This window comes from Crotalus tigris, unplaced genomic scaffold, assembly GCF_016545835.1.
Source record: "Crotalus tigris isolate CLP2741 ecotype Arizona unplaced genomic scaffold, ASM1654583v1 scf7180000024506.1728113, whole genome shotgun sequence".
Classification (NCBI taxonomy): Eukaryota; Metazoa; Chordata; class Lepidosauria; order Squamata; family Viperidae; genus Crotalus; species Crotalus tigris.
This window is the reverse complement of record NW_024100677.1, coordinates 871,950-1,016,128: the sequence shown is the minus strand read 5'-3', so window position 1 is coordinate 1,016,128 and position 144,179 is coordinate 871,950. Positions and strand designations below refer to the sequence as shown.

General features: G+C 38.2%; 2 protein-coding genes, 1 non-coding gene and 1 pseudogene across 4 annotated transcripts; 3 read left to right on the top strand and 1 right to left on the bottom strand.

Annotated features, from left to right (window-relative positions):
* Positions 1–22,502: 22,502 nt before the first annotated feature.
* LOC120303750 lies at positions 22,503–22,619 on the top strand. The gene has a single exon (XR_005555528.1). It is a non-coding gene; the product is annotated as a U5 spliceosomal RNA (small nuclear RNA).
* Positions 22,620–34,920: 12,301 nt separating this feature from the next.
* Positions 34,921–50,880, top strand: LOC120303735 (annotated as a pseudogene).
* A 4,137-nt stretch (positions 50,881–55,017) lies between these two features.
* On the bottom strand, positions 55,018–93,174 carry GALC (galactosylceramidase). Of its 2 annotated transcripts, none has more exons than XM_039333436.1 (17): positions 92,720–93,174; positions 90,605–90,673; positions 89,288–89,351; positions 88,230–88,343; positions 83,745–83,884; positions 81,527–81,565; positions 73,747–73,877; positions 70,554–70,709; positions 69,667–69,791; positions 68,695–68,822; positions 67,257–67,346; positions 63,820–63,909; positions 62,722–62,866; positions 61,946–62,126; positions 59,977–60,137; positions 59,347–59,423; positions 55,018–58,381 (listed from the first exon to the last, which is right to left on the bottom strand). In XM_039333436.1, exons 1-17 carry the CDS (start codon positions 92,849–92,851, stop codon positions 58,238–58,240), a joined length of 1,986 nt encoding a protein of 661 aa, XP_039189370.1. In that variant the 5' UTR covers positions 92,852–93,174; the 3' UTR covers positions 55,018–58,237. The 2 variants fall into 2 exon arrangements, with proteins under 2 accessions (XP_039189370.1, XP_039189371.1); XM_039333437.1 differs by lacking the exon at positions 73,747–73,877 and adding an exon at positions 76,964–77,091 and having other exon boundaries at positions 92,720–93,171.
* Positions 93,175–108,108: 14,934 nt separating this feature from the next.
* On the top strand, positions 108,109–116,976 carry GPR65 (G protein-coupled receptor 65). Its single transcript, XM_039333473.1, has 2 exons — positions 108,109–108,283; positions 114,048–116,976. Exon 2 carries the CDS (start codon positions 114,185–114,187, stop codon positions 115,229–115,231), a length of 1,047 nt encoding a protein of 348 aa, XP_039189407.1. The 5' UTR covers positions 108,109–108,283; positions 114,048–114,184; the 3' UTR covers positions 115,232–116,976.
* Positions 116,977–144,179: the final 27,203 nt, after the last annotated feature.

Below are 144,179 nucleotides of genomic sequence, written 5' to 3'. Positions count from 1 at the left end.
AACATCTTTTTTACATTGTGGTGACCAAAACTGGTTGCAGTATATAAATAGGTCTTTGGTTGTTCGGGTTTTCTCCCGCGTAAAATTGGAAATGTCTTGGCGACGTTTCGACGAAATCCCATTCGTCATCTTCAGGCTGGTGTTTTCAGCTTCGTGCTTTGAGCAGCAATGTGTGGTCTTAGCTGTTTCTTCCTTTTAACTGCCAGTGGGGGTATGAACTGATTGGGTGGGAGCTTGGCTGTGTTCTGATTGGTGGAGGTGTGTTCTGAATGGTTAGGGGCTTGGCTGTGCTCTGATTGGCTGGGGGAGTGTTCTGTTTGGTTGTGCTCAGGTTAGTCTGAGTTGCAGAGGGGTTTAAGGTTTTGGGCTGCCTTGCTATTTTTTGGCTTCGCGTTCGTGATCGTGCCTCCTCTTCATGGGGGGTGTCAGTTTGCTTCATGTATGGATTGGAGGGGTTTAAAGTGGCTAATGATGCAGCTGTGGTCTGGCTTTTCTGAGGTTTTCGCGGGTGTTTGTATGTAGGTCTTTGGTTGTTCGGGTTTTCTCCCGCATAAAATTGGAAGTGTCTTGGCGACGTTTCGACGAAGTCCCATTCGTCATCTTCAGGCTGGTGCTTTCAGCCTTGTGCTCCTTCCAATTTTACGCGGGAGAAAACCCGAACAACCAAAGCAGCAATGTGTGGTCTTAGCTGTTTCTTCTTTTTAACTGCCAGTGGGGGTATGAACTGATTGGGTGAGAGCTTGGCTGTGTTCTGATTGGGTGGAGGTGTGTTCTGATTGGTTAGGGGCTTGGCTGTGCTCTGATTGGCTGGGGGGTTGGCTGTGCTCTGATTGGCTGGGGGGTTGGCTGTGCTCTGATTGGCTGGGGGAGTGTTCTGTTTGGTTGTGCTCAGGTTAGTCTGAGTTGCAGAGGGGTTTAAGATTTTGGGCTGCCTTGCTATTTTTTGGCTTCGCGTTCGTGGTCGTGCCTCCTCTTCATGGAGGGTGTCAGTTTGCTTCATGTTTGGATTGGAGGGGTTTAAAGTGGCTAATGATGCAGCTGTGGTCTGGCTTCTGGTTTGTGGTCGTGCCTCATCATCGGTGTGGCTTTGGGTTTGCTTTTTGCGTGGATGTGTGGTGGTGACATCCTGTGTGGTTTTTGTGAGTGTGGGTCTGGTATCATTTTTTGTGTTAGGGAGTCGTTTGTCAATAAGGGCGGGTTTCCAAATGGCTGGTAGGCGGGAGGTATCATCTCGCTTGTTCATGCTGTGTGGGCGTTTTTCTATCTCGATGGCTTCTCTGATTATTCTGTTATTAAAATGTTCACTTTTGGCAATGGTTCTGGTATTTTTAAAGTCAATTTCATGTCCTGTGGCTTTAAGGTGTGGACATGAAATTGACTTTAAAAATACCAGAACCATTGCCAAAAGTGAACATTTTAATAACAGAACAATCAGAGAAGCCATCGAGATAGAAAAACGCCCACACAGCATGAACAAGCGAGATGATACCTCCCGCCTACCAGCCATTTGGAAACCCGCCCTTATTGACAAACGACTCCCTAACACAAAAAATGATACCAGACCCACACTCACAAAAACCACACAGGATGTCACCACCACACATCCACGCAAAAAACAAACCCAAAGCCACACCGATGATGAGGCACGACCACAAACCAGAAGCCAGACCACAGCTGCATCATTAGCCACTTTAAACCCCTCCAATCCATACATGAAGCAAACTGACACCCTCCATGAAGAGGAGGCACGACCACGAACGCGAAGCCAAAAAATAGCAAGGCAGCCCAAAATCTTAAACCCCTCTGCAACTCAGACTAACCTGAGCACAACCAAACAGAACACTCCCCCAGCCAATCAGAGCACAGCCAAGCCCAACCATTCAGAACACACCTCCACCCAATCAGAACACAGCCAAGCTCCCACCCAATCAGTTCATACCCCCACTGGCAGTTAAAAGGAAGAAACAGCTAAGACCACACATTGCTGCTCGAAGCACGAAGCTGAAAACACCAGCCTGAAGATGACGAATGGGACTTCGTCGAAACATCGCCAAGACACTTCCAATTTTACGCGGGAGAAAACCCGAACAACCAAAGACCTACATACAAACACCCGCAAAAACCTCAGAAAACATAGATAGATAGATAGATAGATAGATAGATAGATAGATAGATAGATAGATAGATAGATAGATAGATAGATATAGATATATATATAGATATATATTTGGTACTCATATAGATAGGCTCAACCACACCCACACTACTTCAATTGCTTTGTCACCATGGAAGCAGGACCAGATATTCTGGGGACTAAGCTTTTCTATTGCAACATTTAAAAAACAAATACTTTACTGAACTACTGAAGCATTCTTACATTTTCCACAAATACATAGTGTGATTAAAAGAAGACACCTACGGAGTGGCAACAACATAAAAAGCAGCATAAATCAGCCATTGTTTACTAAGACAAAATGTTTGCACAAAAGAATGATTGAAAGCAGCAATCAAGAGAGTTTTGACATATTTAAAATTAAAAATAGCAGCATTTACAATATGGACATAAAAGGGTGTGAGGAAGTGTGAAAATTCACTGAAGCAAACATTCAGTATAAAAACTGTCTTAAAAGCCAGGTACTGAATTATTTGATGCAGTCAACAGACTGTAAAAGAAGATCCAAAAATTGATTGCTCTTTTTCAGTAACCTTTATAGTTCCAGATGGCATTTGGCTGGTCGTAGAAGATTAGAGAAGCTTCCTTTCATATTAAGAACTTGGATTTAGTTCAGCAAATGTGGTTCTCAAATTATCCCTCATATCTTTTACAAAAAATGGCCAATTGTAGAATTGGGCATTTCTCCATGTCTTCATTGCAGATAATGTTGTTTGAAAGATAAATTCAGACATTATAATTCATTCAGTTCCCTTTGTCTCTCCCTGACCATGTGCAGATGGCAGGGATTTTTTTCCCAGGTGATTTACAAATGTATATTGCTCATGTTTTCCAATAGCATGTTTGTGCCTTTTGCTACTTTCCAAGCTATTTAAAATAGTTTTTTTTTAATCTGGCTAATTTAATAATCCAGATATCTTTTAAAGTGAAACTAGTTTAGAGTTTAAAAATATGCTTCCCCAGCTTCCTATGAAGAAGGGAGATTTCTGTTCCTAAAAATACTGTCTCCTTCATACCAGAGCAATTCATAACTTCATCTCTTACCTCACATATTCATAATATAATGTAATCTACCACCGACTGGATTAAAATGATATCTCCACTCTAGCTCTTGACAATGCTGAATTCTCTTCAAACAAGGAATAAGCAAAAGTAGATTGAGTACTGAGTAATTATTCTATTGAAGTTAGTAGGAAATAAAATTGTGCTTAACCTTGGATACTTCTGCAAATATTTTACAAGGACAAAAAGAGGCAAAAAGTAACAGAGGAAGAAAGTAATATAATAAGAAAACGTTGGTAGATATTTCTCTGTCTTTTATAGAAAGACATGCTTCCCTGAGGAGGGGGTTGGACTAGATGACATCCAAGGTTCCTTCCAACTTTTATTATGGATCATCGCACAGTCAGCCAGATGTTCAGACTGGATTTGGCATTTTGTCTACCTATCGAGTTCTTATCCAGGACCTGGGATAGGCAGATGTGGATGTTTGATGTTATTACAGATATCGTCGCAGGATGGAACCAGTTCCTAGTCAATTGCAAAAGGCCGCCTTTTGCAATTGACTCATAGCGAATTTGTCAATGCCAATGGTGTTCAAGTGGTGCTCCAGTTGTTTTGGGATTGCACCCAAGGAGCCTATTACTATTGGTACTACCCTTGCTTGCTTTTGCCACAGTCTTTCTATTTCTATTTGTAGGTCTTTGTATTTTGTTATCTTCTCCAGTTCTTTCTCTTCTATTCTGCTGTCTCCAGGCACTGCCACGTCCACTATCCAGACTTTTTTGTCTTTCTTATCGACAATTGTTAAGTCTGGGGTGTTATGTTGCAGGTGCTTGTCTGTTTGAATTCTGAAGTCCCAGAGCAGTTTAATTTTATCATTTTCTATGACTTTCTCTATTTTATGATCCCACCAGTTTTTGCTTACAGGCAAATGATATTTTTTGCAGATCTTCCAATGCACCATTGTTGCTACTTTGTCATGCCGCTGCTTGTAATCAATCTGTGCAATCTTCTTGCAACAGCTTACCAAGTGGTCCACTGTTTCTTCAGCTTCTTTGCATAGGCGGCACTTACTGTCTGTTGCTGTCTTCTCAATTTTGACTTTGTATGCATTTGTCCTTAAGGCTTGGTCTTGTGCAGCCAGAATTAGTCCCTCGGTCTCTTTCTTCAATTTTCCTGCTCTTAGCCATTGCCAGGTCTTGTTATTATCTGCTTTCCCAGCTATTTTTTTAATGTATTGGCCATGTAGTGCTTTGTCTTCCCATGCCTCTATTCTGTTCTTCATTTGGTCTTTCTTGTAGGCCAGTTTGGTCTCTCCAGTAGTCAGTAAGCCTTCCTGATATACTAATTTCAGTGCATCTTCATCATTGTTCTTCAGATATTCTTCCAAAGCCATTTTTTCTTCTTCAACCATCTGATGTACTTGTAGCATTCCACGCCCACCTATTTGCCTTGGTAGATAAAGTCTGTCAATGTCACTGCGTGAATGAAGGGCATGATTCATTGTCATTATTTTTCTGGTCTTCCTATCCATTGCTTTTAGTTCTGCTTGAGTCCAGTCCACTATTCCAGCTGTGTACCTAATGACTGGAATTGCCCAGGTGTTGATTGCCTTTATGGTATTTCCTCCATTGAGTTTGGACTTTAAGATCTTCTTCACTCTCTTGATGTATTCACCTCTAATCTTTTTCTTGACTTCAGTGTGCTTGATGTTGTCAGCTTGAAGGATACCCAATATTTGTAGTACTCTTCCTCATCCAGACTCTTAATGTTATTTTCGTGGGGCATCTTGATTCCTTCAGTTTTCACTACTTTTCCTTGTTTGATAGTAAGTGTGGCACATTTGTCCAAGCCAAACTCCATAACAATATCTTGGCTATATATACGGACAGTGTTGAGCAGCGATTCTATTTCAGATGATGTTTTTCCATACAGCTTCAGATCATCCATGTAAAGGAGGTGGGATAGTCTGGCAGATGTTTTTGATGTTTGATAGCCATGTCCTGAGTTATTCAGTATTGTTGACAGAGGAAACAGTGCAATAACAAATAGTAATGGTGACAATGAATCTCCTTGAAATATTCCTCTCTTGATATTAACCTCTCCCAGCTCTCACCATTGATCTGCAACTGTGTCTTCCATTGTGCCATCGATCTTTGCACAAATTTTCTGATGTTTCTACTGACTCCTGTTATTTCTAGGCACTTGATTATCCAATCATGTGGCAGAGAGTCAAATGCCTTTTTGTAGTCAATCCATGCCACATTCAGGTTGGTCTTCCTTCTCTTGCAGTTTTCCAAGATCATTTTGTCTATTAGGAGTTGATCTTTTGTTCCTCTGCTATTGGGGCGGTTTCCTTTCTGCTCAGGTGGAAAGAGATTGTTTTCAACTAGATGCTGTTGTATTGCATCAGCTACCACACCATGATAGTTTATTATTATTATTATTATTATTATTATTATTATTATTATTATTATTATTATATTGGAGGTGGTGACCCTTATCAAACTCATGAGGAGGGAAGGAAGGAAGGAAGGAAGGAAGGAAGGAAGGAAGGAGGGAAGGAAGGAAGGAAGGAAGGAAGGAAGGAAGGAAGGAAGGAAGGAAGGAAGGAAGGAAGGAAGGAAGGAGATGTGATGTCTATCTCTCTGTAGCTGTGATTTATATGATTAAATTTATAGTATAGTGCTGAACAGTGACACAGAATAGAAGTATGTTGCACAGATCTGAAAGCATGACTGTCTTCAGCAGTCACTAAGCACAATCTGGTTTTTTTTAATTGATTTCTCAATATCCTGCCTAAATTTGCATAGCTGCCAACAACTTTGGGCATGTTCATCATTTTGTTTTCTATGAAAAATGGACATATTGAAATGACTGTTTAATTGCTACAAATCTATCTGGAATATTTCTGCAAAAATCTCCTTAAAGCTGCAATCCTATATCCATTTACATGGAACTAAACTGCAATAAAGCCAATGGGACATACATTTTAAAATATTGCATTATAAGTAAATCAGGGGAAGATGTTATTCCAAGGAGACATTTCTATTTTCTAGGTCAATACTTCAACTCAATTCATCAGTCTCCAAACAAAAGTCCATAATAAGAACCTTCAAGGCAATTTTTACAAATTAATCAATCTAAATGTAATTGATTTCACAAAAACATGGGAATTTTATCCTGAGAAAGAATGGAGCAGCTAGCTTGAGAAATGACAGTGATGACTCATACATCCATTGTTGAGATTATTATTCTATTCATTATTCCAGATCAAAATGATAATTTGGAATTGTATCCACATACATAGTCTCAAAAGTTACTATAACTAGGGATGCTGGAGGCAGGTCAACAGCATCAACATGAGAGGCTGAGCTGAATAATTGCTCTTTTTCCCTTTTTAACAATCCATTGTAAACATAACCCTCACCATTCAGATGGTATCGATGTTCTCTATAATTATGTTCTCAAAAATTGCTTATTTTCCATATAATGCATCATCTAGGATTATTTACATCATCAACAACAACACAATCATCATCATTTTATGTGAAATTATGGACAGTTTCATTGAAGATATTGATAGATCAAACCAATATACCTCCTATCCCTTTCCAACTCCTCGTATTGTTTCTAATACACATCAGTGTGAATGATCATTATCCAATATGGATAATAAGTTCCTTGCATAAACTAGACTTTGTGTCATATGGCAATGGGGATATATATAAATGGGGATATATAAAAGGGGTGGAAATATGAAACAAGAGGAAATGGCCCTATTACATATCAAAGCATGTTGTAGAGTTAAAGCAAGAATTAGAAAAGTAGAAAGAACAAAACAGAGTAAGTGTGGAGTGCACTTAAAACAGAGAAAAAGGCAAGACTATCAGAAATAGTAGCAAGAGGACTAAAAAGAAAATTAACTTAAACTTCTAACCCAAGAGACAAGACTCAAGGAAGACTGAGTGAACATAGGATCAACAGTCTTGAGTTGTCTTCCTAAAATAAATACAAAGATACTATCTACACCAAGCAAGTTTGCGAACTTCTTGTCTATCTATAAATACCACAAGTTCATATCGCTACACGCATGTCTCTATGCAATATATATGCAATATGTCTCTATGCAAGCTCTTTATTCTTCAAAAAAAAAAATAAGAGTCTTAATGCATTGCTGGCTGAAGAACCAACCATGTGGGTTGTAAGAAAAAAGGGCAAGAATTATCTTGAGGGCAGCCAGACTCCATTGTTTTATATTTATACTCAAGGATCATTTCAGTTAAAGAGAAATATATGTTTAGAAAGATTTAGCGGTTTTTAGTTTGTACTAATGTAAACAGAAACAAAGTTTTAAAACATTAAAATCTTGGGAGGGGGATTATCTTGGAATTAAATAAACATGGCATGTAATCTAACAACCATATAAATAATAATAGTAATACCAACATGTCATTAAAAAAACAAAAAGCAGAAGGATATATTTTACCAGAAGGATATTTTAAATTTTCTACTTGGCACTAAGAGAACTTTAATATTTTTCTAATCTATGACATATGGACCTCTGACATTGCATATTATTTGCATGCCCAATAAAACACTTCATTAATCAAACATGCTGATGCTGCTTGAGCTACTGGCTCCAAGTTCTCGCTATATAGTCATTTACTTTAAATATTTTCTCTTTTAAAACCCTTGTCACTTTATCAGGAGCCACTTACTCTAATCAAGTTGTCACAAGGCTAGGGGAAATCAGAGCCTTAAAATGGAACAAAAGCTCATGCTTTCTTGCTGTTTCTTGATTTGTTGCAAATGAGTCTGCCTTTGAAGATTCTCCAGAGTATGCAGTTGCCCACATTTGGCAGATGAGAGCCATAATACCAGTGCCATATAACACCAGTTCCCAACCACTGTTCACAATGATGCATATTACATGGTGATATAATTTGAAGGCATGAAGATGGTCCATTTATTGTTTCTGTTTATTTTTATTTTAAATGCATTTCTTTATAGAACATTCTTCAAGTTTCATTTAAACAATATGATACAGAGACATAAAGGAAGAAAGACAGACAGACAGACAGACAGACAGACAGACAGAGCGTCTTTATAGTAAGGCAGAAGATTTGAGGCAAATTATAAATCTTAATGATACCAATCTTTTTTTCCAACTTTTAGTGAGCACTAATTTAGAATGCTAACAAATATGTAAAAGCAGTGAAAATATTATAAATTAAATTGGAATCATTATTTATTTCATGAAATAATAACTTTCACCTGTAAAGGAAACTGGCACCTTAATTATTGGAGTGCTGAGAACACCACTGGATTATTAACTTTTGAAGATTTAAAACACTGATTATCACTTTATCATGTTTTCGTAAAAATAATTATTTAGACTTGGAGTTTCCAAGACCCCAAACAGGATAAAGAACAAGAAAAGAAATGAAAAATGAAATTTACTATTCTAGGTCTATAACTAAAAAGCAAACAAATATGACAAAGGATCCAGTTCCAAGATAAATTAGACTGGTCTACAAATTTTGGGAAATTATCAACCTCCAAGATAAAATGTATTAATTCTTACATATTTTGATGAGATGAATTAGAAAACAGATGATAAAGGTGCTTGTTGGCTAAAGTTTTCAAGATATTTCAGAATAAAGATGTATATACAGGCGAGTATATTTGCCTACAAGAGAGGGAGGTATCTAATGATCATGATGCCTCGTAACTTCTTAACAAAGTATGGTAGAACAATGAAAATGATACCACGTGGAAGTGTATGAATTTAACTTCACCTTGAGACTAAAGATTATTACCTAGCTGTAATTTATTGTTTTTTATTGCAAGGTACATTTGTCTTGGTCAGATCTATACATCATACAGTTATATCTGGTGGCTTGTGAAAGTGTCATTGCCTAACATTTCCAAGGAACAATTGCATGATATTTTCCCTCAGAAGCTAAGATGCCACAAAACTGTGTAAACAATGCAGATAACTTCTGCTACATTTGTGGTGAGGTTACATTTGCATCTCAAAAGTACAGTATGATGGCAGTGGTAAAAAAAAGGCATACCACCTATATTTTGAATGCAAAATAGGGGATCAGGACAAGAATTGAGCCAAGAAGAAAATATCCATGCCTTTCGCATCCCAATGCTCTTTTTGCATGGTTCCGCTGATTGCAAAAGAATTTCAGGAAAGAAGAAGTGGACCATGGAATATCCAAACATTCCATCCGCACCGCATCCTGTTCCCCATAGTGAGGAGTTACCAATTCCAGATCCACCAGAATCCTACTCTCTAGATTCAGATGGTGAGAAAGACGATGAACAGGATGCAGCTGATCCAGAGCAGTTGATGTCAGCGGATTCAAACTTTAGCCTACCATATGCTCCTCCTGAACCACATCTAATTTCACAGAGTGAACTAAATGACCTGATCAGGGATTTGGAATTGCCTAAAAGTAAGGCAGAGCTACTGGGCTTCAGATTACAACACTAGAACCTTGACATTTAATCTGATGTTAGAGCTTGTCAGTTTTTCATGCAAAAAGCATGAAAACGTTACATGAAAAACCAATAAATGAATGGAAAGTTATGTTACTGGTATCATTAAAAAGATAAAGTTATAATGATGGTTGTGGCAGCATTCTCATTGCTATATCACATTTTGCAGAAAAGGTATGGAGCATAATCGCACATCCCCCTCATAATTTTGAATTATTTTGATGCAATTTTGATCTGAAGCTGTATCTTGGAAACTGGACCCAATTAATACTCCAGACTTAATTTTCCTTTATTAGTGACCCAATTCTGGTACAATTAAGCTACTTTCATTTCTATTGCTTTCTCCTTGTAAACCAGTGTTATCAATTGTGCACAGCATTACAGTGCACAATAGAAGTAGATTTGATTCAGTGAGCAGAAATCATCTCCTAAACCTGAGGTAGGCAAATTTTATTGGCAAAGCATCACTATGATTCATTCCTGTAATAATCTGGAGGGCCACAGGATATCTTCTCAAGATATTATCAGAATGGGCAAAGCTGAGGTTTTGTCCATTCCTCGCTTTTCTGGAAAAATTAAGGGTAGTAATTGGAAGAAGAAACATCTTAGGAGGTTAAAACTTCAAATGCCCCAAAAATCTTACCTCTGAAATGTAGATAGCAAAATGGCCAAATTTGGGGTTGCAAGATTTCTTGATTGCAAGATTGACTAGGGAAATCTGGCTATCCTAGGAGTGGAAAATGAGAGTGATCTGCCTCCAACAGGCCTCTTATTTCATTCCCATTCTAGTAAAACAAAAAAGGCAAAATCTCACCACTAAAAATAGCTTTGCCACTGAATTTTAGCAGATCTTGGGATGTTGCGGGAGCCATTTACAATGTGGGTTGTCCACCCATTGGAAGATGTCTATGGAGATTCTCAGTCCTCCAGATCATGGTTGTCCCAAAGGTAGTTTTTCAAAAGGCAACTGGATGTCTTGGTTTTCCCTGAAGACATTTCATTTCTCATTCCAGAAGCTTCTTCTGTTCTTTAGTTAGAATTGAAAAAGATTCTTGGATGAGAAGCAAAATGTCTTCAAGGAAAAACAAGAGAATCTAGTTGCCTATTGATAAACCACCTTTGGGACACCCATTGTAAGAGATAACATTTTTGCTTTTCCACTTTGTTGGTTGAATCTTGCACCTAAAAATCCTGGACTGAGAAGAAGAAGAAACATTATATTTGTAAAGTCAGATATGCATGCCATGCATATAATCACTTAATTTTGCTGAATTTTATCCATCTGAAAACTCCATTGGAAAGGACTGCATTCAGAGATGATATGGCAAGATATGAGTGTTGTCTTTATGATGGTTCAATTCACAAAAGCAAGTTACCATGTGATATTGCAGTGATGATAAACTGGACATGGATAAATGAAGTTGAATCCGGACATCAACATCAATCATATCAGTAGTGCTGAAATTCCCATGAAAAATCTGTGTTTGTTTTTAACTGTAGAACTAACAAAAACTCTAATGTTGCATTAATAAAAGATGTTTGTTATTATTTATCTTAGTGGAACCTGAGATTTCTTTAAGAAGAAAACAAAAGTCTTACATTTCATTTTATGGGCAATTTCCAAAACCACTACACTGTAGTCAATTTTTCTGGGATATCATCTGGGTGCCTGCCCAGCTAATGAATTACAGGTCAGACCTTTTTTAAGAGAAGAGAAGACTGCAAAAACAGAAAACAATCCATTCCAGCCACATAACTGAACATATTGCAGAAGAGAATTGGTGCACTTATGGGGCCAGGTCACCAAAGCACGTTACAGTTTACTCTATTGCAGTTTTCTACACTTTTGGCCGCAGAAGTGATATAGGAGAGGAATAATACATGATGGATGGTTAGTAATTTAAAATATGGACCTAATATAATAATGGCAGGAGGAAAGGAATTGGGAAAAGATCCTTATATGGCACAGAGCAGGGGGATGCACTTTCTGACAGTACAATGGGCAAGCATGAATACCATTTTATAAAGCATCACCTATTTGTTACAGACACATGACTATAAGCAAAAGCTTTCTTATTACTCTTCTCACAGTTGTCTCTTTAACTTTCAGACTACTTTAATTCCAACACCGAGGTTGAGAATGTTTCGTTCATCTCATTTTATTTCTAAAAAGCCTCCAGCAATTAAACCAATGGAAACCAATTCAATTTGTATGTTAAAGAAGAACGAAACAATCATTCCATCATACAGGTTTTCATTTTCATTTTTTTTAATCAAAGCATTTCCTTTGGAAACGCTTCTCACAATCCCCTGCACAAAGCAATAATCAGCTGTTAAAAAGAGTTAAATCGAAGAATGAAAAATTATAACACACATTCCACCTGCAAAAGTGAACATCAATCTTTTTGGAGATAATTAGTATAGTGCTGGCCTATGGGGGAACCAGCAAATAGGAAGACAAGATTTAATGCTCTGTCTACATAGCCATGTGGACAAAAATTCTCATTCTTCACAATGCCCTCTTGTGAGTCCCAAAGTATACTTTAAATGGAAAAGCATATGTTCACAGGCATAAATCTGGATTAATAAGACTGCCAAAATTGATGGAAATCTCAATAAAACATTTAAAATTACCATTTTAAAATTCAGCCAAAAGTCCCAGCCAGATTCTGAAGTGAACAAAACCGTCATGGTTAATTGATAAATCGTCCATAAGACTCTGTGGTCTAAACAGATGGCAACACATTAATGAAGTGTAATTCAGGTAAACAAGTGAGACAATGCGCTTAAATGCTCTCTAAAAAGGCAAAACAAATCTTGCTCAAATATAGATGGTTTCCTGGTGAGCAGACATGCTAAGCCATTATCTGCCACACTATTAGTCCTTGAGTAGTGTAATTCAGCCACACATAAAAAAGTAGGTAACGTGGACACCAGCATGACAGCAAATTCCTCCAGTGTCATCTAGTAGGTTGCTTACCAAACATTAGTGAAATTCTCACCCTTTCAAGAAAACAATTAATACACCTGAGGTATTGAAAATCGAAGTCCCAACCTTCCAAATCATTTTTATTTAATATAATACCTTTGGGCTCCTCATAGGTCTCAACTCATGTTTAAAAAATGAACAAACAAAAAATATTTGGGGGATGGATATATCTCAGTGCTTTACTTGCAAGTGAAACAATCTCTCCAAAAGAAGGGTAAAAGACTTGGGGCTTCTCGGGAGGAGGGGTTCCAGCAGACAGGGAGGGAGGAGGCAACAGAGGAATTGTTGGGGAAGCATGAGAAGGTATGTGCATATGCACAATAGCTTATTAGAAGCTGATGAGAAGGCATAATGCAAGTCAGAAGGTTCATGATCAAATACCACACAATAGGTGAAAAGTACAGAGGAGTGAGCCAGAAACTTAGTAGGAACACATGAGGATAAAACAAAGCAGGATTCAAGAGCAGAACTACACAAAGCACAAATCCAGATGTCTATCTTTCTTCCAGCAATTGAAGGCAATCCCTGCACAATCTCTCTCCCCACCAGTGTGCACACTTGAAGCTTCCCTGCCCCATGGTTACCATTAATGAGGCACAGAAGTTGATGACAGAGTCAGCGCTTTGTGGTTTTCTAGCAAAGTACTTAGCATGCAAGGGTGCTATAGTCTCATGCCATTGGTGTTTGCCCTGCTTCTTGGTAGTCATGATAGCTAAAGAAGGATCAATGCAGGCTGAAGAGCGACCTGAGAAAGTATTAGTGTTGGATTCAGTAGCTGGTGAATCACTAGGCACAGCAACCAGTGGGACTTGACCAACCCAGGACTCTAGATCACAAACCGTGTCAATACCAGTCAATACCGTTTCTAAAGGGACTGAGCTCAATTCCAGCATCAAAGTCATGATCTGGTGCTAATTGTGGAAACTGCTTATATGTAAGACCCAACTAAGCTAAAGAAGAAAAAAGCCTGTCAGTTTCCTGTCAGTTTTCATAGCCTTGAACTTGTATGCACCATTTTCGAGGAAATCATCAGACAACACTTTGAACCTTGTTGATAAAGAACCAGAGGAATTATGGAATGAATTTAAAGTAGTTGTTAGGGATGAGGGTGAAAAGTGATTGGCCAAAAATGAAGAAAGTGAAAAAAGCAAACTGAATGTCAGAACAAACTATGGAAATTGCCAAGAAGGAAAAACCAAAGCCAAGAAAGATAAAAATCTCAGAAAGGTATTTAACAAAAATGTTTCAGAGAGCTGCTTGAAGAGACAAGAAGCCATAATACAACATGTATAAAGATATTGAGGATGGGGATAGACATGATAAAACAGAAGAAAGTCTTTCAAAAAATCTGTAAGCTTAGAAAAAGTTTCCAATCTTGAATTGGTATGCTAAAGGATGACAATGGATAGCAACCAATTCAAAGGTAATCAGGTAAGATGGAAGGAATATTACTGTGCGATAGAGATGTCAACATTTAAAAGACCTCAGAGGACATTCCATACTTACAAGACCCTCTAGTCCTAGAAGATGAAGTTAGATTAGCAGTGCAATTATTGCCAAGTCAGACATCTACAGGAACTGATGGCATAATGACTGAACTACGATAAGCAACAGTAAACTACCGATAAGAATCAGTAAAGGTTCTTACCAAGCTATACCAGCAAATGTGGAGAAGGACACAGTGACCAACAGATTAGAAAAATCAATGTACACTCGAATACCAAAAAATGAACACTTAATAGATTGTGCAAATTATCATACAATATCCTTAACTTCACATGCTAGACTGACTCTAGGTTGGCAAAGAGGTGCAACAAGGCTGAATTCTGTCCCCTTATTGATTTAGCCTATATACTGAATAGATATATAAATTAGGGGAAGCTTATTTGAAAGATGAATGCTGTTTCAAAATTGGAGGAAGAAACATCAATAACTTATACTATGTTGAAGACACTACCCTGATAGCTAAAAATGAAAAGGATCTCTACTAATCAGAATCAAGAAACACAATGAAGAGATGGGAATAAAAATAAAAATAAGAAATTAAAGAGACCGAACTGATGACAACAGTGAAGGAACTATGTTTAAAATCGACTATGAAGATATTGAAGTGGTGGATCATCAACAGTAATGGAACAAGCACCCAAGAAATACACTACTGACTAGCACTTGGTAAATGTTGGAATATTCATGAGCAGGAAGAGTCATGTGGTAACTCAGTCAGCCAATGTGAAGAAAGTGCTACTGAGTCTGTGCAAAAAGGTATTGAGTTAGGAGCTGGATTTTCCAGTCCAGGTTTGTCTCTGTATCGCTCTGTAAGAAGTCTTCAATTGAGCTATGTTGCTGTAAAGAAGCATGTATGGTATTGTAAATATTTTTATATGAATATAAAGAAGTTATTTTGAATCAGCTAAATGAAGTCAACTCTGAGAGCTTCTGATTTATTTTTTCACCAATAGAGAAATTAAAATTCTCTAACAGGTAAAGCAGCCATGAAGATGGTTCATCTGGGACCAAAAAGAAAGGTCTTTTCTGTTGTGGCTCCTCCTTGTGGAGGTATCATCTCCATGGAGATAAAATTGGCCCCCATCTTTGCTGATTTAAAAGTGTTGAATATGGAAAAATATGGAATATGGAAACATATAGTATAATTTTAAAAAGGGAGGAGGGATAAGTTTGTTTGTAACAGTTGTAAAGAACATTAGAAGTCTGCACTGTTTCTCACACTTGGCAAGGTGCAAGAAGCACTATGAATTGACTGTCTGAAGATGATTGGTACTGCACCTTAGATTACTGCAGATCAAAGAACAACACAGTAAAGTTTAAAATGCTCCATAATATTCACTAACCATGTGGTGGTTAGAATGCAGTACTGCCAGTTAACTGCATTCCATTGCCAGGAGTTCAGTCCTGACTGGCTCAAAGTTGACTCAGCCTTCCGTCCTTCCAAGATCAGTAAAATGAGAACCCAGATTGTTGGGGGCAATAAGCTGACTCCTCAAACCGCTTAGAGAGGGTTGTAAAGCACTGTGGAGAGATATTTAAGTCTAAGTGCTATTGCTAGGACAACAGAATGTCATTCTCCTCTTGAAGATGCAAAAACCCATTACTCTTTTGAAGGCCTCTGGAACTGAAGTGGGGAGGGTTTTGATAGTAACCAGAATAACTTTCTTTCTGTCCCCAAGCAGATAGTTGGAGAGGTGTATCTATCACAAAAACAATTATAGGGATCAGCCACAGTTGGATATACCAAGAAAAACAAGTTTATCAGAACAAGTTTTTGTAAGATGGTTCACAGGGATTCTCAGGGGCTGCCACAAAGAAGAGGGAGTCAAGGGCCTGAAGGCAGGACAAGAAGCAACGGATGGAAACTAATCAAGGAGAGAAGCAACCTAGAACTAAGAACAAATTTCCTGACAGTTAGAACAATTATTCAGTGAAACAACCTGTCTCCAGAAGCTGTGAATGCTCCAACACTGGAAGTTTTTAAGAAGAGATTGGACAACCATTTGTCTGAAATGGTATAGGGTTTCCTGCCTGAGCAGGGGGTTGGGCTAGATGACCTCCAAGGTCACTTCCAACATTGTTGTTGTTGTTGTTGTTGTTGGAGCTAAAAAAAAGCCATAGAGGGATACAAAGTAGGCTTTGATTACAAATATTGCCAACCGTCCATTAAGAATGGCTTTTGAAATTTCTGCTAAAAACAAGTGCAGAATTTTCCTAAAAATCAATCAGAAAGGCTTACTTACACATTTTTTGAAAACTAGAACTAAGGTTCACTATCAAAGCTAAAGACAGAAAATTGAAAACTGTTCTTTTGATTTATTCTGATTTTCTCTCATTGAACAATATTTTGTTTGATGGAGACCACAGAAAGATTCCACTTTCTAAAATTCAGTAGGCATTCAAAACTATTATTATTTATTCTCAAAGCATTTTTTTTCAGGTGGATTTCACATTTCCATTTTACTGGCAGCACTGTACATAAAACAGCTGCCAGATAAGAGAAGCTTTTTTAAAAAAAATGTTTGTATGGTGAAAAATGATTTAAAAAGTAAGGAAGCATTAAAATGTAAAGTTACACAGGTAAAAATAATTAACGGCCACCTGTGTGCAAGCTGTCTATCCATCATGCATCAGTCTTAGAAAACTAATAGTGGATTTAATTAATATTCTTATGCAGAGATCTAGCTAACCAAAGCTCATCCAAAATTGACTCAGAATCATTGCTACATATGAGTAACTTATTAAATGATATAAGCTAGCTTTTCCAGCTCATTGCCATCCATATGTAAATGGAAATTGAAACCCAATAATTGGAACATTGGAGAGCATCACATAATGCAATTGTTACCATTTTGAGATATCTTCATCTCAAGACATGGGCATCCATGGGAAGGTTAAATGGTAAAATGTGCATCACATTGCAATGTAAACTCTGCCTATTTTGTACTTGTGCCATAATGTCACATGGAAAGGGAAGAGCTTACCTTTGATGTTATGATATGTATTTCATCATTTTGACAAAATCTCTGCTTGCTACAGGAGTCCCTTTACCAGCATTAAGAAATAGTCTTCTACAATTATATAAAATTATTGAAGCAAATAAAGCTAGACTTGGAAAGATGGAAAAATCTCCAGCTGTCAATATTAGGAAGAATTGCTACAGTAAAAATGAATATGTTGCCAAAGATTTTATTTCTATTTCAAACGATTCCAATAAAACTTGAAACAAAATTTTCTTAAAAGATTTAAATTCGTTGGTTTTGAACTTTATTTGGCAGGGGGAAAAAGCTAGAATTAAAATGAAAACATTACAAGATGCTAAGGAAAATGGAGGTTTTGGGTTGCCGGAATGGACGTTGTATTATCAAGCACTGTGTTAACATGGGTGAAAGAGTGGATAACACTCAGAAATAAAAGGTTATTGTATTTAGAAGGACATGATTTACAATTGGGGTGGCATGCTTTCTTATGGTACAGGAAAAACAGAGTCCATAAGTACTTTCAAAATCATTTTATAAGAAATGCCTTGTTAACATTATGGGAAAAAATTAAAGCTAAAATATATTCAAAAATTCCAGGGTAGTTATCAGCGATGGAGGCATTTATACATCCGAACCTGGTAGACTTTGAAAAATATGGACATATAAAGATATTTTAGATATTGATGGGAAATTAAAATCTAAACAAGAATTGGAAAATCAGGGAATTAACCTGTCCTGGTTAATTTACAGATACAAAGTAGATATGAAAAAGATGTAAAAATGTATGGATTTTACAAGGATCAAACTGTGTTTGATAAGATTTTGTTAACTTCAGATGAGAAATTAATTAAGAAAATGTATAACTTTTTGTTAATTTTAGATATGGAAAGTGAACAAGTGAAAGAAACAATGATAAGCTAGGCAAAAATTTTGGTTATAATATAGAATTAGAAAAATGGCAAATGTTATGGGAGAGAAAATATAAATTAACAATGTCAACTTCATACAAAGAAAATCTGTATAAAATATTTTATAGATGGCACCTTCCACCAGCAAGATTAGCAAAAATGTTTAAAAATATGTCAGATAGATGTTGGAAATGTAAACATAACATAGGCACGTATTACCACATTTGGTGGACATGTGGTAAGGCAAAGGCCTATTGGAAAAATATACATATGTGGTTAGAAAAAATATTGGGCGAACAAAACAACAGATTTTAAACCTGAATTTTTTTTACTAGGCATTATGCCTGAAAAGACTAATAAGCAGAAACTATATTTAATTTTACACATCACTACAGCAGCGAGAATAATTTTTGCACAATACTGGAAGAATGAAGGACTGCCATCAGAGGAAGAAATATTGGAATGTGCAGAGATGGACAGATTAACTATGAGGTTGAAAGATAAAGAATATACAGACTACTATCAAATTTGGAATTTATTTTATTCTTGGTTAGAGAAGAGAATGAAGGATTAGGAATTGAACATGTATTAGCATAGCAAACTCCAAACAACTTGTTGATTGGAAAAATTAACATATGTTGATGAAAAAAAATTAATAAAAAATTTTATATAAAAAAAGAAATAGTTTTCTTAACCTTCTCTAGTGCCATTATGGCTGATGCCCATAATTATGATGTAAAAATAAGTGCAAATCTGTCCAAATTGAATACATTCATCGGGTTAAACTTAAGTGACAATATATTACAAATCCATGAACTTATTTAAAGTGTGATCGACACGCATTCCTGCTTAGTTCCTTATGTGTATGTGCATAAATATGTATGGCATATGTGTGTTTATACGTGCATGCCTTCAAAATACATTAAGAACTTATGGTTCAATTATCTAGTGATGGGTTTCAAATGCAGTCAACAGAAGTCTCAAGTAAACATGAATCGCCAGAGTGAACTACTGACTTGAAGGCCCCAATTATAATATTCTTTCTGCAACTCATTTTCATCAGTAAAATTGTCCTTTCATTCCTTGATTTAACCTCTAAGCCTGGAAGATCTTTACTGCTATAAATAATAGAGGAATATCTCACTTCCAACACAGAAGAAGTGAGAGAGCTGCTGCAAGAGGATTTGCTTGATAGCTTTCTAAAGAATAGTTTTTTATAAACTGGCTGCCTATACATCTACTTTACAAAAGATTATCAACTGAATAAATATTCCCAGGCCATTTTGTCAGGAAATGTTCTATGGTGGTTGCATCTGACATTGTAGGAAGAAGCAGCCATTCCTGGAAAAAAAAGATAACAAAAGATATACAGTACATGCTTTGCAGTAAAACAAATACTGATCTCAAGCTGAGAGTTTGGCTGGTACTGTACCAGGGCAAATTTCAATACCTGACAACCTTGGACACTTACCAAGATCATCTTGATGGGGTCACTGTTGTGAACTGAGCAACCTTTCACATTATTTTGCTGGCTTCACACTCCAAACAGTACAATTAGTCCTGGCTAGTCAGCTTATTAATTTCCCTCCATGCTCCTGATCTAGTATACTCTTAGCACTTTGCAGGAAATAAAAAAAACTAACTAGACACAGCTACCCCTATCTATTGAAACCAAAGAGAACGCAGTGAAAGTGTTATTGAAGTTTATTGAAGGTTATTGAAGTTTAATGTTATAGGAACCTACTATAAAGCAACACCTGAAAGGGAAGAAGTAATAAAATATGGAACTCTAGTCATTTGCTTTATCTAGAACATATGGTTCAATCTGCCTCCAATTATATTAAACAACAAAAGAGGCAATGTTTTAATAGGCTAAAATAGTTTGAATACTTAATATTTAATGTTTGAACATTGGTTCCCATGAACAAAAAGAAGCACATACAATGGCCAAAATAACATTAATAGAAACACAAAACATCTGTTGATTTATTTCTAAAATTCATCATCTTGTCCTAAGTGCAGACTACTTGCAACAGAGAAAGATGCTTAATTTGCATAAGGAGATGGCTCACTAAGAATTATTTTTGTCAACTCAGAATCTGAATTTAATGCTTAATTGTTTCATTTCTGTTGTTCTGGGTTTGGTTTGGTTTTTTAATGGAAAAAGGAAAAGGCACAGCTGTTTATGTCCTATGATATATATTTTTGGAAAACAAAAGAAATAAAGTGTGGTGTTTTTTTTAACCCCATAAATTTCTAATAGAATCTACATGCCATTCCCTAAACAAACTGTTCTGGAGTTTGCAAGAAATATTAACATTAATTTAAATTGCAAATCTGACCTTATTAAAAATGAATTTTCAGAAAGCTATAAACAAGCAGTGTGTGAACTAGTAACAGGGTGAAAACAACAGAATGCATTCTTAACCAGCACTATAATTAAAGTGGGAGAGTATTATTTTCACAAGACTGAAAGTCTCAAAATGGATGAGTAAGATGAGAAAAGCCTAAAGAACTGTCCTGGGGATGGAATATGATGAGATTATAAGACCACTTTAAGAATTGTTCAGGAAAATTATATCCTTGAATTCAATGTAAATCCTGAAGAACAGCTTGAGAATATTACTATACCATTTCTAATGTAACATTCTGAATGTTTTTCCACCCCTACAGCTACTACTTTGCTTCTTAATGTTCAGACACAACCATTAAAATTTACTGTGCTTCCCATGAGAATAAAAGACTGAATGTATATCTGTAATGGACACGGTAAGCCAAGACATTTAAGAATAAAAACCAGGTTAGTTTCTTGGTTTGTGGAAAATCTATACCTGAATCTGCATATCAGGTTGTTTCTTCTTTGCTATACAGCAGCATTTCTCAAACTTGGCAACTTTAAGATATATGGACTTCAACTCCCAGAATTTCCCAGAGTGCTGGCTGGGAATTCTGGGAGTTGACGTTTACACATCTTAAAATTGCCAACTTTGAAATATGCTGCTATTGAGGAACACCATACAGAAAATTCATTTGGTTAAATGACATGCATGACCTCAAGAACACTCTGATTCAAGCTTTGTAGATATCCTGATGCAAATTTCAACACAGCACAAACATTATCACTTGGAAAATTGATAGCAAGAAGGCCAGCATGTAAATTTAATATTTAAAAATAAAAACAAAAAATTAATCACACAGAAAACTGTAAAAACAGAGTCTGTAGTTCAACATCGCTGACAAGAAATAGGGTAAAAAATAAGTAAATATTTAAGTAAGCAAATGTACTAAGTTTAGTCACATAGAAAACTATAAAAACAGAGTCTGTAGTTCAATATCACTGACAAGAAATAGGTAAAAAATATGTAAATATTTAAGTAAGCAAATGTATTAAGTTTTGCGGATTTCTTCATCCATGAGACAGGATTGATGTAGATTAAAATAATTAAATAGCTACTTGGCAGATAAACACACAACCTGGTCTTCTCTATGTTAGGAATAGCTAAATATATTGAATTTTGGTTGGTGCAACAACAACATCCAATTTTTTAAAAAAAATTGCAAATCTTTAGAAACAATTGAAGGGGGAAAACTTAGAGTATAAGAAACAAACAAAATGAGCTTGAGCTCTGTCATGAGAAGGCAATGGTAGTTAAGATTTGATGAGAAGACTCCCACAATTGGTATGCAACTGGAGAAAAAAAAATAGGAATGGAGGGGAAAGGAAAGTTGCAGTGAATGCTAAAAAGTATCTATACTTGCTCAGAAATACAAATGATAAATTTAGTATGGAGAGCATCTAGATTAAAATAAGAGGATAGACTTATGGTTTGGCACGATAGTGCCCGGTTGTGGGATTGAGGATCTCCACATCCCATGCTAATTTCGCCCTGCCAGGGGACCCTAAATGGGTCTAAGTCACCCCGGAGAGGCGGCGAAGAAAAGAAGGGTGCCCTGGAGATTCTGGCAGTCATTCCATTCAATTCGGGGAAAGCCTCCTAGCCCGACAGGAGAAAGGCTGGCCATACTTCACTGACCAGCCCAAGCTACTTGGAGCCAAAGTCCAAAGGCACTAACCAGCACAACAGTGAACAGTGTGCCTGAAACTGGGTGAGGAATTTGATCTTCTCTCTCCTATTTTATACCTAATTTCCTCGAAAAGATCCCCAAGAAGCAAAAAACCTCCCAAAGTGAGAAGGGAGGGGACTATACCCCCCCCCTTCCATAGATGGAAGCAACAAATTAAACTCAGATGGGAAAAATGCAAAATACCACAGTTTGGATAAATTTGAAAACTAAGAAAATTGCTAAAACTTTATACCTGAAAAAGTATTGTTTTTAAAAAATATATAAATATAAATGAAACATAAGATGATTAGAAATGTAGACAAGAGATTATTATTGGAAGAAGAAAGGATCAAGAAATATATTACATACTCTGGTTTCTCTTCAGATCGTATAAATCTTTCGCCTTTTACTAAAGATTTCCATGGAGAGGTCCCTTCCAATATTATTATTATTATTACTATTACTATTATTATATTGATTAATTGGAGAAATTAATTGTTATTTATTGTTTTGAGTATATGAACCCAGACAACACACTAAGCATTAAAGATTGTTATTGTAAAAAATTAACAAAATATATTTATAAATAAAAAATAAATAAATAAAATAAAATAAAATAAAATAAGAGGATGGATTAAGGAACAGATGTGGATGCACTTTCCAAAACCAAATTGAAAACTTTCAAAGAGGCATGAAGTAGTAACAATGGAAAAATGAACTATTCAAGTCTTCTGGTGTTTTTATAAACCAGGTCACCTGCTTAATTAAAATCATAATGCATAATTGAATTTATTTATTTATTAAATTTATCTGCTGTCCATCTCATAGTGAAACGACTCTGGGCAGCTTACAGCATAAAACATTAAAATCATAACATATAAATATATCTAAAACAATAAATATAGAAGTCCTAATTTAGATAAAATCATAATTAAAAGGTGAGGGAGGGGACAGGATAAATTTATCTATTTAAAATATTCCTTCACTGCCTTTTAGGGTTAAAAATATTTCCAATGCAACTCAGGTAAAATAAATATCTTTTTTAAGATATCATACAAACTAATGAAACTCACTGAAAAGCATAAGTCTTCTCTAAGATGCTGAAATCCCAGTTCCAACAGAACGCATTGACCGAAAAGTTCATATGGGAGAAATTTCGAGTGGTTAAATCAAAATGAACTCTGGTATTTAGTTGAATGCATTTGGGTTTCTACTTCAGACATGCTTCCAGAAAAATATAGAAAGACTGCAATGGAAGAAGCAAGAGCAAAACAGCTAAATAGAGCTGTACACAAGTAGCCTTCATGCTAATAATTTGGAAGAAACTTTCAAGCCAGACTGAAGCAAGACACAAAAGCAAAAATCTGACTCACTCTCACCTTAGAGATAGGCAGGAAATGCTCCAGTGCAAAAGAGGGAGTATATTTTCCAATGAATCAGAACAAGTTCTGATAAACCTTTTAGAAGCCTGTCAGATGAATGTTCAAAAGAATAATGACACAGCAAATGTGCTTTTTTACAACCTTAGTTAATGAGCAATCTTCAGCACCTTACATCTCTAAAGTAATTGAAAGGCTGAGCATTACCTGACCTGTTTCCTTCTTCCATTATGGGCATTCCATCTCCTGAGCTCACTTTCAGCATTTTAGTTTATTTGCACATTCCTGCTTTCCCAAAGATCTTTTCCCCATCTGCTGGAGTGGTGGAGTTCTACAATTCAGCATTTTGGAGAAAAGGCTGACATTACAGTTACCTAAAATCTTTCAGACCCTCTCCTAAGAGATCAATAGGAATGCTGACCTTCTGATAATCTGGCTCTAAAAAGAATAATGAATCTACTCTTGGAAATCCAGTCTTATATAACTTTCAGGCAGTTTTTCTGACAGGAAAGGATGCAAGCGGGAAAAAAAGATATGCAGTAATCCAAACACTTCCATGAGTGATTTCAGATGGGAGGAGGATCAAAAGCCAAAAGGATCTCCTGCCATGTCACCTGTCTGTAGAGAGGAAACAGAGAAATAATGAGGCAGAAATGTCAGACATATGAAGCAGGTTAATATGAACAATACAAAAAACACATGGGCATCTAAGGGGGGAATGTTCTTGCCTACTTTATGTAATTGTACAAAGGACACAAATTATGCAACTTATATCATTTCATTGATAACAATACATGTGGCATCATCATCATCTTCATCATCACCAGTCCATCATTACCATCATCACCAGAATTTGGAAAAGTATTCCAAATTCACTTGGTCATTTCTACTAAACTTTGTAATCTTCTACCATAAATTATTATAATAACATATAACACAACTTAACATAATACGAAACACATAGCATAAAAGATATAACATAAAACACAACGCAACATAATATATAATATATCACACCCTAACAGTTTTTTATTCTAAGATGAAAAAAAAATAGAAGACATTCATTGCATCCATAGCAGTACCTTTGCTAGTGGACAACAGAATTGTGAAGGAAAGGTGCTCAATTCTATAAATCAGTGTTTCCCAAACTTGACAATTTTAAGGCATGAGGACTTCAACTCCCAGAATTCCACAGCCAGCAACGCTGGCTGTGGAATTCTGGGAGTTGAAGTCCACATGCCTTAAAATTGTCAAGTTTGGGAAACACTGCTATAAATGAATCCTGGCCTTCAGAGAGTGAAGTGAATAAGTGAATTTTCTTCTTCTGAAAACTAAAATAAAAAAGTCAAGAAATATCACCCATACTCCATGAAAAACCATAAAAAACTATAAAAGAAAGTATTTCTGCTGAGATATTTCTGCTTCTGAGAGCCTTCCTTACTGTCTGTATATATAGGACAGGTCTTCAAAGCTCTTTGAAAAGTACAGATAATAAAACACGGAAACTTCTCAATTTTCTTCAGAGCAGATTATTGGAGTATTTATTTAAATATGTGCATTTGAAACCAAATCCTACTAAATTCATCATGATTAAGTGCACACTGAATTGCAATCAGAGGTAGTATTTATGACCAAATAATTTACTCAAACTTTCTAATTGCCTTTCCTAATTTTGTAGAAGTATTTGTATTACTACACTCCAAATATTCTGCCTGCTAGCCAGAATTTCCTTCCTGGCACAGAATTTTCAGAATTTTCATTCCTGAGGCTCTATAGATTTGAAATAATAAAAGCAAAATTGCCCATTCTGATCCAGTTTGGTACTGCCTAATGCATGTCTGATTCTAGATTCCATTCAGAGCTGAATTAGATCTGTTTTTATAGCCTTAGGAAAATAACACTTTTTCCAGACCTAAATATTTCTCTTTTATTCCTCAACTACCGATAAGCTAAAATAGCTGGGAGCATAATCTGTTTATTCAGATGATAGCATTTGGAGATAAATGTCCACTGGTTCTCAATTAAAAAAGCTTTTAGATTAAATTAAAATTAGGGTTCTCCCAGGCCTTACTGAAGTTACAATTTAAGACAATCACCTAGAAATAAATTCCACTGATTACTTAATTTTAAGTAAATATACAATATATGTATTTCATTGAACTGCTCACTAATCAAGTTACAATATACCAAACTGCAAAAAAAAAAAACCCAACCCTACATTAATATAATTGCTCTAAAGAAAAAATATATCCCTTTCATATATTTCAGGAAGCATCATTTTAAGTGATGGCATAAAATAGAATGCCTCTTCCAGAAGGATGTATTTTCTAAAAAAAAAAAAAAGAAAATGTGGAAAAATAATCTCCTTTTTTCCACTACTGAAAACCAATGCCGTATCATCAATCAATAGGAAGATATTCATATCACTGAATCAAGGATCCAGATCAGTTTTATAATTATGTATAAACATTCTTAGTTTTTAACTATAAAATAAGTATATCATCAGCAAACTTTCCCATGGCATGAAAAGAATCAATTATGTAATTAGAACTGAAGTACATTTATATTACCGTATATTCCAGCATATAAGACAACTGGGCATATAAGACGACCCCCACTTTTGAGAAGATTTTCAGGGTTTAGAAAGTCTCCTTATATGCCGGAAAATATGGTACAATATTGAATTTCTGTTTATAGATGAGCACAATAGGAGCTCCATTCCTTTGCTGCTAGAAAGCGAGTGTTGCCCACCACTGCTTCCCTAATGCTTCCTGAACTCAGCTGGTATTTTTTTCTCCATATATTTTATTGATTTTTTAAAACATAAATCACTTAATAGTTGGTAAACAGTGTGTTTGCTGGGTTTATATTTGTAAAGAAAAATCATTAACAATTGGTTTCTATAATCTATAATCCACATAGTACATTTAGTTGATTTCCCCTTTTCCCAAAAATGTCTTCTTTGCAAACCTTGAAATAATATAGTTCTTATTATTTTGATAAATATATATTTAATCTTTAAATATTCCATTTAATGTGCCTAGTCATCTAATCCTTTAGGTCTTATTCAAAACATTTTTTTTCTTTTTTATATATTATAATTTCCCTAAATTCAGACACATTTAATTATCTAAAACATTTCCTTCATCTAGGCCATTTCAGCAGTATTATATTACTTATATCAATAAATAAAATAAGAGGGGGGGAAGTATACAGTATTATTTAAGGAATCCATCTCTCTTAGAATGACATATGTATTCAGAATCTTTTCTGTTTCTTTAACCATATTCAAACAAATGTTTCTTTTTTAAATATTCTCTCTGGTAGATCCCATCATCTATTTTCTTAATTTTCACTTTTATCTTTTTCCTTTGACCAGTATCTTTCTTAATCAATTGATTTGCTGAATCAAAAAGTTTTTCCATATATTCATGACTGCTGCTATAGGTATAAGAAGTAAATCAAATGTTTCTTTTTTTTGTAGATGTAATGTCCTTAATTTATATACTATTTACTATATAAATTCTTTTCCTGAAAAAGAATAAAGTGATAGGCGATGTAGAAAAATGGGATTTTTGAATGATTTGTCCTGTTGGCTGTGGAATTCTGGGAGTTGAAGTCCACATGCCTTAAAATTGTCAAGGCTGAGAAACACTGTGTTAGTGCTTATTTCTGTAAAAAAAAAATAGGGCTGGCCACTAGGGGGCAGATTGGTTTTAAATTCAGAGAACAGCTACCCAGTGTATAAGACGACCCCGGACTTTTGAGAAGATTTTCAGGGTTTAGAAAGTCGTCTTATACGCCGGAAAATACGGTAGGTACGATAGGAAAAGGTTAGGGAAGTTATAAATAATAACAGTATACTTGGTAAATATTGGATTTGTTCTGTCTTGTGGAAACAAGTCTATTATTGTAAGATTAAATCTTATATATGTAACTATCAGTGATGATATGATAATTAGACGTTTTTGTTGTCACTGGGATTTGCAAAAAAATATATTGAAATAAATAAGCAGGTATATCACATTGGAGCAGATATATCAAAGCTGTTAATTCAGCTATTACAATTATCTACAGAAATCATATTGCATTTTAAACTTTCCTCTTCTCATTGGCTTCCATTCTTGTGAATGTTTTATATCTTCACCAACCTTTTGGATATGGTGTAATGACCTATGAATAATTTGCCATTTTAATAAGCTTGAATATGGCTTCTTCCTTGAATAGATATTTATAAACCCAATTGCAACAGGGAAAAAGAGAGGATATTATCAAATCAAATGACTTTAAAACTCTCCTTACTGCAAACCTATAAAAAGTAGACTTAAACCAAAATTCATTTCAGCAAACTTTTCCATAATATTTGTGCTAAATTAATTTGCTGTGAAATATTAAATCTAGTTCTTTGTTTCAAAGTTATTAATATAGGGAAGGCTTTTCAAAGAAGGAAAAAGACAACTCATTGAACTGTTGCAATTAAATCATTTCTATCACAATACTTGATATATTGCTTTTAATAAAGTATTTTCAGAGACTTTCAAAATACCCTGGAGATGTTTTATTTTATTAATTTGTTCAGGTGCAAAATACAGCACTAAAACATTCCTTCCATTTGCCATTAACCAATGGGGAAAATATATTAATATAAGTTTTGTGGGATGAATAGAGGGATGGAGAGATGAATAGGTGAGTAGGAAAGCCTGGGGCTGAACAGAGAAAGATTGCATCACATAGATAGCTCCTTTTAAATGTGGGGAGGGAGCTACAGAAAACCCGCTATGTTTACCTCTTCTGTTTGTTGTTTAGCACATGGATTCTTCTGACAAATTACGGATAAGGCTTTTTTCCTATTATTCCAGACCCATAAGAACATTTAGTAGAACAAAGGAAAGGCTGCACTAGTAAAACTTTTCTCAGGGATTCTATACATAACTCCCAGCTCCTCTACCATTTATACTGCTATCCACTGGTCTTTGAAGCAGAGTCCTCATTGCCAATTCAGAAGCATCTCAAGCCAGATCTCTTCAAAACTTTGCATCCAGTCATTGGCTGAAGGGGCAACATTAAAGGTGTTGCTTCTTTGAGGAATACACTTTGGGACTCACCCTTACTTTGAAGAAGGGCAGAATTCTTCCTTAAGGTGCTAAGTTTAAAGAAGTTTAAAGACTTCTTTAACACCACCTGGACCAAAAAACATAAGAATACATCAGACAAAGAATCATCCACAACATGAACATAAGAGATAAAATGAAAAACTCAGCCAAAAGGAGAAGAGAGCACTAAACACACTGAAACCAGATGAAAGGATTGTCATCCTACCGGCAGACAAATGCAGACTGATGGTAGTAATGGACAAAGCTGACTACATCCACAAAGCTGAAAACCATCTCAATGGCACCAACACCTACCAAATAATCCACAATGTTCCTACAAAACAGCTAGAGAACAAAAGATACCCTAAGAAAAATGAAAAAAGAAAAACAGCTAACAGCACTAGAGAGAAAGCACATGCAACCACAAGATTCCTCCACACCCAGGTTCTATGGACTCCCCAAAATACACAAGAATGGGATTCCCTTATGCTCAATTATGTCTTTATCAGGAACACCTACATACAAACTAGCAAAAATCCTGCAGAGAAAACTAGGAAACCTGATCAATGACTCAACCCACTCAATAAACTTCCCACCACACACAAAAGGATCTGTGTCCAAATCCTCTTCAGAAGGACCAAGACACAGTGCAGCACCACAACACTAAGAAAAGCAGAAAAGAAACAGCTACTTGATGTCTTTCTCCGTAATGGCTATCCCAAAAAACTTCATATTCCGACACATATTCCCTATCTCAAGCCTCCTACTGATGACTCATACCTGACTCTTCACAAGCCACCCACCTGAAGCCCTTATAAACAGAACACCAACATTCCCTAAAATCCACCAAGATGTTACCTAGCCTGGTAACAAAATGTTCGGAAACCAATCCACAAGCTCAGAGAACAAACCTTCACCCTCATCCTATACCTGAGTACAGTTACGCACCACTACTGCAAAGAAGACTTCTTAAGAAACTTCTCCTCAATCTTTCAATGCACAATTATAACCTAATCTGTAACCTATTTTGAGTATGGTAAATGAGTGTTCAAATTCAGGCAAAACACAGATTATCTTGACCATTTTAAACTGCTCCCGGGCATAAGGGTTGAAACTATACTGGTGATCTTTGGGAATCAACAAAGAGAGTAAAACTAGGTTGTTCTTGATATTTAAAGTTTTGATTTCACTAATCATGGTATGCTGCTGAGTAGTATGAGAGATCTGACATGAAATTAAAATATGGCAATTTTGGTCTGACTAAACTAGTAGGATTTTCAATAAAAGAAAATATATATAGCCCAGGATTAAACTGCGGAGTCCTTGGTGCTCTCTGAGCTTAGTAAGATTTTCATAAAATATATAATGTGACATTATTTCCCTCCCTCCCACACACAAACATACACACACACCATTTTAACAGTTTTAGGAAGCTATTACAAGTTGTAAGAAGCAACAGAATATTATGGAATAATTTCTACAAGAACCAATTCTTGAAATTATCATTCTAAGGTAATGCAAAGCAGTCTATACTATCTCCAAATCCATGCAGAAGTGTATTAAATGCTGCTGAGATATCCAGGTTCACATTTCATCCTTTCATCCTGATATGTAGGTTACCAAGGCAACCAAGACAAATTCCACCCCAACTCCAATCAGATTGAATTAATTCAGGTAATTCATTTCATCCCAAAGCACCTAGATGTGTTACAGTGTACAACATAATTACAAATGATAAATCAGAGCTGGCTGAAAATTTCCCCATTCTTGCTGTTGAAAAAAAATATTTTTTAAAAAAATATTGATATTATGATTTTACTTCAAGAACTGTCATATCTATATATAAAAAAGCAGAACACAGATAAAAAATCAAAGCTTGCCTATGAAAATCACAAAGAGCGTAAACAAGTCCCACAATGTAAATAAGATAATTTTATTTAAACTTGATTACTTTGCTGGATATTTATAAAATGTTTTAGTTATCATAAAAACAGTAAAACACTACAGGTAGTCCTCGACTTACAACAGTTTGTTTAGTGACCATTTAAAGTTACAATGACACTGAAAAAAGTGACCTAGTACCAGTTTTCACACTTACAACCATTGCAGCCTCCCAATGGTCATGTGATCAAAATTCAGACGCTTGGCAACTGACTCATATTTATGACAGTTGTAGTGTACAAGGATCATTGATCACCTTTTGCAACCTTCTAACAAGCAAAGTCAATAAGGAAGCTAGATTCATTTAACAACCATGTTACCAACTTAACAACCGCAGTGATTCACCTAACAATTGTGGCAAGAAAGGATGTAAAATGGGCAAAAATTCACTGAAATGTCTCACTTAGCAATATACATTTTAGGTTCAATTGTGGTCGTAAGTCGAGGACTACCTGGGAAGGGTAGGAGAGGGGAGGGAAAGGAAGGACAGAGGAGAGGAGGAGAGGAGAGGAGAAACAGAATTAGATTGGGAGCACTTATCCAGGCTGGCAATTAACAAAAAAAAAGTAAACAGGGTGTGTTAAAATTGTATACTACATTATTTTATTCTTGTTCAAAACCATATTTTAATTTTTGCTGGGATATCACCACTGTAAGGAATATGTCATGTCATTCCATTACTGAGGAGCTGAATCGACTTCATGAATTTCCTCAAGCATCCAGAATGATCCAGAGAATCTCCATGTTTATAGTGTCAAATGCCTTTGTCAGGTCAAAAAGACGAAGTGTTTTGTATAATGCACTTCTGAACTTGCCTCACAGAAAGTATCGAATCCACTGTATTTTGTTATAACCAAAAGCCACACTGTGCCTCCAGGATCTCCCTTTCCAGTGATGATGTTGATGACCCACACCCAGCTTTTAACTAAACAGGACTAATAATATATATGGTTATCAAGTGAAGTAATGATGGACAAATATGAATATGGGTGTCCATGTGTTCTATAAAAGACAACAGATTGGAATATTTTTGGCTTCTAAGAAATCAGACTTTTAGATAGTGAAGAAGAAAATTGAGAACAAGATGACCTTCAGGCCATTTCTTTGAAGGCTTCAGAGGCTTATTAAGATGTCAATTCTCAAGCATTTCTTGGGCAGTGACTGCAGTGAAGCAGTGGCCTTGGCAAATGATCTTTAGGGAGAAATTCATTAACAAGAGAGAAAAAGTGAAATCTAACTTTGTTTTTAATGAATAAGTTGGCAATTTATGTGATAGATGAAGCTCAAATAGTATAAGACAATTCTCTTGTACAAATGAAAAACCTTTTTTGTAAATACATACTTACTCAAAGACAGTATTTCAAAGCACTTTAACAATGATAACTGCTGTTGAATTGTCTTCATCATGAGGACAGCTTTGCCATACATTAACCCAAGCCAGGCAGTCCATAATCAATTAATTCCATATTCCCCACTTCGTTTCCCCCGAGAATTCTCAAAATACATCATTATACGTGTTTTAAAGCAAAAAAAGGAAGGGGCAATATACATGCAAGATGTTTCCAACTTACCTCCCCAACCCCTGGGGGAAAAAATGCAAAAACTGGGGAACAAAAATCAGCCAAACTTCCTAATAATATGACCACATCACTGCCAGAACTTCTGTGGCCATCAGATGCTAAAGGAATAATAAAATAGAAAGTGTAACTATCACATAAAAGTTTTTCCCACTCTTACTTTAGCCTAATTTTAACTTCTCCTTTTCTTAATTTTTTTTATTTCTGGTGGATAAAGTAGTTTTATTTATTTCTAATACAGTTTTTAGAATATTTTAATACAGTTTTTAGAATATTTATATTCACATGTTTATAAAATCAAGAAATACCATATTTAGACGATTTCATCTTTAATATCTATATAACCAATACCAGATGAATTCTTTTAAAAAATCTTGGAGATAAAAGCTTGATTTTAAAGGAAGATGATATCTTCATCCTTTAATAATTAGTAACACAATTGATTCTTCACAATAGGAGAAAAAAGTAGATTTACTTGAAGTTCACAGGGAATGAAAGGACAGACTACTTTTATACATCTTTTATAACAGCCTTAGGATTATTTTTTAAAGTCAGTCCTAAATAAATTAAGGAAAGGACACAGTAATTGTTTCTGATATTTCTTTCAGAGATCTAGTAGGGATAAGTCAGTGGTGGGCTTCAAATATGTGAACAACCAGTTCTCTGTGGGGATGCCACTTCCGGAAGTCCATTCTGGGCCTCTCCAACAAAAAATTCGCTACCAGTTCTGCCAAAGTGGTGCAAAATGGCTGAATCCCACCAGTGGGATAAGTACGTAATTAATGAATTCACATTTGAAATAGAAGGTTGGGCATAACCATAGCTTTATAATATCTTTTTGCTGGAATAATATTCACCAACTAGAAAAATAAAATATTTATTTATTTATTCTGGATTAGTTTGAACAAAATAAAAATAAATCTTTTTAAAGCATTTTCTCAAACATTTGATGCTCTCTAAAATGGCAACATAATGTTACCTCTTCTCCTTCCTTTCAGCCCATCTTCCTCCATTTCTTTTAAAATATAATACTGCTTTTGTTCTTCTGTCTCTAAGTAGAACATGCAACATTTCAAAATACAACTGGAACAATTAAAATATCCTTGAAATTTCTTCAGTTGCTGCATAATCTAGAAAGCTTTACAAACGAAAACTTGCTCCTGCATTTTATTCAGTTCAAAGAATGTTAAAATAATGTCTATTCCTAGACTAATACTCTGAGCTGTCTAAGCCTTCCCTACTGAACAGTACAAAAGCATTACAAGGAATTTGTTGTTCACTTTCCCCAAAGGACCACAAAGATTAAGACAGCCAACAGGAAATCTATTATACAATGAGAATCCAGGATCTAACCAATAAAGCCTACTTAGATCCCATCTTTTGGCTAGCAAGCAAAAAGTTCATATCATTAACAAGGAAACACATTCTCAAATTAATTCCTTTTCATCTTTTTTATCCACACTTGATCTTATGGAAAAGGATGCTTGCTCTTTGCCTATTATGTTATTAATCCAAGGCCATTTCTTTTCTCTTTTTTTTTGTTTCCAGGTTCACAGCAATACAGCTCTTGGATTCTTCTCCACATAGGAAGTAGCTAGCTAGGTGCTAGGCTTTCTCCAGTATGACTGGATGGAGAATCCACAAATGGGTTGTCTTAATCTTCTTGCTCCAATAAGATTAAGTCTGAAGTGTAGATACGCCTCTGCTGTGCCATCGGACCCCAGTTTTAGACTTAGTCTTTTGCTCTATAGACGCGTTTCTTCAGCTCCAGGAGAAGAAAGATTAAGACAGGTTGTACACCCTATGATTCCCTTCCTTTCCTTCTGGACATTAGATCTTTCATCATACTAGATTTGAATTGCTTGGACTTTCCTTATCAGGAAGATCCTACCTTAATTCCCCGCAGGCAGCTGCCTGCCCCAGCCGAACTACCTGGCTTCGCACAAGCCATCATGCATTTGAACCCTCCCCTGGAGACATTTGTTGCCTTCTCTGACTGGCATGCAGCCTTAAAGGCTTCAATTCCACACCGATCATGTCAGGCTCATTGTGAGTCGGTGCTGCCTCTCCTGACGACACCTGATCAGAGGAGCGATTCGGGGCATTCTGTGGCACCACCAGCCAGCTGATTGGTGCAGGAACTTAAAGCCGAGCGGCGAACTGCCGACAGGTCAGAAACAACCTCCGTGCTTGCTACAGGAGCCCAGGAGCTTCCTTCTGGAACGAGGGCTCAATTGCAGGTGCACGGCCACATAGGCCTCAGCTAGACTGTCTTACTCTCACAGACGCCTCTCGATGGTTATTTTTGGTGTGATTTTAGTTGCAGCCGCTGGGGAGCACACTTCCAGTCACATTGGGCTCAGGGTCGGTGGTCGCAGGAGGAATTGAAAAACAACATAAACTGGTTGGAACTCAGGGCCATACATCTGGCTCTATGACATTTCAGCAACATAGTAGCAGGGCAGCATGTTCTGGTGCTTACGGACAACATTGCTGCCAAGGCCCACGTCATCAGACAGGGGGGGGGGACAAGGTCCAGGCCTCTCATGCAAGAGGCCCAGTTATTGGGGTCTTGGACGGAATTGAATCTTGCTTCTATCAGGGCGGAGCACATATCCGGTGTGACCAATCAACAGGTGGACTCATTAAGCAGAGCCACCGTGGACCATGCCGAATGGCGATTGGACCCGAGATTATTCAGGGAGATCGTGGACAAGTTTGGTTTCCCAACCTTAGACCTTTTTGCTTCCCCAACCAACTCCAGGTTCCCTTCTCTGACAGCAGAAGGGACAGATGCCTTCCACAGCCCCTGGCCAGGAAATTGCTTTACGCCTTTCCTCCCTTGCCATTCCTAGCTGCTACGATCCGCAAGACGATCTGCTACGAACGGGCGGAGGTCCTCCTGATTGCTCTGCATTGGCCGAGACATCCGGGGTTCGCTGACCTGATGGAGCTCTCTGTCTCCCTTCCATGGAGGATCCCAGCAGGTCGTATTTCCCTCACTCAGGGGGAACTCCAGCACCCGGACCCGCAGTGGCTCCAGCTAACCGTTTGGCACTTGAGAGGCGGGCCTTGAGCAGAGACTCATATTCATCGAGGGTGATAGCCAAGATTCAACAATCCAGGTGCCCCTTGACGAATAGGATATATGATGCCACATGGAGAAGTTTCTGCACTTGGTGCTCAGGTCATAAGGTGGAACTCTTGGGTATCTCTGTTCCGATAGTGTTGGAATTTCTGATGGATGGGTTGGACAAGGAAATATCCCCAAACACCACCCGTAGACAGCTTGCAGCTCTGACTACAGTTCTCATGTGTGACAATGCCGCCCCCTTGACACACCATCCTACGGTTCGGTCCTTTTTAAAGGGAGCGACCAACGCCAAGCCACCGACAGTGCATCGTTACCCTTCTGGGACCTGCACCAGGTCTTACAGGTCCTCGTTTCACCACCCTTCGAACCTATTGCCACATGTTCGCTTAAACTATTATCTATGGAGGTGGCATTCCTTGTGGTGGTCAGGTCGGCCAGGCAAATTTTGGAACTGACCGCTCTTTCCATCAGAGAGGACCTGTGCATTTTCCATGCAGACAGAGTAACCCTCAGACTAGAACCCTTCCTTTATTCCCAAGGTAAATTCCTTGTACCATAGATCCCAGGAGGTGGTTTTACCAGATTTCTGTCCTACTCTGTCCAATAACCTTGAGAAGCAGTGGAACACACTTGATATTCACAGGGCCCTGCAATGTTACATCAAACGGACTTTGGCCTTCCGTAGGTCTGAGGTATTGTTTGTATCCTTTCAACCATCATCCATGGGCCAGAAGGTCTCTTCCTCGACAATAGGGAGATGGATTAGGGCCTGCATTCCCCTAACATACCAAATTCAATCACTGATGGCTCCTAGGCATATCACAGCCCATTCCACCCGGGGCACCGCTACTTCGGCGGCTTGGGCAAGCCAGGCATCTCTAGGGGAGATTTGCAGGGCAGCTACATGGTCCTCGCCCTCGTCTTTTGTCTGTCACTATAAGATTGACAAATATGCCTCCTCAGATGCCTCCTTTGGTCGCAGTGTTGTCATCTAGCGAGACCCAGGCCCAAACTAGTTCTCCCCCTTAGGGAGAGAACTAATTTGTGGATTCTCCATCCAATCATGCTGGAGAAGGGGCGTTGTCTTACCTGAATGCCTTTTCTCAGCATGATGATGGAGAATCCACTCCCTCCCATCTAGGGTCGTTTGGCCTTGGTTCCAGTGTTAGGAAAGCACAAGCGTCGGACTAACATCTGTGTATCGCCTTAGTCTCAAACTGGGGTGGATGGCACAGCAGAGGCATATCTACACTTCAGACTTAGTCTTATTGGAGCAAGAAGATTAAGACAACCCATTTGTGGATTCTCCATCAGCATGCTAAGAAAAGGCATTCAGATAAGACAACGTCCCTTTCCTGTTTTTATAATGGATTTCCTGACAGTGTTCCTTTCTTTACCTTTGGAAATTCTCAGTCATCCAGGTCATGGGTGTCCCAAGGGTGTTTTTCCAAAAGGCAATTGAACTTTCTTGGCTTTTTTTTCCTTTGAAAATGTTTCGCTTCTCATCCAAGAAGCTGAAATGATCAAACTTCTTGGATAAGAATCAAAATGTTTCCAAGGGAAAAAAACACAAGAAAGCCAAATTGCCTTTTGGAAAAACACCTTTGGTATTCCTTTCTTTCTAAACCTGCTCGGTAGTTATTTTTTCTTCTCTCAGGAATGCTCACAAGCCTGCAGAACAATTCACCTTCCAACAGTCAGAGGGTAATACTGATAGATTGCTAGAAAAATTTATACCAAAGATTTCTAGAATTAAGCAATGGCAATAAACACATTTGTTTGGTTTCCCTAAACTGAGTTCTTGCAATAGTTGTAGTAAGTTAGTTTTGTATTTGTATGTAGTTCATCCATGTAGGTGGATTGCAAGAAGTAACTGATCCCAGTTCTATTTTGCTGGATCCAGTTGGCTGTTCTAATACAGAAATAAAGTCTACCCACAAGCAGTATACAAAAGCTGCCCAGAGTCAATCTTTATGAGATGAGCAACCATATAAGTGTGATAAGTAAATAAATGGTTCATTACTCCAATTACTACTTCATCCCACATATGATTATCTTGATTGACTGAGCATATTGGAAGGGATTTTAGAAATCATCTTGTTCAACCTGCTCTCAATAGAAATGTGACCAAGAGCAAAGAGGTTTAGAACCAAGTTTTAAGCAGCCTGGAATAAAATACTTATCAAAAATTATTTGAGCCATTGGGTATCATTAACTTACTGAAAGATTGGGAGAACAGACAATAATTGTTTTCAAGTATCTGAAAGTCTGTCATATAGAAGATTGGGCAGAGTAACTCCAGAACACAGGACAACAAACAGTGGATTTAAACTATGAAGAGCAAGATTTTGAATGGACCTCAGAAAAAAAAAAAGATAACTGCTATTCAACAATAAACAATATAACTTTGGAAGGTGATCAATTCTCTTTTTCTGGAATTGCTTCAACAGATGTCTGGGGAGGGAGTGTTATAGTGGATTTGCATTTGGCCAGAAAATTGGACTATCTACGAACTTAATTTGGAAATAAATCTCCATTTGGTTATCAATGACAGACACTCACAGATACAGAACTTTTATTATACATATTAGAAAACTACAACATTATATTCCTTTTTGACATTATCGTCATTCAAATTGAGGCACTTGTCATAACGTCTTACAAGGTTTGAAATTCCTTAATAGTAGTCACTTGGTGCCAAATCTGGACTATGGGTGGGTGATCAAAAACATCCCAATGGAACTGCTTCAAAAGTTCTTGGGTGTGTCTAGCAGTGTGTGGGTGAGCATTATCGTGAACTAACCCCACACCGAAAGTCAGCACACCCCGACTCTTGTTATGGATGGCTCGTCTGAGTTTTCCTAACTTTTCACAGTAAACTTCTGAATTGATGGTCGAACCATGCTCCATGAACTTTTGGCATCTTCACATTTGGCGGGATTTTCTATAGCACCACTTCCAGTGTGGTGTTGGTTCACCATAATGCTTGCCCACACACTGCTAGATGCACCTGAAAACTTTTGAAGCAGTTCCTTTGGGAGGTTTTTGATCACACACCCCCTAAACCAGATTTGGTGCCGAGCGACTACTACTAAGGAATTTCAAACCCTGTAAGACGTTATGACAAATGCCTCAATTTGAATGGTGATTATGTCGAAAAGTAATGTAATGTTGTATTTTTCTAATGTGCATAATAAAAGTTCTGTATCTGTGAGTGTCTGTCATTGATAACCAAATGGAGGTTTATTTCCAAATTGTCCTCATAATTTCTAAAGTGCCTTCCAACACTTATATCATGTCTTCAAAAAGGAGCTGTTAAAAGAAATTGTGCAGAGAAACATCGTTTCAGATATTTTGCCACCTGAAGCATCAGAATTAGAATGGAGTCAACTAGCTGTTACAAACTATAGTCTTAATCAAAGACAGATAGCTTTTTATATGGTATACAACTTAATACAATATGTGAGGCTAACCTGCTGTGAATTAATTAATAAACCATAATGAAACAATAGCTTACTGTAATGTGCAAAACCAGCCATTTTATTATTGTCTCAAATACATATTTATTTCAGTTGATTTCTACATCAATTTGAAGGTTCAATCAAAAAAATCTGCACAAAATTTCTTTGAAAATTTTATTCATATTTTTCTTAATTAATATTCTTTTTACGTCCATTCCTGACATGGCATATTTTCCCCCAAATTTTTCCTACTGTAAATGCACTGTTTAATATATTTTCCTCCAAAAGAGTCGTTTTTGTGCTCAATTTATGATTTTAGAATTATGGAATGGACAAAGGCATTCTGATTAAGTTTTAACTTTGGAAGGGACAAGATACTACATGCACAATTCAGGCCAACTCCATTCCTAAGTACAAAACAGAACAGGTAAAATTCCAAGTTCCATCAGCATATTGCCTGATCAATAGGATCTTTGCTTTGCCTAGAATTAACACTCTCTTGCTCATTCATTACCCACTGTATTTTATTTTATTTTTAATAGAATCTTGCAAAATGGAGTTTCCAAGTAATGATCAAAACTATTAAATATTGGGATATGAGCAAGCAACAGTTGGTTCACAAATGTTCTTCACCCCATTTGCCAAACTGTGTTCTGGTTTTTCAAGGAATTATTGACAGGAGCAACTACCTGAATGATAAGTAATGGGCAAGCAGAGAGAAATTCCTTTTCAAGCCATACTCATACACAGAGAGGAGAAAGTTAGGCTAGAAAGCCCAATAGATTCTTGATCATTTATTGCCCACTCAGTTACTTTCTTTCAGTCTAGCATTTCAAAATTGTGTTTATCTCAAGACTACAGAGAATGACATCTTAAAGTAGCCGTACATTAAATTGTTTTCCTGAGAGGGAGAGAATTTTTTTAAACATGCTATTTGGACATTTAACCTAAGTAATGCTGCCATCTAGTGACAACTTGTTTTAAAATGTATATTTAAAACCATATCTATATCTAATCATATATACAATTGTCTGTCCACCTATCTATCCACATTCCATGTCAACTTTCTGTTTTAAATATTGGAAAGCAATCTTTATGATATTTTTCATTCATATTAACTACTGGATAATTTCGATGTTAGAAGGAGATGATCTTTTTTCTTTTTTAACCACCTTTTTCTAGATAGAGGCATAAAGTTCTGTCTCACTACATTTTTGAAATATGTCAGTCTTTCTTAATACACTGGAATGATATTGCTCCTTAACTTTTTACAGCTGAAATTTAGAAGCTATTCAGAAGGAAAGAAAACAGCACATTGTAACATGTAGCAATAATCATTCTATTACATAGATGGAGAATTCACTACCCACAGGACCTTGAAAGTAGATTTAAAATATAGTTATTTACAACAATGTACCAGAGACAACATTTTTCTTGTTGTTTTACACTAATCCAAATATATAATGTAATTCTTTCATTATTATGCAAGAGATATTTGAACATTCCTGAAGTCAAAGGTAATTCAGGGAATATTTTTATTCTCTAAATGAAAAAATATATATCCAGATCATTATTCATCAACAAACAGAAACAGATGAATGCATTAGATATGACTAGCATTTGTATGTACCTAGCTCTTTAAAATTATCTGAAAAATAAGCCCTTTTCTTCACTGATATTTCTCAGTTATGATAACTGAAAGAAATAGCAAAGTCCCAGAACATTCCATTTTGACTGGATGAAAAATAGTATGGTTATAAATAATGTAAAACTACTTAGCTCTCTTACATAAAAAGAACACGTGAGAAAAATGAAATTTAAGGGGAGGGCTCACATTCATAATCTTCTATAGAATGTAGTAATTAATTAATCGGTTATTTAATGAAAATCAATCAGTCCATAACAGTTATATATACAAATAAGTTCTATTATTGTGAACTGTTCAATTATATTGTAAGAATTGCATTACAAAGAAAGATCTTAGCAGTTGTACTGAGGTTCTTGCAATATTTCTGACTTTTTTCATTAAGAATTTATTTCACCTTAACAGAGAGGTGAGCAAGTTACAGCTAAGTTCTTACATGTGTCTCATATCCTAATTTTAAAAGCCTAACCTCATTTTCTAATCATTTTTGTTATTTTATATTAAAGACATTGGATATATTACTATTATTATATATTATATATATTATATATAATACATTAAGGGCAAGAGAAATCTTTAAAAGTTTGGTGAGTTTATCTTCATTCTTGAACAAAAGAAAAATGAATGATAAGCTTAAGAATTAAAAATTAAAAACCAATGCAAAAGGCTAAATAAGAATTTAATTTAGCAAATATATAAATGGACTTGGGAGGGGGGGAGGGGAGAAAAATTTCCTCTCTATTTGATAATCCACAATTTATTTTTAATCGGAATAAGACTGTTTCACCTCTACATCCTGTAAGTCTTTCAAAGTATTTTCTCTAATAAATTTCCTTTTTCTTTTGTAAATAATATATTCGTATAAGTAAACATTATTACTGCTATTGCAGCTACAAGTCTCTATCTTCATTCTTCAGAAGTGTCTTGAAATGACTCAGATTTCACAGCAATATCTATCATTCTTTATAATCCAACGTTTACCCTCCAATTCTAAAACTCCTCTAGTATCTAATTTTTGAAACCATAAAGGCTCAAATCTCTGTTATTAGTTTGATATACTAAACAAAATGACATTCTCATGAAGGTATTAGGTACTAATTTTATTTCCCCCCCAAATCTTTTAGCAAAAATCCTAAGGCTCAAAATTTTTCTCCCCTCCCCCCCTCCCAAGTCCATTTATATATTTGCTAAATTAAATTCTTATTTAGCCTTTTGCATTGGTTTTTAATATGCCTCATGTAAGGAGTAAATTCTGACTTAGCCATGCACTTGGGGGGAGGGAGGGAACAGTGTAAAAAGATAATACATCTAGTGCTATTTGCTCTTATTATTCATCCAGAGACCTAGAATGCATAGAGAAATATATGAAGCAGTATAAGTTTTATTGATCACCTACTGAACTGAAAACACTAAATCTCTTTTACTTATTTCTTTTACTTATTCTCCCTCACACACACACACACACACACACACACACACACACACACATCTATGTATCCTCCAGTTCAAGGCCTAGCTAGCCAGACTAGGTTTGAAGTCATTAAATGGAGAAACTTGTTATGCATGGTTCCTTGCTCTACATGGTGGCTGCAAATTAATACCATTCTTATTCACTTCATAACTTCTTTCAAGGCTCAGTCAGTCCCAGCTTGGTACTTTTCTATTACTTCTAAGCATTTCTCCACTTGAGTTTCATTGTTGTATCCAATTTCCTTAGAAGTATATCTTGTTTTGTTTTGTTGTAGATCTTTTCATATGGTATTCTTCCAAATGATAGAAAATGAAAATCTTTCAGAACAAAGCATTTTTCTTCTATGATCTGCTTGGTAATGCCTCATGAACTCCATCTTCTATCCTTACCTAGTCATGTTTCATCTGTGTCCATATATTTTTCTATCTTTGCCCAATTCATATAGGAATAAAACATATAGTAGAGAGAGGCAGGCAGGCAGGCCAACAGAGAGACAGACAGACACAGATATATATCAGACATCTACAAAACTATATGTGATAATTACATAATAACACTGGTACAGAAATTATGACATTCACAGCCATTCAATGAATTTCAAGACCACAAACCATAGTACGTTATCTCACTCTCTATCCCATTCACCGGCTTTGATGACGAATAACATAAAACAGAAATGAGCCTGATTGGTTTGTTTTAGGCTTAGTAAAATATTTTAATTTAACCATTATAGATTACTGTCATGTATGAACAAGGCATTACTTATTTCCATTGGTGTTACCAATGCAGCTGAAGTAAGGTAAAGTTCTTTCTTTGCAGAAAAGAGAAAATTAATCTGATTTAGGACAATGGCAAAGTTTGCCATATGGGAAAAGTTTACCGTATTAGTCTTCACAATTGCTGCCTGGTTTTTCCTCAGGAATAAATTGCCTCAAAGTCAGTGATGGGATTCAAATATGTGAACAACGGTTCTCTGTGTGGATGCCACTTCCAGAGGTCCATTCTGGGGCTGGGTAACAAAAAAATAGCTACCAAAGTGGTCCGAACTGGCTGAATCCCACTACTGCTGAAAGTACTTTATACTTGAACTAGCGGTTAAGGCATCAGGCTAGAAATGAGATTGTGAGTTCTAGTCCCATCTTTGGGATAAAAGCCAGCTAGGTGACTTTGGGCCAGTCAATCTCTTTCAGCCCAACACCTCACAGGGTTGTTGTTGTGGAGAAAATAGAAGAGAGGAGCATTAAGGTTGTTTGCTACTTTGAATTGTTTATAAAAATAATAAAGGTGGAATTAAAAAAAATCTAAACTTTTTATCTTACATACTTTATACCTTATATATTAAAACAAACATGAAACAAAAGCAAGTAAACAAGTCCAGATATCCTTGCTGATATTCTATTACATAATGGATTATGTACAGCTACAATTTCACTGCAGAAGATAGATATACAAGGAGATGCTAGCTGTAATTGTTTTATACACCATGGAAATGCTACAATTTCCATAGTGATCTATCCAATTTTTTATTTTGGTCCAAAACAATACCTATGTGAATTGTCTATTATGAAAATCAAGTAAATGCTTGAATTGTTCCATTACAATCAGGGAAATTGGATCAAGTTCACAATCACAAAATCAAATAACAAAATATTTGCACCAAATCATTTTTTCATTCAATGGTTCAGTCCTTCACCTTATCTTGATTTTTTTTTTTAAAAAAAAAAGGGGGGGGCTTGCTAATACAACAACAGGGATGTAAAAGAAATCTGTCCAGTGAAGAAATGGCACGTTAATTTGTGACATTAAATAAAAACCTCTACCTAAAGGACACACTGCTGCATATGACACCATGCAACTCCTTGAAATGAAGTTTGCTTTTGAGATGACCTAATAAGACTAAGTGCCTGGCAGCAAGAATAGCTATGGATGCTGAAAGGCCTCATCAGGGAGGTTGGACAGCAGAGAATTGCTGCAATCCATCTTTGTAATGAAAAACAAAATGCAGCACCTTTTCTTGACCAAGCTCTGCTAAACATACCATCTAGGAACTTATGACAGGCTGTAATGGTGAAAAAGCACAGTTAATACAGGAAAGCCAGGGATGAAAGGGATGAAAGAAAAGCCTGCTGATTGAGACAACATGTTTTATGTCTTGGAGAGTGACAGGTTAATTTATAGCCAAACTGAATGACTAGTTCCCATATATCAGCAGGGTATAACACACAAAGAAAGGCAAAAGTTCATCTCAAACCATTCAAAGATTTAGCGTTTCTACAACATGGCACAAAATCTGTAAAATAATAATAATAGTAATAACAACAACAACAACAGTAGTAGTAGTAGTAGTAGTAGTAGTAGTAGTAGTAGTAAAATTGGAAGTGACCTTGGAGGTCATCTAGTCCAACCCCTGCTCAGGCAGGAAACCCTATACATTTCAGACAAATGGCTGTCCAGTCTCTTCTTAAAAACTTCCAGTGTCAGAGCATTCAGAGATTCTGGAGGTAGGTTGTTCCACTGATTAATTGTTCTAACTGTCAGAAAATTTCTCCGTAGTTCTAGGTTGCTTCTCTCTGGTTAGTTTCCATCCATTGCTTCTTGTCCTGCCTTCAGGTGCTTTGGAGAATAGCTTGACTCCCTCGTCTTTGTGGCAGCCCCTGAGATATTGGAACACTGCTATCATGTCCCCCGTCGTCCTTCTCTTCATTAGACTAGACATTCCCAATTCCAGCAACTGCTCCTTATATGTTTTAGCCTCCAGCCCCCTAAACATCTTTGTTTTATTATTTTATTTATTATTTTATTTTGAAAAACATTTAATGCATTACTGATCAATGATCTGATTTTGTCTATTATAATATATGGCTGCAAGGAATGATATATTTTTCAAAGCAACATCTAATATAGCTTGAACATATGTCAGTCTGGTCACTTAGAGAATGCAAGCTACAGAGATGACATGATGCTGCACTGCTTGCCAATTACTTTATCAGGCACAAATTAAGGTTTTTGACATTGACTTTCAAAGTCCTAAATGCTTTGGTTCATCTGTCTGATTATGAACCCGTTTGCCCATCAAGACCTGCAACAGAGATCATTCTAAAGATGTCCCCATAGTCTGTCTTCTGGCACTTAGCGGAAAGCCTTCCCCTGTGATAAACTCTTAAGAGCAGCATTTCACTTCCATTTCCTCGGTATTTAGAAAATCTGTAGACATACTGCTTTCAGCAGACTGTTTTTTACATCCTTGCAGTTTTCATGGCAACTGTATCAAAGAGGTTTATTATTACCCTTTTCCAATATGGCTTCTCCATCTCTGAAGATCTTTAAGAAGAGGCTGAACAGCTACCACTTATGAATGTTGAAACAGCTTTCCTGCACAGTTGGAGGATTGGACTGAATGAGGTTCCTTTAATTCCATGATTTTATAAAATCTGGGAAGAGAGATTACAAGCATACTGTAGATACGATCTTCTCTACTGGTGTTGACTGAACATACATTTGAAGCCTTAAAAAGAAGGCTAAAGAGTGGAATGTAATGAATCTTCCTAGCTGCATGAATAGTTTTACTTCTCACCATCCGTGCTCTTCTCCAATTTTATTGCTTCAGTGCATTTCAACCAAAAGTAAGAAGTTCATAGGAATGAAAAGGAATTTATTTTGTTTGACAGTAGGTAGTTATGCACAATTCTCTAACATAATACAGCGTAAGAAAAAAATTCCAATTCTCCATGAATATCTATTTGAAGCAGAACATTAGAAACTTATTCTGAGATTTATTCTCTCCTGCCCTTCTTATTTTTGGCAAGCTAAAACATTGCAATATAATGTTGTTTAACATTTCAGTGTGTGGAATGAAATCCACTTCCAGCATCACTGAACCATCATGTTATTTGGTTAATATTCAGTTATAACTCTTTGAAAAGTTAAAGCATCAGCACTATATTTCTTTCCATAAGAAAACTTTCCATGTTGAGTTCAATATTTATAGACATTTGCAGCTGCAGACACCAATATTGGCTATAACTTATATTTATATCTTGCCATTTTAAGAAGTTCAAAAAAGTATATGAGAATGAATTCGTATGATTAATTAATAGGATTAATTCCTATTTATTAAGTCGACTAATAAAAAAATGGGGTGGGAAACAAAGGGAAGAATTTTCTTGGTGGAGAATATCTAAGCTCAGGTCATCCAGGCCAATTCACAGGTCTTCTGACTGCATTTCCTTCTTCTATATACTTAGAAGAAATACTGGAAGAACAGAAAAGGTGCACTATAGCTATTTCCTTATAATTTAAGTTTTCAAAAAGCTTTTAAAGTACAAAAAAGGAAAACTTCAGCCCCTTCATATCCAGTCCAATGAGGCCAAGAGGTATAGAAAATCTCATTTGTTGGGGTCAATATTCTGACAATAAAGGCAGAGATCAAATAGTGGTTTGGCTATGGAAGAGGTAACTCAAGCTATTTTCTCACAATTGATTTATAACACTATCCACCCTTCCTTGAGTCAGCAGAAAACAATGCCCTCATAAAATCAGCTGTCTGCATCACCAGTTCTCATTCTCTCTCTGGTACATCTACTGTGATTTCCTTCCAAATTCTTTTGGCCAAATTTTCAAGTACACTATTTATAAGAATATGTTATTTCTCTCTCCCTCCCTCCCTCCCTCCCTCCCTCCCTCCCTCTCTCTCTCTCTCTCTCTCTCTCTCATTTTGCTGCTGTCCACTTTCAGCATGTGGGCAGAGAGAGAAAAAGCATGCAACAGCTAGGCACTGCAGCATGAATGGACTCAGCATTGCATAATTCTACAATTTGAAAACTGAATGCAAACCCCTTGAAGATAATTCATCTATCTTTCCTTCATCTGGGTGTCTTGTGAGTTACAAATAATGCTAATGTCAGGGTTTCGACTAACGAAACCCAGTAAGTCAGAACTCCAAGGCTTGAGGTTTCGTCAAAGAACTTGTTTATTGGATACATAATATCAGCACAGTCAAAAGTGAAACCAACTCTAAAATTCCCCTTAGGGATTCAGCATAACTAAATGTAATATTTCCCTCCCCTCTGCTATGTCAGGGCTTTTCAATCGGTGGTTCACATACCACCAGTGGTACTTTGGCACATGGCAGGTGGTATGCGACTGTCCTATAGAAGTGTAGTGGGGGAGGGGAATGAGCTGAAGTGACCCAAGCCTGAGGGAGAGGCAGCTGTAGCTGCAGGACTGTCGGGGCTCAGCAGAGGCCCCAGGAGCACTGGCAGGGCTCCAGCTGATTGGCTCCAGCTGACTGGTGCTTCTGAAAGCAGTGCAGAGCTGGAGTGAACTGGACAAAAAGGGGGGGAGAGGAGAGGATATAAAAGAAGGTGGTTTTGGCAGGAAAAGGGAAAAAAAGACAACAGGGGAAGAGAAGGGGGCGGAGAAGAAGCTGTGGAAGGAGAGCTCAGCAGGCAGGGAGGAAAAAGAGACAGGGAAGAAGAAGCAACTGTTCCTGGAAGAAAAGGTCCCCTGGTTCGTTTTCTCCAACCAGGAGAATACAATCAGCACTGATGAAATGAAAAGTTGGGAGACAAGCATGTCGGAAAGAAGGTTGGTTTATTTCGGAAGCCAGTGGGTTCCTGGTCAACTGGCAGCTTGATTGGGTTACCATAAGGATTTTTGTACAGTTTTTACAGAGTTTTGTAATTCAGAGGGTCATTTGTGTGCTTTGGTTATTGGAATATTTTAGTCTGTTTTACAAAGGCTAGCTATGAGTCCAAAGTGTTGGCTTCAGTAGGTTTAATCCCTTTAAACAAATGTAATTAGTTTTACCCGCTTATCTTGAGTCTGTCTATGGCTTTTAGCAAAGTTATCTTTGTAGGTAAACAGGCTTAATTTAAGGTTATCACTTTTTGCAATTGCCAGAGCCTGGTTGCTACATTGTTTAAACTGAGACACGCCTGAGGCAGCTTAAAGAAAAAAAAATGTAGTCAGTGTTTCTTTATTCTGGGAGGCTTTTGTGACCCTTTCTTGCTTTGTGCTTGATTCCTTGTCTTTAGGGGTACAGTGAAGGGACTGGGGGGTGCATTCTTACTATACTGTGGAAGGAGAGCTCAGAAGGCAGGGAGGAAGGAGAGGGAGAGAAGAAGAAGGGCTAACCAGCCAGCTGGTAGTGGTGCATATTAATAAATATGGATAAATTCATCATACATTTGTCAGTGCAAAGGGAAAGTGATTCAGCAAAGCAACTGCCATTGAAGAAATTAAAACTGGTATTTTTTCATTTTTTTCTATAGTTTGTAACATTTTATTAATTATAGAATAAAATGCAAAAATACAAAAGCAAATAATAGGACACAGTGGGGAGGAGAAGGGGAAAAGAACAGACTTCCTCTGTTGCAGTAGAAGGATGCATTAAAATTGAATCTCAACTTTTTACTTTTCCATAATATTATAAACTAGCCATTTCTATAAGAACAAATGGATCTAATCAGTAAAACCCAAAATCCCCCCCCCTCCATTTTTTTAGTCATCAAGTTTTGACACCTTGCTAAGCACTGGTGGTACTCAAATATTGTCATATCCTAAAAGTGGTACAATCTCACTGTGAAAAGGTTGAAAAGCACTGTGCTATGCTATTGATCACGCTACCCAATAAAAGTAATTGGTGGGCTTCATGATACTTCTTCTCTCCAACTTCTAGCTCCTGTGGGAATGACCTTGGTTCCCACCAGATTGCTCAGTGTTTAGTCTAGTAATGTTTTTGTTTTCTTTTTCCCCTTCCCCCCAACCTGTGGCAACTTAGAACAACAAATATGGCTTCAGCCAGGTTCTTTTCAGAAATTGACAGTCGGACTCCCTTAAAGAGAAAGCAGTTCCTAGAAAATAATAAGCATAGATACACATTAGAGTTTTGTTGATCCTCTATTCTATCGTCTGGAGGTTCCCTAGGTTTCTGGGGATGTTTGACATGAAGCTTCAATATTAGTCTATCTACTTTTATATCTCTACACTTTACCCACGTAGCATCTGACAAAGGATAACCCTTCCATTGAACTAGGTACTGCAATTTCCCTTTATATAATCTAGAATCAGGAATTCATTTTATTTCATAATGGGTGACACCCTCCACCACAATAGGACCTGGGGCAGTTCGAGGTATTGGTCTCAATGATAATTCTATAACTGGTTTCAACAAACTGCAGTAAAAAACTGGATGTATTTTCCCCAAGAATCATGGGAGCTTTAGCTCCACCGTGGCAGGGTTTATGATTTTTACTATGGGGAAAGGACCAATAAATTTAGGTCCCAGCTTTTTACATGGTAGTTTTAACCTTAGATATTTGGTTGAGACATAGACTTTCTCTCCTATATGAAATGGTTTCTTGGGGAATCTTTGTGGCTTTGGCTAAGGCACATTTGACCTTTGCCCAAGTCCTCTGCAGCGAATTTATCCACTTGGTCAGTGTTTGTGAGGAGGGGAGTTCTTGAGGTATTCAGGCATAAGAATGAATGCCCTGACTATAGCTACTTTAAAGGGAGTAAGTCCAGTACTGCTGTGCAAGTATTGTTGTATGCCACTTCAGCAAAAGGCAGATCTGCCCAGTTAGTTTGCTGTTAGTTAATATAGCATCTCAGGTATTGTTCCACCATTGCGTTCGCTTGTTCAGCAGCTCCATTCCTACTCAGATGAAAAGCCAAGCTGAGACCCTGGGTGGATCCAATCAGCTTCACAAAGTCCCTCCAGAATTTTGCTGTGAACTGAACTCCTCAGTGTGATATGATTTATTTTGGTGCTCCATGGAGCCAGTAGATATGCTTTAAAAACAGTTTTGCCAGTTTCTGAGTGAAAGGAAGACCAGGACAGGCTATAAAATGAGCCTGCTTTGAGACAAGGCCAATAACAATCCAAATTACGGTATTTCCACTATTTTCAGGGAGCTCTACAATGAAGCCCATTGCAATTTCCTCCCAGGGCTGAGATGGTCCACTACCTGTAACAGTCCAGAGGGTTTTTCCTGGTCTTTTTTTCATGGTAGCACAAATTGTACAGCTCTTAACATAGCTTTCAATGTCTTTTTTCATTCCTGGCCACCAGAACTGCTGTCTTACTAAGTGTAAAGTGACCAGTTTGCTTGGCTTCATGGCTTTGTTTCACAGCTTGAATCCTGAGGGTGCTTGGAAGGTACAATTTGGAACCAGGCTAATTCATTTCTATATGTAAACACTTGTTTGCTGTCTCTGAATCAGGAGTCAGATTTCAGTTGGGTTCTAAGTTTCTGGATTAAGCTGCTGTCGGGGTGGGTGGATTGTTTTTGAGCTTGATGTCTAGTGGTGACTTGAGAGACTTTTTGTGGTGAGGGGATGATAGCATTGACCACATCCTCATGATGGTTCTTGTATTGTGGCATTCTAGACAAGGCATCAGTTAGGAAGTTCTCCCCTCCCAGAATGTATTTTAGAGAGAAGTTAAAGCAATTGAAATACTGCGCCCATCAAATATGCTTGGAGAATAGCTTCCAAGGGGTTCTAAGTGTCTCAAAGTTCTTATAGTCAGTCCATACTTCAAATGGTACCTTACTCCCCTCTAGGAAATGGCGCCAGGTTAGCAATGCCCATCACACAGCAAATGCTTCCTTCTCCCATACAACCCATCACTGCTCTGTGTTGGTGAGTTTCCTGGAGGTGTAAGTACACAGTTGCAGGTCTCCCTTATAGTTTTTCTGAAGAACTGCACCCACTGCAACATTGCTACATCCGCTTGAATGATGAACTGCTCCTTGGGGTTAGGTTAGCCTTTTGAGCTGTTCAAACGCTGCTTGGCATTCCAGCTCTTCACATGTTAATGCAACTATCCAAACAAAACAGTTTATTCTCACTTTATTATTAAGGAATTGAGAGTACCACTTTAGATTCTCATATGAAAACTGATACAGGAAAAATCAGAGATGCAAGTAGGCTGGCACCAGTACCAGATGCTACACTGGCATTAGATGCGGAATCAAATAGCATCAGGGATGTTTCGAGGAAGAAGTTTGGAAAGAAGATAGGAAATGGAGATGATAGCTGGCAGCTAAAATTGGCTTTGTCAACAATTGGCTATTGAAGATGGACTGATAGTTTCTGCAAAACCTAGTAAGGATAGATAAATTTGCTTGTGGACCAATATCAAAAACAATGCCAAAAAGTATTGTTTGGGCACTTCTACTGAACACAGAAAATTTGTGGTGAATTTGAATGTGGAAAATAAGATCAAAGATATATCTGTCAGATAACTAGCTGCCAGACTGACTGACGAAAAAAAATGCTTGCTAGAATAATTTCAGGTGCTTTTTAAATTCTAGATAGAAATAGTTCTACTATTTTGTGATGCAGAGAAAGTTGCATACATGCTTGGTACATGTATTTCCTAAGTTTATAAAACTTTCTAGATAATGCAATTTTAAAATGGCTTTGAGCTAGACATTAAGAATCCAGACTGGGGAAAAAATGCTTGCTTGATATTTTTATGACCAGCTGTGACATGCTATCGTTCAAGAGTAAGTATATGACTACAACAGTTACTGAGGCTTGAAGGTAGAAAAGTCAGCAATTGACTGTTCTGATAAAACTTGGCTGAATTTGCTACTTACTCGCTTAAAGTGATTTTAAAAGAAAGAAAAGATGTGGAGAACACCAAAAAGTTGTGTGGACCTGCCTCTGTCTCTTAAGCTGATATACTTTTGTCACGCAGCATCTAATCAAATGTCTTTTTGGAGTTATGCAAATACAATTATTGAAATCACTGTTCTTCATTAAATAAACTAGTGTACTGTGCTCTTCATTCATACTTGTTTGGAAGCCATAGGTTCCAAAAATGGGGATGACTGGGAGGTTACAGGCACAAAGAGAACTCAGAAAACCAAGAATCTAATGGAAATAGCAAATGAAATAGCCGTATTGGAAGCTGGCCAGCAACCAAAGGAGAGGAGATATGTTGGCACCTCCCAATCCACATTTGATGATATGGATAACAGGTCAGCTCACCTTGCCACCAAGATAAGGTGTGGCAAAGCATTATATATGTATGTAAGTACAGGTCATGAAGTTGTTTTGAGATGGTACCAGAATCAGGGAAGAAAAACTGTGCCCTTTTTTCTTTCAGGACAGGAAGTAAGAATGCTAAAATTATGGGCTGAGGATGTGAGCAAAAAAGAAAGTTGATTCTGGTCAGGCATTTATAGTACTACTATAAACTGCAAAGGGAGGTAGGAACAAAGCTTACATCTTTTCCTCCATCTTTTTAAAAGAGCTCAAAAGTCGAAGGTTGAAGTGGGGCTAGGAGATTATGGAAGGGAAGTCTTGCAGTGGCCATCATAAACATTATCTTCCCTTTGTTTCCTCCCCTGGCACTTTAAAGGCAGCCTGAAGACTATACCTAGTTTCAAATTATAAAGAAAAACACTGAGAACACATGTGGGCATATCTGTGTGCTTTACGAAAGAGTTGTGTTGTGTGGGAGAATAGAAAGGAAAAATTTATAGCTGAGGGAAGGGAGTTATCAGCTTAACTGGCAAGTGATAGTAAAGAAGGAGTAGGCATGGTCTTCAACAAGCCAGTGACAGACAAACTGAAAGAAGAGACAAAGCCCAGCAGCTTCACTGCTTTAGCAACAATGCTGAGAAGTTACAGCCAGCCAGCAGCTGGGAAACCATCTTCCTCTTTTTACTTCAGCACAGACTGAGATACTGCCATGCCAGTGCAGAACAGCAGCACAGAGCAACAAGCCAATCAGGAGGTGGCTGAATGGTGGCTAAAGACTTTGGTGAAAGCTCAAGCAACAAAGAATAGACTATTTAGAAAATAAGAAATGCAGATAGATACAGACATAGAAGGCTTAGGAATAAGTGGTAAGGTAGAAAATAAGTTTATTTAAAAAAAAAAAAAAACTAAAAGCCTCCCTGGGGGAAAAAATGGAAAATGAAAACAGCCTGTTTGTTGCTGGTTTGTAAACATTTCCCAGAAAAGCCTTCTCACTGAGATGAAGATTTATGTGTGTATGCATGCATATATACAGCCATCCAGCTCAAATATGTGATTCTGGGTACAAAAGATAGAAAATTGCATAAAATAATGTAATACATTACAGCCAACATAGTGTTAGGCTGCATTAACAGAGGGATAGAATCAAGATCACGTGAAGTATTAATACCACTTTACAATGCCTTGGTAATGCCACACTTGGAATACTGTATCCAGTTTTGGTTACCACAATGTAAAAAAGATATTGAGACTCTAGAACAGACATGTCAAACTCGTGACGTCACGTGACATCGCGCAACATATCGGAGCCTTTTTGCCATTGCCGGCAATGGGGTAGGCACGGCTCTGGTATGATGAAACCGGCCCGCGAGCCGGCAGTTTGACACCCCTGCTCTAGAGAGAGTACAGAGAAAAGCAACAAAGATAATTAGAGGTCTGGAGGCTAAAACACATAAGGAATGTCTAGTTTAATGAAGAGAAGGACGAGGGGGAACATGATAGCAGTGTTCCAACATCTCAGGGGTTGACACAAAGAAGAGGGAGTCAAGCTAGTCTCCAAAGCGCCTGAAGGCAGGACAAGAAGCAATGGATGGAAACTAATCAAGGAGAGAAGCAACCTAGAATTAAGGAGAAACTTCCTGACAGTAAGAACAATTAACCAGTGGAACAACCTGCCTCCAGAAGCGGTGAATGCTCCAACACTGGAAGTTTTTAAGAAGAGACTGCACAGCCATTTGTCTGAAATGGTATAGGGTTTCCTGCCTGAGCAGGGGGTTGGACTAGATGACCTCCAAGGTCCCTTCCAACATCATCATCATCATCATCATCATCATCATCATCATCATCATTATTATGGATCATCGCAGTCAGCCAGATGTTCAGTCTGGATTTGGCATTTTGTCTACCTATCGAGTCCTTACCCAGGATCTGGGATAGGCAGATGTGGATGTTTGATAGTATTACAGGTATCATCGCAGGATGGAAGCAGTTCCTAGTAAGGCCGCCTTTTGCAATTGACTAATAGCGAATTTGTCAATACCAATGGTGTTCAAGTGGTGCTCCAGTTGTTTTGGGATTGCACCCAAGGAGCCTATGACTATTGGTACTACCCTTGCTTGCTTTTGCCACAGTCTTTCTATTTCTGTTTGTAGGTCTTTGTATTTTGTTATCTTCTCCAGTTCTTTCTCTTCTATTCTGCTGTCTCCAGGCACTGCCACGTCCACTATCCATCATCATCATCATCATCATCATCATTATTATTATTATTATTATTATTACATTAAAACATGCTAAATAATGAAATAGTGAAGAGGTAATTTTAAAGGCTAAAATTATGGCTCTGACTTAGAATCATGGAAGCCTCATTTAGGCTGATCAAGGTCTTCCACAGGAATAAGAACCCCTGCATTTGTTACCATGGAAGAATCAGCCCCAAGGGCTATTACAATTACATTTAAATATCTTGATTAAATCTCTTTCCTGCAACAAAAGCATTTTACTAATGATAGGCAGATTCACCTTTGCATCCTGTTCACAATTCCTCCCCTTCTCTCAGAAGATCTCAGAAAATAGCTTAAAATGGTAGCCCAATGTTAATTTAAAATATTTAGCCCAATACTGTCAACACCCTTGCACACTGCACTAAGCCATTCTTTAACCACAGTTGATTGTTCATACATCCTATTAAGCCAAGCCAAACAAATCATGTGTAACCCAGGCATAAGTTTCAGAATGTGATTATTTCATCTACCAGAGATTTATCTTCAAACTTTCTGCTTTTAAAATAGATTATCTACCATTGAAATTTCTTTCCTAGTTTTATTTCTGAACCATGTTCTGCACTATGTAGTATGGTGATCTGTGAAAATTTAATCTGTAGTTATTTTGACTAGTTTTACAATATATTCTACCTTTCCTTCAGAACTTCAAGAAGGCATACACAGCATTCTCTCCTCCAATTTTTTCTCAACAAGAACTCTATAGCAGAGCTCCTCGGGGCACTGGTTCCATGGAGAGAGGTTTTTCCATGGCCTGGAGAATGCATGGTTTTGTGTGCTGCCTGCATCCCATGGATGGGGCTTTGCTTGTTTCTGCGGACCAGTTGCTGGCATGCCACAGCCCAGTACTAGTCCACGGACCGGAGGTTGGGGAACCCTGCTCTATAGGTTAAGCTCAGAGAATATGACTAACCCAGACAAGACACACACAAACAAACAACAAATCAAAGATTTAAATGATATTTATTCTTTGTTTGAAACTTTAGGAATTGCAATAATCAACCACATATAGCAAACTATTGTTGAAACATCAAAGCAGTTTCTTAAACAAGCCAATTTGTACTTTATGGAAGTACAAACATCTGTACTTCCATAAATTAACAAGAAACAGAATTCTTGATTTTACACTTAGTGAAGCAGGCAAAACCAGAACTATTAATGTAGCACAGAAATATTACAGCTTTTGTAATAAAGGCAGGTAGGCATGCATATCCCTGAATTAGTCTTTTCCAACTAACTGGTTGGACTGCATAACTTCCAGAATGAACTGGTTGTGGGGGGGATAACTATATGCAAAGGATATCATGTGTACCTAGTAATCTTTCTGCAATCCTCAGAAAGCAAAATGGTAATCTTAAATGTGCAGCCTTATAGTTTACATTAATCTAATAACTTTTAGGCATTTGTTTCAATTTTAAATTTATCCTGAGATTGATTCTATTTGTCTGGGAAGCACTAAGGGACAAAAGATTAAGAAACCCATTTTGCTCTTTGTTTTATCATGCAGAAAAATCAAAAAACTAAACATTTTGACTCTGTCTACTTTGATGATATGAGTTACTTCATCTGTAACTTTCCAGTCTGTTTGAAAAAAATGACAAAAACAAAAAAAAACAGATCCTGTGAATTCTGTCCTTTATATCCTCATGCTACAAGGGAAAAGACAGTAAACATTATCTCAATCTCCAGTTTTGAACACAGTTTTGAACCATCAATATCCAATTCACAAAACAGGACAAACACTATACTATTATTAGCTTATTAACTGCATGTAAGTATATTTACCATTAGCCAATCTTATCATCTTTTGTCTTAAGCTGAGATATGAACAAGCATTTCACTCATACAAGGAAACATACTTTTCCTTTTTGTCTTTGCCTAACTGATAATCAACATCTTACAAACAAGCTAGACTGTTAAAGTTTGAAATTTAATTCAATATGCTGACTAGAAAACAATTGTTTTGGTCTGAATAAGATAGAAAAAATATGGGGGCTTATGGTTTAATCATGTCTGGAACAGACAAACAGTCATAATTCTGTTCTGTAAACCAATGCATTATCAACTGTAATATCTTGTCTCAGAAGTCTCTTTGAACTAGAAGAGACAGATTTCTGTATGTCATCTAACAAAGATATTTTGTAACGCTATCTAGAGTATAAAAACAATTCTATCAGAATCAACTTTCAAAGGAGCACATCCAGTTAGTTTTTATTGAATACCATAGGTTAACGTTGCCTAGAATAAAATGAGACACAGAAATGAACTACTTTTTTAAAAAAAGAGGCAAAGTTTTAAAGAAGTTACCTATTCTTTCTATAAAGCCAGCAATCCACAACTCTAGGTGAAACAGGAACATATTAGGGTTTCTTCAATGGCAGATAAAAGGTGAGAAAACATAAAGCAAGATTCAAGTCTACAATTTGCATAATTTGCAACATCACTGCAAAAGTTTCTGATTATCAATAGTCTGACAATAACAAAGAAAGCAAATCCACAACCACAAGCCTTTCTAGCATAGCTTGTCTTATATAGACTCTTCATCTGTCAGCTTCATTTGTCAAAATATGAACACAAAGTGATGGACGTTGATAAGAATTTTATATACTTCTGTTGAGCAGTTTTAGAATTCTGTATTAAGATTTTTCCCCAACTATAATAATTCAGTATACCTTTGCAATGATATATTCAGGACAACATTCTCATAGAGAGCTATTTGCTCTGCCCTATAAACTGTCAATTTGTATTAGTTTTATTTTCCACTATTTTGTATTTGGCACCTACCCCGTACACTTTAAAATACTAAGTAATAAAATAAACTGAAACTAGTTAACTAATAAAAGTTCAATAAATAAGCAAATTATTTTAGCCTTCAAAATTAAATTTCACCAAAAAGGATAAAGGAACATTGGCATTTGTAAGCTAAAATATGTGAAATATTGTTTTTCTGCATACTTTTTTATTCATGAAAGCTAGGGTCTTGATATGTACATCATCCACAGATACTGATGTTTGTGCAACTCTTTGGATTATAAATTTCACAATTTTACTTCTCGTAACGTCCTTGTGCAAGAAAACCTTCAAGTGTATACTGACCTGCAGACATGAGGTAAAACAAGGTCTCATGACTTTTCATCACCTACACGTAGTCCTCGACTTACAACATACATGAGCCTGGAATTATGGTGGTAAGTCATGGCAGTTGTTACTCAGATCACCATGTGACAGTGCCCAATTTTATAGCCTTCTTTGTGGCGCGGTTATTAATCAAATTTGCTTTCAGAAACCAGAAGTAAAAGCCAGAAACCGGCAAAAAAATACCAAAAATTACGGTTACATGACCAACAAATGCTGAAAACCATAAATCCAAGCCAGTTGTCAAGTGCCCAAACTGTGATTAAGTGATATATTTTAGGGGTGGTACAGCCACCAGAACTGCGAAAATAAGTTGTACGTAGCTCCGGGGAGGTCCATCATAATTTTGAACTTCACTAAGGACCATCTGTATACTTTTTTCTCCTTCAATGTATCTAGTCGGGCACAAAGAAGAAAACTACAAAGTTATCTGGGTTATTGGATTATCAACCTAAGATTAATAATAGGCATTTTCAATATATTTGCTGTACTGTTATCAATGAGAGGTAGTTTAAAAGAAGGCACTTCACAAATAAGCCAGCCAATCATAAGCTGGCTATTTTTTTTTCTTCATTAAAATTAGATAAGTGTATTTAGACATTAGAAAACTAGGAATAAAATCTCATGTCCTGGTAGAAGACATATAAATCCACTGAAATCCTTATTCCATCATTCCATGCTTCATAATAGATATGAGGCATTCCATCTGATTGCAAAGTGAATTTTACCTCCCCCCTAAAAATGGACTTCACACCAGAAATAGTGAAAGCAGAAATTCTACCTAATTGTAACTGCTTAATTGCTATTAATTAAAGAGATAAGACTGGGTCACATTTCCATTTATAGCTTGCACAAAAAAATTAACATAGATCTGATTTTAAGAAGGAAGAGGAACGATTTGTAGCCAGAAGAACATTGAATATATATTAATATTAGTAGGAAACAATCAAAAATCTCCAGTAGCATAATTTACTATTAAATTAAGGTTTGACCAGGCATACTTAGAATTGACTATGTATAATGGAAATATCAGCTGGCCTCAACATGAAAATTGTCAAATTGTGTCAATTCAAAAGAATGGGTTCCAATAGCTGCCCAGCCATTCTCTGGACTGTGTGTGGTGACGTTCTCCCAGAGAGGATAGCCATTCAACATGCCAGAGATATTGGATCTCTGTCAAAAAGAAGGAAAAAGTATAAATTTGTATTCAGGAGTCAATATTATTTTCAGTATAATGATGAAGCACATCATAAGGCAGAAAATACATCTTTCTAAACTATTTGGAAAATATTTTTGTTTTCCACAAGGCAACTGCTCCCTCATTTTGAGGGAGATTTCATTGCAAGTTTTCCACTGAAAATAAATTCACAAAATATATACACTGAATTGAAACCAAAAAACAAATCATGCCCACATTCTATAACCAAAGGTCACTCCTCCCACTGACCTTTATTTCCACGATGCATACTTATCCATAATGTGGATACTTTACAGAGATATGGAGTTCAACTCTCAGAATTCCCGAACCAGCCTGACCCTTTCTGAGACTTCTGGAAGTTAGAATGTTAAAACTGGGAAGTGGGAAGGGCACCATTAGGGAAAATTGGAAAATATATCTTAGTATTTCAGAGTTATTTCCAAGTGGATTAATTCCTGTCATTTCTATGTCACAGGAACAAGTTAAATTAAGTGGAGGAAATCCATGTTCTTTCCTCTATTCACTTCATTCAGAGGAATAAAACAGAATGTCCCCCCTACACACATACACACACAAACACACACACAGAGAGACACGTCCAAAAGGCAACCCTGTTGTACAGTCCAGATTTTAGAAGTGATAGGAAAATACGTAACTACACTGTATCCCAAGGAATGCCTTATAGATGAAAAACTGAACTCAGGAAGAGCAATTCTCAAAAAATATGTGTATAAATAGGTTTTAACCTGTCGGGATATTCTTGTACTAATCTCTAAGAGGCTATTCTTGAACAAAGGAACTCTCTCAGCATGATACTACTGAATTGCAGGTTGTGAAGTAGTTGAATTTTAATACCTGTGGCTTAATGAGATAACAGACTTTTATTCCTCTATAGGAGTTAATCAGCTTACCAGTATTTGGATAGCACTGTAATGCTTACCTTGAGAATCAAAGTGAGTGTATACCATCTGTTTGCTCGCACACCAGATAACCCTTTCATCAAGATTTCATCACCAGCTACAAAAGAATAACATTTTAAAATGCTTTCTCTATTTAGAAAGGAACTGAAATGATGTGCCACACAAACTCTAAATCTGAACAAAATTAAATAAAACAAAACTAAAGGCATACAAGAATGCAATACAATGAGTATATTATATTCAAATACAGTGATAAATCTAAAAATAAGCTAAGGATAAAAGATAGTTATCACTTATCAATACTGTAATTTATTTGGAGTTGTATAGCTGATGGCAAGGACTGTGAAGCTGTAAAGCAGATTAGACTGCTCAACTAGATTGAATGTCACAGTAGCTATTTGGAATCCTACACATCACATTTTGAATGCATTTTCAGCTTTGAATATTGGAAGGGAAAAGAAAATGCTCCAATTTCTACCTTTTTGCCTGCTTCCTAACATCTGGAAACACTAGGTTGGGTAAGATTCTGAAATAGATAACACGAAAGATTTGCAGGGCACTTATCAAGTCTCTAAGAAGAGAGGGCAATTCACCTGTCCAACACCTTCCCCCAGCATGCTGCAAAACTTAAAAAGTAAGAAAGAACTCACCAAGATCTCCTGTGACTCGATATGTGCCATCAGGAAAAACCCAAAAGAAAATTCCTTTGGCTAATGTAACATATATGCCACCTTTGCTAATTCTTCCTGCAATGAATGCTCCTCCTTTATTTGATTCTATATAAATATCACAGGTTATTACGAAATTTACCCTGTAAGAATAAATGGAAGATGGTTAAATTTGAGGCTGATTTTTTTAGGAATTGTCTTAATGTTTGAGTAGTTTTTTCTCTGACCTATTTTGAAATCAGAATTTGTAACAACAGAAGGAGGAGAGAGAAAGTGATCCAATTCATAATTATAATATGTCAGGGGAGTGATATTTCCTTCCTGTTTCTCCCCTAAATCTCTAAAGTAATATTCTAAATATAATGATGCTTTATTTAGGGCTCAAGGTTATTCCATATAAGACTTCCCAAATAGGAACTGCTTCATCTTAGTGCCTATGGAGATTCTTAGTTATCCAGGTCATAGTTATCCCAAAGGTGCTTTTTCACAAGGCAACTGGACTTTCTTGTTTTTCTTTAAAGACATTTGCTTCTCATCCAAGAAGCTTCTTCAGCTCTGACTTGCTGGTGGCGAATGGAAAGATCACCATCCAGTCTTCAAAAAAACCCAAGAAAATCCAGTTGCCTCATGAAAAAGCATCTTTGGGATGCTTCATCCTAGATTAGTTTTAGCAAAGATGCAGTAGGACTCATTGTAAATAAGATTAACAATTTTTGAAAAGCCAGAATAAATCCACCTTCAAAACTGCCTGATACCTTATACGATTTAAAAAATTTGTTTCCTAGAAAGGCAACACTTCACAAAACTTTAGGATTTTTTAAAGATTAATTTGGGATGCATTCAATACTATCTAGTACTATTGAACGTGCTATATTACCTATCCGTATTATACAATTACAGAAATACCCAGAAACACCTCTATAAATACCTCTAAGAGCAACAGAGATGTAACTATCAGTCTCTTTAGGTGAACTGAACCTAAAAGGATAATCAACAATATTACACAATATTCCATTTCTCTGGCTACCATGCTTCTAGTTATATGGGCCTCCATTTTATTCCCAGGTGCATTCTTTTCCAGTTTGGTATAGTTAAGGAAAAAACAATATCAAAGATGACATCAAGGGAAAGAATAGGAAAGAGAATAAGCAATTATCAGAATGTTATTTATAAATTTATTTATAAACCATTTTGTAAATTCATTTTTTAAAATTGAAAGGCACACAGTCTCTTAAAACTAAGTAAGTTTATTTACATAAATTTTGTTTCCAGTATTCAACAGATCAAATAATTCATACTCTGAAGTATAAGTCATATCCTTGTAACAAGTCTGCTTTCAAAAATACTAGCTAGGATAATTTTTGACATAGGAAATATGTTCAGTTCTCCTTTACCAATGGCTTCTACTCATCAGCTTCTCATTACACAGAAGGAGGCACTAGGCAATCTTGGACTAAACATTATGCAGCACGAAGTTTACATAAACATGACAACACTTCAGATTCAACAGAAATGGCATATTATGGGTCTCATCTACAAAGGAGTTCCATTTGATGGTACCCAGTAGGAGAGCCTTTTCTGACGTGGCAGAATAGATTGGCTACAACCTCGCTGGCCTTTAAGAAGTCCCTAAAGACATTGCTATAACATCAGGCCTTGATTAAGGTTGATGGTTAATTGGTAAAAAAAATTATTTGTTTTATTTTATTTCTATGAGTTTGCCTTTGCTATTTTAACTTGTGAGATGCCATAGCCACATAAATAAAATGGGAAGTTATATAAAATGAATGAAATAAAATTAAAATAAAGAATAATCACAAGAAGTAAGTTTTCAACAAAAGATTCTCTGCAACTATAAGTTTACTGCTATATCCATGTTTCATTGTAAACTTTGGACTAAACTGAAAATACAGTACTACATACAGTACTACATACCACATGCACTACATACCACTTATAGCTGCCTATAATGCTGATTGTATTCTTTGCATCAATAACCCAGGTTATAGGACTCTGAGTCACCACTTGTCGGAGTGTAAAGACATGTTCCCCTGGATCAGAAGCATTAATAAAATATTCAAACACTCCTGTTTGATCAGTAAAGTATGGTGCTTCACTGAAAGGTGGGTTGCCTATTTGAAGAACATAAATTTTATTATTTCAATCCCTCACAGTCATATTATACAAAAGTAGCAATTTCTTAGTTCCCCAAAACTCCACATTATAGTTGTTTATCATCATATGTACTGAAAAACTCATTTTTATTATCTTAACTGGTCATCTCTTCAATGTTATCAAGCTAAATGAAAAAGGTCACCAAGAAGAGTCAACTGAAATCTGTATGTTGGGAAGTCTAGTGGGCTCAGATCTCAGTATTCATGGTTTTTTGTGATTTACATCAAATTTCAAAATTAAAAGGCCGCAGAAAAAAGTTCAATGAACAAGTACATGGACTGCCCAATCTGCAGCTATAATCACCAAGCAGAGCTAAACCTATCATGGATGATTTAATTTGGATTTTTGTTAAAACACGGGATTAGACTTAAAGATATCAATAGATTCTCCCAATTGATATCTATGTTTACTATGATAGGTTTCTGTTCATCTACTATTGGGAATGCTAGAGAACTTATACTATCGATGAGGGCCCTATCCTTGACAAAAATGATTGACAGCCTAGGATCATCAAATTAGAAATTCCCTCAAAATAGCTTTATGATGACTTACGGATATTGAAATCATCTTTGTAAGTGGATGGAAAAGGTTGAGATGGAGGAGGTTCTGAGAAAGAACTTTTATGGCCAGTTGTTAGAGTTGTCAAAGTATAGATCTCATCCAAGCCCAAGTTTAGCATCAATATTCCTTCAGAGATCTGCATAGCAAAAAGGAGAACAAGTGATCAAGTAGTAGCAGTACATATAGGCTAGTTTTTCAGGGTACTGGAAAGGATTCATTCTTGGACCACTGACAAGAATCAGAGTCAATTTGGTCTGAGCTTTAAGGCACCAAGCTAGAAACCAAAGACAGTGAATTCTAGTCCCATCTTAGATATGAAAGCCCACTGAGTGACTTTGGCCTGGTCACTCTCTCTCTGCCTAATTTATCTCAGGGAGTTGTTATCATGGGTAAACGATGTAGAAGAAGGATATATATAGAGAGCTCTAAATAGTTTAGCTGCAAGCTATTATTCCAAGTGCTTTACTATGTTAGCCATGCAGTATTCCCAAATCAAGAATTTACTGGTAGAGTGTAAGGAGTTAAAGGCCAAGTAATTTTTTGGCTTTATACACCACTCAGAGTACACTGGAGTTAGGCATCTGTAATCAATTTAAAATAAATAGGCCTTACACTTTTATCATGAGACATCAAACATATGTATGAAACAGAAGTGCAAAAAAGTATGAAATCACATGCAACATAGGTATCAATGGAAGCTAGTCTCCATCTGATTCAACTCAAACTGCATGTTTTTCTTCATCTGGAGATGGAGCTATGGCTATAGCACAATAACATGCTATATGATTGAAACAATACTACAGCTCTGGGTATTTAGAGTGCTCATATTTCTTCTCTAAACTCTAGTTGCCTCATTAAAAGCAGAAATATATTGCCTGCTGTGACAAGATACATGCATTTCAGACATGGGAACTTCATAACACTTCTACTTAAAGTGTTACTCTTTTTGTTTCAGAGGCAGCTTTGTAGAAGTAGCATGCAGGCAAATGCTCTTCCTTTGTATACCTTTAGTTCTTCAGATTGACTCTTAAAGGAAATATCCATCAACTATCATAGTCATATTAACCTTTTAACTTATGATGCACTCACATTTTTAGGCCCAAGTGACTGAAATAACGTAGAGTTGAAAGTAGAAAAATCAAGCTTGGAATACCACATCTGAAGAGATTTCAACTTGCTCTGGAGGAGAAAAAAAATACATTCAATTTTCTTTATAGCATCTCAAATCTTTTTTAACTGCCAAAGAAGTCCACTCTTTCCCTCTCTCTCAAACTTTACCACCAGCCCAGCTGTTTTTGTGCTATAGCTCCCAAAATTCCCAGCCAGAGAGAAAGATGATATAGCATGACGTTAAGTAATCATTCTAAGGAGTTAAATTGATTTCTACATAGATGGAGCAATCCTAAATGAGAGGAATTGCCCCCTGTAATACAGGCCTAAATTATCTGTTAACGTTATCTCTCCAGGACATTTTTGTTAACACCAAGTCCTCTCAGTGGCTACAAATCCAGCAGATCCAAGTTAGCTTCTGCAGAGTCATTCTTCTAGAATTTCCCATTCCAAGGTCTACAGAACTTTCTACATATACATATATACACATAGAAGAGAACCTTCATTTCATCAAATCCCCTCTAAGCAGCAGGTTTGCAGAGTTGCATTCAAAGCAGAATATAATAATTTATTTCAGAAATGTGGCAGAATGAGAATATGATTATTTCAGCATTAATATCATTGTATGGATACTTTAGCGGAAATGGCTAAAATTTCTGCTTATTTAAAGGACCATTCACAAGAGAGATATTTTAACGTATGGAGAAGATGGATAGAATATGTTCAGAAGAAATATGGAACTACAAAGTTTCACTTAATGATTTTGTTTATAAACTTATGATGTTAAAGTTTGAAGAGAGTTAAGGGTTTTTATGATTTTGTTCATTGTATAATTAGTAAACTTAAATAGATTATGTTTGCATAATCCTGTATTTTGCTCTGGGAAGTCAGGGGAAGGGGGGAGGGGGGAGGGGGGTGGGAGGTGGATGGGTTGAAGTTTAAGTAGTTCAGATAAAGTAGAAATAGTCTTATTGTATATAATATTAATGTTTTAATTTTGAGAGAGGAACTGCTTGGGCATTTCCCCTGGACCGCATCAAGAGGGAGAAGAAGAAGGTGAGAAGTAAGTAGAAAGGTTGAGATGAAGGAGGAGAGGGGGTGAGTGAAGAAGAGGGAAAGAAGTAAGTTGGTTTGAGGTGGGATGCGGTTTGGGGGGAAATGGGCGGGCAAGACCGAATGTGGTGTGTATCAATTTGTTTTATTTTTTATCTGAAGTATTTGTAAGATTGTTATGTATTGTAAAATTGAAGATAAAATAAAAAAATTTATTTAAAAAATATATCATTGTATGGATGTGTGCAAATCAGACAAACTAATGCAAGTTTTAGTACAAATGGTGGTTTCAAATGAAAGAAAAGAAGTGGATGCAGATTCTTTCAACAAAGTTATCCAAACTAGAATTTTGAGGGATGAACTCCCTTTAACTTCTCTGTACAACAGAAAAAAGAATACACTCAGAAGAAATATGATTTGAGATCCTAATGGAGTCTGCAAATGTTTGACTAGTATGCATCTATTGAATAAATAGGATTCTATTATTTTAAACTTTGGGCAATTATCAAATTAGGCAAGAGCACTAAGTAATATATAAATCCCTACTTTTTCTATGAAAATAGATATATTTTATCGTATCTTTTAAAGCTCTAGATCCTTTGATCACATGTCTTTTAAAGTTACAGATACTCAACAATTTCCTTGGAAAATGTAATTTATGGTACATGCTACCATTCAGCACAAATGTCCAGATATAGAATAGTTGAACTCACAAGATATATTAATGGCCATCAATCTAGATGGTCTTCAAAGGAAACTAATCAAAAGCATGGAGAAGGCTAATAATGTCCATTAGTCAGGATGACGGTGTATTCATTTCAGCATCAGGGTTATTGTATCTCTACTAATTACTAAATAGAACACGAGCAATAAGACGCCACTTTGCTCATATCCTCTTTGTGGGCTACCCACTGGTATCTTTTTAGCCACTGTGAGCTACTGAATATGATTAAATTGGCCTTTGGTCTAGCCACCATAGGTGGATTAGGCAGGAGACAATAGCACAGCAGCAGAAAATTAAAACAAAACACAACACTAGGAAGTCAAAATAACAATAATCTAAACAACTTTTTATATAGATTGTAGATATCAGACTACTGAAATTACATAACTTTTTTTAATTTGTCAGTGTTATAATTCATTTTTATGATGAATTGAATCTATTCCATATGAAATTGCATTCTCTAGTCTTGACTCTCTCTTGATACAAAGTTGATTCAAAGTCTCAAAGTTGATAAATTTCATAAAACCAACATTCTCAGTTTGGAATTGAACTACTCTTTCATGTGTAGATGATTATCCTTCTTAATACAATCCAAGCACAATATATCCAAAGTTGTTCAGACTGAACATTTCCACATTTCCATATTTTTGAAAGATAAGGAGTAAAGATATCAATGTATTGTTAAATTAATTGCCTTTAAAAAGATATGATTCACCATGGCTATAATATTTGACCAATAAGGAATTACATATTTACCAACATTCATTCAAATTTATTGCTAATGAAACATATTACTAGCGCCAAACCATTTTTTAAAAAAAAAAAAAAAAAACTTTGAATAACCCTTAAAGCTGGGGCAAGGTAGTAAACTGCATAAATAATGAATATTTTAACGGTATTTATTGCTATTTAAAATACTTTTTCAGAATCTCAGAAATTTGAAAAAGATTATTACTTAACAATAGATTAAGAGTATCATGAGCTCATGACTTCTAAAAAACTGCTATCCATTTTAAAAGAAAAACTTATACTATAATTATAATTACTATAATTGTCAAGATAAATAACACTCAAGCTGAGCCCGCAATGATATTTATTTAATATTGTTTCAATTCCACTGCATGACTGAGGTTAATAAATAAACCTCATAATACTGTTTAAAATCAGAAAAACAAAAACTATTATCCTTTTACTTCAAAATAAAATAAAATCTGGTTCATATGTCATCAATTCTGCCGCCATTGGTTCCACTTAAATAAAACCAATTAATAAGCTAATGGTTACTTTTTTAATGAATGGAACAAATATCCAGAGTTTCCCTGTTCAAGTTAAGTCTTTATTGGAAAACTGAGTTGTAGCAGACCAGATCACAGGCAACCAAAACATTAGAGCACCATGAATCTGGACTGCACCATATTTATTTGTTCAAGGATAACTTCTGACCAACAGCCAATAAGACTGGGTACATAAGAACAGAACTTGTCCCTCAATTAGTTATATGTAACATTCAATTACATAATCACTTTAAAAATGCCAATCACTCTAATTGCTATGGATACAACCATTGCCTGATCTTGTTTTGATCATCTATTCTCTAAGGCACCCGACAGAGGGATTGAGGTACAGTTCAATTACTTACAAAGGATCCTTTCAAGTGAAAAACTGCTTTTTGGGGTAACACAACATAGGAAGGAAGTGGTGGCCTGATGCACTCTGAGTGGTTATATGTCTAAAAATAAAGAATAAATTGCACAGATCAAACATCACCTCAAAACGCCATTCCTTTTATTTCCATCAGCCAGATTGTATGTGACATTACTTATTTAGATAAAGAGTGTCACCCACATAAAAGTATAATTAGTAAGTTCTATAAAATCGTGAGGCTCATAAAAGTACAAAAAACAATATTTTTAAAAAAAATTTTTTAAAAGAGGGTTGAAAAGAAAAGGAGGGAGGAGAGAGAAATCTCAAGAATATCTCAATGAGAACTATGTTTGGTGACCATGAAATACTGACCACACGGATAAAGGGCAAGAAGAGAAGATTCCCCCCTTCTCTCTCTCTCTCTCTCTCTCTCTCTCTCTCTCTCTCTCTCTCTCTCTCCTAGGACAGTGTTCTCAAGAGGGAATAGGATATAATGCAATATTCTGCAATAATAATTCTGCATGCAACTTATATCCAGGATATCTCCATCAACTGCAGTAGTGTCTAGGAGTGGGGAGGTCCTGGGAACTAGGCTATCCTATCTGACATGCCAAACCAGGATTTGGAAAATACAACAGTAACACACATCAGAAAAGAAAGTTCCCCAGAAAAAAAAATACCCACACGTAATTAGCAGAAACAGACCAGTTTTGCACTGCTGGATCCTTAGAGCATAATGGAAGACCTTAAGATGTAAGACTTGAAAATTGTTAAAGAATATAAAGAACCAATTGTGATTGACAAAACAAAGCATAAACTCCTTATTGTCTACTCAGTCTCTGAAAAAACTCCAGTTACAAAGATGTGGTTCAATATACTATAAATTTGTTTAATACATAAATGAGTAATTTGGTTTTAGCATAATTTATTCTTCAGCCCTGTAAAATATATCAATATAAATTATCCCCAGAAGACAAATTTACTTGTCTAAGCTCTAACAGAACTGAGACTCAAAGAGGGCACTTCTCACTCACAACTCAGCTTAGGGACTATGTTAGACCAACTGAAAAACACTAGTACAATGCTCCTCATAAAGAAGCATTTGTTTTCAAAATATATCAGCAGGTGGCAGCATTTGGCTGACTTTGTGAGGATTCAAAAACTTAACAGTGTTATTGCTTGGATGGGAGAGTATCAGAGACAACTAGGGTTATACGCTATACTGAAAGTCAGGGGGGAAAAACTTGAAACAAAGCAACAGAAATTCATATTCATATTGTTTCCATGAAAACTCCATGGATGCATTCATAAAATTAACAGGAGCCAAAAGCAACTCAAAGACACTGTACTTCCATAGCTTTTGTACTGTTATGCTTCCATAAAGTTTAATGTTTGAAATCAACTCTACATTAGACTTTGCCAAATAACATTACCATTGTTTCAATAATGATGGTCAGATTGCCTAGCCCATCCGTCAGAGCCACAAAGCTTCCACCTTTTTCCAGATGCCCATCTACTTTCAGGTAATACCAGCCTGGTTGTGTAAACTGTGTTGTATGTGCTATTTAAAACAAAAAAAGAGCACTGAAATCTGTTTCAATGGGAGGGGGAATAATAAAGTCAACACAAAATGGCATATAGAAAGATAGCTCAATTGCCCTACAAGCAAGCAGTCATCTCTCTCTGACTGTAGTACCTATACATAGTTACAACTCAAACAAAGGTTCAGGAATAACTTCTTATAAATGGGTATGGATTTGATTCAGAAGAGCTCCTTCATAATGTGCAGGATCATGAATGCAACACCAATCTGTGACTCAATCAAACTACTGTGGTTTACACCAACAGTTCACAACCTGTGCTCTCCGGCTATTGCGGATTCTATTGCCTATAAATCCCAGACAGATCACAGATATTGTAAACTGGAAGGCTCCAGGTTAGGAAAGATCAGTCCTGATTGTCAACCTTCTGAATGAAAAAGTATTTTGAATGATTAAGTAATACAGTAAGAATAACATATATTCTTATTCAATTCACACTTTTTTTTCATAAAGTTATGAGCTTATTAAAATGTAAGCATCAGATCAGTATATCTATAGTCTGAATTCAAAACCTGAGTCAATTTTGATAAGACAAAATGTCTGAAATATTTTCAAATCAACAGTAGTTCTATGAAGCTACCTCATTATGCAAAATTTTGCACATATGTTGAAACAAAATTGTTTTAATCCATGCACATTCTCTTATAACATTTAGTAAGAAGCTACGTGTTATTCATTTAGAAAGATTTGTATTCTAGTGTATTCCAACAAGTATTACGATTTAAAAGAGCTCAACATGCATTTAAAAGAGCTCAACATGCATTTAATAACTAGAAAAGTTTATGTCTAATTTTAAAAACATACCTGTGGCCCATATGGGAGAATTCACAGAGTAATGCCCACTCCATGGTTCTTGTGCTGTCATTAAACCACACCTTCCAAAGGGTAATTCTTCATAGTAACTAGCCACTAAATTCCAAGCAATAGTGCTAAGAATGAACAATAAGAAAAAGAAAGGAAAATTATTAATTATATTCCATTATTCCTAAACCAAAATCTTGAGAGGCATCTTACAGGAGATAGCAGCAACCATTAATAAAATCTCAATAAATAAATATATGAATAAATAGAGAGATAGTTACCAAAGGTGAAAATATTGAAACAGACTAAGCTTAAAGAGGTATTTATCTGCCTTTCAGTCACTTCTGAAACTTTTCACTTGATGGTAATAGTGCAACAAAATTGAAAGTAAGGGACTTCACAGAGATTTATACAATTAAATGGTTAAGCAAATGTCCACCCATTTCATTCAACCCAAGAGCTACTATAGCAGGGGTGTCAAACTGCCAGCCCACGGGCTGGTTTCATCATACCAAAGCCGCACCCACTCCATTGCTGGCAATGCAAAAAGAGTCACGATACGTCGCAACACGTCACATGATGTGGCGAGTTTGACACCCGTGTACTATAGGTTGATCAATCAAGCACAACATAAGTATTTACCAAGTCATATAGTAAGAAACTCTTTTACAGAGGGGATATCTGCAGAATAAATGTTCTTGTTATGAACACCTCAGCTTTAGGGAGGAAAAATAGTTGGTCCAGGTTTCATGCACATAGTGATTTCATTTGTTAAAAATTGATTCAATGTCACTGCCAAAAGAATTAAGCAAGATTTTCACAATATTATAGATACACATATATATTGTCATGAAATACATTTTTATATCACCAGATATATCGACACATACGCAGTCATGTTCCCATTTACATAATTTTGATTCAGGATTCGAGCCCAGCAACCAGCGCCAACTTCATTGTTGAAAGTACTGTAGTCTTCAGAAGACCAGAGTTTCTTTAGAGTTAATTGAGCATTTTTCACTGTTTGTGTCCCTGGGTAGTGAGCCCTAGACAGAAAAAATATATATACGTGCATTTGATTAAGTAACATTCTAGAAAAGTTTGTAAGGCATGATGTCTTTTAATAATGATATTCCTCAGGGCTTCAATTTTTGATGATTATATGGAAAATTGGGAATCTCAACTAGTTTTAAATAACTCATAGGTCTTTCAAGGGCAGTCCAGCAATCTCTTTTACATTTACAGCAGTAGTAAATCCGTGACATAGAAAATAAAACTGTTCATCCATAAATTCAGGAATAACACTTAAAGGCTACCATTTACAATGTGAATGATTAGCATTTATCCAGCATTTTAAAAGTCAGACATTTTTTTAAAAACCTGAAGAATAAATCAGTATAATAATCCCTGGATTGCAGTTGGTAAGTCTTAGCCTCAGGGGTTTGTTTGTTTGTTTGTTTGTTTTTATGGCTATCCAATAGGATCAAAGGAAAGACAGAATTTTTAGAAAGGATTTCAGGATTTCACTTATTTACCGATACAGCAGGATTCTCTCATTATTATTGAGCAGAATTTAGAGACCTAAATGTCTCAATGCTTTTGATTTATGTATCTTAAAACATGATTCTAGATCCTTTTGAAATGTAGAGATGCAAAATAACTTAGATCTCTATCTTCATTTAAGAACTAATATACTCTGAAGTCTAACACTTGGTACAGAAATCTCTGCTATGGACAGTCTTGTCAATCTAACCTAAATCCTTCCAATAAAATATAAGAGACTTAATATCTACCTCTTAAAAAGTTATATTTAAAGGTCTTTTAAAAATTGGGACCAGCAAACATTAGAGATAACTATGACTAGGACTTTCTATTGGTTCATATGTTTTGATGAAAAAAAAAATTAGAACAGAAGACCACTTTAGAATTTTCTTCCTTTTTTCAGCAAATACACAACAATTACTTTCATCTTCCAGCGACATTCCTGTTTACACTATGCAAGCAAAGGTCATCTTCTGTCCCTCTCATTTCTGCTGCTGATTTAATGTCTTAAGATTAAAAACACCTTGTAGCTTAATCTTTTTTCTGTATCCCACCTTCAATTATTTAGAATTAATAGAAAGCTTAAAGATGCTGGCCAGCAGTTTCCCTTTGTCAATCTTGCTAGCAGCTGTTCTTTTTCTCTCTCAAGTTGGTAGAGCCATTTTTCTTTCATCATCTTCAGTCTTCTTAGTGATCCTTTGTGAAAGGTATTCTCTCCTCCTCCTCCTCCTCCTCAAATTTGGCAGGTCTTCCCTAGATTTCTCCTCCTTTGCTTCAAGAGGATTTAAACTCTCCTCAAACCAGCACACCAGAACCAAAAAAGCTTTAGCAATGTACAGTACCTAGCCCATTTTAGGTTTACCAGACATGTGTTTTCCTAAAACCAACAACCAATCTTCAACAGCCGGAACTGTCTTCCATCATCTTAGATGCCAGTCATTACACATCTCCATGAAGTTCTCTCCCAGATCTTCTTCCCAGAGTTCATCTGATGATTTTTAATCTTTCACTTTTAATGTCATCAGAATAGCTCTTCCTTTTTCTTTGGAGATATTTTTCTATGGGAAACTAAATCATCCCTATTCTTATCTAATAGCTAGAAGCACTTGCTTGATTTCTATGTAGATATGTAAATAGCCAGCAGGAAACCAGGACTGAATGCAAACTATTATGATAACCATGTACAGAAGACAGGTGAAGCAACTTTTACTCAATGGAGAGCCACTGAGGTGCTACCTCAGCATACGTCTATGGAGATGCTCACTCATCCAGGTCCTGGTTGCCCCAAAGGTGCTTTTTAAAAGGCAACTGGAGTTTGTTTTTTGCTTGAAGATGTTTTGCTTCTCATCCAAATAGCTTCTTTATTTCTGAGTGAATGGTGGGGAATGGAAAGATTTATATTCTTTGCAGAGGTATGATAAATCCTTCCATTCCCCACCATTCAATCAGAACTGAAGAAGCTTCTTGGATGAGAAACGAAATGTCTTCAAAGAAAAAAAACAAAGAAAGTCCAGTTGCCTTTTGAAGACTACCTCAACGTATCATCTGAGTTGAAACTATATAATTGAAACTACATCTCCCATAAGATCTAGGCAACATGGCCTACAATTGATTACAGAAAATATAGTCCAAATATTTGGGAGACACAAGGTTTCCCATCTCTTTTAAATGGCAAGAAATATGTTTCTATCTAAAATCAATAACTTGAACTGGGAAAACTCTTTCCATATTTCTCAACACACAACTGTGACCATAGTTGTACAAATGTACCAACAAACAATGAAACTATTTGGGGAAGAGTAATTTTGAGCAAAAATAGGCAAAAAGATGTCTCCAGTTTTCTGTTCCAATCCCTTCTTCGAATATTATACATATGTTAAATCTCATGAATTCAGGTAAGCCTTACTTAATCTCCATTCATTCAGTGATTTTGAAATTCTGATGGCACTGTATGAAGGTCCTCTTAAGTTCCAGCTGTTGCAGCACCCCTGCGGTTATGTGAACAAAATTCAGGCATTTGGCAACCAGCTTGTACTTAAGACTGATCACAGCATCTTCACAGTCCTTACCTTAGAGTCCTGCTATTTCCTGCTTAATAACCTACGGGCAACTAGGACTATCTGGATTGCTGTTGCTAAACAATGTGATCACTTAATACTGTACATTACGACCACATCACTTAGTGATGGCAATCCCAGTCCCAATTGTCATAGTAACTCCTCACTATCTGCATAAGAATCTCAAGGGAATAAGTAGCCTGAGTATTGCAGTGAACTCTCCTATACAATATTGCCAGTTTCTGACAACAGTACTCAATGCTCTATGGATAAAAGCACAAGAAATCAAACGTAAATGAAAAAAAGAGTGTCAAGGATGCAGTCATATTTGCATATGTCATTTGACACTTTGGAAGCTCACAAGTCTAAAGATTGCAACTACTTAATATTCCAGAAAGATTTTTTTCCCCCAAAAAAGGTGCTGCCTATCAGAAATGACTGTGAGGGGTTATGAGGAAGAATCAGCTTTGAAAAGATGCCCTACCCAATAATATTGACTGCTTCATGGAGCTCAGAATCATTGAGCATGTAAAAGGATATTGGTTCCCAGAGGCAATCGCTGGCTATGATCTGCACTCGCTGAAGGTCTTGCTTATCCAAAGAGTACCTTAAAATCTTTTAAAATAAAGAGACAAGAAAAGTAGCATTTTATTCATTTTTATTTTATTTATTAAATTTTTATGCAACCCATCTCTCTGCCAAGCAACTTTTTCCCACCACTTGTAAGAAATAAATATTTAAAAAGCCAAAATGTGCAATTTATTTTGCCGATGTCTAGATACAAAGCAGATATTTCTCTCTCTCTATGACAGCTGCATAAATGTGAATAGCAATAGCACTTAGACTTATATACTGTACTGCTTCACAATGCTTTAAACCAGGGGTTCTCAACCTTGGCAACTTTAAGACGTATGGACTTCAACTCCCAGAATTCCTCAGCCATGGAGTTGAAGTCCACAGGTCTTAAAGTTGCCAAGGTTGAGAACCCCTGCTTTAAACCCTCACTAAGTGGTTTACAGAATCAGTATATTGCCCCCAACAATCTGGATCCTCATTTTACTGACCTCGGAAGGATGGAAGGCTGAGTCAATCTTGAGACAGTGAGACTCAAACCGCTGAACTGCTGGCAGTCGGCAGTCAGCAGAATTAGCCAACAATACTGCATTCTAACCACTGCGCCACCATGGTGCTTGAAGTTAAAATACCTATAGCCATTTGTCTGCCAAAGGGGAAAATAGAGCAAGATGCCATTCTCTTCAGTAAATTGCTTCATTTCTAAAAGTTTTAAATGGACATAGTTCATAACAGTCGCTTTGGACAGTGAGATGGGTTGCATATAAATTAAATAAATAAATAAATAAGAAAGCTCCATGGACATGCTGGGGAAACAAAGAGACAAGCCTCATTCCCAAACATAACCAAGGAATATCTCCTGCAGCAAGATTTAAAAAGTCTTTTCTAGGCAAATACCTGTCATTTCAGATGCCAGAATAAAAACATGTTGAAGAATAAACGAATCAGGGCAAGATCCAATGTCTGCTCACATAACAGAATGTTCTCTCTTCCTTCCCACTGTGGTTTGCCCACTCCAAATTTACCCCAGAAGTTTCTTCCAACTCAGAGAACAGATGCTAACGATGCACATGGAGACAGAGGAAGAGAAAATAATTTTTCTCTTCCAGTGATGGATTTGAGATTATCGATAGGATTGCAATTTGAGCCAACTTTATAACGTGCACATACTGTAGACTGTGACAAATGAATCTGAGACTTGATAAACACTGAAATATCGGAATCAAATGAGATAATGTCAAGAAAAGTATGCAACACTCTAAAAAACAGAGCAGCTAAGGTAACAGGGGAACAGGTAAATTCTAGAAACTTTTAATACCCTACTGCATTTTGTAACTTTTAGAAAAGAAAATGTTTTCTAAAAGGCGAAAAAATATTTTTTTCTACCTAGTAAAATGATGCTGTATATCCAATCAATGGTATTTACAAAAAATGGCATTTTAAAATTTGATAAGATTTTCAATAATTGTCTCTATGTGTGTGCACGCGCGCGTGCATGTGTGTATGGTAAATGAGCACTAAATAAGCGTGATATTGAACATCTAGTGTACAGGTTCGGGATAATGCTGGATCTGAACTCTACAATAACCTCATTATCATTTTCATATCCAGGGAAAATGTTACACAGTACTTCAGTGTTAAATAATGACAAGCTTGATGGTAAAAATTTCAACTATCAATGAGTTTTTGCTTACTTATTTTAGTATTATTATTTTGAAGCTCTGAAGTGATGCTGCAACTGATATTCACCCATTTGTTCACCCATAATCAGTAGCAAATGGTGGTCTTGATGAGAAGCCAAGCAGCTATCTAGACTGCCAATTTTAACTTTCCTCAAATGCAGTGTCATCAGAAGACCCTGCATTTGGGAAAATCAGAAGAAAGACAGGCACCCTGCTATTTATAAGTGGTGATTATCTGCCCCATGAATTGGGGAGGGGGGAGAGACAACTATCAGCCAGAATAATTCTAACAATTGTAAATGACAATGATAGCAATGACACTTGGGAGATTGATCATGACAAAGGTTGTATCAGCTTTAGAAGCATATCTGAAATTTCTAAGTTTCTATTTTCTACTTCTATTCTTAAGAAAGAACAGAAAATCAAACTACATAGATTATGATCCACAGCAATTTTTAGCATTTTATAAATGCATAAGCATAAACTTTCATTTATAAATTTTCAAATTTTCAGGTATAAATATTGTGGTTATTATTTAACAAACTGCCACCATTTCTCAAAAAACTCATTTTTAATAGAAATGAGTTCCACTTTAAATGTCTTAAAATTTATCCACTGTGCAATAGCCCTTTGGGTGCATACAGCTACTCTCTAACGGTTTAGGTAAGTCAATAAGTTAATTAATGTGGCACATCTAGCTTATTACTAGACAACTCATTAGATAGCCATAAAATCAAATCACTGAGAATATAGAGAATAAAATTAGATGATACAGTTTAGCAAATCAGACATGAAAATTATCATTAATAATCTCCAGGCAATGTGTTATCTTTTAAATGCATAATGTACAGCACAGTCCTGCATGTCTGGTATTCAAAGCAACTATTATATAGATAAAAAAGCAAAATGAATATATTAAAAATACCACCACAAATAGATCAGCAACATAAAATAAAACAAAAAATGTATTTTCTTAAGCTACAATTGCTGAAAAGGCCAAGCAATTACAAGAAACTTCCTCAGAATTCCTATTGGTTCCTTAGAGATAATCAATAATGTTTTAACATTTCACACAATCCTATATATACAAGTGTATATTAACAATTCTTAGACTTTATGCCCCTAAAGATCAGCAGTGGAGGTACTGAGAATTCTGTATAGATATGAAGCCTTCGGTTCTTAGGGTACCCATAGGAAAGTTACTATTTAAGAAGCATCTGTAAACAAAAGCCACAAATTTACAGATGATAGCAGAAGGATGTTGGTATCCTATTAAGCTACAGCAAATAGTCAGCTGGAAGTGAAACTAGGTGTAGGACCGGAAAGAAATGGTACTATAGCTGATGCATAAGAAAAGCAGGATAATCAAGTAAGTGTCCAAATTCTAATTAATACAAAGCTTTACATACAATAAAGGAATCACTGTTCCTCTGTATTTCCACTTACCCTACTATCTCAACTGCATCATATAGATAAGGATCGACTAGCACTTGACTTGCAATGTCCCAATTTCCATCTGCAGCAATGATGCCAAGGGTCTTTAAACCCACTTTGTCCAAAGTTTTGCGAAGTACCTTGGTAACAGATAATATTACTTGAAGTATAATTTTCATCAACTAAGGAGCATGACATTACCTTAAAGGAACAAATAAGGACACGGCAATCTAGTTCTAAAACGCTTTGTTAAAAAGCTAAATAATATATGCTGTTGGCTTGCCTAGATTCCATAGTCCTCAGTAGAAATTGTGCACTTTTTGGTGATAATCAATTAATAAGAAGCAATGATGCTTGTATGACACTGGCTATTTAATATACAGATCACAGCCAAACAAAGCGGCAGTGATTCCAAGACACACATAAAGAAATTTAGATAGCACATGGGACTAAAACCTATTGATCTACTAGCCCAAATTTATTTTATAAATTATCAACTTATAAAATAAAAAAAAGTATGTGCTACATGAAGTACCTCAAAGGGTACCCAGATGGCATCAATATCAATGACACCTAACCAGGACTCATTTTTTATTTCAGAATTGGAGCATTGACCATTTAATATGAATTTAATACTTAACCTGACCATTAAGAAGTACATCTTGAACTCAAGAATTTGAGAATTCATTTAAGTATCTTGTATCCTGCTTTAAAATAAAAGATACACTAAATCACTATCAGTGTTCTACACAGAAGTTCCCCAGAAATATTAAGCTTATTTTACTTACTATGTAATAAATTCCCATTTTAAGCAAGATAGTAGTTTGTCATAGACTGTACAGAAAAAGTGATGACTGCTAAGAGGTTGGTCGTCTCAACAACAAAAAAAGTCTTGTTGGAGAATCAACTGTCCCAGTTGGAAGGAGGGCTCAAGCAGGGAATTAGTTTGGGCCTGTTGTGTAAACACAAAAGGGCAAAGTCTGACCCCTCCCTCCCAAATACGTTTGAACCTTATCTAGTCTTTCCCAGATGAAAGACTGGAGAGATTCTTGTGGAATAGACATAGAACAATAAGTAGCTAGTTTTAACTCTACATGTGTGGGTTTGGTTGTTTGTGCCTAACATCACTTTCCTAAACTTAACAAAGAAAACAAAAATAACTATGACACCTTAAAAATTCTACATACTTATCAGTTAATTTTGCAAATTTTTGTGTATTAAAGATTTTAAAATCAAGTTACTGTTGAATCTCTTGGAGATATGATATAGGAGTTTGAACATTTTATTTATTTTAATACTAACATTTATATGCTACGTCCTCACACTCCAATGACACAAACTCACATGATGTGAATTTCTCTTACTTTCCCCCTATTTTGCTGTGAAAGTAAAAGCATTGTCAACATGACTCTTGAGCAATTAATTGCCTGTCAAGAGCACACATGTTCAATTGGCTACATCCCTAGATGTACAAAGACAGGAAGATGACCTTGACAGAGATACACGTTCAATGAAGGAGAAAAACATGGCTTAAATCTAAAACAAGGAGAAAATATAGGTAGTCCTCAGTTATCAACTGCAATTGGCAATTATCTACCAGCAGCTCTGTTACTAAGCAGAGTAATTGTTGATCACAATGTCACATGACCGCACCAAATTGCAGTCATTATGTGAATCACTGCAGGTTGTTAAACATGATGTCATGTGACCACAACTTGAGACTTACTGGTGGCTTCCCCATTGGCTTTGCTTGTTGGAAGCTGGCTGCGAAGGTCATGGTGATCATGTGACTGAGGAACACTGTAACCATCGTAAATGCATTCTGGTTGCCAAGCAGCTGAATTGCAATCACAGGACTGCAAGGATGCTACAATGGCCATAACTTTAAGGACCAGTTATGTCTCATTTTTCCATACCTTTGCAACTTTGAAAATCATTGAATGAGTGATCAGTAAGCAAGAACTAGCTTTATGCATAAGTGGCTCAGACACACACACCTCCATAATTCACATGGAAATTCACAAGGGAAGAGGCACAATCACACTTGCAAGATTTTGTTATTATTGTGATTCTCAGAAGTAGTCCATCTTCCTGTAGAGTTGAAGTTTGCTCTGGTCTATTTGGTGGGGTTACACCAATGTCTAAAATCTATCAAAGTATCTTTTTTTTTTTTTTGCCCAGGTGCAAAATTGTAAAAATTTTGTAATGTACAACACCGAAACGATAACTTTTGTTATTTATAAAAATAATAAAGGCAGGATACAAAATTCACGAATACTGAAGTTGACTGTTGATATATGTTGTTTATCTTATTTAGACAAACAAATCTTTTTTAAAAAATGAAATTGGGGGGAAGCTTTTTGGGAGGAAGCTATGACACAAATGTTCAGGGTCCCCTTAATGTAATATTAACAATTTAGATTTTATTTATTTGATTATAAATGGGATAGGTCCATGTCCTCAAATAACCTGGCCCCAAGCCATACAGCACTTTAAAGGTGATAACCAACACCTTGAATTGATCCTGGAAAAATATTAGGAGTTCAGGCAGCAGCAGTATGGCACAGGCAAAACAATACCGTGCCCCAACTGCACACATCACTGCATTCTGGAGAAACTGAAGTTTCCAGGTGATCTTCAAGCCTAACCCCATGTAGAGTGCATTGACTAGAGCAGAAGTGACAATGAGGAAGGCTTCCCAATCCAGGTATGGGTGCAACTGGTGCCCAAAATGAATCTCTACAAAGCTCCCCCACCCCAGCCATGGCTGCCATCTGCTCCACAAGCAAAAGCTATAAGTCTAGCAGGACCCCCCAGACTGTATATCAACTCTGTCCAGGAAATGAAAAACTTGTAGGGAAGGTTACAATTGTGATCATTTAATCATAAGACATTGCAACCATCGTAAGTATGAGTCAACTGACAAGCACCTGGATTGTGATCCTATTACCAAGTGGATTGTGTGCCAGCCAGAACTTCAAGGACTGGTCATGAATATCACTCATCATCACCACTGCAAATTCAAACTGCAGCTGAACAAGTGGGTGATAACTGAGGTCTACTATATATGGAAATATAACTGAAGTTGCAAATTTACACTACCCATTCCTGAATGGCTTTGGGCAATGTAAGTCTGCCTTGACTCCAATGAAAAATTGTTCTAAAATAAAAGGCCCTTTAATAGAGAAAGAAGAATTTATTGTCAATTGTAGATGTACTTGTGGTGAGACCTAAAAGATGTTTTGTAAACCGGAAGTTTACAATAATATAAGCTCATGAAAGAAACATTTACACCACAACAAGGACCTTAAATTGCATTCATAAAACAAATGGCAACCAATATAGCTTGTTCAACACAGGTGAACTATGAAATGCCATTGTACACACCTGCTGCCACAATCTCCAGCCAGCTGCAATTTAAATTACTAAAAAATTAAATAGCTAATCTCCCCCACATATTTCAAATTACAGAGATCTCCCCTTAGGAATTAGGCAAGTGCCTATAGCCTTCAGGTCCAGTCACTTACTATCAAATATTCATCTCTTTTACATATTCCATAGCCTTACATTTTAAGTCTTATCTAAATTTGCCAAAAATTGGTTATCTCTAAAGTTGATACGTATGTTAAACTGTATATTTTCAAAAGCAAATAATGAATTCAACTCCATAGTAGAAACTAACATAGACATATTTAAATGTACAAGTGTTATAAAACTGAAATTGTATCTAATCAAAATAGGAAATCTTTCTTTTAAAACCTAATCATTTTTCAAGATTAAGTTCTGTAATGTCCTTCAAGCTATGCAATCAGTTCTGTAATACATGAATATTATAAAGAAATAATTATTATGCCTTCTTTTCTAGATTCTAGATTCTGTATCTAGATTGTAGATAAAAGTTCCTAGATTCATCAGTCACTGAAGGCCCAAGCCCTATGCACAGCTAAGAGTGCTTAATGTCAACTTGGATAATAAACCACCTGGGTATTTTTCTGAAGAGGGAGAATCCAGCTACAATTGTTTATGGGCTCATAGCTTCATCCATAAATCATTCCAAGGTATTCAGCATAAAACTGTTCTTATACTTGGTCCACAATCTGCAGCTGTCTCGTGCAGCAACTAAGATGGCTAAGTTCCTTCATGGCTGTTAGTTAGCTACTAAGCCCAGATCATATTTCTAGCTATTACATTCAGGGCCCTAAACAACTTGGGATCAGAATACTACCTTTTGAGCCAGTAGTATGATGAGCAGACACTAGTGAAGGCACTCAAATTGAGAATACTTCAGCTCAAATGTCACATAAAATGAACATCATTACGTTTTACTTTCAACGTTCAGTCAGTGTTATATGCACAAAATGGCTCAGATATTATTAGTGAATAGGAAAGCATGCAAATGTAAAGCAGATACAAAAGTAATATTTTTAGTACACATCAATTCATGCAAACAGTTATTAGTTTTTTACCTGAAGTCAGGTAACTCTATTTTTGCTCTGCTGCATAATTTTGTTCCATGTTAAAACAAGAATAAGATTCCTACTTGGTTAAATAAATAAAGGATAGTAGTTGACATACCTTGATATATTTGCTGTTAAAAGATCGTTCATTCCAAATCTTAAATAAAAAAGGGAAGTTTAAAAGTGTTATAATGTTGCTTAAAAACTAGTAATAAAATCTAATTGCCATCAAAACTAGAACAAGAATTACAAGAAAATGCCACTAAATTCAGTTCCCAATCTCAAAGCACAATAACTTGAGTTGCAACCCTAACAATTAGAGAATGAAGCATAAATGGAACAGTTGAATATCTCAGCCAAGTCTGCATAACTAGGTCAGTGTTTCTCAAACCTGACAACTTTAAGAGAAGTAGACTTTTAACTCCCAGAATTCCTCAGACAGCATCTTGTTGGGGAATTCTTAAGAGTTGAAATCCCTACTTCTTAAGGTCACCAAGATCAGACAATACTTCTCTACGTCATTCACAACACATTAAAAAAAAAAGATGTTCTCTTTAAGTTTGGCACTAGAAGCCCTGTCCTCTGTTCCAGTGAGAGACAAAGTCTTATCAGGAATATCCTGCCCGTGAAGATCCTCTTTGTTTAACATGTCTTTTTACTGTTTTCCAAAATATAATGAACTACTCTAAGCGTGCCATCACTTATTTCTTAGATAATAATTGAGGTTGCATTGTTATTATTGCATCTTTTTTAAACACTGATTTTTTTAATTTTATATTATATTCTGCTCTGGGATATAACTTTGTTCTCAAACCAAGAACTCAAACTTAAAATAAAAATCAAAACTGACTGTTGTCATAGACATTCATACTGCAGCATCTCTGACCTTGATAAAGTCTCAAAAGTAGGCACACATTGTCTACAAAAATGTCAAATTAAATTCCACTCTAGAGTCTCTAAAACAGTCTAACTCCAAAGGGAATGCCTGTGAGCAACTATAATCTTGAAAGCTTTTTTATCATTAGTGATTGGCAAATAATAAGTGGATAGCCTGCCAGCCTATTATATATCCAGAAGCACCTTTCTCAAATTCAAAGACTCATTTTCAAATATTACAAAAAATCCAAGTTTAGCATGTCATGAACAAATCTAGACTAATTTCAAGCTTATGCCATGTATCTACGTACTGTATGTATGTATGTATGTATGTATGTATGTATGTATGTATGTATGTATGTATTTACATACTAATATGGCCACCTATCTCATGCAATTAATCTAGGCTGCTCACAACAATCCATAAAACCTAACTTAAAAACAAAGAATATCCTTCTCCTTAGCTGCCAGACCAAACATTCTTCCAGCTCAACCCCACCCTAGCCCAAGCTTAGAGGAAGAGCCAGGTCTTCATGGCCTTCAGGAACAATTAATCAGTGGAATAGCTTGCCTTCAGAAGTTGTAGGTACTTCAACAATGGAGGTTTTGAAGAAAAGACTGGACAGCCACCTAACTGAGCAGAGTCTCCTGCTTGAGCAGGGGGTTAGATTAGAACACCTCAAGGTCCTTTCCAGCTCTATGTTGATTGACTGAAAGCTGAAAGGGTAGGGATCCCTTAAATCTAGATGGGAGGCTTCTCTAGATGGTTGGGGTAAAGGAAGGCCTCTAAGGTCCCATCATGTGACAATATTTAAGGGAGGGGATCTTGAGTGGGGCCATCTTATCTAACCTAGTAGCATGGACAAATATTGTCCCACAAGTAACCCAATACTGTGCTCCATAGGCCTCTCATGTTTTAGCAAAAGGACATGGATTATCTGGCCTTCTCCACTTGGCAAAGTGATATGTTTTAAATCCAGTCTGTATGTAGACTAATTAAACAGCTCAGAATTGCTTCAGATAGTGAGATGGGCAGCATATAAATTTAACAATAAACAAACAAATAAACATCTGTGAAATTTTAAAAGGCTACTTTGAATCAATCAGTTGCATATAATCTACATAATTCTAAGCATTCAAGAAAAGAACATGACTTACTGGTATGAAGATTCTTCTCTGCAATTAGTATAAAGTAAATAAAGCAATTTATTTACTAGACAAAATGCATATTAGTATAAGTCCAAATTCACTTTACTAGTTCAATTGCCTTTTATATTAACTTTTATTTTACCTTTCCAATTATGTCCTTTGACCAAATCACCCACAAATAAATTGCTTAATGCAAAAAAAGGGGATTAAAAAAACACTTGGTAAACATATTTATATTATAAGCCATGTGGTGCAAGTTGTATTTAATTTTTAACAAAAAACAGAATGTAAGGAAAAACTCCTCTACTAACCCCAATGTAATCAATGTCCAAATCATGATATTTTTTAGCACCTATAATCCAGGAGACAATATAATAAGCAGTGACATCTGGGTACTCATAAGGCCAACTCGTACCCCTGCCAATCCATCCTGGAAAAGCCCAGGGCAAGCCTGCAAGGGGAAGTATAAAGAAACAAACAAACACAATGGAAAATTATGCGTAACACATCAACTTCACAGAGCTAAAAAATTTTTTTTTAAATGTCGATAATGTGGGGGGAAAGACTTAAGTACTAAATGGTCAGAGTTATTGTAGAAAGAATTTAATTTATCCACATGCTCTAGGATCTATACAATAATCACTAGATTCTATACATTTTTACTTCCTTTTTCTATAATGCTAGTGTTATAGTTTGCATTATTATTAACAGGATAATTCACTGAATTGGAAGAATTAGTGGTAAAAATAACTGCTAACAAGAGCTGGATGGAACAATGAAGAGAATTAAGAACAAGCTGATAAATAGGAGTGTATTTTTCCAAACCTCAAAGCCCTGGTTACATTTGTTGAAAACTGCCATATTGTGCTTGAAAGTAGTTGAAAACTGTGTCATAAACATTACTCCTGCCTTTATTTTATTTATAAAAGCCCTGAAAACCATTGTTTCTCCCAGGCCGTGGGATAATTGAATGGTGGGGTCCTTTAGAGAGATCTTGTCTACATGGGAGCATTTTGATTCTTCTGTATAAAACTATCTTCTTCTTCTTGTGCCATATCCGTTATCGCACGTTGGCGATCATGTTAATTAACCTTCTGTTAATTGTTGTCTTTATCTTTTCTTTTCAATATTGTGAACCATCCAGACTAATTTTTTAATTGGGAAGCCTTATAAATTCTACAGGCAAACAAACAAACATGACATGTGTAATGAGGCCCCACCTACTCTTGTGGTTCCTCATTCCTCTCATATGCCCCTTGGCAATGAGTTGATTAGAAGTCAGGGAAATGAAGATGAGCTAGAAACAGAGAAAGAATGAAAGGGGTCAAATGGTAGACAAAATAGCTGAAGAATGGGATCAGACACATATTATAGATAAGCAAAAGACCAATGATGAAAACAGTTGATTAAGAAAAGAATCAATAGACTGCATAGCGTCACCTCTATTTGCCAGCAGAACAGGTACTGCTAATAAGTCTTCACAGATCTGCTTGAGAGATAGAAGATCAGAGAGAAATGCAAGGGGATAGGGAGAAGGATATGAACAGAAAGCACGACGGCAGTAATAAAAGTTCATTCAGTTGATGCCGGATGTAATTCAATGATGAAGTTATTAAAAATACTTTTCTTTGTTAAATGATTACTTGTGTTGGTAGATAGTTTTAACTTCCTGAATTCCAATCTGAGTGTATTTAAGACTGGCATATCTATGTATACATATTATTTTTCAAACTTTTTTCATTCAGACTCCTTCCCGCTTTCATATATTATGGCATTTTCCAAAAGAGCTTTTGTTTATATGGGTTATATAGGTGGTCCTTGTTTAACAGCCATTTGTTCAGTAAGTGTTCGAAATTGTGACAGTGCTGAACTGTGAATAGTACTTACACCTGGTCCTAAAAACTTACATTCATTGCACCACCCAACAGTCATGTGACCAAAAATGAGCACCTGGCAGTTCACCCACATTTGGGATCACAGGATGCACTTCAACTCCCTAATAATAATAATAATAGTAAAGTTGGAAGGGACCTTGGAGGTCATCAAGTTCAACCCCCTGCTCAGGCAGGTAACTCTATACTGTTTCGGACAAATGGCTGTCCAGTTTCTTCTTAAAAACTTCCAGTGTTGGAGTATTCATCGCTTCTGGAGGCAGGTTGTTCCACTGGTTACTTGTTCTAACTGTCAGGAAGTTTCTCCTTAGTTCTAGGTAGCTTCTCTCCTTGATTAGTTTCCACCCATTGCTTCTTGTCCTGCCTTCAGGCGCTTTGGAAAATAGCTTGACTCCCTCTTCTTTGAGGCAGCCCTTGAGATATTGGAACACTGCTATCATGTCCCTCTTCGTCCTTCTCTTTATTAAACAAGACATACCCAATTCCAGCAACTGTTCCTTATATATTTTAGCCTCCAGTCCCCCTCTCCATCTATCTCTCCTCCTCTGGCCTTTCGGCCACCTGCATGCCTCTGCCCCTCCACCAGGCATGCCTCATGAGCAGCAGGAGGAAGAAAATGGCGAAGGGCAGCTGGGATGGGAAGTGCTGCGGAGGAGCAAGGCGATAGGCAGGGTGATGGGGACAGCACAACAATGGAGGGCACAGTGGCAGGGCAACAGGGGTAGTGGAGTGCAGGGCAGCCAAAAGGGCAGAGATGGGGACAGACAGGCGGATGTGGGGAGTTGAAGTGTTCCGTGAAATTATAAAAGTGGGTGGGCTGCTGAACACCCAAATTTTAGTCACATGACTGCAGGGTGGTGCAACTGCCATAACTTCAAGGACTGGATATAAGTACCATTTGTTCAGTGCCTACATAATTCAAGTTTGTTAAGCAAGGAGTAGTAGCCCAAATTTGTTTGTTCTCACATTCTATCAGCTGCATCAATCATATTTGCCTGAAAAGAAGATTGTTTTGATTTTTAATACCATTACTTTCAAAATGCAAACTTAAATTAAAAAATACTTTAGGAGGTATAACACTAAATGTAATTAAGGGCGTATTGTTACTAACAAAAGCACTTTTTTCCAGGCTGCTCCACAATCTTGAAAAAGAGATGATGCTTTAAGGATCAAAGTAAATCTTAAAGCAGCAATATCTTTATTTAAGTTTTCCCAGAAGGCTGAAAAAAGACTTGGTTGCTTTAAAAGAACAAGGAACAAAAAAGCTGTACGTTTCATGCAAAGTCTCAAGCATTTCTCAATATGATGCAATAGGATTGACTCCCTAGAAAGCATATTCTGGCTTACGGCCATCTCAAATTATTTGTTTTGAGCTGGAAGGGATAAGTGACGAGTAATGAGCCAAGCTGGGCTCTGAGTCAAAATGCCCAAGGAGATATCAGAGTCAGGCTGAAGTATGCAGGTCAAGCAGAAGAACCAAATTGAAGCAAGTCCAGACAGGATCTCCTTACTTACAGGTAGTCCTTGCTTAACAACCCTATTTGGGACCAAAATTTCTGCTGCTAAACAATTCAGTTGTTAGGCAAAACATCACATGACTGCACTGCTTAGCAGTTTTAGTAGTCCTGGTTGCACTTGTTAGGCCAGTACCATGCCACGGTAGGACCTCAGGCTTCCCCTGCCCTGCTGTGCTTGCCTGCACTTCATCTATCTTCTCCATTTCTGCTCTTTAGGCCACCCTGCACCCTGCCACCACTACCACCCTGCACCCCACTACCCGTGCCAAGATTGCAGGTGTATTAGAAGCCTCACAAGACTTCAGGATGGCTACGCATGACCTTAGAAAGAGGATGTCACACTGCCAGCAACGGGAGGAAGAAGATAGCAGATGGGGCAACAAGAGTGGTGGAGCAAAGGGCAGCAAAGACAGTGGATCAAATGGTGCAGGGCAGCAGTTGTAGTGATTGCAGGGTGGCAAGGGGCAGTCAAAAGAAAGAGGGGAAGAAAGATGGAGGGGGGGGAGAAGTGTATCCCCTGATCATATATGCAGGTGGGATGCCAAGTGACTGAATGTTGACCATATGATCATGGGGGCACTGCAATGGCCATAACTTCAAAGGCCAAACATGTGTCATTCATTCAGTGTAATACTTCTGAATGTGTTAAGAATATGCTTAACCCCATTAAGCAAGGACTACCTGTATTGTACAGAAAGCAACACAAAACTAGATTTTTTTTGTTAAGGTCCAGAAACCAGTAGACACACGCAGTCCAGGTCTTCCATGTGTGTCAATCAACATTGGGTAGGATATGCAATCTGTTCAGCAGATCCTCCAACAAATCATAGGGTTTGGGATGAATTGCAACATAATAATATGGCTTTCAGAAGAATAGCAAAGTTCAATTTTAGAGAACACTTTTATTTCAGAATGCGGTGTAGGTTGATATCACCATATTCACACATTACTTTGAACCAGGTTAATGGCCAAGAGTACAGATCAATGCTCATGGCTACTTCTCCATCCCAAATAATGTGCCTATGTTCCCTGATTAGATAAGGGACAAAGCGACATACAGGGTTTATTTCCTAGCCAGGAACAGGAAATAGAAGGGGTTAAGTCCTGAAAAGTGAGATGATTGCTGCAAGCATGTGATGAAAACCTCAACCCTTTTTTAAACCTGTTTCTGTTCCTACACTTTGCCATCTAGGATGCAAAGACAGCAACTAGGAATTAGGTTTAATCTGAAATTCAGGTGAGTACAAAATAAAATTATTTATAATTTATAAACTGGATATTTCACTTGGCATTAAGAGATTATAATTAAAAATAAATCACCAAGCTGTTTTCAAATTATGCTATCAAGGTACAAAAGCATCATATCTCAAAGGCCTGCAGTTCTTACCAATCAATTTAATGAAAGGATTTCTCTTTTTAGCTTCTTTCATCAGCCACCATTCATAGCCACGCAAATAATTTTCATCATTTTCATAATGCATGTGGGAGGGTTCAGTGCCATCTAGGAAAGGAAAACAAAACTTATCTTTGTATTTCATTAAATGCAAGACCTTCTACTATTTTTACTCCAGTATATTTCATAAAACATATGAATCTACATTTGTGCAATGAAACGGAATATGAAAACATTATTCAATTTTAGCCCACAAGATAATGTCAAGGGCAAAAGCATTAATACAGGTAAATGTCTACATCACATTCACCTTTATAATATTCATTTTAAAAGCATAATTGTATGACTAACTAGTAATAACAAATTACAAAGCATTTGCTCAGTAGAAAACTATATGTGTCAAGAACAGTCACTCTTTTCTTTTAGAGATAAGTTTCAAAATGGAACTTTAAAAATGGAACAACTGTAAGCATGATACCAAATTTCAGATTGGATTTAGAGTTTTTGTCTATAAACAGTCACTTATAGGTAGTGATGCACCCCAACTGGCAACTTTTAATATGTCCTTTTAATATGATTGCTTTACCACAGGCTAAACTTGTTTTTCCACTTTCCAAGTACCTGGAATAAACTTGTTATAAGGAGGAACCTCACAGTTCTAATAGTTGGCACCATATTTACTTGCTGGAGGTTTTTTTTTTTTAACAGAGAAATTGGCCCTATTTTGTTCAATTAGTGAAATTAATACAATCTTATATGGAGGGAAATAGGGAAAATGCATGTTATATCATGCAAAACTTAAATGAGCAAGTTTGCAAGTATCACTTAGAATTAAGGACCTATTAATACATTGTCTAATATTAACCCAGCACATATTGGGTTATTACAGGATTTCCCATGCATTCCTCCTAGAATACATGCAAGAAAGGAATGCAGGAGTGGATTATAAAGAAACAATTTATTTGCAGAACATGAAATATCAGAACAATTACCCCAAGGGATCCCATTCACTGATACTACAAACTTTTCCTGCAAAACCCAAATTCAAATACCTGTAGACTGTGCATCACCACCAATCTCTACTTTGAGGAGCTGTAACGAAGCACCAAAATTTGGCTTGAAACAAGAGAATAAGAAAGAAAAGGTGTTAATGTTTCTGTTTGGTAAATAACATTCCACTGTTATCACACTCATTTTAATTGATTTTCTCCTAATTAACATGAACTCTGTCTCCTCATGATTCTAAAAAGAATAATTACACTATTTCCTCCCTCCCCACATTTTATGCAAGTGGTAACTCTCTAAATTGGCTTTCCTTCCTTCCTTCCTTCCTTCCTTCCTTCCTTCCTTCCTTCCTTCCTTCCTTCCTTCCTTCCTTCCTTCCTTCCTTCCTTCTCATCAGGGTAATCTTTCTTAAAACAGTCCATTTATTTCTCAAAACATTCTATTGTTTCAGATGGTTCAGCCAGGCATATCCACTCACTAAGTAGGATTCACATATCCTGGTGAATTAATTCACATGGAATGCTAAGATTTAACTACGATTTACAAATCCCAATACCTAGGTCCATATATCAACTGCAAAACTCCAAAAGACTATCTCATGGAAGCAAAAAGTTAGCATTCATAATTTTGATAGCTTCTAGGATATTGCCTGAATTTCTGTAGCTCACAAATGGTATATCAACATACTATGGCTTAGTACAGTGATGGTGAAGTAAGACATATACGTCAAAGGTGACACGCCACAGTATTTTGGTGGACACACCAGCATTTACTAACATACAACATCAGTTCTACTCAAAAGCATGCCCCATTCTTGAGCGAAAGTTTGAGACTGCAGAGGTCACTCAAGAATGGTGTGTGCTCTCCTGTGCTCTCTAGAAGTTGTACAAGAGGGTCAAAGCATTTGACCCACATTTGATCTTACTTAATATTTTGGGTGCCGCACAACAGTGAGATAAACAACAGTACAACAACCATAGATATAAAATGTTTCACATTAATATCATAAAAAACAAAGGTACACAACCATAGGCGATGAGAGGAATGAAAATGGCAAGCGCAACAAAAGAGCCTCTTAGCAAGTCTCCAGTATCCTGGGAGTTCCAGACAACAAGTTGGGGGTTTGTAGTCACTGTGAGTTGGGGGGGGGGGCACGGAGGAAGGCTCAGCCAATCTCACTATAGACATGTTATACTTTGATAATAAAGGTTCATTCATTCATAACATACTAGGTCTTGAGGATCTTTCAGAATATGATTTTTTTTTTCATATTTCTACCATTCTCATTTGCATCACAGCATTTTTGTTAATACTTTTAAGGAAAACAAAGTTCTACCTTAAAGTCAATCTAAGGCAATAATTACCTTAAAAAGATAATCTAAAATCTGAGATCGATAGGGTTCTGGGTAATTCACTAAAAGGCGTGAAGTAGCCTAGAAAAAAATTAGAAAGAAAATTGTTTGGAATTAATATACATAATACTACTGATCAGACATATTTTTATGATAATTATATTTCATGCCCATTTTCCCATAGTTCTTTCATTATTCATTATCTTCATAAAATCCTCTCCTAGCCTCTGCATATGTCCTCGGCAAATACTTAATTTAAAAGTTAGCAGCTAGCCAACCGTGGCTGATCCCAAAATATTACGTAGGATCAAATGTGGAGAGCAACAAAAAAATCCCAGATCTCTGTGGATATGATAAGGAATTCAGAAAACAAAACTCAAAGGCAGTAACAAATTTCTTCCAATTTCTTGCCAAAGAAAATCAAAGGGATTTGTCCAAGAAATAAGAAAATATTAGAAACAAGGCTTCAACTTGAGTGTGTCTTTATTTTACCTAATAATATCTTACTTTTACCCCACTTGTCTTATCCGTTTGTATTATCTTCCTATACTTTACTACTCATAATTTATTATGAGTCCCCACTCCCGCAGGACTCTGGGCGGCTAACAATAAAAACAACATAAAACATGACAAAACAAAGAGTACAATAACAGTCATCCAGGGGTCAGATTTTATAAACCCCAGGCCTGCCAGAAAAGCCAGGTCTTAAGCAGCTTACGGAAAACTAACAGGGTGGGAGCGGTCCTAATCTCCGGGGGGAGCTGGTTCCAAGACGTGGGCGTCATCACAGAGAAAGCCCTGCTCCGCAGCCCTGCCAAATGGCACTGATTGGCCGACAGTAATGGAAGGAGGCCCAGCCTGTGGGATCTAACCGGATGAAGGGAACTATGAGGTAGTAGGCGGTCTCGCAAATAGCCTGGTAATAACCAACACCTTGAATTGGACCTGGAGACCAATAGGCAACCAGTGCAGCTCATGGAGGATAGGTGTAACGTGGGTGTATCGAGGAGCACCCACTATCACTCGCGTGGCTGCATTCTGGACCAACTGTAGTCTCCGAATACTTTTCAAGGGTAGCCCCATGTAGAGCGCATTGCAGTAGTCCAAACGTGAGGTGACAAGGGCACGAGTAACTGTAAGGAAAACCTCCCGGTCCAGGTAGGGTCGCAACTGGTACAACAGACGAACTTGTGCAAAGGTCCTCCCAGCCATAGCCGTCAAATGATGTTCCATGATATACCCTTGCTTGTCCACTCTTGACTCTAATCACTTTCTTTCTCCTGCCTACAAATTCTGATCTGGAAATAACCTGTCTCCTAGTTATTTTAGAAAACCAATGTACAAAGCTTCACCCATTGAAATCCAAATGGCAAAAAGTCACCTCCAACTCCTAAAAAAAGGGGGATGTTTGTTTGCTTGTATCTCTCTCTCCTCTGCCCCCACTGATCGAAGCTGGAGCATATATCTTAATTTTAAGTACATTGTGCAACACACTTGCCCAATTACGTCTGTTTCTTTACCCCTACCTGATTAAATGGCTACTCAACTTGGGACAATAACAATCTGTTAGGTATTATAAGTTCTGTAGGGAAACCCCATTCAGAAAGCAAGCATCTTCATTGGAAAAATAAAATATAAAAATGCCCTGCAAGTTATAGCAACTTTCCCTGGAAGCTATTTATTATTTATGTACAATATTATATGCATCTAATATATGAACAATAAATTGAGTTAATATGTACGTATAATATACGAACTAAATGAAATAACAACCACGCTCGGATCCTCCTAGAGGCATTTCCTGTAAAAAGAATCTTGACAGCTCAGGTCTCTTTTCAGGAAACGCCTCTGAGTGCCGAACGGGTTCTCTATTTTGCCTTTGGGATCTGAGCGCGGTTGCTACAGCCCTTCATCCCCAGGGTAAGCAGAGGACACGGGACTACGGTGATCAGCGGTACTCCCACAAGGAAGCGACCTAAGCTTCAGGTCCTCAGATTCGCAGGTTCTTTCTGGGCAGATTTCCGTCAGGTTGAAAAGCCTCCCCGCTTCCGGGCCAACACCAACGCCACCCCCAACGGAGCACAGTTTGTCCGACCCACTCCAAGCCCGTGCAGTGGGCTCACCCACCCCGCCGCCGCTAACGGCTCCGATGCCATCGAATTGCCGCCCCAGCCCGACGGCATCATCCAGCCAGTAATCGTCGCTCTGCCAAGCAGCCGCTCTGCATCCCAGCAGCCAGACCAAAGACCAAAGCCGCATTCTGGCAGGTCGAAGGAACTGCCGCGCTCAGGAGGACTAGCGACGGGAACCCGACTGCATCTCCTCTCTGGGAGGAAATCCGCGAGAGCTCGGCTGCAGCGTCGCTCCAGATCCCAGCACAGTCATGTGACACGCGGTCACCTGACCAGGCGGGCAATTGGGAGCGCGGAAAAAAAAGGGTGCGAAGTCTTTGAGTGGCGGTGCGGCAGCTCTGTTTCGCCCCCTCCTTCCGTCCCTCGCCTCAGCGATGACGTAACCTCGGAATCATTCCGTTCGAGGTCACGTGCGGGGACTGTCAAGGAAGAGGGCTTGTTTCCAGCGGAGATCGGGATCCTTAAGATTTTGACCGTTGCGTATTAGAGGCACTGTACGCCCCTGGGGAGTTTAAAGATTAAAGTGCCTTGCGTGATTTTAATAGGAAATTGCAATCATTATTACTTGTAATAAAGTAGGAAACGCACGCAGAGCATGGATTCTGGAATTGGCTCCACCCCTCTAACTACAGGAAGATTTTATTTTCCTTGAGTGTAACGACGTACAATGGGGAGCAGGTCCCGTGTGTGTTTGCTCTTCCCTCCACACTTTGGACGACTCTGCCCTCTTTCTCTTCCTCCTGCCCTCCTTCCCTCCCTCCACCGAATGTAGTCCTCTTCCATGCTGTTTGGGGAGGGTTATGCTGCTGATGGACAGAGTCCTGAGCTCCGTATCTTTTCCCATATTTGTACTAGAACAAGTCCACAAAAATATCCTATTTTCAGATGGGAAATAGTCTCGTATGAAACTTTAATGAAAGGTCCATTCCATCTGTTCAGTCTTTACTGCAAGTAATTGTTTTTGAGAAAGCGATGGCTTAGTATATTTTAAAGTAAAGAAACTTTAGACCAGTGTATCCACCTACGGTGTATGTTTTTTAAATGTAGTCATCAGGTGTGTACATTCATCAAGAGACGCCTTGGCGAGATGGGCAGCATTGAAGTTTAATAATAAATATATAGTGTCAGTAAGTGATACAGTAATGTCAGAAATCTAGTTGCCTTGAACACGTCACCGAAGGGATTCTATCTTGGGAAGGAAGATTTTGAAATACTAGGTTTGAAGTATTATAACAAATCTGTAAGCACTAACAAGAATCTTAATTCTTAATTAAAATCTTAATTCAGATATTCATTAGAATGCATTTTAAGTGCATAGTGTTTGACTAAAATAGTGCTTTAAAATGTGTGTTGTTATGCATGCATTTTTTTCTTTCAGTTTATGAGAATAGTCTGAATTATTCTACAATGATGTGTGGTGGCTTGAATGTTTTGCTTAGGGTCAGGAACCTTCTTAGGGTGTATAATAAATGCTAGCAATTGTTGAAAGAAAAATCATCAGGTTCAGTCCAAGCTGGGAGTAAACAAAATGGAGACTAAGGTTGTTTATTTAGTTGCCAGAAACTTCAGTGACACAGCATGTTTCTGGGGTGGCTGACAAAATGGAGCTGGGAGTGGTGGGTTTTTATACCTTCTTGGGCTTTGTATTTGAGGTTGTTCCTGTTCCTGTGCAATTACTTTGACCTGAGCTTGAATGTACCCTTTTGGAATTCTAATGGTGGTGGGTTAATCCTATTATGTCCTAAAGCAGGAGTTCCCAACCCCCGGTTCATGGATCAGTACCGGGCCGCGGTATGCCAGCAACTGATCCGCACAAAGAAGCAAAGCCTCATGGAGGTGCAGGCAGCACACAAAATCATGCACCGTCCAGTCTGCGGAAAAACCATCTCCACGAAACTGGTCTCTGGTGCCCAAAAGGTCGAGGACCTCTGTCCTAAAGGTCATGTTCCTGCCATTGGAGTCTTTGTTTTTCTAATCCCATCAGCTCAAACCTTCTCTGGGGCTGTGGCTGAAGGCATTTTGCTTATGAATAGGTGGCCTCAAATCTGCACTTCTAAAAGCTGGCTTGCTTGGGGAAAAGAGACTGGGGGCTGATTTCTGCCTAAGATTTTTCTCCATTATTCCTTTGGGGAAATATAATATTCTTCCTTTTTTAATATCCCCCAAAATATTTCCTTCTCTAGGAGGGGGGTACTGACTTCCAACACTATGGTCTCTGCTTTGAACAATTCTGGCTGATGATTTGGTTCTGTAGTTCTGTTTCCAAACCTTCTTTAAACCCAAGCTCTAAAGCAGGGGTGTCAAACTTGCAACGTCACGTGACATGTCACGACGTATCATGACTTTTTCCCCATTGCCATAGCGGTTTCGCTATGATGCATCTGGCCTGCGGGCCGGCAGTTTGACACTCTTGCTCTAAAATGTTTCCTTTCTAAATTTGGCAGACATATATTGCCTCTATTCTACTATAATAGTAGTACTTAGTCAGATTGATACACATACTGAGATCTCATTATTATATCCTTCAGCTTCATAGTGCTTCACCAACCATTTTAAATTGGTTTGTCTTGCACAGGTCAGAAGATCACAGCAATGGTAACTTTAAGCTTCTCCTGAGCAGGACCCAATGTAAATCACACAAGTTTAACATTTTATACTGTTTGATGCATGGGGATGCCGTAATCCTGTGGTAAATGACTCATCTGGCTATGGTTATGTAGTAATTACATCTCATTTCTGTAGAAGCCGTAGACCTATTAGAACAGTCTTCCCAAAAGATCTGTTGATCAAATTGGACTTCAAGAGGACATGGGCAGGTTGGTGGTTAATTCCACTAATAATATGTTAATGGCCTAAAATAGGGGACTTGCTAAGGTTATTCATAATAATCACTTCTAATTTCTGTCATGCTTCACAAATGACTCCTTAGTGTACAAACGTAGGGAGCTGAAAAAGCAAGTTAGAGGGCTAAAGAGTAGGTGGAAGATGACTCAGATCAGGAAGATACAGCATAAAATCCACTTGAGAACATACATTGTGGTGATACATGCAGTAGTAAAGCAATATACTGCATTGGTAAGCTCAGTGCTTGCTGGGTTATTCAGGCTGTCCTCCTTTCAACTTCCAACACTTAATCATAGAATCTCTAGCGTTTTGAGGTTTTGTTGGATTTTTGTTTTGGGGTTTGGTTTAGTTTGTTTTCTTGCTGATAAAATCTCAAGCTTATTCAAGCTTGCATGAATGCCAGCATTAATGCAGACTCAATTATGTTCTGTAGGTGTCTAACAATGATTCCTGTATGATTAGAATGCATAATTTCCACGTGTGATATCTGAAAATGTGGACAGGATGTTGGGAGTGGTACCTTAATCAGCCATTCTCTTAATTCTTGGCTTGTAATTTCTAGCCAGGGGTTATTAAAAATGTTATGGTTTGTATCATCAGAACTCCTGTCTGGAACGTGGAATGCCTCCTTACTTAAAAGAGATAAGAATCTCTTATCTTAGAATGCATCCTGATGAATTACATTTAGAGAATGACAGATGAAAAATGGAAGAAATCCCAGAAAAGGAGAAAAAGGATAGAACGGGTCTATAAGAAGAAAACATTGATGTATACAGTACAAATAATATATCAGTAATTCTATTAGTAATAGTATAGAGCAGAATTGTTCAAATAGTAATAGTATAATAGTAATAGCAATACAAGTAGTCCTCACTTAATAACTGCCCTGTTTAGCAACCATTCAAAATTACAACAGTGCTGAAAAGTAACTTATGATGCGTTCTTGCACTTAATAATGGCTACAGCATCCCCATAGTCACATGATGGAGATTTATGTGCTTTACAACCAACAGGTGTTTTACAAGTGTCCCAGCATCCCACAGTCACGGGATTGCCATTGGCACAGTTTCTGACAAGCAGAGTCAATGGAGAAGCTGGCAGTAAAATCACAAGGCTTAATGATCCAAGTGATTCACTTAACAACCATAGAGGAAGTGAACGTGTAAAGCAAAAACAGTTACCTGTTGTCTTGCTTAATGACCATGACACTTAGCAATCAGGTTGCCAGTCCCAATTGTCACCCTTAAATGAGGGCTATCTATAGTAATAGAAGTACCATATGTGTAGGTTAGAGGTAATACAGCAGGTGCATGTATATATACATCACTTTTATACTTTTGATTGTGCCAAATCAGAAGTTTCCCCATCCCTTTTAGGGACCTATATAGAAACCACCTGGTCCAAAGTTCAGTGCTTTTATTTCTTGCATCTGGGTCAATCTAATTGGGCATTGGGTTTAAAAAAAGAACCTGTGACATAGAGGGAATATGGTTCTTGGCTGCTCAGCAACTTTTAATGTCATTAACTATGGCAGTTTTCTGGATCTCTTGGAATATCTGAGGTTCGAAGCTCTGTTTTTGTTATTATCTCCCAGGGTTCTATCTTGAGGTACATTCTAAATAGGATCATTTGAAGAAAATCATTCCTCAGCATGAGTACTGTAGATGTGTCTCTTAAATATCTACTGCTTCTTCCCTATTGAGCAGTATAGATTCCACATAGATTTCTTTGTGATTATACTCTCCCCAAGCATCAATGAAGGAGTTTGGGTATGTTTCTGGACTAAGGGCTTCAAAAAAAGATATGACTCTTTGTTTGGGACACATGAATTTTTGCATGCATTAGCTGTTCAGATTGCTTTTGTGCCTAATGAGAAAATGTCAGAACAGAATTCAGCATTCCTTTGGGCCTTGGAAGAAACTGAATGAAATTATACCTCTGTGTGCTGATCAATCTTTCTATCTCCAAACCACTCTTAGTTGAATTTAAAATGCATTTGAGATTCTTTTGGTTATTTGCAGATAATATCAATACAATCATGTTTATGAATTTGAAGCCCAAACTGTGTAGAGAAACGTTAGCCTTTTTCAGATTCAGATAACCTTTATTGTCATTTTTTTCCTGTGGGCACAACGGCACACATTAAAAATGAAATTTAGTTGCTTGCTCTCAAGTGTACACATACATATCACACATTTAAAACATACTATATACAACATATGTATAGACCTACACCCTTATATATAAGTAACATATAAATATTAATCACTGTCCATAATGTAAGGAGGAAGATTTAGTGTTCACAAGGTTAATACTGTATGGAACAAAACTGACTCAATCTGGATGTTCTGCTTCAGATACCATAGAGCCTCCTCCCAGAAGGTAACAAGGAAAACAGGCTGTGAAGAGGATGTGTAGTGTCCCAGACAATCTTGTGGACCCTGCTCAAGCAACACTTATGTGCTATGTCCTGGATGGAAGGGAGGGAACTGCCAATGATATTTTCAGCCATCCTGACCATTCTCTGCACTGCCTTCCTGTCTGAAGCAGTGATGCTTATAAACCAGACTGTGATGCTGTATGACAGGATGCTCTCGATCGTCCCTCTGTAGAAAGTGGCAAGGATAAGGGAAGGAAGATGGGCTTTTCTCATGTGACGCAGAAAATGCACATCTGCACTGGGTTTCTTTTCTTAACCATGTCAGCATATTACTACAATGGGATCTCAAAAGCAGAAAGACAGACCAAATGAGAAAATAGGTCGGTGATAGAGATTTTTTTTTTTTAAATGAATTTATTGGCTTAAAGGGGCATTTCTTTCTTTCTCCATATGTACAAGATAAGTGGCACTGCTTGCAATTATAATACTCTGTAATTACTGAGAAGTGATTCCACCTCACTGCTATGACTATTCTTTCATATCTCCAAAGGATCTTTGTACTGAACACATTATACCAATTTGTTGCCAATTTGTTTCCAGCGTGAAATATAAAAAGGTGACAAATATGGGTTCAAGCTGTTTGACCAAATGGTTGCTTTTATATGACCCTATCACACATCACTGATCACTGACATATTTTGAGGATGATACCCTAAAATCTCTTTTTGCAATATGGTTACAAGCTGTTTCTACTAGCTGAGGTCTCTCTATTGAATTGAGGGGATTAATCTTTTTAGGTTTTCTAAACATTTTTCTAAACATTTTTAAACTAGTATATTATTTATTATTTTAATTTTGGTTTTAATATTTCTGTTTTTAATTTTGCTTTTATTATTTTCAGTATTTAAATACCAACATTTAATGATAAACAAAACCAAAATAATTAATTTTAGTTATTTAAAATGAAATAATTTAGTTAAAGGAAAGGTATACAATAATATGGCTATCCAAAGCAAAATAATAAATAAGTTTGATCTTTCTTTGGCCTGAAATCACACTGACCTTATGTCAAAGACTGAAAGATAATTGCTTCTAATCTAGAAAGATTAATTATTTATGCTTTGTACCATGCAGGTTATAAAAGATGAACCAGACAGTCTCAGTGACAAACTGTCACTTTTGTTTTCTCATTTTAATTACTATCTAGTATCACTTTACTCGGACAACAGTCTTGATCAAACTTCCTTAGAAGAATGTTCAATTAGAGCGAAGTAAGACTTACTCCCTAGCCAAAATCTGTAGCATTGGCTCAAAAAAGTCTAGAATTGCTTATTATCACAACAAAAATAAATGATATTTGTTTCCAAATTAAGCTTGTTTTGGATAAAGAGGCCGCAAATTGTCCTAGTCTTGTGACACAGTTGTTCCAGATGTATTGTATATATTGCTAGGGGGAAGGGTTCAAGTAAGTTTAATTCTGTATGTCAGTTATGGCATGTATCAGATGAAGGCCATTTATTTCACTCTCTATATAAGTAAGGGAAATCCACTAGCATTTCTCATGTCTCAGCACTTGTATGTCAAATCAAAAAAGAGACATGTGCAGTGAACCCAAAGCAAACTACACAGAGAAATATTTTTGTTGGGTTTGGTTCATTGAAGCACCATCAAGTGATGAGCTGCAGATGGTACTGTACTGGCACAAGTTATATTCTAAAGAAATTTAGAATATCATAAAGTAAGACCTGCTTTAAGTTGAGTAGGCAAATTACTTTAATGTCATAAAAGGCAATGAACTTACTGGTTAGTTATTTTTATTTTTACAGTGTTTCTATTCTCAGAGGTAGTTGTGAAATTTTCTGAGTCCAATAAAAAATTATGTCTGGCCTTCAGTAGTGCAATGTATTGGATTTCTGTTCTAAGGCTCTGAGCTTTCAGTTTTGATATCTAGGCTGCCAGCAACACATGATTTTATTTTATAGCAGACAACCCATGACCCCATTGGGTAATCAATTCAGAGATATTTCCTTACCAGAATGCCTCCAGCAATGACAGAACTTCTAATGTACTGCCTTCACTGGAAAAGCTGGGACACACTTAAAGATGTACTTGAAAATAGCCCATGTTCAATTGTATAGTACAGTCAATCACCAGCATAAGAATTTTTTGTGACATTTTGTATTATGTCATATACTTTTATGATTATTTTTATGTCATAAAATGTTTTAACAAAATTTGCCAAATTTCAATTCCATTGGAGTCATGGATTTCAGATTTTGGATACACTCTGCAAGTTAGCCTATTTGAGGTACCTTGGAACCAGAAATGGTTGCCCTATAATGCACTGTTTCACCCAATTAAAGGCTACGGGGACAAAAGTTTTAATAGTATATAGATAAATGCTTCCTTTGTATATTGTTTATGATAATTAATAGATATGCACCTTGGCGTGGCAAAATGAAACAATTTCCAATGCTGTTGTACCACTTGCCAGCAGTACTTTTTCAGAAAACTCATTTGCAGCCCTATAGGAGAAAAATATTCAAAATTTAGAGGCCAGTGATACTGTATTTTTATCAGGATCCACAAAAAAGGATGTGAAAGATGTTGAGCCTCCAGAATTCTTCATTAGGCAAGTCAATACAAAAAAAAAGGGGGGGAGGAAACATTGGGCCAGGTTTTTAAAACAGTTTAAGCCAGTTAAGCTCAAAGTCATTGCCAGAATGATTATTGTGAACTGAATGCAGAATATAGATGTTATTATATAATTATGCTTAGTCTTCAAGAACAAAGGATAGGATTGTTCCCTTTTCCAGCTTTGAGGTCACAACATCAGTTCACACAATTATAACTATGAATCATCAAGTCTTAGGCAATCTAAATAAGAAGTGAAACAATCTGCATTCTGCCGAAAGCTACAGAAATTAGTTGTTTGTCAGAAATTTAGCCTTTAAAAGACAGATCTTAATTTGGGTTTCATGTCATCATGGAAAAAAATCTATCTACTGTATGTGGTTTCTAGGAGTCAAAAACAATTTGATGGCAGATAAATCTGCAGCATAAATTTGAAGATGCAGCACTCAAATTTCCCAACTCTTTCTAAATTCTTTGCTATTCCTTGTAGAAACTAATTCCTACTTTTTTAATCCATATTTACGTATTTACGAAAGTCCAAGTTAAAACCCCTTTTTGTTGTTCTAATTTGATATATAAGAACATTGGACCAGATATTTGGATGGCTTCCTTTCTCCTGATCTTCAAGAATTTGGTGATGCCTTGTGTTGAGTCCGTGGCGGGAAGCAGACACAAGAAGCAGTTGAAGTTCTCAGTTTTCTTTATTCTGCGTTCAGCTTACAAGTAGATGGCTTCAGCAGCTCCCAAAACCTCCCAACTTCTTATATAGACATTTCCCAGGTAAATGCGATACTTTTCCCGCGCCAGCACCCGCGCATGCGCACGGCGCTGGCGACAGCCTGTCTGGTCCCGGCAGCTTTGCACCTGCCCAGGACTGCCTGCAAACGCCCGAGCCGTTTGCAAGGCTCGGGACATAACACCCCTTTCCCCCAGGCTAAAACTACTACCAACATATAATCATTTATTTTATGCAGTGTTCTGCTTCTCAGTGCTCCTATCGTTACCTGGCTTTTGTTTAGCCATCAATGTTATGTAATCATCTAAGTATTTAGGAGACTTCTTTGCTCTCTGTGACCTTCTCAGCTCTGGGTTACTAGCATGAGTTCCCTGACTGGAGGGAGATGTGAGCCTGTTCTCCTTATTTTGCCTTGGTGCCTTCCCAGGACTGTGCCCCGCTGCCTGGCCTGCTTGCTCGCCCACCGGGCTCGTCAGGCCAGGGCTTCTGTCACTTTGTGACCTGGTTGACCTGCCTAACTGTAGACCCTCGGGCCCCTTGAAGTGATAGCCACTGCTGGGCGTCTCTGTTGAACCTCCTAGGTCCATCCAAGACCTGTCAGGAGGCTGTCCATTCCCTGAACCCCGTTCTGTGTCCGGGCTTGTGCGGGTTTCTGTACTTTCCCAAAACTCAGTTACTCCCTGATTTGGGCTAGAGGTGTTGTAGTCGGGACTTGGTTCCTCGACCACCTCCCTGTATGTTTGACCCCCTGTAGGATTTGGGGTAAGGTCAGGCCAACCTTGGGAATTGTGTGCCAGGCTCTCTTGCGGGGAATGATTTGTTGGGATGCCCCCAGGTATCCTCCGTGACTGGAGTGCTGTGTGATGTGTGTGGAAAGTGAGTATGCCCCTGGGGTGACTCCCTGGCTGGAGTAGGCGTGGATGCCTGGTAATTAGGTAGGCTCGTAGAATTCTTGTTCGGAGCTCTCGCGGAACCCTGGGATGGGCCGTTTGTAGCTCCATCAGTGGAGATGGGCAGCAGCTCGTGCCCTTCCCTTTGCTCCAAAGGGTCCCCCTCCCTCCCTGGAAAAGACCCAGGAGTCTCATCTGAAAAGTCCCGCCAAGGGCGGAGTTGGTCGATGTGCCGACGCAGGACACGACCGTTGTCCAGGGCTACCTCGTAGGAGAGAGGACCTGTGACCCTGGAAATAGAAGCGGGGACCCATGTATGACCAGGCCCGTCATTGCGAGCCCAAACCGGGGCACCCACAAGTAGTTGTCTAGGTGCCCTAGGATGTGAGGTAGATGAAGGCAGTCTGTCCGGATGCAACCGGTCAAGTTTAGTAGTAAGTTGACGCCCCCAACGAAGTTCAGCTGGGCTTTTCCCTGTAGAAGTGGACGGTGTGGTGCGATAAGAAAGGAGAAAGTCAGCCAACCTGTGATGCCAGTCCCCGTAGGTGAGTCTTTTCAATGCGTCCTTTGTGATGCGCACCATACGTTCAGCCATACCGTTGGTGGACGGGAGGAAGGGTGCAGACGTGGCATGACGAATCATGTTTGCCTGTAAGAAAGCTTGGAATTCGGAGGAAGTGAATTGAGGGCCAGTGTCGGACACAATGACATCTGGCAGCCCGTGTGCAGCAAAAATCCCCCTCAGTACCTGAATAGTCTTTGCAGTGGTGGTGGATGAGACAGGTACAACCTCAAGCCATTTCGAATGGCTGTCAACAAGGACCAAGAAGAACTGGCCTTGAAAGGGTCCAGCGTAGTCAATGTGCACCCTAGACCATGGGGACTGTGTTTCCTCCCATCTATGCACGGGAGCTTGGGGCATCTCTGGGCGAGATCGTTGGCACAGGTGGCATGCATGCACCTTAGCCTCAATATCTTTATCTAAACCAGGTCACCACAAGTGGCTGCGCGCAAGGGCCTTCATACGAACAATGCCAGGATGACCCTCGTGAAGTGATTCTAAGACCCTAGTCCTCATTGAGGTGGGAATGACAACTCTTTTTCCCCAAAGCAGACAACCCTGAGAAAGGGACAGCTCGTTCCTTTTGGACCAGAAACTCTGAAACTCAGGACTAGGGCAGTGCTCAGGCCAACCGGACAAAACCCAGGAACGGACACGTGAAAGTGTGTGATATGTACCTGATTCAGCGGCAACATCCCTGGCACTAAGAGGGAGCTCGGGCAAGGCTTGGATTGATAGAATGTTGACAGCTGGCGCAGGGTCAGCTTCTACTACTGGCAGAGGCAATCTACTGAGGCCATCAGCATGTCCCATTTCTTTTCCAGGCTTGTGGAGTAAAGAAAAATCATATGCAGACAAAAAAATAGACCACCTAAGCATTCTAGGGGAAATGATTTGGGGAGTCTGCTTACATGTGGTAAACAGTCCCAGCAGAGGCTTATGGTCAGTGAAGACGTGAAATGCCTGCCATATAGAAAGTCATGGAATTTTTTAATTCCAGCAACAACAGCCAGAGCCTCCCTGTCTATCTGAGCGTAGTTGCGCTCAGCAGAAGACAATGTTCTGGAGTAATATGCAACAGGAACCTGAGTTCCATCGGACCTGAGGTGGCTCAGGACAGCTCCAACCCCGTAAGGGGACGCATCACAAGCGATGCACACAGGAAGAGACTCGTTGAAATGTGCAAGTACACTGTTAGAAGTGAGCAAAGCCTTGACTTTGTTAAAACAACCCTCATGCGTTTATGACCACTGCTACACTGCTTGCTTGTCTAGTAGCCTGTGAAGAGGCTCAGCTACACTAGCTTTTTGTGGAAGAAAAGAATTGTAGAAATTCAGGAGGCCCAGGAAGGCCTGAAGTTCGGCCTTGGACTTTGGCCTAGGTGCTTCTAAAATAGCAGTCAGTTGGATTCAGCAGGGTGAATCCCAGCAGCATCAATTTTGAACCCCAGAAATTCAGTAGAAGGCACCCCAATCATGCATTTGTCTTTTTTGAGCTTGAGGCCTGATTTCCTGAATCTTAACAGAACAGCTCTTAGCCTTTCAGCTAGAATGTGTGTGGAGTCTCCTGCAATTAAGACATCATCCAAGTAGGGGCAAACCCCCGGTATGCCCCGCAGTGTGTTTTCCATTACGCTTTGGAAAATCCCAGGAGTGACATTCACTCCAAACTGCAGCCTTTTTACCTTAAAGGCTCCCCTGTGGGTCACAATAGTCTGAGCTATAGCAGCATCATCATCAACAGGCAGCTGTTGATACGCTTGAGCTAGGTCAAGCTTTGCAAAAACGCGCCCCCCCTTGAGGGAGGCAAGAATATGACTGACCACAGGAACAGGATAGGCATGTTGCTGCAATGCCTTATTCAGAGTGCATTTGTAGTCAGCACAAATGCGAATGTCCCCATTTGCCTTTAGAGGCGTGACAATGGGGGTCTCCCAAGGGCTGGAATCAACAGGTTCTAGGAGTCCCTGTTGGATCAGTTTGTCTAACTCAGTGTCAATTTTACTCTTTAAAGCAAAAGGGACCCTTCTTGCTTTAATTCTAATGGGAGTGACAGTGGGGTCTAGCTTTAAGGACACAGGGGGTCCTTTGAATGTGCCCAGCTGGGGGCTGAAAACATCTGCAAATTCTTTGCAGACTTCCTGTAGGTCGAGTGTTTGTAAACTGTTGAGTCCTGTGACGTGTATCCCCAGGGCCTCAAACCAATCGAGTCCTATGAGACTCTTTCGTTCACCCCCTACTACTAATAAGTCTAGTGGACCTTCAAAACTCTTGTATTGCACGTTAAGGGTGGCCTCCCCCTTAACACACACTCTTGAATTTTGAAAATCTGTTAACACAATGTCAGAAGGCCTTAACTTGGCCTGAGTTCCACTACCGGAACAAATCTTCCGAAATGTATGCAAGGAGATAATTGAAAAGGCAGACCCTGTGTCTAGTTCCATAGATAATGGAACCCCTTGTAGCTTCACCTTGAGTGACAGCTTTTTCTTAATGGGCTTATGTGTGCCTGTCCTAAGGATGCTTCTTCGCGAAGCGCAAAACCCTACCCTATTCTGGCTGGGGAATCTGGTACCTTTCAGGCGCAGTTCTTCCTGAGGTTGTACCTTTCGTCGGCCCAGACACACAGCTGCAATGTGTCCTTGTTTGCCGCATGCCCGGCAGGTAGCGGAGCGGAACTTGCAGTCGGTTCTCCTGTGGCGACCTCCACAGCCGATGCACTTGAGCGGAGCTGGAGAGCTTCCCTTCTGTTTTTCTTCCTTCGTGGGGTGGAGACGGTCGACTTTCTCGTCCGGATCCTCCTCGGAGTTTCTTTGGATGTCTTCCTGGTGCACGGATGCAACCTCTGGACTGTTTCTGATCGGCCGCATGTTCTTGACAGCGCCGCCTGCTGCTTCTTCTGCGGTGACTTCCCTTAAGCCATCTTGGTAGGACAATTCTTCTTTAGTGAAAAGTCTCTGTTGTAGATCTCGATGCCTTAACCCGCACACGAATCGGTCCCTCAGTCGTTCTTCGAGGTCTTTGAACTCGCAGTGCTTGGCGGCCTTCCGTAATGCGGCGATGAATTCTTTGGCCGACTCACCGGGCCGTTGATCCCTGTGTTCGAAGGTGTGGCGCCATGCAATGACGGACATCTGGGGTGGAAGTGCTCCTTCAGTAGCTTCTTCAGATCTGCGTAGCTTACAGACTCTACTGGAACAGGTGCTGCAAGGATTTCTGCGATGTCGAAGGCGTCTTGGCCGCAAACACAAAGCAGGGTGGCAGCCTTCAAGCTCTCTTCCCTCACTTGGTTTGCCTTGAAGTAGTTCTCCACCCTGGCTACGCATGACTCCCACCGCTCTGGATGTGAGACGTCGAATTCCGAAAGCCTTCCGATTTTTGCCATCTTCAGGAGAAGGGTCTATCAGCCAGCCTACCCCCGAATGCGCACTGGATTGGCGGTAGCTGCCCGAGTCGACGCCGTTCCGCCGCTCAGGACTCACTTGGGTAAGCTTACACTTCTTCCTTTCCAGGCGGTGTAAGGCGATCCCACCTTCATCGCCAGTGTTGAGTCCGTGGCGGGAAGCAGACACGAGAAGCAGTTGAAGTTCTCAGTTTTCTTTATTCTGCGTTCAGCTTACAAGTAGATGGCTTCTGCAGCTTCCAAAACCTCCCAACTTCTTATATAGACATTTCCCGGGTAAATGCGATACTTTTCCCGCGCCAGCACCCGCGCATGCGCACGGCGCTGGCGATAGCCTGTCTGGTCCCGGGCAGCTTTGCACCTGCCCGGGACTGCCTGCAAACGCCCGAGCCGTTTGCAAGGCTCGGGACATAACACCTTGGCTATTTTGTTATATTGTTTTTACTCTGTTTTTAAGAATTATTTGCCACCCAGAATTATGTATTTGAAATTGGCAGCCATATAAATTCTACAAATAGATATATACATATGGTGGGATTGGTATGCCTGTCCTCTGAATGAGCAATTTTTAAAATAGCAATAGCACTTAGATTTATATACCGCTTCACAGTGCTTTACAGCCCTCTCTAAGCAGTTTATAGAGTCAGCATATTTCCACCCACAATCTGGGTCCTCATTTTACTGACCTGAAAAGGATTGAAGGCTGAATCAACTTGAGCCAGTGAGAATCAAACTGCTGGCAATTGGCAGACTTAGCCTGCAATACTGTATTCTAACTATTACACCACAATGATGTTATGTTGGAATTTGGGTGCATATAATTGTTTATACTTGGCTTTAATTTTTGCATGTTATGTATTTGTTTTGATCCGGGGAGTGTTCTGCCATCCAGCATCTAGATAACTGAAGAAACCCATAAACTCTGTAAATAAAATAATCAGTACTAATATCCTCTCCACTGGTTTGTAAGAGCTGAGAACATAAAAAGCTGGAAGAATTTTTTAAATATAATTATTAGGAAAAGCCTACAAAATGTTGAATGACTTGAGAAAATGAGGGGTTGAATGGAATATAATAAATAGAAATGTTCCAGACAACAGCTTATTTCATTGTAGACTTGACCTTATAATAGTTCTAAGAAGAGTCTGATTTTTAAAAAATCTTTTTTCCCCAGATAATAAACCTTGATGTTTTGCATTGTTTAAAAGAAGTGTAGCTTCTTCTTTTTCTTTCTGTGAATTGGGTGGAATTGTGCAAATTTTTTTGAGGCAGAACTGAGCTGTTTCCACATTAGTCGTACACTATGGTAACATAATAGTATTCTCATTTCTTAAAATGCCCACAGACTTACTTACAAATGGCTAGGACCATTAACAATGAGCAAGCACATCTATGCATGTGTTGAATTGCAGTCAAATAAGTCATTGTGCCAGATAAGAGCCTATTTGAGAAATACATACATTAAAAGATATCAGGCCGAATTTGATACTAAACCAAGTTTGAACGGCAACAATGCAAATTTTTGGATAATTTGGGGGAAGGTGGGGAACAAACTTTTAAAACTTTTTTAAAATCCTGGAGTGAATAATCTGCTGTGCATCAGAGCATTTGACAAGCTTTCTTTACCTTGGCAAATATGTAAGGCTTTCATGTTTTAGTATTGCACAGGAAGATCCCTCTGGGTTAGAGGATGTAGATAAAGATAGATAAAATTATACATTAATTTTGATAAAACTCTATATTGTGCTACAGTATGTATTGGTGCTTTATTTTTAATATGTGAGTAAAAAAATTGGATGAGAATAACTCTACAGAATAAAATAACAAATACGAGACCTCCTAAGCAAAACTGGAATTTTTTTTCAAGAATGTTGGGGTGGGGGCAGGGGTAGGAGAGCTAAACGTCTCCTCCCTGGACGGCTTCTCCTTTTTTTTTCTGCCCACAACAGTTTCCTGTTGTCTGTGAGAATCAAATTTAATCAGACACTTCAAACATGCAAAGAAGCAGAACCACATTTCTCAAATTGTACCTTTCAGCATGGTTTCCTGAAAAATTGGAACAAGAATCTGCATAAAAAGTAAGAGATACAATAGTCAATTTTAGTTCAAAGGTAAGGAAAATTATTCCCTCTTGACCATTATAATATCAATTATTATTACTGCCGTAACTGGAACTGTGACTTTTAAATATAATTATATTAGTCATACTTTACTGATGATTTGGAAACCACATCAGAGTTTTGCATTGTTAAGAGATCTTGCTACCAGCTATAAAATAATATATTGTAACATAAGGGACTGAGTGAGCTTTTTCTTTTCTTTTCTCTTTCTTTCTTTCTTTCTTTCTTTCTTTCTTTCTTTCTTTCTTTCTTTCTTTCTTTCTTTCTTTCTTTCTTTCTTTCTTTTTGGAGCCAGGAGTCAAGCAGGCAGATTTTCTTTCATCAATCTCTCTAAAGCAAGGGTGAGAAAATTTTCATAGTCCCAGGTCTGAGACTATAATTAGTGGGCCATGACCCATGTAGTTGTGGTCATCGGCTTGGAGGCAGTTCTTCAATAGTTTAGTTTGGTTTGTTTTAAATGATAAGCCTGTTACACCTGTTGTAAAGCTGCATGCGAGTTTCCACATGTCTCCCACTAGACAAGAGTAGGAAATGGAAGAAGTACCAAGCCAAATTTGGATGCTCTAGAAGAAATCTAGAAATCAGGATCTACCCTGATTGGATATCAGGAAATCTTAGGGCTGTAGGCATTGGAAAAGAACCCAGAGGAAAACAGTAGCAAGCCATTTCAAAGCTCTTAAGAGATTTGACTTTCCTTGTTAAAATTAAAAATGGCCCCAAATCACTCAATGATTTGCAGCTCTCATTTCTGGGATCATTCCTGAGTTCTCATATAAGACCACTGAGAATTTGACAAATGATAATATCAACTTATACAGAATTGCTAGAATCTCAAAATCTTAGCCATTTTTATTTAAAAATATGTGTACCTAATGCATGCAATGTATATATTTAGTTTCATTTACTTTCAAATAGCACATAAAACACCATAGATATTCTGGTTTAGATTAATGACATAGTTGTTTAAGATTCCAGTCAGAAATATTTCTTAAGTCTCTTTGTAGATGTCCTGGAATCATCATCATGCTAACCTTGTATTTTGATAATGATTTGCAGTTCAGAAAATCAGTACCACCGAATTGGAAGAAACCTTAGAGCTAAGGAGGTTTCATCATTTTGGTCTCCTCCTAATTAGGAATTGGGGACTTATGGAAGTCACTCACCCTGCCCAGTGCTCAGAATCTGCCAAAGTATTTCAATCTACTATTTGAAAACCTCCACTGAAGAGGAACCACATTTTCACAGAACTGATTGACAGCTGTAACCATAAGGAAATTCTTTATGTTATATAACCTGAATCTACTTGGTTGTAGTTTCAACTATCTAATTCAAAAGCTGGCATAATATTCCAAGGCAGAATAGAATGGACTGATTACTTACTATGATCTGCACTGAATGTTGTTGGTAATATACAGTGGTGGGATTCAAATACCTGAACAACCGGTTTTCTGCATAGTTGCCACTTCCAGAAGTCCATTCTGAGCCAGGGAGTCCTCCCAGGCCCAGAACGGGCCACTGGAAGTGCGTGGACGTCACTTCCAGAAGTTCGTTCTGAGCCAGAGAAGCTTCCCAGGCCCAGAACGGACCGCCGGAAGTGCATGGACGCCACTTCTAGTGGGCCATTCTGGGCCTGGGAGGCCTCCCTGGCTCAAAACAGACTTCCAGAAGTGGTGTCCATGCACTTCCTGAGGTCCGTTCTGAGTCTTGTGAAAAAGGGCTAGGGCATCAGCCGGTTCACCAAAGTCAACAAAAAATTAGCTACCAGTTCTACCAAACTGATGTGAACTAGCTGAATCCCACCACTGGTAATATACCATATATACTATATTCTTGGGTCCATATATACTATATTTTTCGCTCATGTTCAACTTGTGTCTTACTAAAATGCTCAGATCCTTTCCATAATCTAAACTATAAGCCATATTTTAAACCTATTATCTCATCATCTTACACCTATGCCACTCTCCCAAGATCATTCCCCCATTCCATTAAGATTATGCCAATATCATATTTATTGCAATCTGAAATGAAAATAAACCATTCTTAGCCTAAAACAGATATAATTGTTCCTTATTAAAAAAACACATCACAAAATAGAACATTATTGTAGTTATTGTCATAGTAATGCCTATTTAGTAGGCCTATAAAGGTTTTGCGAAAGCTAGTTTGGTGTGGTGGTTAATGCATAAAAGTGGAAACCAGGAGACTGCGAGTTCTAGTCTCACCTTGGGCATAAAGCCAGCTGGATGACCTTGGGCCAGTCTCTTTCTCTCAGCTCTAGGAAGGAGGCAATGGCAAACCACTTCTGAAAAATCTTACCAAGAAAACTGCAGGAACTTGTCCAGGCAGTCTACAAGAATCAGACATGACTGAATGGAAAAAAAATGTTGCATATGGCTGATACTTCTACCTCCTCATACTTTATGAGTCTATTCCCATACCATTCCCATCACATACATATTCCTGGTTTTTACTTCCATGTTTTTTTCTCTTTTTGTTTAAATTATTTATTTCAATAAGCATATTCATTCTTTTGTTATGATATTAAGAAACAGAAAATGTCTAATACTAGGGAAATAGTCTGAAAAATTCCCTCTAGCGATATATCTCAATCATAGCCAGAATTTTTCAAGCTCTCAAGGGCTCTTGGTCTGTCAAATAAGCAAAAAGAGTGATGTCAGAGGCTGGAATATGTTTTGGTCCTGCATTTTGCAGCCTTGTGTGGACTATAGAATTACTTAAATGCAAGCAGATTCTTTTTTAGGTTCATAGATATACAGCTAGTCCTCACTTAACTGCCATTGTTCAGCAACCGTTCAAAATTACAGTGGTGCTGAACAAAGGGACTTACAACTTGTGCTGAAGTTCTGGCCATAGCAGTACCACCATGGTCACCTAATTGTGATATGGTTGCTTGGCAACCCATTCACAAACACAACTGGTTGCCAAGTAGCCCGTGATCATGTGATTGCTATTTGCAATTTTCCTGCTGGCTTCCCCAGAAAGCCAATGGGAAAGCTAGCACTCAAGGCTGAAAGTTGTTGGCACCTGCTAAGGGGACTCCCTGTGGTTTCTGGGGACTGGCTGAAAAAGGTCTGTCCCAAAATTGAAGCAGGATTTTGGCACAGAGCATTTAAAACACCACCACCCCAAGCCAGAGGGATACTTCTTGTCTCTGGGGTCTGGATCCAAACACTCTGTATTGTAAACACTCATGCCTCATGCTGAAAACACTCTGTGTCAAAATCCTGCTCAGATTTTTGGATGGACCTTTCAAACCAGCCTCTTTGAGAGCAAAAGGGTTGCCTGCCGGAGGGATTCAGCTCCACACAGGGCTGAGTCCCTCTGGCAGGCAGCTCTTTGGCGCCATTCATTTAGCGACCTAGGAGATCACTTAACAATCTCAACCAGGATGACATTAAATGACATCTTCATAACAACTGCTTTGGTCACTGACTGAAGATTCAGATCTTAATCATGGTTGTAAGTGAAGAAGTATCTGTATCAAGTGATATACAATAATTTTCTAAGGATTGCTAAAATGAGGAAACAAGAAAGCCAGTCCATAAACACAACTAAGTCAGCCAGGCAAGTACTGAAGCTGCTATGTAAACACTTCATAAGACATTGTGTAAGGTATGTTGCTTTCCAAGTGTTGCAATTCAAGATGTGACTGACAGGCTACCAAGACTCTTCAGTTCTACGTACTGGTTGGTTGGGTTGCCACAGATATAGTGAATTTAAATTTCAGCAAAGCTTTTGAAAAAGTTTTTCATGGAATCCTTAATAGCAAAATCATAACCATATGGATTTGACAACTCAGCTATTAGATGGATTCACAATTGGCTCAAGGATCGTACTAAAAAGAGATCAAATCTACCTGGAGAGGCATCTCAAGCAAGGTGCTATAGGGCTCTGTCTTGGGTACAGTGTGGCTCAATGTTTTTGTAAATGATATGGATTTGAGGGAATGCCTATCAATTTTGCTGATGATACAAAGTTAGGAGGATTAGTTAATAATTGGCAGGACAGTGGGGAAAACAATGAGCAGAAACAACTATAATGAAATATAATGTCAAAATATAAAATCATGCATCTAGGTAAGAACAAAAAAACATACAGAATGAAGAAAATCTTCTCAAAGGTTGTGCAAGTAAGAAGATTTGGTTGCATTAATAGATCACAAATACAACATGTCTCTACAGTGTAATGCAGTTGTGAAGACAGCAACACCTTGAAGAAGATCAAGAGTGTCACACAATTCAGATTGTGGAAAGTACTTATCCTACTCTACCCTGCCTTAGTCAGATCTCACTTGGAGTGTTGTGTTCTTTTCTGCAAACCCCTGTTTTAAAAAGGACATTGATAATCTGGAGTAAATCCAGAGAAGGCCTGCCATGATGGTGAAAGGACTGGAAATCTACAAAGAGCAGTTAAAAGACTAGGTATGTTTAGATTGCAGAAAAGAAGGCTTTGAGGAGACTTGATGGCTGTCTTCAAACACTTGAAGGGCTGTCACAATGTAGAGGGTTTGGGCTTATTCTCACTTCTTCTAGATAAGTTCCACTACATTCTTTCCCAAAAGATAAGACTAGAATTAATGGGATGAAGTGTCAAGGATGTAGGTACAGATTAGACATTAGGAAGTCAGTCAGAACTTTCAAACAGTGGAACAGTTTAACACATAGAATTGCTTCTTCCCCTTTACTGGATGTTTTGAAACAAAGGCTGAATAGTCATCTATCAGGGATGGTATAGTGAATCCTGCCTTAGGTGGGGGATGGGTTGCACATGAGGACCTCTTATGTCACTTCCAATTTAACAGTTTGATGATTTGTAAGTAGGGGAAGAAACAGAAAAGTAAGCTATGCTTATATTAAGTTTAGCCTATTTACTAGGCTAAAAATTATTAGAAGCCAAATTGTAGTTCTCCATAATAGCACTGTTAATACTTCAAGGTTGCTTCCAGATGATATTAATTGATGCCACTCTAGCAAAGCCATCTTTTTTCAAGTTTCAACAAATTCACAATATTCAGTTGTTTGGAAATGAACATTTTTCTCCAGCTTGTACATTTCTTTCATAATATGCCAATTCTGGAGTGACAAATGTTTAAACATTAATGTATACAAACTCTGCACATCTTCATTCCTGGCCCTTCTGAATGCTTTCTTTTAATTCCTATATATGAAATGCAGCAACCATTAGTAAAATTATTGTATCCCTTAAGTTGAAAAAGAACATTTAGGCCATCAAGTCCAGACCATTGCTTAGTGCAGAAGCCAAAATTAAAGCAATAGCATCTTTATTTATATGCAAATAGTGGAGACAAACAGTTATTCTTCCACCACGATACACTTTAGCTCAAGGAAGAGGAACTTGCAGTCTGTAGGACTATTTTGCCTGTATGTCTTCTCCCATTTGGCTCAATGCAGCTAAGTAGCTTTTCATTGCTGTGTGATTCCTTTTACATGTGGTTCTGAGTACTGCCAAAGAATAACAAAGTATATAATACTATTTTTTTCTTTTCGGTGTTTTTTCTTGCCTTTTATGTACCAATCCTTTATTTAGTTCTATAGCCAATCCAGCTTTTCTTCTCTTAATACATTTTTTAAAAAGGAAAGAAATGGATTTGAAGTCATCTGCCAGGTTGGGAAGGAGGGGAGGATATATTATTTCATTACTTTAAAAAATGCTTTGAAATTTTCTCAAAGTAGCTCAATAGCCTATTGAAACTTTTCTTTTTATTTTGCAGCCTAAATGATGGAATTTTTAACTGAACAGTTATAATCCAAAGAACAGGAATCTCATTGTCTCTCCACCTATGAAAGCCATGAAAAATACATAAACTTCTGTGCTTTTCCTTCCCAGTTGAGCCAGCCAGTATTAATAATGAATTTTACTAATTGCAGTATTTATGACAAACTAGATAAAAGTTTGTTTCCGTGTCTCTATGGTATTCTGATGATTATCAGCATTCCTGCTAATCTACTATCACTTTACATTTCCTGCTGTCAAATCCAGAAAAAAAGTGAGCTGGGCATCTATCTCTTCTGTTTATCGTTAGCTGACCTATTATATACTATGACACTACCATTATGGATTTATTATGCTCAGAATGGGGATGACTGGAAATTCTCCCTACAGCTTTGCAAATTATCTGCTTTTCTCCGATATGTAAATTATTACACCAGCTCAGGATTTCTTACCTGCATCTCCATGGATAGGTACTTAGCCATAGTTCATCCTTTGAGGTTCCACTCTTTGCGAACAAGAAGATTTGCCCTGCTGATGTCCTTTTTAGTTTGGGTTTTTGAAATAATGTCAAACGTTCAGATTTTATTTAACACTGAATTCTATTATAAAGTTGCAAATGAAAGCACTCATACTTTATGCTATGACACATATCCTCTACAACAATGGCAAGCTTACTTCAACTATTACCGCATCTGTGTGGGGTATGCATTCCCATTAGCTGTCATGATCTTCTGCTACGTCAAAATATATCAGGCTGTGAAGCACAATCAAGCAACTCAAGGCTGTGACAAGAAGAAAATCAATCATTTGTTACTAAGCATCATCATAACCTTTTTTCTTTGCTTTACTCCATATCATATTGTCCTGCTTCTGCGCAGTATCTTGGAGTCGCCTGACTGCTCTTATGTTAATTATCTGTTTGTACCTTATAGAATTACAACAGCCTTGACAAGCTTAAATTGTATAGCCGACCCAATTCTTTACTGTTTTGTGAATGAAACTGGAAGAGCAGATATCTGGAACATATTCAAATGTGGTTTTTTCGTCAGCCAGACAGAAGCACAGCAATCCAGTGTTTCACAAAACAGAACCAAAAGGTTTCAGAATCTGCAGCATTCATATAATCTAAGAGTAAGTAGCTTGCATCTTCCAAGTATTGCTGAACTACACTGGGAGATATAATTCATCAACCTATGGAGTGTTGAGGGGTTTCTGTTTTCAATATATCTTTAATGCTTCATTCTGGCAAAATAAAATGCAAGGAAAGTTTTATTTGTCCTGGCATCAACCAAGAGCCAGATCCATCTTCAAATCACAAACAGGAACTACTTATGAGGATTTGCAGTTTTTCTATTTCTCTCTCAGGAAGACGGAATCTGAATCAGAAGAAAGCCCCATTCTATCACTCTTTGCTGCTTTCATTAAAAACCGTTGCATAAATTGTAAACTGAAGCTATATGTTTGGGATGGACTTACGGTTTGTGTTTACTATGCTATGAAACTAAAGTATTTGGCTCTTAAAAATGCTTATATATTGTGCTATATCATTGTATAAAAAATTATGAAATTAAATTGAAAGATATTACTATTCAACTATTTTGAGGCATAATCGGCTTTTCCAATTAGGGGACCTCCAGACATTCTGGACTTCAATTTTGTGTATGCTTTGAAATTAAACTCTCTTCATTTCAATATTTGAATATTCTTTAAAAGAATGCTTTGTCAGGTATGTAAATTTCAATATGTAAAATGGCAATAAGCCATACATCCCTCTCTTAAGACATGCTAGTAATTTCACTGAAGGATCAGTTCCTAAATTCTAGCTTTTTGAAAAGCCTTTATATATACATTGCAGAAAAACAATGCTGTACCTAAGGAGACTAATTCTATAATGCTATCATGAGAGTTATTTGGAGAAGGGATACACTAATCATTGTATTTTGAGATCTACATGCAAGATCAACAGACAGCTGGGGGGGCAGCTCATAAAAATTGGGAGGGGATAATTGGATTGCAAAAAACTTCCTTTCTCAATGCATTCTCTAACTTAATTTAGATCGTCAAGAGACTATAATTGACATATTAAAAAGGCATCAAGCCTGCAATGCAGTACTGGGGTTAAGAGCTGTTATCACTGGTTATGTGTTTAGCCCATTGCTGATTTCTTGAACAAGCCTCTTCCTTATCCCTGTTACAGCCTGTTCACCTGGATTCACTAAGCATTTCAGTGGGCACACTAGCCTCCATTGCCTTATTTTGTAGGAGTCAACTTGGCAAATAAAGGACATTGGCAATAACAAGGAGAAGTCAATAATCTACTTGTGACTGTAAAAGAATTCCTAAAATAAATTCTCCTGGGAGAATTTGGCGGTTTCCTCCCAGAGGGACCCATGGCAGGATGAATTGGAGCCACAAGATTTGGTTACTAAGTGTTTCTGCTTTTCTCAAAATAAAACTGGGAACTTCCAATTCTTTGACCCTTTAAAAAAGCCCAGCATATTTACAAGAGACTAAATTTACAAGAGACTTTTCAGATTAAATATATGACAACATGCCACATGGTCATTCTAGTAAGCATCAGAGAAAGCTGAGCATCTCTCTGCAAAAAGTTGCATCCTGCACTTTTTAATAATTAATTTTCATATATTTAAATTGAAATGAAATTGGAAGAAATCACTCAACTGTCCATTTCCATTTGCTCCTAAGCAATCTGTCAATATCTGAGGGAAAAAATATGGAATCTGAAAATTGCCAAATTGGGCAGTAGAAAAACCTCTCTGTCTCTGTCTCTTTCTCTCTCATCTATGTATTTTCTGTCTGTCTGTCTGTCTGTCTGCCTCTCTGTATATCTCACTTTTCTGCATGGGGAGGAAACTGTTAAGTTAAGGTGTTATCAAATTATAGAGATATACAATAAATGGTGTTGGTATACACTATATTAAATGGTATTGCCTTTCTTTTTCCTTTTTAATCTTTAATTTATTTGGCTTGGGTTTTTGGCTTTGTATAATACTGCTTATGCCCAAAGGAGGATTTAGAGTAGTTCTACGAAGATATAAGCAGTGTACTGAAAACCCTAAAAAGTAATGATATCACAAAGTCATGGGGGACTTCAGTGCAAAAGTGGGAGAAGGAAGTGATGCTCCTGTAGTTGGAAACTTTGGTTTAGGAACCAGAAATGGTAGAGGTGACAGATTTGTAGACTTCTGCAAGGAACATAGGCAATGTGTAATGAATACTTTTTTCAAGGTGCCAAAAAGACGCCTCTACACTTGGAGATCACCAGCAGATACATGAAATAATATACTAAGGAACCAAATTGTCTATTTTACAATAAACAAAAGATTTAGAAACTCAGTAACATCAGTAAAGATATACCCAGGTTCAGATGTACCATCTGATCATAATCTACTTGCTGAAGTCCAGCTGAAACTAAAAAAGATGAAAAACCCGAATCCTGCTAAACCAAGAATTGACAGAGACTTCATCATTAAACATGGAGGTAAGATAAAAGAAGAACTAGAAAATCATTTAAGAGAAACCAACAACCTGAATGATGAAGATGTAGAAGTGAACTGGAATAAATTTAAAAATGCAATAGTAGAAGTAACAAATTCAAAACAGAGACAGGAGTACCACAAGAAACAACAGTGGGTGGTGGAGGAAATTCTTCATCTCATGGATGAAAGAAGATCCTAATACAAATAAAAACAAAGAAAAATACAATGAATTGCAGAAAACAATTAGAAGAAAAATTCAACTGGCAAAAGAAAAGTAGTTTGCAAAGAGATGCAAGTAAATAGAAGAGCAGAACTTATGCATGATATTTTCAATTTACACAAAAAAATGAAAGAAGCAGCAGAGGAAACCAACAACTTAGTTGACAAAGAGGGGGAAATTATCTTAGATGAAGACGAAAAGCTAAAAAGATGGAAGGAATATATTGAAGAACTTTTTGAAGACACTAGGGATGATATAGATATGGGAAGTATAACAACTGGACCAAACATCACTATGGAGGAGATTGAGCATGCAATAAAAATAACAAAAACAAGAAAAGCCACAGGACTTGATGATAATTTTAATTTTGTACGCCGCCCTGAGTCCTTTGGGATTGAGCGGCATATAAATAAAATTAAATAAATAAATAAATAAATATCCCAGTAGAAATTTTAAAATTGCTGGAAGACAATGGGAAGAATTTTTTTCTGCAGCTCTTCAATCGAATATGTGAAACAGGAAAGATACCAAATGATTGGCTAAAATCAACCTTTGTGACAATCCCCCCCAAAATAAATGCAAAGAAGTGTACCAAATACAGAACAATAAGCTTAATGACTCATGCCCTGAAAATATTCCTGAGAATAATTCACACAAGAATATACAACAAAATTAAGGAGCGTCTAGGTAACACACAATTTGGTTTCAGAAACAATCTTGATACACGAGATGCGCTGTTCAGCATTCAGGTTCTTGTACAGCATTGTAGAGATGTCAATCACAGTGTTTACATATGCTTCATTGATTTTGAAAAAGCTTTTGATAAAATAAGACACAGCAAACTATTAGAAATCCTGAAAAAAGGGGGACTAGATGACAAAGACATCCAAATCATAAAGAATCTGTATTGGTATCAGGTAGCAATTGTGAGACTCGGCCAAAAATACTCAGCTGATGCAGAAATACGAAGAGGGGTCAGACAGGAATGTATTCTGTCTCCACTATTGTTCAATATCTACTCTGAGTCAATCTTCAACAAAGCACTGGAGAACATCGATGCTGGCATCAAAGTAAACGGTGTATGGATCAACAATTTAAGATATGCTGACGATACAGTTCTGCTTGCCACTAAGCATGAAGACGTTCAGCTCCTCATCAACAGAGTCACAGAAATATCTGAAAAATACGACTTGAAGCTTAACACCTCAAAAACCAAACTCATGGTTGTCAGCAAATAACCTGTTAATTTACCACCAATAAATTCGGAAGAAATACCATTAGAAAAAGTTGAAAAGATCACGCACCTTGGTTCTAATTTACATGACCACTGAAGTAAAGACAGGGATAGAGAAAGCTCGATCAGCATTCTTCAAAATGAAAAAGGTCTTCTGCAGTCACGACATAAGCCTAAGATTGAAAATCAGGCTTGTCAGATGTTATATTTTTTCTATCCTGCTCTATGGAGTAGAGAGTTGGTCTCTGACAGAAGGCCACCTGAAGAGACTAGAAGCATTTGAAATGTGGATTTACATGTGGCTGTTAAGTATAAGCTGGGTTGACAAGATCAGAAATGAGGAGGTGATAAGCCGCCTGGGAAAGCCAAGGGAAATCATCAAAACAATTAAAAAATGAAAGTTAGAATATTTCAGACATGTGATGCAACACCCAGAAAAATATGGCATACTCCAGTGATCGTGAACCATTTAGAGATCAAGTGCCCAAATTGCAACCCAAACCCCACTTATTTATCACAAAGTGCCAGGGCTGCATCAGCATTGTGGTGCCCTCGGGGGGGGGCAGGGAGGCACCTCTGAGTGCCGCCTCTGGCATGCAAAAACCAGGGGCGCAAAAATGGGCCACTGTGCTGCAAGGCGCAAAAATGGCCACCACCGCACGGCGGGGTGTGGATATAAGGTATTGCACCACACAAGAACAGGGCAGGGCTAGTGAGTATCATGCAGGCACTAGCTCCGCCCCATTTGCAGCCCGTGCATGCTTGCGGCCCTGTGCGCACATGCACACATGTAAAATGCTTCCCCCTCCCTTTTCTTCCAGTCCACCAATCGGCAATGGTTGGTGACCTCTGCTCTACCACTTCTACTCGAGCTTGCTAGTCGGCCGTTTTGCCTCCTTTGTGCTGGGCAGAGCTCCTGCTCCAGGCAGCGGTGGAAGCCTGATGGACCTGCTGCTGGCGGCAGTGGTGCATGTGCCAACAGAAACGGCTCTGAGTGCCGCCTCTGGCATGCATGCCATAGGTTCGCCACCACTGGCATACTCCATTTAATCCTCCAGGGAAAGATTGAAAGCAAATGAGGTCTAGGCAGAAGAAGAACATCATGGCTTCAAAATCTAAGGGACTGGCTGTGGTCAGTAAACACCTGCAGAAATGATTAAGTCACTGAAAGACCGTGTTTCATATGCAATAGATTTAGCATTTACAACTGGAAAGTTTCTGTCAAATAGGATATCTGTATAAGATGCCAATGCAGATGGATTAGTGATCTAATTCATTATAAACAAGCTTCCAATGATTAAGGATTCTCCTACTCCTATTATCCGATGCAGAAGCTGCTTTAAAATATACAACTGTAAAGAACAACATACTTCCAATCCCAATTCTACTTTAGTAATGAAGTGGTTGGTTGGTTGGTTTATTTATAAATTATTTTAATCAAGGAGACTAAAAGAAACAATTATAGAATGAAAAAATACAATATATAATTATGTTCAACAATTATAATTAATACATTCCCAGCTCCAGGAATTCTACAGCACTCAAATTCCCAAGTCCTTCTAAAGCAGCCATGTTTTTTACCTTCTAGAAAAAATGCAAGTTACCTTTGCCAAAGAGGACAAGTTGTCCCAAAGAAGGGGAGCCCCACAGAAATTGCTTGTTTTAGGGTCCCTCCTGTCACATTGCAGCTCTTGTTAGATGGAGTCCTTCAGCAAGCTTTCTCTGTGCCCTTGGATTGGAATTTATGGGATAGGTGGTTTCAAAGACACCCTGGCTCTGAGTCATATAGAGAATAACTAGCACTTTTAGTAGCTTTGCAACAGTGGCGAATATCTGTAGCTTGGATGTAGGGTGAGGTTGAAAGTTTGTTCTCCGAGCTTGAGGGTTGGTTTCCCTCCCCCCCCCAGCAGTTTACCTTCCAATAACCCTGACCTGATATAATCTCCCCATCACAAGGCCTGTTATCAGCCTCTGACTGATGACTCACTCTCTGACCCTGTGATAATTCACACCCTCCAACGACCCTGACCTGAAGTACCTCCCATCTCAAGCCTCTCTGATGACTCACACCTGGCCCATCACAAGACCCTCACTTGACACTCCCACACCTGAAGCCCTTGTATAAGTAGAATACTCACACAGACGTCCACTAAAAACTGCAGTAACAACCTAGCCTGATAATGAAACATTCAGAAACCAACCCTCAAGTCCAGAGAAAGAACCTTCACCCTCACTTTTAGTAGCACTTTGAAATGTATCAGCAGCGAGTGCAGCTCATCTGTTCAATGAACTGTCCAGTAAGAATACAGGGCTACTATACAGACAAGAAGCTAGGAAGAGGATAGAAGCAAGATGAGGAATGCCTCCATGCTGTCAACAGAAGATTCATAGATGGTTGGCTCTCAGTTATTTCTCCCACAGCATTATTACTCCATACAATTAGTACACTGGCACTACTGAAACCATTTTCATCTTTCCCTCCTCCCTTCACCTGTCACCTGTAGCAAGATTCTCCAGCTTGTTTCTACTCTCACCCAACAGTAACTGCTTGCAGAAAAACTGGCTAATCGCTGTTCTTAAAGTATGGCAAAGTTAGCATGGCCAAATATGAGAAGAGGAGAGAGGATGTCTGAGAAGAGTACCTGATGGAGGCCAATTTTCATGTTGCCCAAATGATAAGTTGCCCAAGTACCTGGGTTCCCCAAATGACAAGTTGCTTAAGTGGTGGTGTAGAAATGTTCTGTACCAGTAATTTATCATTTGAGCTATTTCTGAACTCAGTTCTACTGGTTTTCTGTAAGCCAAAGTGACAGGGAGAACAGTAAATCTGTCTACCAATCTTCACTGATAAACCTCTGCCCCAAGATATCTCATCCAAAAGGTCATTGCAGTGGATGAATCTATCAGCTATCATCCAATCTGTTACTCTGTTAACTGGGATATTCTTGGGCAAAGGTTAATCAGTCATCTAGCAGACTGCTAGATAGATTTATCATTCATGTTGTCATATGGACTAGGAGAAGTAACTAGCAAAATTCTTGTCAATTTTATCCCAGTTTCCAAATATCTCAAATTCAAATACTGGGAGAAATGCTGGCAGCAAGTAGCTCTAACAATAAGAGGTATCCCTTAGAGTAAAGAAAAATGTATCAGAGTAGGCAGAATGGCACTGCCTTACTGCATTGACACAAAGGGACAATCATGTGAAAATTACTGTCATATTATCCATGCACACAGATTGAAATTCTTGAATTATCTTATGGCACATATAGGAACCAGCCTGCTAAAGTTCCAAAACACAAGTGTTTTCAAGCATATAAAAGTAAAAGTCATGTTCTACATTTAGGCAAGAAAAACCAAATGCACAGGTATAATATAGTAGGTGCCTTGCTCAATAGTAGGAATAGTGAGAGGGATCTCGGAGTCCTAGTGGACAATCACTTAAATATGAGCCGGCAGTGTGCTGCAGCTGCCAAAAAAGCCAACACAGTGCTAGGCTTAACATTAACAGAGGGATAGAATCAAGATCATGTGAAGTGTTAATACCACTTTACAATGCCTTGGTAAGGCCACACTTGGAATACTGCATCCAGTTTTGGTCACCATGATGTAAAAAAGATGTTGGGACTCTTAAAGAGTACAGAGAAGAGCAACAAAGTTCATTAGGGGACTGGAGGCTAAAACATAAAGAATGGTTGCTTGAATTGGGTATGTCTAGTCCAGGGGTAGGCAACTTGGCTCTTTTATGACTCATGGACTTCAACTCCCAGAGTTGTAGTCCATGAATCATAAAAGAGCCAAGGTTGCCTACCCCTGCTCTAGTCTAATGAAAAGAAGAATGAGGGGTGACATGATAGCAGTGTTCCAATATTTCAGGGGTTGCTACAAAGAAGAGTCAAGCTATTCTTCAAAGCACCTGAAGGCAGGACAAGAAGCAATGGATGGAAACTAACCAAAGAGTGAAGCAATCTTGAACTAAGGAGAAATTTCCTGACAGTTTGAACAATTAATCAGTGGAACAACCTGCCTCCAGAAGCTGTGAATACTCCAACACTGGAAGTCTTTAAGAAAAGATCGGACAGCCATTTGTCTGTAATGGTATAGGGTTTCCTGACTGAGCAGGGGGTTGAACTAGATGACCTCCAAGGTCCCTTCCAACATCATTATCATCATCATCATTATCATCATCATCATATAAAGAACATTAAGGGTTTGATAGACCAAGACTCACCTAATATTTTGTAGCTAGACAGCTGCAAGCCCTATGCTAATGAAAAAGTGAATCATGGCTAGACTTTGCATAGGAAGGATTTCTCCTTGAAAAAAAGCAGACACACAAAGAGTCCAAGATGAAAAGACTGTGGATGGCACCCAAAAATAAATGGAAGGAAGGCCATGCTTGCAGTAGAACACATTGTCCAATCGGAATGGAGTATAGGGTTGTTTTCCAGAAGTGGAAATACCACTTTTGAAATAGAGCAACAAAAGATGGGCGGAGCTGCCTTCACAACAGGTCAGAGCAGGTTGATTACCATACTGTGTCTTTGACAAATGGTTTAATGAGGAGTCCTTGGTGCTCCCTGAACTTGGTGGTTTGTTTGCAAAAGTTTCATTACCTAACTGGGTAATATCATCAGTGCTAGTAAGTGTGGGGTTTGCTCCCTGTTTATACAGAGTAGCTTGCCCTGCCTATATAATTTAATGAATAATTAATTTAATTTAAATTAATGTAATTTAATGAGCTTAGTATAATTTAATTAGTTTAGCGATTTAATGAGGCTTCTCTCCACCAAGATTAGGAGGATGTTTGAATAACCTTAAATCACTTAGAAAGGATAAAATAATCCAATTTTCAATGTAGCAGCTAAGTATTTGGGAAATATTGATTGATTCTAAGAAATTTCTGCTTTAGATTGGAGTAACATTTCTGGATTTTCCTCTTATGTTTCATTGGAAGACTTGTTTGCGTATCTCATAATTAAAATAAAATTAAAACATTATATAAAATACATTGCTATCAACACAGATGGTTTGAAAAATGGAATAGACAAACTGGGAAAACATAAAGCAATTCAAACCATTAGCGATTTACCTAGTATTAGAATAGAAATGGTTGAATTACCTCATCACGCAACTAATGGATATTCTGGGCTTATTTATTTATTTATTTATTTATTTATTTAAAATTTGCATGTCACCCAAGATAGTAAGATTCCAACCAATTTACAGCCAAGAAATGCCTCACACAAATCCTTCATTTCCCCCTATTCCAATAAAACCTATAAAATCCCATTAATTTAAAGTGAGCAGAAATTTGCTCAATTAAAACTCCTATTGATAAAGTCCTGCTCAGGTTTGATAAACGTTTCTCTCTAAAAGAATGATCATTTGTGACCTTCCCTGCCAGCTTTCTACCAACAAAGTCAATGGGGAAGCCAGCAGAAGGTTTGCTCCTGCTGCTTTTTTCTCCCAAAGAGTTTCTGGGCAGCAGGGTAAATGTGGGCCTTGGGTGGTGACTGCCTGCCCGTACTCATGCTGGGACCAACGCACCCAACCTGTCCTCACTTGATAGCTGGCAGAAAGTCGGAAGTATCAGTTATGTGAGATCCTCACTTAATAACCCACAATCTGCTTCACACAATGATCGAGTTGCCAGTCTTAATTGTGGTTGCTAAATGAGAACTATCTGTATTTTTACACTGAGTTTTAGTCACCACGATGTAAAAAAGATGTTGAGACTCTAGAACAGTGGTTCTCAACCTGTGCGTCGGGACCCCATTTGGGGTCGAACGACCATTTCACTGGGGTCACCAAACAATGCAGTCCGCCATTTTTTCCCCTTTTCCTTAGCTGTGCTACTCCCTTTTACTTTATTGGCTTTCAAAAGCCAATAGGAATTGTCCAGGCTGTCTCTGTCCTGCTGAGCCCGTCAAAAGTCCCATTCTGCAAATGGTGCTGCACCAGTTGAGTAGTCCTCGACTTACAACCGGTTGGGGGTCACGGCATTAAAAAGGTTTAGAACCACTGCTCTAGAAAGAGTACAGAGAAGAGCAACAAAGATGATTAGGGGACTGGAGGCTAAAGCATGGAAGGAACAGTTGCTGAAATTGGGAATGTCTAGTTTAATGAAGAGAAGGACGAGGGGGGACATGATAGCAGTGTTCCAATATCTCAGGGGCTGCCACAAAGAAGAGGGAGTCAAGCTATTTTCCAAAGCACCTGAAGGCAGGACAAGAAGCAACGGATGGAAACTAACCAAGGAGAGAAGCAACCTAGAACTAAGGAGAAACTTCCTGACAGTTAGAACAATTAACCAGTGAAACAACATGCCTCCAGAAGCGGTAAATGTTCCAACACTGGAAGTTTTTAAGAAGAGACTGGAAGCCATTTGTCCGAAATAGTATAGGGTTTCCTGCCTGAGCAGGGGGTTGGACTAGATGACTTCCAAGGTCCCTTCCAACTTTACTACTACTACTACTACTACTACTACTACTACTACTACTACTACTATTATTATTATTATTATTATTATTATTATTATTATTATTATTATTATTATACTTTGAACTAGTTTGAACCAACTAGTTTGTGGTCAGGCAGTCAAGTATGTTATAGTTCACAAATGAAGGCAAATATACATGTCCCAGGATAATCTTTCAGGATCCAATCTGGGTAGGTCACCAGGATCTGAGGCTCAGACTTCCAAACCAAACATATTGTAAATACTATGCATAGAATAGCCCAAAGGAAAACTCAAGCCTCTGTTTTAGTTGGACTCATCTATCAGAACCATGACACACACACTCTAATGAGAGACATTCCCTGAAGATGGGCTCCAGCATGAGTCCAAAAGCCAAATGTTCTGACTAAGCCTTTGGTCCTGGTGACCAACCCAGATTGGATCCTGCTATGTTACAGTTGCCTGTTTTATTATTTCCTTTATTCAGTCAAGATGAGAAGCCAAAAGCAATGATAAGGCCTAAATATGACAATTCTTCATTTAGTGGGACTGACTGATTCCCCCAGCTTTCCTTTTTCAAGATCAGGTGTGGGAGAGAGGATGATTTGCAGACTTCTGATAAAGTTTTGGAAAAGGGATGGATAAGGCAGAGCCAAATAGAGAATTAACATTTACTTCATGAAAGATGCTGGCAGAAAAACTTTGAAATGTTGCTAAGTATGTCTTCATCTTAAATAACATTTGTGGGATAGTAGGCTGATTAAAAGATAAAAAAAATCCATTTTCAGTTTTGAGTCCTTAGAAGCCATTCCACAGCACATAAATCTGTCTGTTGACAGTGAAGAAATTGTCCTAGGGCAATTAGACTCTAGAAAGAGTACAGAGAAGAGCAACAAAGATGATTAGGGGACTGGAGGCTAAAACATATAAGGAACGGTTGCTAGAATTGGGTATGTCTAGTTTAACGAAGAGAAGGACAAGGGGGGACATGATAGCAGTATTCCAATATCTCAGGGGCTGCCATAAAGAAGAGGGAATTAAGCTATTTTCCAAAGCACTGAAGGCAGGACAAGAAGCAACGGGTGGAAACTAATCAAGGAGAGAAGCAGCCTAGAACTAAGGAGAAACTTCCTGACAGTGAGAACAATTAATCAGTGGAACAGCCTGCCTCCAGAAGCAGTAAATGCTCCGACACTGGAAGTTTTTAAGAAGAGACTGGACAGCCATTTGTCCGAAATAGCGTAGGGTTTCCTGCCCGAGCAGGGGGTTGGACTAGATGACCTCCAAGGTCCCTTCCAACTTTACTACTATTACTATTACTAATTACAACTGCTCTCCTAGAATGTCGATGTTGAGACTGTTGAGGGAGATACAGAGAACAATTTGTTGTGTCTGAAGTAAATGAATTAACTTGCAGGGAATTGCATCTTTTGTATTGAAAAAAGCTTTAGTGCACATGGAACTATAATTCTTTGCCTTATCAGGCAGTGAGAATTAATTAATACAAACGTTTGGCTGTTGCACAATTTGATCAGTTTGTTTTACTTTAATGGTTTGCCCTTTATCAGAGCGCATGTCAGAATATGTAATTTAGTCGGAGTTTCTCCACAAGCCTTAATGGAAGTGGTAGGTCTGGCTTTATATTTTTGTAACACTTCCAAGTACCAGTAGAACAGATTCCTGTCTAAAATTTTGGAGAGATGCTGCCAAGGTTTTTTTGTTTTATTATCTGCTTGTATGGAACTGGTGTAAGGCAGTTTTCTTGCAGCAATAAGAATACAGTATTATCACTTATTTCCAAAGTGTGTGTGCCTAAGGACTTGGTATGCTAGAATATGAAACCCTAACCCTCATACTGTTTTCATAATAACCACACTAATACTTTGGATTTGTATATGTATGATAGTTTCAAAAAACCAATTGTCTAACTTATCTTAATTCAAAGTTTTAAGATTTCTGTTAAAGATATCCATATGTAGAAGCAATAGTTTTTAAGATAAATAACCATATCATCAGCAGGAGCATTATAACGAATGTCAAGATACAAGATTGTGGCCTATAGAGAAGAGAGATGACTCAACAGCTTAAAGACCCTGGATTTGCCAGCCAGAGAGCACCTGCACTCCAGCAGTTTGAGCCCTAGCACCAATTGATGAAGTGAGGTTCCATTGTTCACCTCAGCTTCTGCCAACCTAGCAATTGGAAAGGATGCAAATGCAAGTAGATAAATAGGTATCACTCTGATGGAACTAATGGCAGAAGCAAGAAACCAACTAGCACTGGAGCAGCACAAATGCCAGACTGAAAACCAGCAGAGAAAAAAACCCCAGATGATGCTGACTCTCCTGCAGAATACCATTACCTGCTCTGTGTGCTGAGCTAATTTACCCCCTGTGGTGCACCCTGGATAGCACATGAGCATAAACTGAAGGAACTAGCAATCTTAGGCTGCCAAACTACTACTCTATAATAATATTATGGATTCCTGGCTTTCACATACCAATGCCATATGCTAAATAAATAAATAAATGTGGTCTATAGATGCACAGAAATATAAAATTGTGTTTATTAATTAGATATGTATATTTCAAAGTAATTATAATTTACAATTCATAACAGTCAAGTCATTAATTTTTCATTCAAATACCACAAACAACACATACTAGCACAAAAATTGCACAGATTAATTAGATGTATACAGTTCAAAATAAATTATTATAATGTACAGTTCACAAAAAAAAACAAGTCTCTTAATTATTCATTTTAGGTAGCCATAAATAACTTCAGATAAATGTCTACCTAACAAACAGATACATAAAATTAATGTCTAAATTGCCCTGGATAAATTTGGCTTCCATTCATTAAACACAGCATCACTCTCCTAAATTTAGTTCAGTTCAATTGGAATAAATAAGCTGTTGTTATATGGCTCCAAGGTTAGCTTAATGATCTATCTGGGTTTTCCAAATATGTGTGACTAGAGAAGACAGGACAAACAGCCCTAGTCAACCACCAGGAAATAATTAGGGATGCATACAAATAATTTTCAAATGAACACTCAGTTACTTTGCAGGTTCTTTATGGTAAAAAAAAAGACCCAGTGGATTTAGAGTAACAAAAAAATACTACTGGTTACATTGCACATTTGCTCTTTTTCTCACACAGCACGCTCGTTCAAGGTTGAAAGGAGGGCTCCTTGGTGCTCTTTCAGCTTGGTTGTTTTCCTGCAAATGTTTCATTACCCAAACTAGGTAAAATCACCAGCATTGATTATGTTACTTGGGTAACAAACAACAAAGCTCAGAGAGCATCAATGACCTCTCCACACTCATTCAGATAGATAGATAGATAGATAGATAGATAGATAGATAGATAGATAGATAGATAGATAGATAGATAGATAGATAGATAGATAGATTTAGAGACTCTGGGTATAATTAAAAATATGAACAACATAAAAATATAAATATATTTAAATATGAGGCAGTTAAAATAAGAATAGAAATGAAGTTAAAATGTGGGATGTAATCTTTAAGGAAACCCCAAGTTATGTGCTCCTCTGTAGGAGATGCAAACGCATCATCAATCTTGAGTCTCTTTGCACCCATAAGAGATCTATGTCCAGACCACCTTGAATTCCATCTATCACCAATTTGCTTTGACCATTAGTAATTCAGATTCTTGTAGAGAGCTTAAACTTGCAATGAGCCGAGGTGGCGCAGCAGTTAGAGTGCAGTACTGCAGGCCACTTTAGCTGACTGTGTTCAGCAGGTCAGCGGTTCAAATCTCACCGGCTCAAGGTTGACTCAGCCTTCCATCCTTCCCGGGTAGGTAAAATGAGGACCCAGATTGTTGGGGGCAATGTAAATATATATATACATTGCTTACTGGTGTACACCGCTTAGAGAGTGCTTGCACTTAAAGCGGTATATAAGTCTCATAAATAAATAAATAAATAAACCTATATTCATTTGAACTGCCTGGATTCCTGATTTCCTGCATTTGACATCCTCTGTGAGTTCCAAATGAATGTAGTCAGCAGAGCCTTGTCTTCAAACTTTACTGAAAGGCCAGAGGAAAAGAGGCCTGCCTCAATTCTGGGTGAGGGTATTCCAAATTGGAGGGGGGGGGCAACAGCAGAGAAGGCTGTCTTCCTGAACCCAGCCATTTGAAATTCTTTAACTGATGGAGTTTGTAACACACCTTTCTTTCATGATCAAATGGGGTACCACTAGGCTCTGTCTTAGGCCCAGTACTCTTCAATATCTTCATTAATGACTTAGATGAGGGAATAGAGAGGGAACTCATCAAATTTGCAGATGACACTAAACTGGAAGGAATAGCCAACACCCCAGAAGACAAGCTCAGGATTCAAAAAGATCTTGACAAACTGAAACAATGGGCCCTATCCAACAAAATGAGTTTTAATGTGGAGAAAAGCAATGTTTTACATTTAGGCAAGAAAAATCAAAGATATAAGTACAAATTAGGTGAGACCTGGCTCAAAAACAGTAACTGTGAGAGGGACCTTGGAGTCCTAGTGGACAATCACTTGACTATGAGCCAGCAATGTGCAGCAGCAGCCAAAAAAGCTAATACAGAACTGGGTTGCATAAACAGAGGCATAAAATCATGATCAGATGAAGTATTAGTATCCTTTTATAAAACCCCAGTGAGACCACACCTGGAATACTGCAACCAGTTTTGGTCACTATACTACAAAAAAAGATGTTGAAACCTTGGAAAAAGTTTAGCAACTAAGATGATCCAAAACACCACAAGCCTCCTTTGATGTCCTTCCAAGAGAAAACAAATTATAGGTGACTGGCTGTAATCTAAAACCTCTCACTACTCAGAAATAGGAAACATTGGTGTAAACATATTCCTTATTATTAGACAAAATAAATAATATAAACTTCAGCAGATTACAAGATAAACTTAAAAGTCAATTTAAGTTTAGTTTGATTAAACATAAGAACAAAATCTCTGTTGCTATGCTACACAGAGGCTTTTAATTTATGATTTTTTAATTAATTGCTGGGGTTCTATATTATTAATTTATGCTTGATAGTTATCTTAGAAGCAACAGTGCTAAAAGCTAGAGTTTTTTATTTTTTATTTTAAAAGAAAATAGCGAACATTTACTGGTCATAGCAATGTGAATTAAACAGGATTTTTATTTTATATTTATTTATTATACCTATTATATTACATATGATAAATATACATAAATAAATATATTTCTTTATTAAATTTATATTAACACCAAGTAATATACCAAGTGTCTCTGGATAACAAACTTTCTGAACTGTATTGCTTGTATCTCCATGAATTCTCTCCTCCATTTATTGTTCTGCAATGTATCTCAAAAAGCTTTTGAGCACTTCTTTCACTAGAGGGCAGCTTAATATTTGGATATAGAATGAGATTATGAAAATATTACTAAGAAAAATGGGGTGGCGGAAGTCCCTTCATTGCAGTAGTTAATCTATGTTTTTCTGAAGAGATAGACAAACTTTATTAACTTTTATGAATCCAAGAGACTTTATCATTAGAGTAAGGGAGGTATGTAGGTCTTTGATCGTCAGCAAACTGTCATTTATATTTTAATGCATTGTTATTGTAGTTCAATTTTCATGGATGAGAAGTGAAAATAAGACTTTCTGTCTTAATGGACAAAGGAACACAGCTAATTTCATTCTTATGGATCTTGATTGGGGGGATGGGATGATCACCATGTTGCTCAAATACCAAGAACAAAAAGTCTTGTGTCAACACTGTAAAAATAGCAACACTTTGTATCATTCTATCTCAGCCATTCCCAACTTGGGGGTCCTCTAGATATGTTGGTCCTATCATTCCCAGAATTCATGGTGGACTGACTTACTGGTGGTCATGGCTGAAAGCAGAGTTCCAGGCTACACTTGGACCAAGTATTTATTTATTTATTTGGCTTCTGTAAAGATTACAACAAACACGGGGGAGGAAATGTAAACATGGGTAAATCACAGAGAAAAAGAACTGGCTGATAACTCCTATGTAAGGTACATGGGCAATAAAGAAGTACAAAATACTATCTATGTGTCAACCTGAAATTAAAAATATATTCTACAATCTTTCAGAAGAAAGTTTCCTGGAAACTATTTTTGAAGAGAAATAGAACAAATTAGAAAATACAAACATGGCTTACACTATTAAAACCACATATCATTATGCTTTGCATGGATTTACCCCAAATGCCATTCTGCTTTTGAGCATCTTCTGCAGAACTCTTTGCTGTCACAAGTACAGTGATGGCCTTTTGAGCTCCAATGTCCAAAATCTGAAATAATCTCCCACAAAAGTGACAAGAGATACTTTACGTCCTGAAGCAAAGGCCAAACCAATGCTTAGTAGCTAATTCCACTCAAGTTATTTTAGCAACTGATGAAGAAAATCCCTCAAGTCCCTGCCTGATTCTTCCAGCAATAACAATATCAAACAAACACAAATTAAAAGTAGTCTTAAGGGGTTTTTGGTTAGGATATTTAAAACTATTTACAGGAGGAACCTGTTTTTCTCTCTTTAATGGATGTCCAATAGAGAGATTCCAGGTCTCATGCTCCACTTTAGCTAAATAGGAAAGCCAAAGCCTCTGGACCACCTTTGCCTTCTTTCCTCCCTGACCTCCCAGCAAAACCCACACAAAAGTAAAAGACCATTTAAGCCTTTTGACAGACCGAAATTTTCATTTGTACTTCTATAACTGTCTGGTTGGGACAGCAACAAATAGAACAGACATGTCAAACACAAGTCCCGGGAGCCAGATGCGGCCCCTGAAGCGGTTTCATGTGGCCCGCAAAGCCATCCTGGTAACAGTGAGGGAATGGCCCCTGCTGCCTTGGCCCGGGCCCAGGCCAGCCGGGAGCCAATGTACAATTTTGTGGTGGCCATCTATGCTGAAACACATTCAGTCTTAGCTCCACAAGGCTATCTGGAAACAGCAAGGAAACAGCCCCTGCTGTGTCGGCCCCACCCCCTTCTGCCAGAGATCTTCAGATCTGTCCCACTCCTGCCCAGGCCCCATAGGCACCTTGATGTGAATGATGTAGAGCTGGCCATGCCCATCCAGTAGGCCACACCCACTCCATCCATGCCCACCCAGTAGGCTGCACCCACCCTGGCCACACACCCCTGCCCCACCCCAAGGGCAACCACAATGCTGATGCGGCCCTCAATGAAATTGAGTTTGACACCCCTGAAATAAAACAAGTGGACTCAAATGAATAGGCAGGACTGCAGAAAAAACAACTGCAACCAGCCTGACCTCCATAGAAGACCTGTATATTGCATGGGTCAGAAGGAGGGCTGAGAAAATATCTACAGACCTCTCACATGCTGGGCATAAATTTTTCAACTCCTCTTTTGGGAAGCTGCTATAGGACTTTGCATGCCAAAACAACTAGACACAAGGACATTTTCTTCCCTCATGCCATCATTCTCCTGAACACCTAATTCTCACAGTAGTGTGGTTGTACTATTATTATTTATACCTTTTATCTTCTTTACTCCCCTCCCATTGCTATTATTATGATGGTGATGATTACTTTTGCTTTGAATGAACACTGAGAGCTTCTGCACTAGAAACAATTTCCTTGTGTGTCTAATCATATTTGGCCAAATAAGGTATTCTATTCTCTACCTTCATAGGTAACCTTCCACTGATGTGACTGCATGTCTTGAGTCCTTTGGAAAGCCCTGCTCTGATCGCACCAACAATTTCTACTAACATATATAATACAAAAAGCCCTGAGTGGCTTTATTGTAGGGAAAGGCCTCCATTTTGTAGCAAAGAATTGTATGTGCTTTGGCATAAAAAGATCTGCCTGCTAGAGGCAATATGACAGTGATGTGGGGATGTTATCAAAGGAGTTGAAATAGTTGGGTGTTTGGAAATGGAGGGCTGGTTTTTTTTTTTCTTGGTGTCTCAAATCAACTGGTGGATTAAACTATTTTAACTCTCAGTTACTATCAAGATTTAAAAATACAATGACAAATTATTTTGGCAACTCGACACTTAATTTCAGAAGCACAAACTTGTGGGAGTATAGGGTTACATACAGTCTGTGGGATGGCCACCCTTCCTCCATTGTCTTAATGTTCCTTTATTTAGTCTTCCAGTTTTATAATAATGTATAACTAGTCATTCATTTTAAAACCCTTTTAAGATGTGATTCTTCAAATGATTGTGTAATTATGAGGCTTGATTAAAAAAATGGGTAACACTACCAACCAACCATAAGGTAGAAAATGTGCCTGCTTAATATTCCCTGCCATGCTTCCTTAGAAGGAAATATAACCTTGTGACCATTCAGCCTAGCAATGCAAATCCAATTAATGTTAAGCAGAATAAATTAAAGCATTTTTTAACCAGAGAGCATTATGCTAGGAAAGATATTATATTATTTGTCAACTTAATTAGACCTCATACTTCTTATAGGCATAAGATCCATAAATGGGACCTTTGATGTATAACATTGATCTAGGTAGGGTTTAGATAAGTCTCTTTCAAAGTTCAAACCATGCAGAGTTTTTCTCTGCTTAGAAGTGCAAGATTTAGAAAAGTAATTACAGCTCTAGTCCCTGATAATATTGATTTAACAGAGCATATAAAAAAAACCACATTTTAATACCATAAGATGGGATATCTATCATGGAAGAGATCTGGCAAAGTTGGACTTGATTGATTGAACTTTTTAGTCCCACCCAGTCACCCAATGAGCCACGCCCACCCGGCATCCGACAATACATAAGTGGGTTTTGGGTTGCAGTTTGGGCACTCGGTCTCTAAAGGTTTGCCATCACTGTGCTATACAGTACAGGTACTAATATGTCACCTGCACAGGCTCTAACTTGACACTTGCACAGAAGTTCTGTTCACCACTCAATTAATAATAAATTAAGGAGACTGGCCAACTCTTCTGATCTTACTCCCAGTATCATGTATATAGCCCCTGCTCTGACCACATTATTGGGACTCTCATTCATACAAACTCTGTTTTTCATGAAAAAGGGGCGTTGTCTTACCTGAATGCCTTTTCTCAGCATGATGATGGAGAATCCACGGATGGGTTGTCTTAATCTATCTGCTCCAATTAGACTAAGTCTGAAATTTAGTACCGCCCCCTGTGTGCCAACTGCACCCCAGTTTTAGGCTAAGGCGATACCCAGACTTTAGTCCGACGCGTCTGAACAAATGGGGACCAGGCCAACTGACCTAATGGGAGGGAGTGGATTCTCCATCATCATGCTGAGAAAAGGCGTTCAGGTAAGACAACGCCCCTTTCTCCAGCATGATTGGATGGAGAACCCACGGATGGGACATACCAAAGCCCTGTGTCCCTAGGGTGGGGAATTAGATTGGGCCTGGTTCCCACCCAATGTTAATGCGTGTTCTAGGACCCTGCGGCCAAATGAAGCCGTAGAAGATGCATATATATCCCTCTTGTAGTGCCTGGGATCTCGCAGTGACTGAGACTGGTATGCCAGAGAAATACAAACTCTAATCCACCTGCGTATTGTGGTTGAAGAAACCTTCTGACCTAGTGATGAAGGGTGATAGTACACAAACAGAGCCTCTGTTCTGTGGAAAGATGAGGTTCTCTGTATATAACAATATAAGCCCTGCGCACATCCAATTTGTTCCACTGAACCTCTATCTCATTAGATGGGTTAGGACAGAAGTCCGGCAAAACTATTTCCTGAGATTTAGGATACAAGGACTTGACCTTAGGCACGAAGGAGGGGCCTAGCCTAAGGGTTACCCTGTCCTTATGGAATGTACACAGGTCCTTCCTCACTGAAGAGTAGCCAGTTCAGATATCCTTCTCGCTGAAGTTACAGCAACAAGAAATGCCACCTTCATCGATAACTGTTTAAACAAACCAGTGTCAATAGTTCAAAGGGTGCGAAACAAGAACCTATAAACCTGATGAAGATCCCACGAGGGGTATCTATGTACAGTTGATGGTCTGACGTTGTTAGCTCCTTTTAGGAAGGAGCGTATCATAGGGTAATGTGTTAAGGATTCATTGCCACAGGAAATAACTGTGGCAAGTGATGCTACCTGCCTGCGGATGGTGCTTGTGGAAAGCCCTTTGTCTAGACCATCCCTCAGGAACTCCAAGATAACTGGCATTGAAACCGCCAAAAGGTCAATTTTTCGAACTGAACACCAATTACAGGAGTCTCTCCATGTGGCATCGTATATTCTATTCGTCGAGGGTCACCTAGATTGCTGAATCATAGCTATGACCCTTGACGAATATGAGTCTCAGCCTAAGGCCTGCCTCTCAAGTGCCAGACGGTTAACTGGAGTCATTGAGGGTCTGGATGGCGTAGTTCCCCCTGAATGTGGGAGATGTGATTTGCTGGGATCCTCCATGGAGGTGATACGGAGAGCTCCATCAGGTCGGCGACCAAAAGCGTCTCGGCCAATGCGGCGCAACCAGGAGGACCTCTGCTCGTTCGCGAAGGATCTTCCTGATCGTGGCAGGAAGAAACGGCAGAGGAGGGAAGGCACAGAGCAGTTCCCTGGGCCAGGGACTGCGGAGTGCATCTGTTCCCTCTGCTGATGGAGGTGGGAACCCAGAAAGGAATCTGGGAAGTTGTGAATTGGTGGGGGAGGCAAAAGGTCTAAGGTTGGGGAACCAAACCTGTCCACGATCTCTCTGAACACCTTCGGATCCAGCTGCCATTCAGAATGATCCACGGTTGCTCTGCTCAGTGAGTCCGCCTGCTGGTTGGTCACTCCGGATATGTACTCCGCCCTGATGGAGGGAAGATTCAGTTCCGCCCAGGACCCCAGCAATTTGGCCTCCTGCATGAGAGGCCTGGACCTTGTCCCCCCTTGTCTGTTGACATGGGCCTTGGCTGTAATGTTGTCGGTTAAAATCAGGACATGTTGGCCCTGTACTATATCGGTGAATCTCTTTAGGGCCATATGTATGGCTCTGAGTTCCAGCCAGTTTATATTGTTCCTTAGGTCCTGTTTGGACCACCGACCTTGAGCCCAGTGCGTGTGAAGGTGTGCCCCCACCCAAACAGGCTTGCATCTGTGGTAATGGTAATCCTGTCTGGTTCTAATACTGCTCCCCGTGACAGCGCCGGGGAGTCCCACCATTGAAGGGAGTTCAAGTCTCTGAAATGGAAGGAGAAGCCATGTAATTCTCTGGCATGGAGGTATGCCCATGGCACAATTTGCACGCAGGACACCGTCTTCCCCAGTAGCTGTGATACGGAGGCCAATGTGATTACTCTGGCCCTTAGGATCCGACATACAAGAGTCTGAATAGAGTTCCTTCGGTCCTGAGATAGGTAGACCGTACAATTGTCCGTGTCTATAACAGCGCCCAAATGGAGGAGCTGGGTTGTTGTATGACTTTTCTGGAAATTAACAGAAAACCCGTGCTCCTGAAAGACCTTGATGGCTAGGGCGAGGTCTGACTGAGCGTTTCGGAATGATGATGACTGAATTAGTATGTCATCTAAATAGCATTGAATTCTGATTGGAATTTGTCTAAGGTGGGCTGCGAGCACTGCCAGTACCTTGTAAATACCTTCGGTGTCGATGAGAGACCAAATGGTAGGGCTCTGTACTGGTAATGGGCATAGCTGAATCTGAGGAATTTGCGGTGGTTAGGAAACATGTCTCAGTTAGGTCTATTGAGGTAAGAAAGTCACCTTGCCTGATGCTGGCCAGGATTGATTGAAGTGGTTGCATCTTAAACTTCTTATACCTCAAGTAAGATTTAGACCTTTCAAGTCTAAGATTGCCCTCCAGCCCCCCAAGTCTTAGGGATGACGATGAGGTTTGAGTAAAACCTTCGTCCTTCTTGGTCTTGTGTACTGGTTCAATTGCTCGTATTTGTAATAAATGAGCTATGGCATCTGACATAAAGTCAGCCCTGGACCTGCTCGTTGGGATAGGGCAAGAGCGGAATTGTCAGGTGGTTGAGAACAATTTCTAGTCTCAAACCCTGTTGACAGTGTCTAACACCCATGCATCTGTAGTGATGGCTGTCCAAGTGCTGGAATAAGGGACCAGCCGGCATCTGTAGTGGTGACTGCCCAAGTGCTGGAATAAGGGGCCAGCTGGCTTCCTATGGGAAGTGAGACTGTGAGGTCACTTGCCTCGTTCAGAGGAACGGCCCCTCGGTCTTGAAGGGGCCGCTTGGCCTGGATCTGTGGTCTGCTTCTGCATGCTGAACGATCCTGCTGTCGTTCTTGTCTCTGAAAGGAATAGAGGGATGCCTGGGCCCAGTCCCAGGATGGAGCTGGTCGAAAGGCAGCCTCCTGTAACTGCTCTGTGACATGAGTTAACCAGAGTTTTACGTTTGTCCTTACCTTCAGTTAAGTATGGTTCTAGTGCCTTACCAAAGAGATGTCCACCTGTGTAAGGTTTAGAGGCCAGACGCCACTTGGTCTTGGTGTCTGCTCGCCAATTCCTGGGCCAAAGGAGCCTTCATGCTGAGATGTCTGCAGCGATGGTCTGGCAGTGTATCTAGCCATGTGCAGAGAAGCGTCGGCTAGGTACTGGGATGTAGCCACTAACTTACCCAGATTTTGGTGAGCTCTGAGCTGGTCTGGAGGGATCCTGTCCTGGAGCTCACGTAACCCAAGGGCTGAAGCCCTAGCGAAGAAGGCCATGGACGTTGCTGCCCTTGTTGCCCAGGCTGATGCCAGATGGGAACTACGCAATGCGGAGTCAATCTTTTTATCCTCCGCCCTAAGTGCCTCATTTATGTCCCCAGGGATGTTAACATTGGGAGACAATGAGTTCAAGGCTCATCAATCTCAGGAATCTCCAATAGGGAGGCCAGGGAACGGGCAACATTGAATAATGTTCTCTCTACTGCACCGGGGCTTAAGAAGGATCCTAAGTTCTCCCATTGTTCTTGAACTATATTCAGAAAAAGGGGAGGGCAGGGAATATTGTTCTGCGAGACTGAGGGCTTGGTGTATATGGCGTGGGGACCCCTGAGGTGGGGTCTCCTGTTCTTGGGGGAGGTTTGCACTAGTGCAGGCCCTGAGTAGCAGGGAATTAAAGAATGAATGGTCAAAGAGACCGACAGGAGGGGTGGGGTCAGAGGGAGTGATGCCCTCGTCCTCAATCAAAATCAGGCCAGATTGTTCAGCCCCTGTAGATTCCAAATCCGATGAGGGATCCTCCATCAAATCTGGAGATTGTGGATGATACGTGGCCTGGGGGGGGTGTCTGTGGTGTTGGAGGCCATAAATTGAGCCACAGCCTGGGCTATCATGGACTGGAGGAGGTTTGGGTTCAGGGCCTGGTTCTCAGGAGGGCGAAGTCCTGCTGCAGTGGGAGTGAATGTGGCCTGGGGCCCTGAGGTGTCCTGACCGGTTATACCCCTTCCTGAAGCCACTGTTAGGTTTGAATCTGACTCAGGAATTCCCCTGGGGGGAGACCAGGCCCCTGGGGCTGAGGCACTGTACGAAGAAAGGGGCTCCAAAATAGACCTTCCCATCGTGTCTGTCAGATCTGGGGAGGCCGCTCTCAGTCTTTGGCACCCTTCCTCCCTCTGTTGCTCCCTGCTTGGCCGGGCTCGCTTGGTGGTGCTCTTACCACTTGCCTCTGATTGGCGACTCCTCTTGGCCGGCTCGGTGCCTTTCTCTGCCATGATGAGTTGCTCTGGTCTCAACCTTGGCAAAACGCCCCCCTCGGCGCTGTACTTCACCAAGGAAGTCTACAGAGATACTTCAGCCCAAGAGGGGGATGGGCGGGGAGTTAATGGGCACCCCGATCACTTGGGATCGATCCGGCCCTCCCCGGTCGAACCTGCTCTCTCGACGATCCTGCCACCGATGATGTAATACTGCCTTCAGAAGAAAGTTCCAGGCAGTCTGGCCTCAGCCACCCACAAAATGGCCGCCAGTGACTTCAGTCACACTCAAAATGGCCGCCGAGGCTTCAGCCCCACACAAAATGGCCGCCGGCGACTTCAGCCACCCACAAAATGGCCACCAGTGACTTCCGCCACTCACAAAATGGCCGCCGAGGGCCTCAACCACATACAAAATGGCCACCGGGGGCTTCAGCCACACCCAAAATGGCTGCTGGGAGGCAATTCAAAATGGCGGCCGCCAATTTCGTGCCCTAAAAAACGGCCGTTGGAAGAAGGCCTTGAGGCCTAGGGTCTAAGCTGCAACGAGCCCTCGTTCAGGTGAATCGCCTGGGCTCCTAAAGCAGCTGGTGGCATGTGATTAGGCCGGCTGGAAAAGCTGTCGTCCAAGGCCTGACAGGCCCTCCCGGCTCCGAAAATTGGGAGAAGGCCGTGAGGCCTAGGGTCTAAGCTGCAACGAGCCCTCGTTCAGGTGAATCGCCTGGGCTCCTAAAGCAGCTGGTGGCATGTGATTAGGCCGGCTGGAAAAGCTGTCATCCAAGGCCTGACAGGCCCTCCCGGCTCCGAAAATTGGGCCGCGCCCAAATTCTCACCTGCTGCTCTCTGCTGGGGCCAAGGGACCTGGGAAGGCTCCCTCCAGGCTTGATGAGGCTCTGAAAACGACCTAAATCAAAGGTTTGATCTTGCTGTCCCTAACTGAGGAAAACAAAGAAGGGAAAAGTTTTCCCCCCCCCCCAGAGGGAGAGGATTGTGAGTCTGTCAGCCTGAATAGGCTTCAGACTGGGATAATTGATCTTTCTTATAGATATAATCGATTCTGAATCAATAATAAAATAACAAATAATAATAATAGCCTGAGCTAAGTAATTAAATAGAATTAAACAGTCTTCTGCTCCAGGAGCGAAGACAAAACGCGTCTTGGGGCAAAGAGACTAAGTCTAAAACTGGGGTGCAATTGGCACACAGGGGGCGGTACTAAATTTCAGACTTAGTCTAATTGGAGCAGATAGATTAAGACAACCCATCCGTGGGTTCTCCATCCAATCATGCTGGAGAATTCTCTGTTTACATATTTTTTACAGTTTCCACATTATATACCTTCCACTTTTAAGCTACTATTAATTTTACTGCAGATTTGAAATATATTCGTATATGTACTATTTGTCTTCTGGGGAAAAAAAATGATGATATTTAATGGTTCCCACAATACCACATGTGGATTTTGTGGTATTCCACTAGGTTGGAGATCATTAGAAAAGAAACTGTTGTTCAGTCATAATAAAATTAGGCAGCATGATACCAGTATAATGGCATCTAGAAAGGCTTGATAATAATTGGGAATAAATCCTTTCTATAACTTTTGAATTAAAGATCAGTATTGGTTTCTAATGTTCATGGCTTTTTATAATTAAACCCATGTACAAATTAGTTAATAGTGTCAGTTATTCTATTTTGTGATATCCATTTCTGGATTCCATTTTATGGAATCAAATAAAACATTCTTGTAATTTGGAGGCAGATATCAGATTTATGCTGATGAGTAACTGAGAATGATGAGATGAAAAAATACATGGAATACACAAAGGAATCATTTGAATATCTGCAAAATTGCAAATGTTGATTTTCATCAGCGTTCTTATGCTATTTGCAAAAACCTTATGTAGTGTCTGTCAAGATCATTAAATCTTGACTAATCTCCAAAGTAGTTCTTAAGGATATCTGCATGGTCCACAAACTGGACATGAGCAACAGTGTGAGGGAGCAGCAAAAAAAGCAAATAAGGTCTTAATCTGCCTCAACAGAAATACAGTGTAAACATCAAGATATCATTTGTATCTACCCTACATTGGGTAGATTATGCCTAATATACCACAACTAGTTTTGGACACCACACTTTAGGAACAATATTGACATACTCAGTGGTGGGATTCAAATAATTTAACAACCGATTCTCTGCCCTAATGACCGTTTTAAGTATTAAAAAACGATATACCGAAAGATAGTTTATTATTTCATGCATTTAATACTTAAATAAGAACAATAAAAGAGGAACACAAAACTAGATTATGTTATAAGAAAGAGTTTTTAAAAATTAATGAAAAATATTAAATTATACCTGACAAAAAACAATAAAACTGTTATTTAAGATATTTCCATATTGCTTCTTGATTGGCATCCTCACTTGCAATTTTCTTCACTTTTATCTGAGCATCATTGGCTGTGTGATTTATTCTAAACCATCTTTTCACTGCAGGAATGGGATCCCAGTCCTTTAGAGCAGTGTTTCTCAACCTTGACAATTTTAAGGCATGTGGACTTCAACTCCCAGAATTCCACAGCCAGCATTGCTGGCTGTGGAATTCTGGGAGTTGAAGTCCACATGCCTTAAAATTGTCAAGGTTGAGAAACACTGCTTTAGAGGTAGGCTGATTAACGAATAGTCATTGTGTTTGATATATTAGAAACAGTTAGGCGACTTCTCTTCTCTGAACATATTATGTTCACCTTTGAAAAAACCCTTTCCGCTTCTGCTGAATTTAAAGCAATTGTTCTGACAATATTTTTAGCTCCTTAAACACTTTCAGGAATTGCATAGTTCTGGCAATTTTTAAAAATGTTTTCCACAAAATCTTGATAATCATTAATATTAATCTGGTAATCCGGATAGGAGCCCACTGCTGTAGCCATGACCAGTCCAGAAGGCCGGGTACCACCCAGGCCTTGAAGGCCTCTCCTGGCAATGGGCCACCAGCCCTGGAGATAGAGGTGGGCTCTCCATGCGCTGCCCACTGCTCAGTGCACAATCAGCAGCCAAGGCGGCCTGGGGAGGTGGGGTTTCCTGGCCAGCGGATCCTCCCATTGAGAGGCCAGAGCCTCTGTCAACCAGTCACCCTTCGCTCCATTGGCTTGTGGTCCAGGCTGGCCAGGAGGCACAAAAGGCAGAGTCCGCCTTGCCACAAGACCAGGAATTAGAAGGTTTGGACACTGAAGCCCATAAGCAGTTTGCCAAACTCAACAAAAAAGTAGGTATCAGTTCTGCCAAACCAGTGAGAACCGGCTGAATCCCACCACTGGATTGACATACTGGAATGTCAAGCAAGATAATAAGAGATCTAGAAGAAAAAAATTATCAGAAAGTCTTGGAGCCATTGGATATGTTTAAAACACAGAAGACTGTATGGACATATTATAGCTCTCTTTAAGTAATGCAAAGGTAGTCATGTACATAATGGGCAGATCTCAAAGTTATTTCAGAAGACACAACATGAAATCATAAGAAATAGAGTCCTATCAGACATTAGGATGGGAAGGATATCCTAATAGTAAGAAATGTTCAACTACAGAACAGTCTACCTCAGGCATGGTGGCTTCTCCTTTGCTCCATGATTTTAAATAGAAATCTGATAATCAAGATTATCCTAAAGGGAGGTGTGATGGCAAACAATGTAGGAAACCCTGATCTAAGGGTTTGATGAGCACTACATAGTCTGATATTGTATTCTTTCAAGAATTTCTGAGCTTTAAGTCTATGTTTAAATCTTATGTGAATAGGTCAACAAAATAGCATATTTTGACTATAAGTGTTGGGGGACAAACAAATGTACCAACTGCAATCACAAAAGCTAAACCGCTCACATAAATAATTCTCCTCAATAGCTTTTACTAGTAATGAAAAAGATGGCACGTCTTTTTAAAAAAAAAGCATGCACTACATATGATTTAGCCTTAATGTTTCATAGTTATTTTGTGAAAAAATCAATCACTGAGAGATTGTTCTCTCCAGGGTAACTTTCAAAATAAATAGTAATATCATGAAAATAAATGATCATTTATCTTTCAGAATTCGCAGATGTGCACCACATTTAAATAAGGGCAATTGGTCCAGTGGAATGTAGCAGGGGCTTGTCACATCTGTCATACTAATGGATGTATTTTGTCATTTTCATAAGGCTGAATGCAGGGGGGGGGGGCAGAGATGAAGAACAAGCAATTCTTGCTGTGATCTACATCCTTCCATGGGCAATAATACTTCCTTCCTGACTTGGTTGACAGATCTGTCCTATTTTACAGGAAGCTCTTTAAACTCGAACAGCTATTCATTAGCAACAGCAGCTATGTAATAGGCTATAGAGACCAAATACTTTGAAAAGCCTGTCTGCATAGACAGCAAACTATTATAGGACCTAATAATGTCAGACTCCACATTAAAGATTCACTTGTTCATGTTCCAATAAAAATACTGCAAACTTTCAGTAGTTGGCACAAATCTAGCATCAGTATGGAGCAGCAGAGTACAGTGTGCAGGAGTCAAGGGGGATGATCTGAATGATGAAAACAGCCCTGTCCCTTTTATACATGGATCATAATTTTGCACCTACACAAAAAAGATTTTTAGTTCCTGCAAATGCCACTGATTCAAAAAACATTGTGGTTACTGACCTTAGATGGTTATTCTCAAAGAAAGGAACTTGCATCAGAAGATCCAATGTGTAATTGTTCACTTCTAAGAAATTAAAATGTATTATATATCACTGAAATTATCACACGGCATGCACTCCAGCACTGTTTAGAACAGTGGTTCTCAACCTGTGGGTCGGGACCCCATTTGGGGTCGAGCGACCATTTCACGGGGGTCGCCAAACAACGCAGTCCACCTTTTTTTCCCCCTTTTCCTTAGCTGTGCTACTCCCTTTTATTCTATTGGCTTTTGAAAGCCAATAGAATAGACTCTCTTGAATAGACTCTCTTGAATTTTACCCTTAGTAAAAAGACGAGATCGTATTTGAAGCAGCTAAGCAAGCCTGCTAATGGTGT

Bases quoted from the DNA above. Each gene is read 5' to 3' on its own strand.
- GALC (XM_039333436.1), bottom strand. From the start codon at position 92,851: ATGCGGCTTTGGTCTTTGGTCTGGCTGCTGGGATGCAGAGCGGCTGCT. The intron at 90,674-92,719 runs GTGGGTGAGCCC...ATTTTTTTCTAG, and splicing joins GAGCCGTTAGCGGCGGCGGG to GCTACTTCACGCCTTTTAGT. The intron at 89,352-90,604 runs GTAATTATTGCC...TCTTGTTTCAAG, and splicing joins TTTTAGATTATCTTTTTAAG to CCAAATTTTGGTGCTTCGTT.
- GPR65 (XM_039333473.1), top strand. From the start codon at position 114,185: ATGAATTTTACTAATTGCAGTATTTATGACAAACTAGATAAAAGTTTG.